This window comes from Phascolarctos cinereus, unplaced genomic scaffold (assembly GCF_003287225.1).
Source record: "Phascolarctos cinereus isolate Bilbo 61053 unplaced genomic scaffold, phaCin_HiC Scaffold_726;HRSCAF=1367, whole genome shotgun sequence".
NCBI lineage: Eukaryota > Metazoa > Chordata > Mammalia > Diprotodontia > Phascolarctidae > Phascolarctos > Phascolarctos cinereus.
Genome location: NW_027556098.1, coordinates 122,169,138 through 122,313,316, shown reverse-complemented (window position 1 = coordinate 122,313,316; position 144,179 = coordinate 122,169,138). Strand labels below are relative to the sequence as shown.

At 40.8% G+C, this 144,179-nt stretch overlaps 1 protein-coding gene across 1 annotated transcript; it reads left to right on the top strand.

Annotated features, from left to right (window-relative positions):
• The first annotated feature begins 27,760 nt into the window (after positions 1 to 27,760).
• On the top strand, positions 27,761 to 134,467 carry KY (kyphoscoliosis peptidase). Its single transcript, XM_020986092.2, has 11 exons — positions 27,761 to 27,911; positions 33,802 to 33,864; positions 41,302 to 41,364; positions 61,946 to 62,020; positions 64,818 to 64,880; positions 75,770 to 75,852; positions 76,687 to 76,795; positions 83,484 to 83,601; positions 109,261 to 109,449; positions 114,849 to 115,039; positions 129,468 to 134,467. The coding sequence occupies exons 1-11, from the start codon at positions 27,788 to 27,790 to the stop codon at positions 130,358 to 130,360; spliced, it is 1,971 nt and encodes a 656-aa protein (XP_020841751.1). The 5' UTR covers positions 27,761 to 27,787; the 3' UTR covers positions 130,361 to 134,467.
• Positions 134,468 to 144,179: the final 9,712 nt, after the last annotated feature.

The following is a 144,179-nucleotide window of genomic DNA, read 5'->3' as shown; positions in this document are numbered from 1 at the left end:
TTTTTTTCTTTTTTGGAGCCATGGAACACCTTGGCAGTCTGGCAAAAGGCTATGGACTCCTTTTCAGAATAATGTTTTTAAAGAGATAAAATAGAATAGCATACACAGGATTACAAAAGAAATCAACTATATTGAAATAATTATGAATATATATATGCATATATATTAAAGTTCATGAACCTCAGGTTAAGAACCCTTGATCTACAGAATCAGAGGACCCAAGGTCAAGAATAGATCTCTAGAGGTCTTCTGGTGCTTCCCCCTTGGCTCTAGGCAGGACCATGCCTAACTCATTTCTCCCCACATGAGGGTCTCTGATTTGTAAAGCAAATTGCACATGCTTCCAAAACAGTCCTTCTAATTTTAATACTCATTAAATCAGGCATTTTTTCCTTCAGTCTAACCAAAATCAATCTTTACCTTTTAATCTGTCTTCTTCAGAGATAGAAACCAAATGGTCACTAATTCTCTAGTGACCCAACGAGCATTATTAAGCACCCCCTACCACTCAAGTTTCAATGCTCAGGATGAAACTACATGTTTAAGCTACTCTGGAAATATTTTTTGCATCCTTGAGACAGAAGGATCAAGGAATATGCTAGGGGCATTTCAATATGACTGTAATAAACACTTGTGAATCTGGGAGATGTAATATCTCCATGGGCTTTAATGTGCCACTGGATATCTCTCCTGGCTTTGCCTGAGATATTTTGGAAATGGTGGTGAGAGACAAATTGATTTTCATCATCTTTATACACAGTTAAAGTCAGAGAATGCCACAGAGTATATTGTCTGCAAAATTAAACTATCTGAAATGATACGTACACAAACCAGTAAGTGCAAAGCAAAGTGAGTTTAATGAGCTATTGATAGAAAAAGACAGAATGCCAAATGAGATGGTGTTGACAGAAATACTATGGGAAAGGGGAGAAACCTGACAAGCCACGAGTCTACACATTGGAAAAGGGTAGAGGAAAGCAAATGTATTTAGCAGAGAGAGTCATGGGGTTGCAGTCCCTACTGAGAAAAGACATGCTATATTTTCTGCATAACTATGCCTTACCCAAATACACATTGCCATTAGGAGTTTACAGACAATTTGAAAAGTTACCTTTAAGACCATTAGTAAAGATGTCTTCCTACCTGAACTCAATTTTCTCACTCCCTTCCCTCCCACTCCTCATGATCTTAGGCAAAAAAAAATAAAATGCTCAATGAGAATCATAATTGAGGAGTGGGAGTTGTTAATGGTATCTGTATGTGCTGCTTCTAATGAATAGAATGTAAACTCCTGGAGAGCAAAGACTATTTAATTTTTGTCTTTGTATTCCTAGCAAACAGTGCTGTGCCTGACACAGAGGAGGCAATTAAAAATATTGATTGATTGGTCAGATTGCTTCCCAATAGACTCACCTGCTTCTATTCTCTCCCATCTCTTGGAATGAAATGTCCTTGAAGGCAGGGGCAATTTCTTTTGGATCTTTGTATCCACAGTGCCCAGCATGATGTCATATACGGGTTAACACAATGGGCTTACATAGTGTCTTATTGGTAGCACAATATGAAATGCTTAATAAATTCTTGTTGAAGCCTCCCTCCAAGTAAAACTTAAGTCCCCTGAGAGTGAGGACTGTTTTGTTTTAGTTTTGTATCCTTGGGACCTAACATGGAACATAGCACAAAATAGGGACTTAATAAACATTTTTTAATTTTAGTTTAGTAAAATTTAGTAAAATGGAATGTCCAGATGTAACTAGCCTCTTGTTCTACCTGGATAATTTATAGGTTGCTGGGGATTTCAAGAATTGATTCAGACCAATGGAATATTATTTCATTCCAGCTGGAATAGCATAGCCAAGGTTGCCATTTACCAAGTAGAAAAGATCAGAGTTCGGGTTATTGTCTTTTCTCCGCTAAGACAAAAATGTCTCTCCTGAAGAGCCAGTAATTCCTCCCTAAGCTACTTCAAAGTAGTAAGACTCAATTGATTAGGTCTAAGGACAAAAATGTATCTTGGGAGATCTAGTTTTCAACCACTCAGTAGAATCTACCATCATGCCATTTTGCTTCATTACTCCTTATACAGAGAGTGGGCAGTGTGGGGGGAGGGAGAAAATGTGTATAGTAAGTCAGAGTAACCTTTCCAATTCAGGACACAAAAAAATGTACTTGAGAGTTTACTGCTGTCATGAAAACACAGGCCAAAGCTCAGAGTCTGAGGAAATTATCTTACCATGTTGCTTGTCAATATTCAAGAAATCCAGAGAAGTATTTGGTAATTGGAGCGTGAAATGATGCATCCTGAGGGCAAGCAGAGAAATGAGAGAAGCTCAAGGTAGGAGGAGTTAATGGAAAGAGAGAGAGAATGAGAGAGAGAGAGAGAGAGAGAGAGAGAGAGAGAGAGAGAGAGAGAGATGGGAAGAGGGAAAAGTCGGTGGCAATTTTGAAATAGTTTGAAGTGTAAATTTGGAAGGAAAGTATAGATGGGGGAATGTATACAAATGGAGCATAAGACAACTTGCTGATGGCAGGGATTCTAACCTCTCCTATTTGTCAGCTTCCTGCTCATGAATGGAGGAAGGTTAAGAATGTCGGCCTTATACTCCCCTAAGTTTTACTTTTATCCAATTCTGAGACCTCATAAATAAATAAATAAACAAACAAACAAACAAACAAATAAATAAATAAATAAATAAATAAAATAACCTATAAACCTGATCATATGTGGCCACCAGCAGGGGGCAGCAATGCATGCTGGGATGCTGGGTTCCCCCAATTTCATGGTAGCTCCCACCCACACCACCCCCACTTAGAAGTGTTACCTTAGGGTGAGAGAGGCAAACACAAGCAAGCATCAGTGAGGCAGAAAGTTGGTCATATGTAAGATATGAAAAAAATGCCTTTTTAGTCTCAAGTGCTCTATGTAGGTAATAGGGTCAGAGCAGACTGGACTGAGCACTCTTAGATTGCATTTTTCAAAGACTCACCAACTCAGAGACTTCTGCCTGATTAGTCCTCTAGTCCATCAGACAAAGCAGAGAAGAAACTTTGAGTTCTACCTAATCATCAAAAGACACCATTTATTACCTACTACTGAAGGTACTTCCCTAAGTATTCATTCATTCATTCATTCAATTCAACAACAAAGAAAAAAAGTACTTAAGCATTTCTTAGGTGTCTTCCAGGTGTAAAACACTGTCCAACATCCTGAAGGATATATGAAGATAAGTCTAAGAGAGTCCCTGCTCTCAAGGAACTTATTATCTAGTACTCATAGACTAAGTGTCCCATTATATGATTTATATAATTTAGATTAAAATTTTAAGAGCATAACCCTTAAACAAAAACATGGCTTGGCTCTTCAAATGGAAAGTGCTGAATTAACACAAAGCATTATGAATGCTGCATCTTATTTTTTTTAAGTTATGAGCAGATAATCATTTTACATGAGCAACCATGACAACTAAGCATATGGAGAACGGAGTTTAGTGTTGTCACTAAATAAAACTTACAAAAAAGTTAGTCTGTCACATACTTTCAATGATTTTCATAATCATCTTTGTACTGCATGGTAATTAGGAACAAATGGTAATTCATTTAATGTCTGTAATTAGCATTACTTTAACATAAATAAACCAAGTGTGCCTGGGATCAGAGGGAGGAAGGGGAAGAAGAACTCGGGAAGACCATGGAGTTGTTCTAAGACTCCACTGAGTATTCCTAGATGGCAACGCTGGTTCCCCTTGCCTTCTCCCATGCCCATCAGGAACAGGAGCAGATGCTAGGGCCACAGGACATTATGGGAATTGAGAACTGGAAGGCACCATAAGGATTATCTAGTCCACAGCCTTATTTTATAGATGAAGAAACTGGGACCTACAGAGCAGGAGACACTTTGTCCAGGGTTATAAAACTAGTAAGCTGCAGAGCAAAGATTTCAACTCAGATTCGTTGAATCCAAATATAGAGTAGTTCATAGAAGAGGAAGGCTCTGAGTGCTCCAGATTCCTAAACCTGGCAGGGAAACAAGCCGTAGAATGCATTTTCCCTTCTCTCCCCCACCCCACTTACTCTAGGATTATCCCCTTAATCATGGTTTGGAAATTCAGGGATCCTTTGAGAACTCCCAAAAATCTTCCTGGATTTTCCAGGTCTCCCTTTCCCCAAGTTAGATGGAGAAAACTGAAGTCCACAAAGGCTCCTTTTCCCAATCCGCTGACCAAGGTACCCCAAGAGCAAGAAGAACAAATGGTATGTTTAAGGGGACTTCCCTGCGCTCATGCTCAAGTCCTGACATTCCACTAACTAGAGATGGCTGGTTAAAGAGCACACTACATCCCTGTGAGTGTTAAAGATTTAATGACAGTGGGTGCTGGAAGTCACACCTCTCCTGTTATTTCACTTGGGTGAGGAACTCCCCCCACTAATGAAGGCCTGTTACTGTTTTGCAATTTGGTCACAGAGAGCTGCTTGTAGATGCTAAGATGTTCCCATAACTTTCCAAAACTCATACAGTCCATATGCGTCAGAGGGTAAGAGTTGAGTCCAAGTCTTTCTGATTCTTAGCCTCAATTCTCTAACCTCTATACCATGGTTACCTCTCTACTATAAATTAGTTCGATTATATTGCTTTCTCCTGACAGAAAAATTGTTAATACAATGACACAAAATTGTTAATATAATAACCGAAAAAGTGTTAATGATCCTACATCAGAACCCTTTTAATGATCCTACATCAGAATTCCAGTAATGTCTTTACCTTCCTACTTTTAAGATATTTTTGATTAGGTTGAATTGAGCCACCTTAGGACCCTTCCTTATAAACAAAGCCAGCTTGAGTCTAACTCCCAAAGTAGCTTCTGATGTCCTTACCCCCTTCCCTTGGGGTTCTTGGCATGAAGAGCAAAATGAAGTGGTTTTCCTCACTCAGACTGCCAAGGGTGGTCTGGCATTTCATGAGTATGCCTTGCTACCTAATGTGACCCCCTCCTTCTTTTCTCCTAAAAGCATAAGAACCTTTCCTGTAGGTCTCCTGGTGGGACAACCCCCAGGGTGGCAGGTTTGCTACCCTGTTATCTCAATTAAAGATGCTTTATTCTTCCACTTAGGAGCTTGATTTATTTTGGACTTGGCATTCCTAACATCTCACTGAGGTATACAAACAAAAGGAATTCAAGATTTGATAAAGAGCTGCTGTGAATCAGGTAATTTTGGAGTCTGGGTACCTAAAGGAGAGCTAGACTGTGCAAAGATGTGTGTGTGTGTGTGTGTGTGTGTGTGTGTGTGTGTGTGTGTGTGTGTGTATTAGGAGAGGTAGTGTCATAGTTCATTAGGTTTATGAAAACAGTGTAAACACATCTTATGACATCGGGTGTACTAGGAGAAATGCAAGGATAGAAAAGAGTGTTTTGCCAGAGAAACAAGGCAGCCACTGATACCAAATGCAGATTATATAGAATCTCAAGATTGATGTTTTAGGTGCTAAACTTTAAAATGTATGAGTAAGGCAATAGAATGGTCAGAATCTATTCCTGTGAAGCCATGAACCTCCAATTCAACACTTTCTACAAAGCGGGGTAGGGGCAAAGACATACACACACAGTTCTTAGTCAGAGAAAGCATCTGAGAAGAGCATGGAAAGGTGCCAGGAACTGCAGTCAAAGAGTGGATAGATACAACAAAGCAGTGATTCCCAATGAAAACTATCCCGCAGACCAGGAAAATACCTACATTCTGTCCTGAGGCCTGATGGACTTTCTATAGCCCAGAACAGTAGCTCTAAGCAGCTTAGGCGGTGGTCTGGAACAGCACTTCTTAAATTGTGGTTCTCAACCCCATATGAGGTCAAGAAAAATTTGGCAATGGTAAAAGGTTTCTGAAAAAATCAAACACCTAATGAATCTGAGGTGTGTGCTTGCCTGTGTTGTATCGAGCAACTTCATTGTGGCCTTAGTTCAGAACACAAAGCATGCACACTTTGCACTGGGCATGCCCCCGGGCCATGCAAAGCCCACGAAAGAAAAGGGATCGATGTCTAGAAGGGAACTAAAGGTGGAAAGGACAAGACACAGGGAGATAAAGAAGGAAGAATCAGCTTCTTAAATGTATAGGTTTTAAGAAGCAAGGTCTTTCACTAGCAAATGTTTTGCAGGCAGAAAACTCTTTGCAATCTCTGACCAACTAGTCAAGAAAATTCCTCTTCAGGAGTCTTTCCAAGAGATGCCCAAGAGGCTTCTGTGACCTTTTAAAGTAGCATATGAGCCTGCCCCAGTCTCTAAAGATTAAAAGAATGGAAAGAGCCCTTGCTTTCAATACAAAGTAATACAATAAACATTTATAAGTATCTGCTAAGCACCAAGTATGACCCAGGGGTGGGGAACCTGCAGGCCTCGAAGCTACATGTGGCCCTATGGGTCTTCAAGGGCCTATGAAGGGCTGCACTTAAGGACCTAGAGGGATACATGTGGCCTCAAGGCAGCAGGTTCCCCACCCCTGTATGTGGTAATCACTGCAGATACAAGTAAGAAAAGAAAAGACAGCTTGCCCTCCAGGAGTTTACAATGTTTTGGGGAAGACAATACATGAAAGGGGGAAAGCAGGAGGTTACCTGACTCTGGTCATGATGACAGTTGAATTGAAACCAAACAGGGCTGATGGGAAATGAAGAGTTGGAGAGGAAATCTGAGCCTTTTATAAAGTGAGGCTATAGCAGGAGTTCTGCACTCCAATCAGTCGGGCAGAGGCAGGAACTGAAGGCAAAGATGAAGTGTGAGTACCAAAGCTGCAGCAATCTCCATGAGTTTCCTGGTGATGAGATTATGGGGGGGGGGGGGAGGCCCCATGGGCAGAGGAGGGGGAGGGGTATGATGATGGTGAAGTTGAAACCAAGTAAAGTAGTTGGTGGGAAAAATGACTATCAGCATCCTCTGGCAAAAGAAGCTTCTCTGGATAGATGGTAGATCCCAATGGAAATAACCAAACGTCCCTGGACTTGACTTGAGTCCTATCAACCACACTCTATCCTCTCTTAATCATATCACTGTCATAATCTTTTTAGTCTCACCTAACATTTCTGCTAGGAATGAGTCCCTCTCAGCATTCCTAACCTAGACTGATTCACATTCACTAAAACCTGGACACCTAACCCGGTTTATGATTACTCAGCTTTTACAATTGAATGTCTAGACTAGCCCTAGCTTAGCCCTGCCCTTACAATTGCTAAATGACATGGTCTGTTTACCTTTCCCAGGAAAGCACTTCAGTCAGTGCGTTCCCTCAAGCAGGTATTTACATCTTAAGCCTCTTTTCTCTCTTGGTGGAATGGAAAGTTTTGTCTCTTCTGAAAGGATTTTAAGGCACCTTTAAACAGATGGGGAGTTCTTTGGTGTGCAACTAGAGCTCCTGAATCACACAAGAATCAGAAGAATTTGTTGTTGTTTCAGTTGTGTCTGATTCTTTGTGATCCCGTTTGGGGTTTTCTTGGCAAAGATACTGGAGTGGTCTTTCTCCAGCTCATTGTACAGATGAGGACACTGAGGCAACTTGAGTGACTTGCCCAGGGTTACACAGCTAGTAAGTGTCTGAGGCCAGATTTGAACTCAAGAAGATGAGTCTTCCTGACTCCGGAGCTGGCATTTTATCCACTGTGCCACCTAGCTGACCCTAGTCCTTAGAGACTTTAACCTTTTGTGTATCATAGACCCCTTTGGCACTCTGATGAAACCAATGGACCCCTTCTCAGAATAATGTTTTATAGGCTACATTCATAATTGAAGGAAATGCTAAATTTCAGTTAGAAGTTAATGAAAAGAAAGATGGATTTTTTTTTCCATTCCAAGTGTATGGACTCCCTGAAATGAATACGTGGACGTCTTGGCTGTCTATGAATCCAAGGTTAAGAAACCCTGGAGTAGGTGGACTCTGCCCTCCCTTGCAATTTTGAATTCATCATCCAATCAATTACCTGAAAGGTACACAATATGGGTAACAGATGAGAAAATGGAGGCTTAACAATAGAAGGATCAAGTGGGTTAATTGACTTAGAAATAAAACTTTTTTTTGCTCTGAAATTAAAACTTTCATCCTATTATCTCTATTTTCTTTGCCTCATAGATTAAAGAAATGCCCTGCATCAGTTAATGAAGCTTATTCCTTTGAGGTATTCTTAAATTCCTACCCTTCTTTTAAGAGACAAAGGTGCTCAAATCAGTTAACTAGCATTCATTAAGAAGGTACTATATGCCTGGTACTATGCTAATGGCTGAAGATACAAAGAAAAGCACAAAAGAGTCCCTGCCCTTAAGGGGCTTACAGTCTACTGGGGGAGAGAACATGCAAACAGCTAGGTACAAACAAGCTATAATGCAGGATAAACTAGAAATAATCAACAGAGGGAAGAGGAATTGGGAAAGACTTCCTGTAGAAGGTAGGATTTTAGGTGAGACTTGAAGGGCGGCTAGGAAGCAGAGGTAAAGAAGAGTATTCAGGACTGGGAGACAGAAAGTAAAAGTGCCCAGAGTCTAAAGACGGAGGACCTTTTCTGAGGAAGAACAAAAAAGCCAGTGTCATTGGATCAAAGAGCATTTGCCCATGGTGAGTCACACTACCAATGTGAGTGAAAACCAGGTTCTAAACTCAAGGGTTCAAATTCTCTTTTGACTACGGCATGTTGTATCCTTATAGCTTTGCTGTTGTCCTGATGTCTTTCTACCTCTAGTGATGATGTTCCTGAGAAGTGCATTGTTGGACCATCATATCTTTATTAGTAAATGTGTTACTGTTAAATGTGTAGGCCTGGCCAAGTGTTCAGCTCTCAGACTCGCTTTCAGATCCATAATGGGAATGGACAGCATTGCCTCTCAGAAGGAATCAAAGGATCTTTCTCAAGCAATATTTCCCTTAGCTGTTTCAGGCCTTCTTGGGAACTGAGAAAGGTTTTCTGTACTCTTTAAAGCCTATTCCAGTTCCTCCTGAGCTAGAGTAAACAAATATGTTGTTTATGTCAAAGGACTGAATTAAGCAGACTAAGTGACAATGTCATCCAGAGTTTGCAAGCAAGCTTTTGGTTCTACAGCCCACCCATGAATAATTGAGAATTGGCTGAATCTTTCTATTTATTTCTCTACAAAATGGTCCTTGCTGAATTTGAGTTACTTTCCAAATGACCAGGATAATGGCTTAGCTTTGCAGGTAGCATGCCAAAGCATGCCAAAATAATTTGAGTTGTAATGATGACTGTCATCTTTATTTTTAAAAGTAAATTCTTTTTGACATCTTTTGCTTTTATATCACCTACATTCCCTAAATCTCTCCCCATTCCCCCTTCAGAGAACCATCCTTCATAGGCATTAATGCAGTTAAGATACTACTTTAGGGGCAGCTAGGTGGCAAAGTAGATAGAACACCAGCCCTAAAGTCAGGAGGACCTGAGTTCAAATGCATACTCAGGCCAAACACTTGACACTTACTAGCTGTGTGGTCAAGTCACTTAACCCCAATTGCCTTAAAAAAAAAAAAAAGACAGTACTTTAAGTGAATATTAATTAATTGCTATTAAATATATATATATATATATATATATATATAATTAAATGCTATATAAATGTAAGCTAGTACTATTATTGAGCACATTGCCTTTGGCATCACAGATGCTCAATAGGTATTTGTTGGTGTATTGGATCTGGCCATACTTCGAGAATGCAGGACCGACCACAACACACACACACAACCATGATATAGGTATGCTAAACTATGCTAAACAGAACAGGTTGAAAAAATTCATATGGAAACAGATTAGAAAAAAATTACTCTGTGGTTCCAGTTAGAATCTTAGAGCTAGAAACCAGTTCTACCAACTTTTATTTTACAGATTAAAGAAACTTAAGGCATGTAGAATTTCAGTGACATCCAAAATATTAGTAGCTAATCTCTTTTTGTTATATCAAAGAAGTGGACACTAAGAAGATATCCATCAATTGGGGGATAAGCTGAACAAAAGATGGTATATGAATGAAAGTGAATATTATTGGGCTGTAAGAAAGAAAGAACAAAAGGGACAGATTCAGAGAAATTTAGGAAAATTGTAAGAACTAGTGCCAAGTGAAGTGAGCAGAGCGAGGAAAAGCATTTATACATGTAACATGTGTGTATACATACATACATACATACATACATACATACATACATACATACATACATACATACATTATGTAATCTAAGTCCCAAAGCCCATTGATATGGGACTCTCTTCCCAATGGAGAGAATCTCATACTAATGGAGAAGGACAATTCAGTATTAGATACTTCAAGTCCTCATAGGAAAAGATCTCAAAAATTACTGAAAAATAGAGGAAAGAGAGAGAGAGAGAGAGAGAGAGAGAGAGAGAGAGAGAGAGAGAGAAGAGAGAGAAGGAAGGAAGGAAGGAAGGAAGGAAGGAAGGAAGGAAGGAAGGAAGGAGAAAGAGAGAGAGAGAGAGAGAGAAAGAAAGAAAGAAAAAAGAAAGAAAGAAAGAAGGAAGGAAAGAAAGAAAAGAAAACTCTAGTCCCAAATTTGGTCCCTAGGATTAACATAGCTAGTTCTGAAACTCCAAGTCCCCCACTCCTGCTGGCTACATTTTTCCATTTCAACCTTTTCTGTGCCCTGACTCAAACTATTCCTGGGAGCCTAATCCCTGGAAGCTGCTCTGTGGAGGCTTCAGTTCGCAGAAATTTTCCCTGTTAGTTCAACAGGTGTTAAGTGACCCTGTATCAACCCTAGATCTCTATTACATATGGATATATGTGTGTGTGTGTGTGTGTGTGTGTGTGTGTGTGTGTGTGTGTGTGTAATATATAGTATTTATCATTTATTAATTTATTTATTTATTTATTTATTTATTTATTTATTTATTTATAATAGAAAGTATCTATAATGCTAACTATTGCCTGGGGATCATTTCTCTGTGCCCTCCATCCTTAATCAACCCAAATTTCAAAGCATATGTTTTGATTATCTCTATATAATTACCTTAACTTCCCTGGTGAAGAGTGTTGTCAATGACTGCGGTCTGTAATGGAGAGTGTAGTGGAAGAACTGAGAAGATTTCATTAAGCCTTTCATAATGCAACTGAGTCCTATTAACTATATTGCTGCTCAATATGAGAGTTGGAATGAATCATTTGTGCAACTGATTATGCCTCAGATCTCCTTGTATTTCATTTTATTGATGCAACATAAATGGTGGGTTGACCACAGACAGAGTAGGACAAAAACCCAACACCACAAAATTCCACTTACTGCTTTCAGTCTGAGGCACTTAGGCAGTCCCCAACATTTTCCTAATGCACTGACTCAATACTACCTTCTGACTTCTGGATGACTTTAATTACTCATTCCACTTTCCGAAGATATCTGCAGTATATGGCCTTATGGAAAGAACACTTGTTTGAGATTCAGAGAACTTGGGTTTAAATCTTGTCTCTGACACTTACTACCTATGTGACCTTGGACAAATCTCTTAACCTCCCTAGGGCTTGGTTTCTTCATTTATAAAATGAGAAGGTTGTACTCAGAGGCTCTTAACCTTGTGTCCATGAACTTATTTTTAAAAACATTTTGCTGGTGGCAAAGAATTGGAAATCGAGGGGGTGCCTATCAATTGGGGAATGGCTGAACAAGTTGTGGTATGTGAATGTAATGTAATACTATTGTTCTGTAAGAAATGATGAGCAGGCAGATTTCAGAAAAACCTGGAAAGACTTATATGAATGGCTATTGAGAGAAAAGAGTAGAACCAGGAGAACACTGTATACAGTAACAGCTACATTGTTCAAAGACTAACTTTGATAGACTTAGCTCTTCTCAGCAATGCAATGATCTAAGACAATTACAAAAGACACATGATTGAAAATGCTAACCATATCCAGAGAAAGAACTATGGAGTCTGGATGCAGATCGAAGCACACTATTTTCTCTTTTTTTGTTGTTTTTGTTTGTTTTTTCTTTCTCATGGTTTTCCTTTTTCCTTCTGATTCTTCTTTAACAACGTGACTAATGTGGAAATATATTTAATATGATTGTACATGTATAGCCTATATCAGATTGCTTGCTGTCTTGAGGAGGAGGGGAGAGGGGGAGAAATTTAGAATCCGAAATCTTATAAAAGTGAATGTTGAAAACTGAAAATAAATTAATTTTTAAAACTACATAAAAATATTTTGCTGACTGTATTTCAATATAATTGGTTTCCTCTGTAATTCTATGGATTTTATTTCATGAATTTTAAAAATATTCTGAGAAGAGATACATAGTCTTCACCAGACTGCCAGAGGGGGGCAGGATCCCTGGACTACATGGTCTTGAAGGCCCTTTCTAGCTTTTTATATATATGACCCTACAAAAAGGCAATAGAGAGCCCAAGAGCAGGAAGGATTGGAACCACAGGGTCTTAGAGGTAGAAGGCACCTCAGAGGCCAACCGGTCCAACCTCATCACTTTACAGAAGAGGAAACTGAAGCCCAGAGAAGTGACTTGTCCTTGGTCACACAACAAATAGTTGAGCCAGAATTAAAACTAAGGTCTCCCACCTTTTATCCAGGGCTCTTTTCCCTAGATTATTTTGACTCCCCAGTGCAGAATGCTGCCTGCCTTTGAATGAATGAAGAATCATTTATTAAACCTTTGTTATGTATAAAGTAGGGGCAGCTAGGTGGCTCAGTGGATAGAGCACCAGACCTGGAGCTGGGAAGACCTGAGTTCAAATGTGGCCTCAGATATTTACTAGTTGTGCAATTCTGAGTAAGTCATTTAACCCTGTTTGCCTCAATTTCCTCAACTGTAAAATGAGCTGGAGAAGGAAATGGCAAACCATTCCAGTATCTTTGCCAAGAAACTCCTAAATGGGGTCAAGATGAATCAGACACAACTGAAACAACTGAGCAACAAAAATCTATAAAGAACCATGAGCTGGTTACCAACAAAGCCCAACAGCAAGAGATAGAAAGAGAAATCCCATTTAAACTTACTGTAGACATTATAAAATATTTAGGAGTCTACCTCCCAAAACAAACCCAGGAACTCTATGAACACAATTACAAAACACTTTTCACACAAATAAAATCAGATCTAAATAATTGGAAAAACATCAGTTGCTCATGGGTAGGCTGAGCTAATATAATAAAAATGACAATCCTACCTAAGCTAATTTACTTATTCAGTGCCATACCAATCAAACTACCAAAAAATTATTTTATAGAGTTAGAAAAAATAAAAAGATTCATTTGGAAAAACAAAAGGTCCAGAATATCAAAGGAACTAATGAAAAGAAATGCAGGGAAGGTGGCCTAGCAATTCCAGATCTTAAATTGTATTATAAAGCAGCAATCATCAAAACTGCTTGGTACTGGCTAAGAAATAGGGAGGTGGATCAGTGGAATAGGTTAAATATGCAAGACACAGTAGTCAATGACTATAGTAATCTATTATTTGATAAACCCAAAGACCCCAGCTTCTGGGATAAGAACCCACTCTTTGAAAAAAACTGCTGGGAAAACTGGAAAAGAGTATGGCAGAAACTAGGCATAGACCCAAATCTCACACCATATACCAAAATAAAGTCAAAATGGGTTCATGACTTAGATATAAAGGCTGATACCATAAGTAAACTGGGAGAACAAGGAATAGTTTACCTATCAGATCTATGGAGAACAGAAGAATTCATGACCAAACAGGAGATAGAGAACATTATGAAAAGCAAAATGGATAATTTTGATTACATTAAATTGAAAAGTTTTTGCACAAACAAAGCCAATGCAACTAAGATTAGAAGGAAGGTAGAAAATTGGGAAAGAATTTTTACAACCAGTCTCTCTGATAAAGGCCTCATTTCTAAAATATATAGAGAATTAAGACAAATTTATAAGAACACAAGCCATTCCCCAATTGATAAATGGTCAAAGGATATGAACAGACAGTTCTCAGATGAAGAAATTAAAGCCATCTATAGTCATATGAAAAAATGCTCTAAATTTATTGATTAGAGAAATGTAAATCAAAACAACTCTGAGGTACCACATCACACCTATCAGATTGGCCAACATGACAAAACAGGAAAATGATAAATGTTGGAGAAGATGTGGGAAAATTGGAACACTAATACATTGTTGGTGGAGTTGTGAAATGATCCAACCATTTTGGAGAACAATTTGGAACTATGCCCAAAGGGCTACAAAAATGTGCATACCCTTTGATCCAGCAATAGCACTTCTAGGGCTATATCCCAAAGAGATCAAACAAATGGGAAAAGGACCCACATGTACAAAAATATTCATAGCAGCTCTTTTTGTGGTGGCAAAGAATTGGAAATTGAGAGGATGCCCATCAATTGGGGAATGGCTGAGCAAGTTGTGGTATATAAATGTAATGGAATACTATTGTGCTATAAGAAATGATGAACAGGCTGACTTCAGAAAAACCTGGAAAGACTTATATGGTCTGATGCTGAGTGAAGTGAGTAGAACCAAGAGGACTTTGTACACAATAACAGCCATGTTATGCAATGACTAAGATTGTTAAACTGAACCTTTCTCAGCATTATGAGGATCTAAGACATTTCAAGAGGCCTCAGGATGGATAATGCTGTCCATATCCAAAGAAAGAACTATGGAAGTCGAATCGCTATCACTTATTTTTACCTTCTGTTGAGTTTTGTTTCATCTTTCTGATGGTTCCTCGTATTGGTTTTAATTTTTACTTACAACTTCACTAATGTGAAAATATGTTTAATGGGTATGTAAATGTAAAGCCTATATCAGATTGTGCGCCATCATGGGGCAGGTGGGGGGGAGGAAAAGGGAGAAAAACTTTCAACTCAAAAGCATATGGAAAAAATAAAAAAAATTTAAATTAAAAAGAACCATGAGCTGGGAATACAAACAGAAAAACAAGGCAGTTCCCTCTTCCAAGAAGCTCACCTTCTAATGAGGAATGGGAGAAGGGGGACATATATAGAAGAAGTCTTCAGCTGCAAATGCATTGGAAAGGCCTAACCACTAACTATTGTATGGCATGGCAATTCCATGAATTGCTCTGGATCTCAGTTTTGTGAAACTGTTGGTCTGCAAGGTCCCTTCCAGTTCTAAGTTTCCATGTTCTTATATCAAGAAGTTTGTATGTTCTTATTTCTATATTTAATTGAGGTTGCACTTCTCCCTCAAAGCAGATTTCAATCTGTTTATATCTTATAAGCAGCTAGGTGGCTCAGTGGATAGAGCACTGGCCCCAGAATCAGGAAGACCTGAGTTCAAATCCAGCCTCAGATACTGTGTGACCCTAGGCAAGTCACGTAACTTCTGTTTACTCAACTGTCAGGAGATAATAACAGCATCTACCTCCCAAGGTTGTTGTGAGGATAAAATGAGATAATATTTGTGAAGTACTCAGCATGGTGCCTGGTACATAGTAGGTGCTTAATAAATGTTTCCTTTCTTCCTTCCATCTAGTCTAAATGACTTCAGAAAAGTCAAATGACTTGCTTAGCCACCAGATGGATAGGGTAGGACAAAGGAAGGGAATTAAAAAATTTAACATCCTGCACTTTCTATAATTTAGTCACAATTGGGCTTTTAACTGGATGAAATAAGGGTAAGGCTAAAGCATGGTCATGTACAAGGGTTACATAGACTATTAGAGCTGGGAGAAACCTGACAGGTCCTCTGGCCTAATCTCCTCATTACATAGATGCATTTTACCCCCCAAAATGCAGTGACTCGACAAGAGTCACATAGCTATTTAGTAGCTGACCGATGACTCAGTTAGATTTTTCTACCTCCAAGACCAAGGCTCTTTCTATTACATGGTATTGTCAAGGTTACAGATGGGGAAATGCCAGAGGACAAGGTCCAAGAAGCAGACTAAGCAGAAGCTGGGCTGTGGTCTGATATGAAGCCTAAGATAACTCCCAAGAAGCCTGGTTGCTCTGACAGAGGCAAGTAGCTGGCTGAGGCCACTGATTTAGAGCATCTCATTAGCCTTACTGCAGGCACGGTCATTCTCATCTTCTTACATTTTCCATTTTACACCTTTTTTTCTTTCTCTACTTTTTTATGCTTTCATCCTTTCCATGAACTATATGATCCACTATACTGACCTACTTCTTGTTCCTCAGATACATCTCGTGTATATTTCATAGCTGAAATGCTCTCTCTCCTTATCTCTACCTTTTAGAATCCCTGGTATCCTTCAAGACCCAGCTCAAATTCTACCTTCTGTAGGAGGCCTTTTCTGGTCCTCTCATTTGCCAGAGTCTTGCCTTCAAAGACCACCTTCTATCTATTCCATATGAATCTTGTATGTGGAAAGTACTGCCCTCATTTCATGATGTGAATAGGTTGGATACTCAAAGGAGTGGAAAAAGAATGTTTGTGTAAGAAAAATGATGAAATCAATTTGCAAAGAAACATAATCTAATTAGACTATTGAGGAGAGACAAAGACTGTCCAGAAGACCAGACAAATCTAGATAAAGAACTAATCCCCAGATGAATTATTGAGAAGACTGGTTTGAAGGCAGTGCAAGTAATGAGATGACAATGGTTACAGAGAATTAAGATCCATCAGTTCATTTGCATTTGACTGTTTTTAGAGATTTAAGGGATGCAATTAACAAAATTATTAACCAAATAACTCTTTGGCAAATATGCAAAAATTATATTAGAAGGCCCAGATTCTGGACTAGGCCCTCTTTTCTTTCTATACTATCTCACTTGGTGATCTCATCAATTCTCATGAGTTCAAATATCATCACAATGCAAATGATTGCCAGATTTATATATCTAGCCATAGTTTCTTTCCTGAGCTTCAGCCTTGCACCATTAACTGGCTATTAGATGTTCTGTACAAGATGTCCTTTAGACATGTAAAGTTCGACATGGTGGCCTAGTCGTTCTTCCTCAAACACAGCACTCCTTCTCCTGTCTCTTTGCTTTGCATTGGCTGTCCCTCATTCCTGGAATGCTCCTCCTCCTCCTAGAATTACTGATCCCCTTCAAGACTCATCTCAAATCCCACCTTTGGCAAAAGGTCTTGCCTGATCTCCAGCTGCAAAAGCTTTTCCCTCTAAAATTGTCTTCATCTGTTCTGTATGTACCTTGGATGTCCTTATTTATACACATGTTGTCTCTCTATTAGACTGTAAGCTCCTTGAGGGCACAAACTATTTTTGAGTCTTCTTTGTATCCCTGATGTCTGGCATATAATAAATGTTTAATAAATGCTTGACTGATTAATCATCAACTAATTATCAATTAATCATCAATTAATTATCTTTCAGGTGACAATGATCACATTGTACCCTTATTCCCTCTTCCCTTGTTCCCCATCCTCAAGGCCATCTGAGTGTCTGAAATTAAATATCTCCCTTTGTGTGAGATGAAACATAATTTAATAAAAGGCCTGAGGGATAGCATGACATGATGGATAACTTCCTGACCTTAGAATCCGGATGCCCTAGATTCAAGTCCTGTCTCACATACAAGCTGTGTGACCCTGGCAATTAACATCTCAGTGCTTCTAAGTAACTCTCTAACACCATAAATGACTGCTGAGTTGACAATCTTCATTGTATAGACATATGCTATTTTATCACATAAATATATCTTCTGGGCCCTCTTGAAGGCAGCATGGCAAGGCATTAAGAGCATTGGACCCAGAATTGGGAGAAATCTCAGTTTAAATCCTGACTCTGACACTTTCTTCTATACTGTACCATCCTTTCTCTCAAATCTCTTTCTCCCTCTTCTTAACATCTCAATACTTCTATCCAGTTCTCCTGTCACTATCTTCCCCTTCCCATTGATATTGCAGGGAAGAGGGGCTTGAGTAGAGCTATCTTTAGACAAAGTGACCTTGGGGAAGTCACTTTATCACTAGGAGCTTAAGCTTCCCCATCTGATATACGGAGATAATATTTACACTAACTACACAAAAGCTAGCCGGTAAGGTTGTTCTGAGGAAAGCATTTTGCAAATATTGAAGTTCTATACAAATGTACGTTATTATTATTGTTTTAGAAACATTAATATTACCTGAATCTCTCCTTGTATATCCATCCAACTCACAGAGCATAATTATGACCGTGCCTGTCTCCAGGACAAGGCTGCCCTCGGGCTAATAAGCGGTTGTTACCAAACCGCCTGGCACAATGGAGAAAAGCAATGGATTTGAAGTCAGAGGAGCCTTTTAACAAGTCACTTAAGCTCTAAGCCCCAATTTCTTCATCTGTAAAATGAAGAAGACAACCTAGATGGCCTCTGAGGTCCCTTCCATCTCTAAATCCAAGTTGCATCTGTAGCAGGCACAGGAAAGGGGAGGGAAGAGAAGGCCTACATTTCCCAGGATGCTTAGAGCAGGCAACACCAAGTTGCACCAATTCCCAGAATGACTGTGTCCAGAGTGCAAACATTCATTAGGAAGATAGGAAATCCAATTCCTATGAAGTATATTTGCCCACAGCACAGGTTGTTTGCATTGAGAGGACTGAGGGGAGAAAGAAACAAGACAAAGAAAGTGGAACTGGATTTGTGACCACTGAAGTGTGTGGGGCTTTTGAGACTGAGCAGTGTCAATAACAGGTTTGGGGGGTTGTTTTGTTATTGGATTCAACATAAAGTTGGGAGATGACATGTCCCAGCTGTGCAAAAGTTGGAAAACTGCAACCCTGACTGAGAAGCACAAATAGCGTCTGGGGTAAAGCAGTCCAAGCAGAATCTGTACAAGAAATGGTGTCAACCAGAAAGCAGATGATTAGTTAGAGAGAAACTTGACCCTTCACTGAGGTGAAGGCAAGCTACCACCTATCCAGAAGAACAATCAGGCTGCTGAGACTGTCTATGCCTTCCCTATGAGATCTGTGAGTTGTAGGCAAAGCTTAGTTGCTTCTACTCTAGGGAGAAAGTGGAAGGAAGCTATGCATTCAGGAACCTGCCTGAGATTATTTTCTGTTGCTTTATTATTCATTTCTATTCTGATGAAATGGTTTACTACTTCAATCCTTACCTGGATCTGTTAGGCTGGTGAGCAACTGTATACTTAAACATGAGTTATTTTCAGAATTTCCCATTTTTCTAAGTAAGAGCAAAAGAAACCATAGATAAGCTACCAAAGTCTTCATGATTAGAACCCAATTCCATGATAGTTCATAGATGGAAAGATTAAGGATTACAAAACCTTTATACTTTCTTCTATATTATTCTTCTTCTCAATCTTCCTTCTCCCTCTTCCTAACATCTCAATACTTCTATCCAGTTCTCCTGTCATTATCTTCCCCTTCCCACTGATATTGTAGGGACTAGGGCGGGAGTGGGGAACCTGTGGCCTCGAGGCCACATGTGGTCTTCAAGGTCCTTAGGGGCAGCTTTTTGACTGAGTCCAAATTTTACAGAACAAATCCTTTTATTAAGTGGATTTGTTCTATGAAGTTTGGATTCAGTCAAAGGAGGGCCACATGTGGCCTTGAGGCTGCAAGTTCCTCACCCCTGAACCAAGGGCTTAGGTAGAGCTAACTTTAGACAAAAAGGGGGACTGAGTATGTGTGTTGTGGTAGGGAGAAGCTTTCTACCCTCACTCTTCCTGACCATAACCAGTATTTTCGCACTAGAACATGATTTGGAGATAGATGCACAAGACAGGACAGAGATAAGATGTTTTGATTGACTGTCTATTTTGGAGAGGCTCTGGAGAGAAACGCCTTGTACAGGTCAAAATCAGGACATAAAGAGAATGAAGCATCTGCCAGATTCCTTCTGAGAATAGCTGTGAGCTTTGCTTCCCCATTCGTATATATTTGCCTTAAATGATTATTTTTCAGTGAGGTAATCTAGAGAAACAGGGCCATGTCAAGAGACTCTCTTTCATCCCTTTTTCTCAGTCTTCTCTCTCTCCCTCCCTCCCTCTCTTTCTCTCTGCAGGCTGCCACCTCCTTGGAGTCTTCATTTTGTCACTTTTTTCTTTCTTCTCTATCCACTCTATGTCATCCTCTCATTCCTCCAGGGCCAGCCTTTGAGAATTTGGTTCTCATTGTAAAAGATCACCTAGGAATGGCTGTGCTGTGCTTTTCACACTGTCAGGAATCTGTATGAAGAGGAAAAAGGAATAACAAAAAAATAGAGTGAAGTTCCATTGCTCTGTTTCCCATCCGAAGTCCTCAACTCCCTGTTAACCACGGAGGAGACCTTGACCTTCTGAGTCTGGCTCATCAAACTAGTTTATGCCTGTCTGGAATTGGGATTGGGCAGAGCTGAAAACACACTCCAGGGGTTGTATTCATGCTATAGTTCCTGTATATTTCTCTAACACACAGAACATAACACTAATTGTGCATGTCCCCATGCCAGAGCTGCCTCCAGGCTAATAGGAGTTCTACAGAACTGCCTGGCACAATGAAAAAAGCAACGAATTTGGATTCAGAGTATCCAGGTTTAAATCTCACCTCTGCTACCTGTGAGCTTTTGACAATCCATTTAACCCTACTGGATCTCAATTTCCCCATCTATAAAATGGATGGGGGAGGTCAGACTAGATGGTTTGTGGGTTCCCTTCCATCTCCAAGTCTAAGATCATGTAAGAATTCCCTGAAATTACAGCCTTCCATTCTAAAGCAGTGTGATGCAATGGAAAACTCAACAGATTTTTTTAAGTCAGAAGATAAAGGTTCAAATTCTACTTCTGCCACTTCTGGCCCCTTAGATAAGTCATTATAGAATGAAGGGGTTGGATTAGATGGCCTCGGGAACAGTTAGGTAGTGTAGTGGATAGAGTATCAGGCTTGGAGTCAGGAAGATCTGAGTTCAAATTTGATTTCAGACAACTACAAGCTGTGCGATCCTGGTCAAGTAATTTAACCCCTATTTGCCTCAGTTCCTCATCTGTAAAATAGGGACATACTGGAGAAGGACATGGCAAATCACTCCAGCATCTTCCCCAAGAAAAACCTCATGTATGGGGTAGCTAGGTGGAAGAGTGGATAGAGCACTCACTGGTCCTGGAGCAAGAAGACCTGAGTTCAAATTTGACTTCAGACACTTACTAGTTGGCTGACCCTGGGAAAGTCACTTAACCCCGACTGCCTCCAAAAAAGGAAAAGAAAACCCCATATACAAAAGTCATGGGGTCAAGTACAGTAGGACATGACTGAACAATAACAATGGTCCTTTCTAGTTCTGAACATATGATTCTATAAAAGCTCAGGACTCAGCCTGCACCTCTGTTTATCCAATGGTAAATCTGGTTCTGAATTCACAGCATATAGAACGCTAGATAATTAGAACAGGAAGGGACCTTGGCAGTCACCTAGTCTAACCTCTTCACCTTACAAGTTAGGGGACAGACTCCAGAGAAGCGAAGTGAGCTGTTCGAGGGCACACAGAAAGCTGGCAGAGTGTCAGAGCTGTGAATAGACTAAAGATCTGCTAACTTTGAGCCTAGAGCTTCTCTCACTCACCCAAACTCATTCCTGAAAGTCCTGCACTAATCACTCCTTTGTATTGACATTTAAGGAGCTGTTAAAATTGTCTATCTTCTCCTTGAAGCCCCAGCTCAAAGGGCATCAAATCCAAGAAACTTTCCATGCTGTGATTCCCTACCTCTGAATTGGTAAGGGCTGTTAAGGGGTCCCCTGAACTTGTCATTTTGAGTTGCCATATTTTCCAGAAACACTGGATCCAGAGCATGCAGAGGACCCTGAATGTGTCAAGGATGAGTCCCCACCCCACCCCCCAGCTGACATAATATGTTGTTTGCACCCCAAGCAGGATTTCCTGTGTGTCCTTAGGAAGCAAGACAGGCGCCAGCCAGCCTGTGCCAGGTGGGGGAAAATGCTTGTGCAGCTGGGGTCCTTTGTAGATAAGCGGACCCTCCTATCTTCATAGTCTAAAGGTTCCCAAGGGAAAACAATGTGGCTTTTGCCATTGCCTTGCTTCTCCCCTTCGGGAGGGCTTTTGTCCTTTTCCGCACCTTTATCGCACCTGTCCCCTCCCCTGCCACACCCTGTTTTCTCCTCCTTTTGTTGTGCTCTCATAAGTATACAAACTTCTCTAAGGATTGTGAACTCTTTGGGTTCCACATGCATGTTCATTTCTGTTGTAATAAACCTGGTTTTCAAGTGCCATTGTGATTGCCTGTTAACAGAACTAACACAGCACTTTGAGCATCTCTTATTTATTATACTTTTTTTCTTTGTTTTTAGATTGCTTCTCACTATCTCACCCAGGAGGTGCAGAGTCAACTTGGAAACCCAATCCTACTCTGATTGACATGGGAGTTTTGACTTACACCATTTCTGACCAAGGCTGGTTTGCCCCTCCTTAGGCAACCTGGTGGTCTTGCCCTCTACCTGTGCCCCTGGAGCTTACCATATTGATGACAGACTTAGTGTGGATACCCTATTGGCTTTGCTCACAGAAGCTCAGAATTCCTGAGCTCACATAAGCCACTAGCCTCAAACTCTCTGGTAGTAGGGACTAGCTCTTATTACACTTTCACACTAGTTTGATATTTCAAAAGACTTTAGCTGAGTCTTGTAGGAAGAAAGGAATACCAGGGGCAGCTAGGTGGTGCAGTGAATAGAGCACCAGCCCAGGAGTCAAGAGGACCTGAGTTCAAATCTGAACTCAGACACTAGCTGTGTGACCCTGGACAAGTCACTTAACCCCATTGCCTAGCCCCGCCCCCCCCAAAAAAGCAAAAACAAAAACAAAAAACAGAAAGGGATTCCAAAAGTTAGAGGTGAAGAGGTAGACCATTCTAGGCATGGGGAACAGCCATGGCAAAAGTGTGGCAATGGGAGATAGAGTGCTATGTGAGGGGAACAGCAAGAAAGCCAGTCTTGATGGAACATACAGTGTGTGGAGGGTAGTAACACGTAACAAAGTTAGAAAGATAGGACAGAGCCATGTTGTGAAGAGTTAAATGCCAAACTGAGGAATTTATATTTTATTCTGGAGGTTTGATAGCTATTTGTGTATGTATATGTCTACTAGACTCTAAGATCCATGAGGGCAGCTAAGAATATAGTGAACAGAGTGCTAAGCCTGGAGTCAGGAAGACCTGAGTTCAAATCCAGCCTTGGACCCTAACTGTGTGAACCTGGGCAACTTAACACTGTTTGCCTCAGTTTCCTCTTCTATAAAATGAGCAGGAGTAGGAAATAGCAAACCATTCCCAGTATCTTTGGCAAGAAAATCTCCAAAGGGGTCATGAAGAGTGGGACAAAACTGAAAACCACTGAACAACAACATAATGCCAAGCACAGCTACTTGTACAAAGTAGGCATATAGAGTGAAGGGATAATACATTAAACCATTTTCCTCTTTCACATTTTAGATTGTATTAATTCCCTATAAAAAGCATGGCTGCCAAAGAACAAGATGCAGTTTAAGTTGGAGGAGGTGAGAAGTTCTGGAAAGGTTAGGGGGAAAATTACTATTCATATTTATATAACACTTTAAGATTTACAAGGCATTCTGCTTACATTCTACTTCTGTTTGATATGTGAAGTATGGGGTCCAAGTATTATTCCCACTCTATGGATAAGGAAACTCAGACTTAGGATACACAAATTACTCAAGGCCACAGGTTTAATGATAGAAATGAGATCTGAACCAAATGTCCCCAAATCAAATGTTCATTCCACTACACCACACCTCCTCTAAGGGAGCCCATCTGATTCAAATGAACTTGACTAGGACTTTACACCGAAAGCACTCTGGTTTTCATTGAATACCCAGTAGCAGTTTCCTCCCCCCATCCCACCCCCACCCCCCAACTCCATGAGCCTTGGTGGCTCACTGTTTAGGTTTTATGGCTTAGAATTAATGTAAATAGCAATCATTTTCTATTCAGGCCGAAAACTCTAAAGGTCTTCCCCTGTCATAGTTAACATTTTTAGGATGGTAAATTGGGCCATCTTTTGTCTCACTTCTTACCTAGCCCTTAGTCATTAAGGTGGGTATTGCCTCAGACAAACTTAGAACTGGGAAAGACTTTATTTTAGAAAGGCCAAGATCACATACTCTATCCTGGGCCATGGACAATCCTTTTGACTTTCATCTTGCCACTGGTCTTCAATGATTCTGGAGGAGGGAGTGAGGCTAATAATTTTGTGTAGCTCGGCCTCCCTTAAATCCAAGTCATGCAAGTCAAGACATCACCCTGTGATGTTCTTCTAGAACGAAGGACGGCAACAAAGGAGAACTCAGTGTTGCCCACCCCAGTGAGACACAGCCATGGATATGATTAGCACAAGAGGTCTCAGTGATTATTTGGACAGGATGAGAGAGGAATAGCTGAAGGAACAAGGAATAGAGCAAAGAGCCCTGTGGGCCAATTTTGTCATCTACTTTGCCAGTTTAGAACACTCCTCTGCCTTCTTGGAGTGGTAGCAGAGAGAATGTCAAGTTGAATCCATTGGACTGGGCATGAAAACTGCAGGACTAACCCCCATGGCAATCTTTTACCGCATTGTAAGTACAGGCATATCTCCTTTTATTGTGCTTCGATGATATTTGATTTTTCACAATTAAAGGTTTGTGATGACCCTGCCTTGAGCAAGTCTATCAGTGCCACTTTTCCAGCATTGTGTGCTCAAATTGTATCTCTGTGTCACATTTTGGTAATTCTCACCATATTTAAAACATTTTCATTATTATTTTATCTGTTACAATGATCTGTAATCATCAGTCTTTGATATTACTATTGTTGTTGTTCGTCCCTCGTTCTCAGAAAGGGCTGGGGAGCCAACCACCACTCCCTTATAAAATGGAAACTTAACCTATAAATGTTGTATGTGTTCTGACTGTTGTACCGACTGGCTATTCTCCATCTCTTTCCCTCTCCTGGGGCCCTAAGACACAACAACATTTAAATGAGGCCAATTAACTACCCTACAATGGCCTCTAAGTGCTTGGGTAAAAGAGTCTGATTGATGCAAACTTCATTGGAGTCTTATTTTAAGAAGCTGCCAGCAACCTTCAGCTACAACCACCCTGATAAGCAGCCAACGACATCGAGGCAAGACCCTCCACCAGCAAGATTATGACTCACTGAAGGCTCAGATGATGGTTAGCATTTTTTAGCAATAAAGTATTTTTAAATTAAAGTATGCACATTGGTTTTTCTTTAGACATAATACTATTGTACACTTAATAGACTACAGTATAGTGTAAACATAACTTTTATATGCACTGGGAAACCAAAAAATCCACATAACTCTCTTTATTGCAATATTTGTTTTATTGTGGTGTTCTGGAACTGAACCTGCAATATCTCTGAGGTATGCTTGTAAATGGATTCAATTCCCTGTTTTCTAACCCCTAGCCCAATACGTACACAATACCTCAAGTCTTCCAGACAACAGTGACTCATGACCTAAGCTGCAGTATAGGAGGTAGAGCCTAGGGAAGAGAACTGAGGTCTGAGGGACAGGTAGAATCCCATAGGACTAAGTCAGTCCTACAGCAACCATCAAAGAACCTTAGGTGACCTGTACCAAGGTGGGGGGGGAGGGGAGAGAGCTAGTAGGGAGAGAGGTAGAAAGGGGTAAATTTCAGATATTATTATTTCATTCTTGTCTAAGTTTGATGGAGTTTGGATAGAAGTGGTCCTAGGAGAGGTCCTATCCGGCATTATCTTTTTATATTTCATGAACACTATCACATGAATGGATAACATGACTACTTTTTATAATTCAATAAAAGTATGGGGATGTAAACTCGTCTTTATTCATACATTTCTATTGTTGTTGTTGGAAGAGGAAGAGGCAGGGTAACATAGCAAACAGAAAGCTAGCCTTAGTTGGAAGACCTAGGTTGAAATCCTATTTCTGACACATACTGATGTGTGACCTTGGGCAAGTCACTTAACCTCAATGTTCAATGCAACTCTCCAAGTTGCAAAGAAGTTTTCAACTATATTACTAGAAGAAGTTTCCTCCTTTGGGAGTTCCCTATACCAGTGCAAATTCTGTTCCAACCCCTACCCCTACTACAGGGAGTATGGCACTACCTTTCATGCTCCTGAGGACCAAATACAACCTCTCAGGGCTCCCTGTATGGTCAACTGTCAGTCTGAGAGATTAACAATTCGCAGGACATTTCTTGGAGTTTTAGATTCAGGGAAAGAATCCTTAGTGTAAAAATGAGGGTCTGAAGTGACAGGCCTGAGAGAGGGAACAAATGCCTGTTAAGGGGTTAGTTTTAATAACTGTGTGATCTCAAACAAGGACTTGGACCCCAGGTTGAGGTGGCATACATCCTATGCATGACGAATGAGTTTTCTAAGCATGTGGAAGCATAGAATCACACTGCCAAGGCCTGTCACCCACAGGTGTTAACATTCCCCTAGGGACCACCAGCCAAATGTCTTGCAGCTACCAGCTCTGTGACAGGATAGGAGCCTGAGATAAAATTAGAAAGGATTTCTCAGCTCAAGCCTTCTCCAAATCTCAGTGGCCAGCTAAACAGGGTCCCTCCTAATTGCTAAATCTTACTGTTCCCTCTCTGTCTCATGGCTAGCCTATTTGAAAGGCAGGAGGGAGTGAGAGAGAGAAGATGGGGAGGGGGATAGGCATGAGGGGTGGAGGGGAGAACAGACTTTTAAGGGAGAAAGGATTTTCAAAACTTTCAGTCTACATTACTGTGGGCTGTCACTTAAACACCCAGGAGATCCTATTACCCAATCTGACTAGTGTGAAAATCAATTGCCTGCAGAGATCTCTCCTTCTCTCAATCTCTCTCTCACTCTCCCTCATTCCCCACCCCCTGCAAACAACTTTATTTACCCTTCTTCTCCAGTAGATTAATAAATATATCTATGTGTATATATGTGTGTATGTATATTTAGCCTCTCTCATATGTATAAGTATACATGTATAAATACATATGTGTGATATATATATACACATATCCATATATGTATCCAAATACATATATATATATATATATATGAGAGGGGCTATATACACAGATATACATGTATATTTAGATTCACATACATGACACATATACATAATATATGTTACATTTGGATACATATGAGAGGGACTGGGCTACATGAGGGTGCAAAAGAGAAATATCTGATCACTGTCATTTCTTGCAGCTTATTCAGAAAAGCTCTGTTGCTCCTCATTTTCTGCTTTTTTTCAATTAAATTCAATTTTCAATTTCAATTAAATTTTTTTCAGTAAGTTTTTGCCTAAGTTGTAAGATTTCCACATCAGACTAGACCTGGGAGACAGGAGAGAGGAAAATCCTCCTTTTCTCTGCAAGAAAGAAGCTTTAAAGCTTCCAGAGAGAAGCCAGCCAAGCCTAAACTAGTTCTGAGAAAAGTATTAATACAGAAGGCAAGTGGTCAAAATGAAAAGGGCAGGAAGGCAAACAGAACTTGGGGGAAGAGAGAGGGAAAAGGGAGGGGGCGGGGGCAGAGGGAGAGGCCCTTGTGAAACTAGAACTCTTCTTTCCAAGCGCTCTCCTTCCTCCACTGTGGGTAATGGATCCGCGCCGGGATTTCCTTTCAAAGGTGACTTATAACCTCTTCATTAGGGTAGATCTCTCCTGGGCACTAATGGCGTGTTTGGCAGAGTCAGCGAAATGCTGTTTGTGTGTTCGTTTTGAGTGAGGGGGAGCTCTCAGCTCAAAGGGAGGAAAATAAACAGTGTCATTCGCTGCAAGACGCCGCATCGGGGACGACAGCCGGCGGCCGCCGCTGCTGCAGCTGCGTGTGGGGCGGGCAGTGAGGGCCAATGCGCATAGCTAACAGGTGCCATGGAGTTGAAAAAGGAAAACTGTGAAATAACCATAGATATGCTCCTTATAGTTCACCCCGAGAAGAGACGGACTGTGCAGAGGGACAGACAGACGGATCCTGCTGCTTCGCTGCAATGCCGAGGTAACAAACAAACAAGCAAGCATTGCTAGTTTCAGTGTCCTGAAAGGGGCGGGGAAGGTGCCCCTAAGGTCGGTCTCTCTAGGGTGCCCAGTCCCAGGGTGGGTGCCCGAGACTGCAGGACGCGGAACGATTGCACCGGACGGAGGGCACAGGCGCGGGGCGATGGGGTTCAAGCAGAAGTCTGATGCAGGGTCCGTTTCTTGCTCCCCGCCAGCAGTGGGGTCGAAGCCCGTACTGCTACATAGTGGCAGCCGCTGCCCTCCACCGGATTCCGCGGCCACTTAAAATCATTACTTCGTTTCCCACCTGTTTCTTAATAGATTTCTGCAAGGCCGGGCGCCCCTGGGACTGCAGATGTACAGCCCGATATTAGACCGGTGTTTCAGCCAGACGCCGTTCCCAGATGGGCAATCGATGGGGACCAATGTTACTCAGTCTCTTGCTAGGGCTGTTTGAACTTTGTCCAGTCTCAAGGAAGCTGGCTAGGGAAGGAAACCGGGGACCCTTAGGTGCTGCAGCCATTGGAGGGCTTGATCAGAAGGAGAAATTGGATGAGTTCATTTCCCTGGCCACGTCTCTGTTCATCACCTCTGTCAATAAGAACAGTAATACAATCTCCCCACTAGCCCCTCTATTAATCCTGCTGATCAGAAAGGCAAGTTTAAAGATGCTGATGCTAAAAGCAGCCTAGGTTTTCACTTGCCTGGTTCATTAGAACCCAGAAAGCAACTTTGTGTAGCTCTGGGCCCAGCTTTCCACACTGAGCAGAAATTTAGGTTCCAATGATACAAGCTTGCCCAAGATTGACTTTGTGGCCTAAGGGGATGACCTTCTTGGTGCCTCAGTTTCCCAAGAGTTGAAACTCCCTGACTTAAATTACAGGGGATGTTTCTTAGAGGGAAGAATTGAAAGATGAGAAATAGATTTGATTTCTGGAAGGAAGGTGTTACCATGTTATATCAGGAGAGGAATAAAATTATACAATCACAGAATATTGCAGTTTGAGGAAACTCAGGGCATCATCTAGCTAAATCCTCTCATTGTACAGATGAGGAAACTCAGACCCAGAGAAGGGAAATGATCATAACTAGTCAGTAGCCAAGCCAGGACTAGAATAGGAGACTCCTTATTCCCAAATATAATGACCTAATTTGCTTTCCATCCTGAAGGCTTCCTTTGGGAGGTGGCAGACAAAGACTTGGGACTACTTACAAAGCTATTCTTTAAGAAAAAAAAAGTTAGGGATTGTTTCTTTGGTTTTGGCATTATACATAATATATAAATATATGTGTGTATTTTATATGTGGGTGTATATATTCATTAATGATGAGTCTTCATATTTCCAGCCCTTAACATAGTGTGACACATAGTAAGAGCTTAATAATGCTTGCTATTTACTTGAAATGATAATGATGATGATGAAGGAGTCCATTCTTAAGCATTTGAGGGCCATTAGTTATCAATAAATAGACTATTTCATCAACAAGAGAAGCTACTTATCCACTGAGTTAATGATAAGTGGGTACTCTTTTGACTAAGCTTTCTTTCTTTGAGAACAAGACCTAATTGAAGTTCTGTGAAATGCATTGTGTGACTTCCTTTTAGCCTCCTACACTAAAACTGTTTATATTTTTTGCTGCTACTCTCTGCCTCTGGCTCCAATTCTGTCCCTAGAGCTCTTGAGCACATTTAATTTCCACTCCTACCTGCCCACCTGAAGTGATGGCACTGAAGATGTCTTTGTCCCTGTCAATTACAGCTGAAGAGCCTCTGAAAGCCTCCTGGGAGCTAGCCTAGACACTGCACACGGGCAAGGAAAATAAATAGATTCAGGAGTTCTGGGAATACCGACAGGTGTCCTGGACTCAGAAGGGACATGGGGGCCAAAGGCAATTCTCTGAGATTCTCTAGGTGGGAGGGATAGCAGTAAACTAGTGAGAGAGCTTGGAAGCTTTGGGTTAAAATAATCAGGCAATTAGTGGAGGTAATAGGATCCTGATTAAGAAATTATACCTTATCCATTCTGTCTCTTGTTATTGAGATGTGCTCTATAATCCTGTAACACAAGGTCCTTCAAATAGCATTTCAGCATTTCAGAACCTAAGAGGCCACATCAAGATTTTGGTGGTCTTTGGTGAACTCCTATCTGCATCACCTCATTTATTCCCTGGCATCGTCTGTGGCTACTGCTGTATATTTCTTTCTTGAAAGATCTGGTACTAACGAGAGTAGGTGAAAGAATACAGAAAACCCCCAAAATTAGAAAATTAGAATAGAAGTAACAGTGGTTTGGCTTTACAAATGCCCGAAAATAGACTGAATAGACAATTCATAAATTCACCTGTGTTTCTCCTAACGTTACAATTCATGCACCTGAACATGACCTTGGAGAAATCCTGGTACACACTGAAGCCAGAGAATATTCTTTCTACTTAAACTGTTTTTTTAAAAAAATTCTTTCTTCAAATGTTTTACTAGTGGATTCTAAAGTCATCTTGTGATTTAAAAGAAAAATAGGAAGTGTTTTCCATTGGAATGCCTCCCTTGACCACCTCAGAAATAAGTAATTACTGGCATATCAAACAATTATTTAATTTAGTGAGTGTGTATATGGGAATGGAAGGGGAATTGGTCAGGCCCAACATTTAATTAAACAGGTGGGTGGGCTCAGTCAGAATGATTGAGCTGTAGTTCTATTTGGATAACCCAAATCCTGCATGGAGAGAAGATACTGAACATATCTAAAATGTCAGAGAAGGAATTAAGGGGCCTAAATGAATATGAGAAGATCAGAAAGGAACAAAGTGTCTTCCTTTCCGTTTGCCTTATGGTAGAGAAAGGGACACCACTGTTGGAAAAATCCCCTTTTTGTCCTGCATCCGCTCTCCAGGGAGCCAGAATGAGAAAGTAGGCCCTCAGTCTAGTGGACTTCATAGCAGAGAACACCAAGGCATTTTCTCTATCCAGATGTCAGATGATTGAGGGAATTTGTTAATAATTTGTTAATAGTAGAACAGAGTTTCCAAACAGTTCAGGAGAGATAAGTCTGAGGTGGGTGGGGATAAGGGAGCAGAAAGGAGTAGCAACAGAAGAGAGTTTTTGCCTACATAGCCCACTACTCTGAATCATAGGAAGGGAGAAAGAGTGAAGTGGAAGTTTGCTAGATATAATACTGGGATGTACCATGTGATTGCGTCTCTGACTCTCATGGGCCTTGTGATAATGAGAGCAGAGGTCATTAGTTTTCTTTCAAATACAAGAAAAGAAGGGAGATCAGATCCGGCATCTGGGTCAGTAAATATCTGGTGAGTGAATCTGCAGGGGGTATGACTGAACAGGAAAAAGAGGTGCCGTAATCGGAAGAGGCCCAGCATTTGGAGCATGTTCTTGGGTGCTAGTATGGCTGAGTGTCTGAGGTACTGGTCCTAGGTAGCATGTTATGGATGAAAGGCCTGGTGGCTCAGGCTCTGATGAAAGTCTGTCTGAGGGTCCCGGTCAGAGGGAATCAATAGAAGATACCTCAGGCATCATCTAATCCAGGGATAGGGATTCGAAGCTATCACTGTATCAAAATAGGGAATTCCCAGATGAAGAAACTACCTCTGCCACTTACCTCCTCTGCAATTATAATGATGACTTGACCAGAGTCACACAGCCAGTACATAGAGGAGGTGGGATGTGAATTTAGGTCTTTGTTTCCAGCACAGCTCTCTATGCACTCTGCCAGGCTGTCATATAGCTAACCCCATATCTAATCTCTTAATTTAACAGAAGAGGAACACACACATACACACCCCCAAAACATATCCCTACCCAGATAGTCAGCCCAGTGGCTAGAGTGTTGGGCCTGGAGTCAGGAGAACTCACTTGCAAGGCACTTAGCTGCTGCCTAACTCAGCTTCCTCAGCTATAAAATGAGGGTAATAATAGCAGTTACCTCCTATGGTTGTTGTGAGGATCAGATGAGGTAATGTTTGTAAAATGTTTAGCACAGTGCATGGCATGCAGTAGGTACTTAATAAATGCTTGTTTCCTTCCTTCCCTCCCCCTCCAAAGAGAACCATAGACTCAGAAAACTTCAGATATAGAATTAGAAGGTACTTCAAAGGCCCATCTAGGATTCCCCTCTCCCCATTTTACAGGTGATGAGAGTCCTAATGAGGTTAAGTGACATTTAGTAAGCATCAGAAGTGAGATTTAAGCCCAGGTCACCTGGCTCCAGAGCCCTTGTTCCTTCTTCTGCAAGTTGCCTAAGGGACTGGATCAGGTGATCTCCAGCCTCCCCCGAGGTCCCCTTCTCCTGTCCCCCAGACTTTCAGATCCTAAGATTCCTGCCCCAATGCTCTTGCTACCACAAGATATTTTCACTCAATTGAAATGACTCTAGGAATAAGGGGAAGAAATAACTATAGGTCAAATAAAGGAATCATTCACAAAAGTGCTCCTTATTTGCAGTCTGGTTCACAAGCCTTCCTTTAGAGGTAAGCAGCCATGTTTTGTAAGGAAGAAAAACCTGAGGGCTACAGGAAGCCACTTGCTTTCCCTTTACCCATTAGTCATAAGACTGACTGTCCTCATCTGCCATGATGTCATTCGCTGTTCAAGTGGAATATAGTGCCCTAGATCAAAGGTGTCAACCACATGGCCAGCAACACTTCAGAATGTGGTCAGAACCAGATTAAAATATAATTGGGAAATATTTAACAAAATAAAATTTAGAATACTGTAAAGCATAGACAACATTGCATTTTAAAACTGAGTCAATATGCAGGATCTTATGTGTAAAGTCCCCCCTCTGAATTTGACTCAACTGCCCTAGATAAATCTTCAACTAGAAAACTGCTGAAGGCATCCCATGGGAAAAGCAGGTGAGCAACAAGCATTTACTAAGTGCGTACTATGTGCCAGGCACTGTGTTTAGCACCGGGGATACAAATACAAGCAAAAAGATAGATAGTCCCTGCCCTCAAGGAGGTGACATTCTAATGAGAAGTCAGCACATGAAAGGAAGCTGAAAAAGGAAGGGGGTTGGAGAAGTACCAGGTGCAGGGTATCCAGGCCTAGCACGGACTCTAGAGTCAGAAAACCTGGGTTCAAATCCCACCTTACACACTTATTACCTGTGGGACCTAGGAAAACTCACTTCCATGGATCTCAGTTTCTTCATCTGTAAAATTTATGGATAGAAATAGGTGGCCACCAAGGTTCCTTCTGACTCTAGAGCTATGATCTTTTGGATTATCCCTCATCCCTGGAATGTTCTCTCTCCTGCTGATCTGTCTGACTTCTGCTAAGGCCCAACTAAAATCCCCTCTTCTGCAGGAAGCCTTCCTTAACTATTCTTGATTCCAGTGCTTTCCCTCATTTATTTCTTATTTATCCTGTATCTAGCTTACTTTGTATGTATTTATTTGCATGTTGTCTTACTCATTAGATTGTAAGTTCCTTGAGGGCATGGGCTATCTTTTGCTCTTTTTGTATCACTAGTGCTTTGCCCAGTGCCTGGCACATAGTATAGACACTTAATAAATGTTTATTGAATAAATGAATTAATGAAAAAAATTCATGAACTAGTATGACAAGAAAATGCCAGCACCAAATCGGCATGCATATCTACTTTGACAATAGATGAGGAAAATATACAAGCAACACGAGTGTTAATAGGACAAACAAGGCAATGGAAAGGAATACAGCTGTCAAATATAGGTGATGTTAGAAATACCTGTGGACTTAAAGTCTATTATAAACTTAGTTGTAAATGTAAACTTACTTGCATTTGTTATTGTTTAAAGTTAAGTTCACAATAAATTTTTTATTCAAAGTTTTAAAAATCACTAAACTGAATGTCTTACTACTCTGGCATGTCTCATGCCAACTCATTGTTTTGTAGGCTTCCAGGGAATCGGAAATGGAAACCGAAGGCGGCAAAAATTTGAAGGAAACGAACTTCGAGGTAAATATCTGGGAGGAGGTCATGGAGGGTGATGGAATGTTAGAGCTGGAAGGAGCCTGAGCAATAGATCAACCTAGTCTAATCCTTTATTTTATATGGAGGAAACTGAAACCCCAATCTCATTCACCTCTTTTCTTTTCTTTCTTTCTTTTAACTATCTGGGAATTCAGTCTTCCTGAAAAGGAATGAGAGCAACTGAAGTTGGCCCAGGCTTGCAGACTGGTTCTGAAATACCTGTCAGCTCCAAATGTTCTATCTGTGACACAAGGTCAAGGTGACGTTGTTCCTCTTTCAGCCTGGAGTGTCCAGAGACTGTACTAAATGATTCCTGAGGTCTTTTTCAGCTCCTTGGAGCTAAGGAAGGCAGGCCAAATGTATTGGACTGCCAGGAAGGATTTTCTGCCTTAAAATGGTCTCCTCTATGAAACCTGATTACGTTTAGGTTTTGGACAAAATTACCTGCAGAGACTGGCCAAGAATTCTGTGATTCCATAATGAGCTAGGAGCAAAGAACATGATAAAGTGTTATTTTAGTCTGGGAAAGATTCTGAAGCCCTCTGTTCTGTGATTCAATCCATGTAACCATTCAATTCAGATGCAACCCACTACTTACTTCTATTTCAATCCAAGGGTAATCTCTCTAAGAATGGAATCTGTAAGCCAACTCAAATGGGCCAGATCCTGGGCTACTTTGGTAACAGTCACTAACAACCCATTTGTGTGTGTGTGTGTGTGTGTGTTTTATATTTTGAAGACTAGCTTTATAAAGTTCCTTCAAATTCTAGGAATTTGTGTCTTTCCTAACCGTCTTAACCTTGGAAGAGAAATGATGCGTTAGAGGTACAGAATGAGGCACAGATTTTTAGACTTAGGCCAATGTGCTGATTTTGTTTCGCTTAGCTGTTTGTTACAAGAGAGGGTCCTTATTGGGATGGGGGAGATGGTGAAAAAGTAGAAAGTAATAGAGATGGAAAAGAAAGAAGAAAAGAATATCAATAAAATATAAATTGTTTTATTAGGTAGCTAGGAGGCATCATGGGTAGAATACTAAATGACTTACACTCAAGAAAGCCTGAATTTAAATCCTGCCTCAGATACTTAATTAGCTATATGATCCCAGACAAGTCACATCTTCTCTCCTGGCCTTGATTTTCTCATCTGTAAAAAATGGAGATAATAATAGTCCATACAATATTATATACATATGTGTGTGTGTGTGTATAAATGTGAATTATTACTATATGATGATAATGATTATCAAGTCCTGTGTCCTTTCAGAGACCCTCTTAATTCTGCTAATGGAGGTTAAACCATCCAGCTGACATTCCAACTAAAGCAACCCTGAACAACAGAATCAAACCCTGAGAAATCAGGCTAATCCTAAAAGAAAATGGACTGTGAGCAAGAAAAATCAGCGCTAAGTTTGCCACAGATCTGCTTGAGTGTCTCAGTTAGGATTTAGGTGCTGGATAAAAGTTGGCCTCAAGACTGCCTCTGTTTTTCTGTGGGATTTGTCAAGAAGGGAGGTGCAGAGGGTATACTGAAAAGAACAGTGTAAAAAGCACTGGAGAGAAGCCAGTAGTGGGAAGAGAAGTCCAGTTGGCTTTGGAGTTAACAAAGTCTGGGTTCAAAACCTTCCTCCTACACATACTAGCTATGTGACCCTGAGCAAGTAACCCAATGTCTGATTGCCCCCAGCCAAATCTCTTAAGTCTGGAACAGTTGAGGATTTATTGGTGATTTTTTCACTAGGAGCTCTCTAAATTGATGAAATCAGAGGTCCAAATTCCTCCCCCACACTCCCCACAGCCTCCCCTCCCCCTTTACTCCCCCACCCAAAAAGAATCCTAAACCAGGAGTTACAAGCCATAGGTCAGAATCCTGCTTTGCCACTGAAGACCTGTGTGATCCTGGACAAGCAGCTATGCCCTCGTGTTCTTCGTTTGTAAAGAGAAGGGGTGGACTAGATATTCTCTGAGGTTGCTTTGAGCTCCAGTGATCTCTGCATCTCAGAATCCCATGATATTTTTAAACAAAGAACCAGGACTGGCCGATGGATATGGACCACTTTTTCCTCTCTGTCAGTAGCAGCAATTCCTTGGGTGAGCCAAAGATTCCCGTCTGTGCTGGTACATCAGCCTCTCTGTTATCACTCGCAGGATACCTTTTCCAGACAGGTTCCAAGGCGCTGTTAGCTGTGAAAAGATTTACTGTCTTCTACGTGTTCCTAAGTCTTTTCCATTTAACAGAAGCCCAACACAAAGATTTAGAAGTGGTGAAAGCCAGTGCCAGCATCAGGTCAGCCCTGATGGAACACTTTCCAATTTTTAAATTCCAATTCTTTATCTATTGCCAAGAGGTCCGGTGGAAAGATTGCTAGATCTCAAGTTAGCTTCTTCATACCTGTGTAACTTGGGCAAGCTACTTCTCTGAGCTTCAGTTTCCTCATCTAGAAAATGAAAGGGTTGGTCTCTATGACCTTTAGATTCCTTCCAACTTTAAATCTATGGGCCTGTGCCTGAGTTCTCTCAGGTTAATCTAATGGCTTTCTAGCCAAGTCATGACTAGAAGCTAGGTGAAAACTGCTGACTTTTGCTTTTACTCCATGTGTGCCCTGGGGAGATGGTGAGCTGGGGAAGTGGCAAGCTAGTCTCCTGCTGGTGTACTTATTTGGAAATACAGACTCATCTATCATTCCCTTCCTTTTTCATTTATTTAACACTTACTTATTGAGTGCCTGTGATACACAGGCCACCCTTTCTAGAATGAATTTCATTTTTTGAAAGACCTTTCTGGTTTCATGGTTTATTTTTATCCTCACAGCAATCCCAAGAGATCTCCCTTAGATAGATGAGAAAAATGAGGGACAGAGAATTGAAGTGAGTTTTAGAAAGATGCAAAAGTTCCCATTTCTCTACTACTTTATAATTCTTAACACTTTCTTTACACCAACCCTGAAAGGCAGATAATTAAAATATTATTCTTCCTATTTTATAGATGAGAAAACTAAGACCCAGAACAGTTGTAACCACTGTGATGATATGCTTGATAAACAGCCAATATGGAATTCTAATTCAGGGCTCATGACTTCTTGTCCTATGCTTATTTAACCAGATTAGTTTTATGAAACTTCAAACATTTCCTCTAGGTCAGTGTTCTCAAACTTTTTGGAATCAGGACTCCTTGATACTCTTAAAAATTATTAAAGGCCCCAAAGAACTTTTGTTTGTGTGGGTTATACGTTAATATTTTCTGCATTGAAAATTAAAACTGATAAAACTTTTAAATACTTATTCTTTTAAAATAACAATAATAAATTCATTACCTGTTATCATAAATAACATCTTATGAAAAATAACTATTGTCCAAAGCAAAAAAAAATGTAGCAAGAAGAGTGACGTTGTTTTATGTATTTTTACAAATCTCCTTCATATCTGGCTTAATAGAGGACAGGTTCTATCTCTTCTTATGCACTCAGTTTGTTGTGATATATTATTTTAGTTGAAGTCTTTGAAGAAAATCTGGCCTCACACAGATAAATAAATTGGAAAAGGAGGAGTATTTTAACAGACAAACAATGTCTTAGTATTATTATGAAAATAGTTTTGACCTCAAAGACCCTTTGAAAGGGTCTCAAGGATGCCAAAGGTCCATAGATCACACTCTGAGAACCATTGCTCTAGGTTCAAACAATAGTTTGAGGTGGGCTAAGGTAGATCTAATAATAGAATGCTTACTCGAATGGCCAAAAATTGAGGGTAGCAGGGAAATAAGCCAACCATCATCATATATCATTTTTTTAAAGCTAGGATTTTGTTGGAAATTTTCGAATTGATATTTATGGATGGTATTAGCCTATACTTCCTATTCTTTGCTTTATGCTTCTCTGGTTTAGGTTCTAGGACTATTTGTCTCATAAAAGTAGTTTGCCAAAACTTTTTTTTTCTAATTCTTTGGTAATAATTTGTATAATATAGGTATTAATTGTTCTTTAAAAGTGTAATGAATTCTCCCCTAAATCCATCTGGAGCAATGTATTCCCCCCACCTTAGTAGTTTCTTTCCAGATACTTCAATTTGCTTTTCTGAAATTGGATTATTTAATATCTTTATTTGCTGTTATGTTCATCTAGGTCTTTTACATTTTTTGTAGATAATTCTCTTATTCCTGTCAAATTTTCAGTTTTGCTACATATAATTGGATAGAGGTTCTGGCCATTTAAAAAAAATTTATCCTCTGCTTGTTATGATTTCACTTTGTACCCCATAGAATTTCTAAAGGCAGAGCCAGTATAACAAATTGTTGAGACACTCAGCCTGGCAACACTGTCATCCAACCGGCTGTGCTCAGGATGGAGCCATGCCCGCTTTCCTGGCTCTGTGTTCCTCTGTGTTTCTATTCGCTGTTCCCCAGTCTCTCAGTGAACTCTACCTAGCAGCACTGTACAGCTCTGTTGTTACATATGGAAATCAACTGTACAGTCATGTCTATAAATACCAATCGTCCATCAGTGCCAGCCAATCCTCCTCCTCGAGGATTCCCTTCCCCAGGATCTGGTTTCCTCAACCCCCCACCTCCCAGGAGAGACAACCAGCTGTCCTATGCAGAAACTCAGCCTTCCTGTCTTCAGGCCTCAGGGTTTGAGGATCAGAGATTCCCACTGAGCACAGTGTTTTATTGAGTTGTTGGTAGACTCAGGGACAAATCAGTCTTAAAGAGAATTGGAGGAAGAGAGGATGGGAGGCACTAGAAGGAAGCTACTACATGCCCACGGGAGACTGCTTTAAGGCCAGTTCCCTGCTCTGGGCTTGGTTTTGGCCTTAAATGATGGGAAATAATGAGATGCTGCTAGAGGATGCTAAATCTCTAGAACTGAAGAACCAGCCTGGTGTATGTAGCAAAAAGAGAAGTAGAAATAACCACAAAACATGCAAAAATGAATGTTGCGAAATTACAAAGAATAGGTTTGACTCCAAAGAAGAGATGCAGGTAGTTACTTACCCTCACTTCTTTGCAGAGGTGGAGAAGGATGTCCAGGTGTCCCTGGTTGGGAACATTTCATGTATTGTCAATTTTTTCAACATATTGATTGATTTTTACATATATCTTTTTCTCTTCTTTTTTTTTAAAGTATTCTTTTCTATATGGAATGGCTCTCTGGGAGGGGGAAAGGGAAGGGATACAGATAAAAGGAAAAAAGTGCATTTAAAGAAAAGAAAGAGAAAGAGATTTGGAGTTAGAGGACATAGATTTGAATACTAGCTCTGCTACTCACTATCTGCATGACCTTGAGAGATGAAAAAAATGAAGGGGAAAAAAGCATTTATTAAGTGGTTAGTATGCACCAAACATTGTACTAACTCTGAGAATAAAAATGCAAAGCAACAGAGTCTCTGCTGTCAAAGAGTTGAGAGAGAGAGAGAGAGAGAGAGAGAGAGAGAGAGAGAGAGAGAGAGAGAGAGAGAGAGAGAGAGAGAAAGAGAAACACATAGTATTGTGGCCAAGGTAAGGTGGTTTGGTCTGGGAAGTTGCAGGGAGGGGGAGGGGGACAATAGGTTAATCGATTGACAAGCCTTTCCAGGTGCAATGTTAGCGTTAATTTGATTATAGTTCTCCAAGCAAGAAGTGGAAAAGGGGATGGGGAAGGAGCACTATCCCCATTGAGGGAGAAGTAGAAAATGGCCAGAAAAGGCGTGATCCCAGGAAATTCCAAGTGGAGTACCTTAGTTCCTCTCATGTGTAGTCTTGGAAAATAGAGCTTAGAATATGGCACTCTCTTTCTGGGTCTCTGGAACTTAATTTCTATAAAATGAGAAAGTTAGACTAGTTAATCTCTAAGGTCCCTGACAGCTCAATATTCTTTGATTCTACAACCTTGAACAAAGGAGAAAGAAGAAAGGATAAGCTTAGACTTCCCTTTTTGGTGGCATCAGAAAGAGGAATTAGGGACCATGCAGAAGTCACCCAAATCAGTTCAAGGACAAAAAGAAATCGGAATTTAGGTAAAGCAAGAAATGAAACAAAAGCTGAAAGTAGCCTCCTCGGTACTATTGTCTACAACTTTGGTAGGACACTAGGAAAGTGGATTTGTAAAATTAAACCTACCTCCAAGGGTGTATTGTATATGAAGAAGCACCTTGATGCCTATGTGTGTGTTGGGGGGTGGGGGAAAGGAATGAACATTGACCTTGGAGTCAAAAGATTTGTATGTGGATATGGGTGACCCTACTCATCCCCTCTGAGCCCCCATTTCCTCATCTGTAAAATAGATATGTTATTATTTGCACTACCTACCTCACAGGTTTATTGTGAAATAGTATGTAAATGTGAGCATGTGTTAATATCTGCTTGATCCCACCATTCCCTACTTTTAAAGAACCCTTTCTTTGCCTCATTAGGATTTAAGGCAGTAAAGATGTTCCAGTGAAGTAGTATAGAGGGCAGATGGTCAAAGGTGGAGGGCAGGAGGAAAGACTGATGAGTTCAGTACCATAACGCCAATGCCCCCTGCTGCCAGCATCCTGATTCCCCTCTTCCCCAACCCCCTTGCTCAGTTAACAGAATCACAGCATGAGGGATTCTGAATCAAAGAATACCAGAGATGGAAGGAACCACAGAAATCATCTAGTCCACCCTCATCATTTTGCAGATTTATTTTGGCGGGGATTCCTTTCATTTATGGGTTAGGGGAGATGCCTACTAAAGTCCCTTCCAATCACATTCAGTGATTCGGTAAATCTGGGGCTCAGGGAAGGGAAGTGTCTTGCCCAAAGTCATTCATGGTACAGAGTTCAATAGCAGGATTAGTAGGATGACTACTTACTTCCCTGTTCTAGACTATCTCCTTGGAGAGGGAGAGCTAAGGGGAGCTAGGGTGAGACAGAACTGTCATTCAAAGTGTAGACAGTAAGTAGATAGAAGTTGTTACACAAAAAGTTACACAATCATTTAAGTTCCCCCCAGGAGATGCAGCAATTTTGTATTCCTTTGAAGGTTATAAATTAGAGTGTGCACCTTTGAAAAAGATGCCTCAGTTTTTGAATGCAACAAAATCAAGCCACCTGCACCAATCGTGGGCAGGGCTGAGGTGGAGGTGGGAAATGGTTCTCTAGGGCAGTGATTTACAAGGGACAAAGGCCTCCTTCCCCAGCGGGCACAAAAGGCTTCCTGACTCTGTGCCCTCCCTTCTAAGCTTAGGATCAGCTCTTTGGTAATGAAGGAAACTCAATCTGTTTTGGGACACTGATGAAAGGTCTCCCCCTGCTGAGCTGGACCTTGGTGTGGGAGGGAGAACGAAGGGGAGGGAGGAGATGTTGGCAGCCTTTGGATAACCAGCCTCTGCTGAAGGCATATGCATGCATCTCCTTACTCTGCCCTGAGAGAAATTCCACCCCAGTCCCAATGGTCACTGCAGTATTTTCTCTCTTACTTAAATAGGAAACGTGGCCCAGACACAGCACCATCAGCAGACGCAAGTCATCACGTCCTATGACAACGAAGGTATGTGATTAGCTGGTCCATGCTGGTTTTCCCCTAGCAGTATTCTCTGTCTGCTGCTCAGGAGCTAGTAGACAGACACAAGAGCTCCCTCAGCTTCAAAGGGGCCAGAGATCATTCAAAGGGTCTGGAGTGTGTAAAGACTGTGTTAAACATGGAGGGAAGATACAGAGATACAGCTCCTGCCCTCGTGGAGTTTATAGTTTACTGGGAGTTAAATATAGCTAGTCTTGTTTGTTGTGTTATTGTTTGTTTGTTTTTTGCTAAGCAATGGGGTGAAGTGACTTGCCCAGGGTCACACAGCTAGTGTCAAGTGTCTGAGGCTGGATTTGAGCTCCTGACTCCAGGTCCAGCACTCTATCCACTGCATCACTTAGCTGCCCCTAAAATATAGCTAGTCTCAAAGAATCAGTGATCTTGTCAGGGTGGGGGACCCTCTGCCAATGTACGTCACAACCCTTCTGTTATTTAACAGTTGATCTTTGTGAAGGGGCATGGATGAAAAATCCACCTTGAAGATAATCTGGTGATGGGACTCTGAAGTTACTGCAGCTAGGCTGCCTCTTGAATAGAAGACACAGTCCGTGACAAAAACTTGGGAAGGCTTTCCAACCTGGTAAAACTAACTGAAACTTTAGTTCTGCCAGCCTTGCCTTCAGAAGGGCCTGAGGTCATGTTATATCTAACTCATTATGAAGACTTCCTCCAAGAAAAGAATTGTCAGGCACTGGGCATATGAATAAATAATAATAATAACATTTATAGAGTAATAATAGCATTTATAGAGTGCTTTCAAGTTTGTGAAATGTTTTACATGTGTGTACATCTGTAAAATAGGTATAATAATAGTAGTACCTACTTCTTGGGGCTATTGTGATGTTTAAATGAGATAATGTATATAAATATACATATATACACATATGCTTATGCATATATAAACACACATATACATAAATATATATATATACATATATATATACATATATATACACACATATACAGATAAAGAAATTTTTTTTACAGATGAAGAAATTGGGGCTGAGAGAGGTTAAGTGACTTGCCCCAGGTCACATACCTGGGAAGTATATAAGGATTTGAACTCCGGTTTTCCTGACTCGAAGTCCAGCATACTAGTCACTGCGCCACCTAGTTGACAGCTAAATGGTGAGCTCTAAATGATGCTGTAAAGACTAGAATAGATTTCATTTTAAAAGACAGTAAAAGATTTTGTATTATGACTTTATAATGCAGAATAAGGCATGAAAAGCACACCAGAGTTGCAAGTGGGAAAATATATTTACTGTCTAATAGGCAACATGGCATGACATGATGGACCTGGAGATAGGGAGATCTGGATTCAAATACCATCTGGGGCCCTTCCTGGTTTTTTGACTCTGCACAAGTCATTTAACCTCTCTTGGACTTATTGCCTCATTGGTAAAAGTAGGAGATTGGTCTAAGTGACCTCTAAGGTACCTTCCGTCCAGCTGTAAAAAAATCTATGGTACTATGACTAGATGGTATGAGCAAAGGCTTCATGGAGGATGTGGCATTTAAATTGGGATTTAAATAAAGAATAAAACTCAGTAGGCAGAGGGAGGAAGAATACTCTAGGCTGGGGAAACATGGAGACAGGAAAGTTCAGAGTTTGTTCAGAGAATATAAAGTAGTTTGGTTTGGCTACAGTACGTGATAGGCTATAGTATGAGATAAGATGGGGAAAACAGGATAACACTACTAGACTTTGGAGAGCATTGAATGCCAGGCAAAAGACTTTAAACTTCATTCAATAGACAATAGGTAGCCTCTGTCTTTGCTCACTATTTTTTCCATATTTTTTTCCATTTTTTCACCATATTTTTCCATGTTCCATGTAAATTTCAGTATTGAGATTTTTCCCTCCCTCTGCCTGTTGGGTTTTTTTCATAATTTAAAATTCAATTTTTTGAGCAGAGGAGAGAATGGCTAGATGCATAGTCCCATTGAGGGAATACTAAATTTGGAGTCAAAAGCCTGAATTCAAATCCTGTTTCCAGTACTTACTACCTTTGTAATCTCAAGCAAGTCACTAAACCTCCCTGATACTTAGTTTCTTCATCTTCCCACTCTAAATCAATTATCTAATGTATAAGGAAGATCTCCATATAAGGTGGATATGAAGGATGGATTGTAAGTATGAGAAAGAAGACTTATGGGAAGGTAGTTGAAATAATCCAAGAAGAAGGTAATGAAACTCCTCTTTTAGGGTAATGGCAGTGGAATAGAGAGAAGAGAGTAGTATTATGGAGGAAGCCTAAAAGGGACTGGTCTCCTTCTTGTTCCTACACTCTATTTCTCTTCACCATGCCTTTGCACCGGCTATTGTTCATGCCTGGAATGTTCTGCTCACCTCCACTCCCATCCCCATCCCCCCAACCCCACCATCTCCCTGGCGCTTCCTTCAAGACTCAGTTCAGATCTCACCTCCTACAACAGACCTTTCCCAGTTCCCCCAGCTGCCTTCTTTTCTTTGAATACATTCTGTCTTTAAGAAGGCAAACTAGGCCATCTTTTGCCTCAGTTCTTACCTAGCCTTTAATTACTGAATGAGTATTGACTCAAATAAACTGAGACCTGGGAAATACTTAGTTTAAAAAAAAAACCAAGGTCTCCCACTGCATGCAGGGTCATCACCAGTCTTCTTGACCTGTGTCTTGCCACTGGATTCCATTGGCTCTGGAGGAGAGAATGAGGCTGATGACTTTGCACAGCTCTGCCTCACTTAAATCCAATTCACTTGCAAGTCAAGACATCGTCTTCCTGATGTCACTGGTCCTCTACCAGAACGGACAGATAGAACAACAACAAACAAACAACATTCTGTCTACTCTCGGCTACCTCTGGTCTGTACATAATTATGTAAATGTTGCCTTTCATTAGAATGCAAACTCTCTGAGGGCAAGGATGGTGTTTCCCCCTCCCCTTTCTTTGTATCCCCAGTAATTAGCACAGTGCCTGGATCTTAATATTGTTGTTCAATCGTTTATCAGTCATGTGGCAAGCCCATTTTGAGGGTTTTCTTGTCAAATACTGCAGTGGTTTGCCATTTCCTTTTACGACTCATTTTACAGACAAGGAAACTGAGGCAAATAGGTTAAGTGACATGTTTGGGAAGTAACACAGATACTGTGTCTATGGCCAGATTCAAATTCAGGTCTTCCTAACTCCAGGCTCATCGCTCTATCCACTGCTTCCCCCTAGTTGGCCAGCTCATAATATAGGTGCTTAGTAAATACTGGTTGACTGACTAGAGTGGTAACTGATTAGATATGAGGGAAGAATCAAACATAATATCCAGGTTTCAAATATGGGAGATTACGTTAAATAGCCACACCATTAACAAAATAACTAAGGCAGGAGGAGGAGGAAGAGGAGCATTGGGGAAAGATAGTAAGCTTGATTTTGGCCATGCTGAGTTAGAAGTTTAAATGGAAAACAGGCTTGTAGAAAGACTGAGGGAGGGGTGTGTGTGTGTGTGTGTGTGTGTGTGTGTGTGTGTGTGTGTGTGTGTCTGTGGAGATTAAAACAAAAGGTCAAGGCTGGAGATACAGAATTAGGAGTCATCTGCATAGAAGTGATGGTTGAAACCATGAGAATGAGTAAGTAAGACTGCCTAGGGAGAGACTGTAGGGAGAAAGGACGAGAGACCAAGGAAAGTTTCTCCTTGGGAAATACACTTAACCTTGAAAGGTTTGGAAGTGTAAAGAGCCATGGAAGAAGACAGAAGCAATGGTGAGAGAAGTAGGAAGACAACTGTTGTAATATGGTGTCTCTGAAGCCAAAGGAAGAGAGAATATCCAGAAAGATGGAAGTGGTCAACAGTATTGGGCATTATGGAAAAACCAACAGTGATGAGAAATGAACATGGAGATTGAATATGGCAATTAGAAGGTCATAGGGACTTCTGGGGCACTAGTTTCAGTATAATGGTGGGGGAGGAAGACAGACTCGAAAGGGTTGAGAAAAGAGAGAATGGTGAGCCTCTTGGGAGACTTTGGACATAGACAATTTTTTAAAGAAGTTTGGCAATAAAAGAAAGAATATGACAAACTGGCAGCCAGATCAGATGAGACTCAGGGAATTTTTTATTTTGTTTTGTTTAGGATCAGAGACACCTGAGCATGTTAGCAAGCAAATGAGAAAGAATTCACGAAAAATCAGAGATTAAAGCTACATGAGAAGGAAAGACATTTGCTGAAGAGAAGGAAAAAGGCAATGGGAGCCTTAGTAAGGAGCAAGGATACTCATTCCTCTGTGACCAGAGAGAAGGAAGGGGGAAAGTGGAGAATGAATCAGAGAAGTTCTGAGGAATTCTCGTACTTTTTAGAAAGGCTCCCATTCAAGTCAGAGGTTTGTAATTGGCCTTTAATCTCACCAGTCTGGTGTAAGGCAGCCAAAGTACAGGTGTGTGCTGCCCATAGGATTTAGATTTAGATCGAATCCAGTTTTTTCATTCTACAGATGAGGAAAATGAGGCCCAGTGACGTAAAATGATTTGCCTAGGATCCCAAATAAGCAGCAGAGGCAGGAACTTCTTGACCCCCAATTCCCAGACTCCATCCACTTCTCTTGAATCCACTATACCAGACACAGCCTTTTTTGTTCCTTTATTTACTTGTTTTTGCATAAAATCCCCGGGCTGGAAGAGCCATCTGGAAGTCATATTGCCCTAACTTCCAATGGGAGTGCTCCGGCACAATTTTTGTAATACATAGGTTTCTATTTCATTTTTAAAGATCTACACAACTTGTCCTCCTTTCTTATATATAGCTTAAATTAGAGCAGTGGTGTGGTGGATGATGTGCTGGGCTTGGAGTCAGGAAAATCTGTGTTCTGATCACACCTCTGACAATAGCTATGTGATTTTGGAAAAGTCACTTTTGGCTGACCTGAGCCTCAGTTTCCTCATAATGACAATGACAACCACTCAAGCAATAAGCATTTATTAAGCTCCTACTATGTACCAGTCAAGGGCAGCTAGGTGGCACAGTGGATAGAGCACCGGGCTTAGAATCAGGAAGATTCATCTTTATGAGTTCAACTCCAGTCTTAGACACCTACCTAGTAGCTGTGTGACCCTGGGCGAGTCACTTCACCCTGTTTGCCTCAGTTTCCTCAACTGTAAAATGAGCTGGAGAAGGAAATGGCAAACCTCTCTAGTATCTTTGCCAAGAAAACCCCAAACAGAGTCATGAAGAGTCAGACACAACTGAAGATGACTTAACAACAACAACATGTGTCAGGCATCATTCTAGGTGCTAGGGCTACAAGTACAAAGAATGAGACAATCTGTACTCCACAATCTCTACTTGCAAGGAATTTACATTGTGAAGTAGGAGGAGAAGAAGAAACAACAGCACCTATAAATATATGTGCTTAAATATAAAGGTGGGAACTACAAAAATATATACAAAGTAGTCAAATGCAAATAAAAAAATAAGCAAACTAATCCTGAACAAATATGTTATGAAGAAAAAATAGAAAATTTATGGAATAATTTAAACTCCTTAGAAAAAAGGAAATTATATACATTCACAGAATTATTCATTTCTAAAGCAAAGAAACCAATTCAACTACCACCTTCAGCTAAGAGTACTGGACCTGGAGTTAAGAAAACCTGAGTTCAAATCATGCCTCTGATACTTCCTAGCTGTGAGACCCTGTGGGCAAGACACTTAGCCTCAGTTTCTTCCCCTGTAAAACGGGGATAATAATAGCACTTAACTCACAGGGTGGTTGTGAGGATAGAATGAGATCACTGCTTTGCAAACCTTGAAGTGATCTATAAATGCAGTCTTTTGTTATTACCTGCCTCACAGGGCTGTTATGAAGTACAAATGAGATCATGTATGTAAAGTGATTTGTTAACCTTAAAGTGCTACATAAATACTGTCATCGTCATGCTCTCATTGTTCCCATCGTTTTCAATGGGGTTCAGATAGAAATGGCCCTGGAAGAAGTTGCTATCTTGTGATTATTCTTTTTCACTTACTGTTCTATCACTTTCTCATTTATTATTCTGTTGACCAGACCTGGGATTTCATTAGTATAAGGAACTCCCAGCAAGGAAGCTTCCTCTATAAATCCAGGTCAGAAACTGTTCTGCAACTTAAAAGTCTTGAAGTCTTATCGTTAAATTTCTCTTGCTCTTTTTGTTCTTTCCTCAATAAAAATGGAGTGTCTTCTAAACCTCTGTGGGCCTGAAGAGAGTTAAGTCACTAACTCCTCAGCCAACCGTATCTTCTCCAGTACAAGCAATCCTTCCTGCATTCTGCTTGAGATCCTCTGTGAGAGGGGACATTGCAGCTTCAGCTGATGCTGAATTAAAACACACACACAAGCACACAACAACAACCAGATCCTGTTTTCTGTTCTGGTCTGCACTTAATAGTTCCCAGTTTGCCAGGACCCATTTTGAAAGCTTGTGGGTAAAAATGAGGTCTTTAACACCATTCTCTCTTGTGCTTCTTTGACCCTTTCTTTGGAAAAACTAGACAGTCCTTTCAGAAAATAACAGGGGAGGGAATGGGGGCATCACAATGAATTCTTTTCAAAGCTGTGGCTGAAGAAGAGGCTTAGGTTAAATTCATTTCATTTTACTTGTAGCCTACTCTTCTTTAAAGAATAATAACGCTGATGGCTAAAAGCTTTTCCAGCACTTGATATGATTAGGCTGTTGGGCTCAACTGGATGACCTTCCAACCTTTACACTCAGAATTGATTTTCTAATACATTAAGGAGATTAGTCATCCAGGAGAGGCCTGGAAGACGCTACTGAAGTTGAAGGCTTCAGACAACCTCTGAAGGAATTCAGTGCCCCTCAGTAAAGTTTCGAAGATTAGATGAGACACTTTTTAATTAAGTTCCTCTCAAGTACATGAATCTGACTTTCCTCTTTTGTAAAGAGCATTCAGCATCTCCTGCAGTGTCTGTACCCACCTCCTTTTGGTGGGAGAGAGAGTCCCTGAAAGCTGGGCAATGGGGTGGTAGGGCAGGGGCATTAGACCCAGGTGGCACTTCTCCAACCTAATTGTCTGCTCCAAGAGCAAGGCTTCCAATCCCCTCCTGGCAGTCTCATGCCCATTTCTCATGGTATTGGAATGCTGTCTGGGCAAGGACTATTGACAGTTCCATTCAGGGTCAGTGTATTTAAGAGAAGGATTGGGGGGGGAGGGTCAGAGAGTCAGTAGAATTTGGTCCCCATCTCCCATATGGTATAACACTTGGAAATTCATTTAACTACTCTAAGTTTCTTCATCTGTGAAATAATTGAAATGACAACACACCTGTAAAAAATAGGAATAATAACATGGCACCCCTGGCTTCCCAGGGAATACTAAGAAATGTATGGGAAATGGAGACTCTTTTGGGTCACTAGAATAATACATAGCAAATGACTTTCCAACTATACCAAATGGTACTCTCTTGACTGGCCATTATGAGTAGTGCCTCTGGCAGAGGTGAGAAGCTTACTCTCTACTGTCTTCTCACACCAGTCTCAGAGCCTTTGGATTCTGGAGGATTGCTAAGAAAACACAAGGGAGGAGAAAGAAGAGGAGAGAAAGTGTAGGAGAACCCACTATGGTGTTGGTGTCCAGGCATGAGAATAATAGGCACATTGCAAGATTTGCAGGTTATAGCAAGAAAGATCCCGTACATAGTGAAAGGTCAATAAGGCACAGGGTGAACACCTCAAGATAGCAAAAGCTATGGAATAAATAGCTGAGTGTGTTTCAGCCATGCTGCCTCATGGATCACGCTGTGAATTGGGATTATTTGAGCCTTTGTGAATGAGATTACACAAGACTCTTGGCTTGAATTGGCTAGCACACTATCTGACACATAGCAGGTGCTTTACAAGTGTTGGTGATTGATTGATGAAGATGAGTTTTCCCTACTTAATTTTCTTCATGAAAATGTGTAGAATTATAGAACATACCAAGAGGTTTTAATTATACATAGAATTCTCTAAGATCTCCTAGGGTCCCACAGAGTAGAGTGGCTAGTATGAGGCTGGGTGCAGAACAGGTATCCTGGCAATACTTGCCAGTGTGCTTGAGAGGAAGTTTCAGGCTCACATTCCTATGGTAGTGGGAAGGGTTCTGTCCTGGGTATCAGAAGATCCTGGGTTCTAGTCCCAGCTCTGATGCTGGACTTATCATATGATGGCCATGAAAGAGCACTGAACATGGGGTCAGGAAGACCTGGGTTTAAATGCAGCCTCAGAAACTTACTAGTTTTGTGACCCTGGGCAAATCACTTAACTTCTGTCTCAGTTTCCTCATCAGTAAAATGGGGATAATATTAGCTTCTACCTCCCAGAGTTGAAAGGCTCAAAGGAGAGAATATTTGTAAAATACTTTGCAAGGCTTAGGGACAGCTAGATGGCACAGTGGATAAAGCACCAGCCCTAGAGTCAGAAGGACCCGAGTTCAAATCCAGTCTCTGACACTTACTAGATGCGTGACCCTGAAGTCATTTAACCATAATTGTCTCAAAAAAAAAACACTTTGAAAGGCTTAAAATGCTATATAAATTATTGCTATTATTATGATGAGTATGCAAGTAATTTCTTTCTGAGTCTCAGTTTCATCTATAAAATGGGGTTGGCTTAGATCGGAGGCTCTTAGTCTGTGGTCTGTGGACTTCCAAGGGGTCTGTGGATCAATTTCAGCGGGTCATTGAACTTGGAAGGGAAAAAATACATCTTTGTTTCAAATTAATTGGTTTCCTTTGTAGTCTTATACATTTTATTTTATGCATTTAAAATATTATTTTGAGAAGGGGTCCAGAGGGTTCATCAGAATGCTGGAGGGGGCCATGACACACAAAAAATGTAGGAACTCTCAGCCTATAGATAATGAAGTGGAGAAAATAGAGTGCTAAGCCTGAGTCAGGAAGACCTGAGTTCAAATCCAGCCTCAGACACTTCCCAACTGTGTGAAGCTGGTAGGTCAATTCAACACTATCTGCCTCAGTTTCCTCATCTATAAAATGGGGTTAATATTAGCACTTTCCTCCCAGGGTTGATTTGAAGATCAAATGAGATAACATTTGTGAAGTGCTTAGCACAGCACCTGGCATATACTAGGCACTTAATAAATATTCATCTTCTTTCTTCCTAGATGGTCTCTAAGTCATCTTCTTGCTCTTATATGTATCCCATATAGCATTACTATCACTAATCATGGTGATAAGTCAACAATCATAGGAACATAGCTCTAGAGCTAGAAGGGACATCAGGAGCTGTTGACCTTAACCTCCTGATATGACATATGAGGAAACTGAAGCAAACAGAGGTTAAGTGACTTGCCTAAGGTGACATAGCTAGTAAATGTCTGAGGCTGAATATGAATTTATTACACTAGCTAGCTGCCTCGAATGGTAAGTGTCAGAGCTGCCATTCAAACCCAGGCCTTGACTCCAAATTAAGTGCTTCTCCCCCATGCTGCATTGCCATAGGTATATCTTTTCTCACCAGCTGGACTGTAAAGCATCTTGAGGGTATGATTATGTTTCAAATTTATTCTATATCTCCCATGAAACCTAGCACAAATGTCTGCTAGTACATAGCATGCACTTGCCTAATTTAGTGATAAATGCAAAGAGAAATGAAATTTAGGAACTAGGTCCATAATCCTGTCATTGACTGTAATGTGTTCTGGTTTAAATCCACAGATTTGAATCAAGTCTAAAAGATGGATAAGATTAAACCAGAGGTGAATGGGGAAGACGGGAGCAAAATGGTGGAATGGGGTCCTTCCTGATGTATTTGAGAACCATGACATAATTATTTTGGCTAAAGAATAGGATACACATAGAAGAGAATTAGGAGATAAGGTTGGAAGGATACATAAAGGCTAGGCTGTGGAGTTCCTGATTCCTGGGTCAAAGAGTTTAGATTTTAGCCATAGTCATTGTTGTCCAGTCTTTCAGGCCCTTTGTGACCCCATTTGAGGTTTTCTTGGCAAAGATACTGGAGTGGTTTGCATTTCCTTCCCCAGCTCATTTGATAGATGAGGAAACTGAGGCAAACAGGGTGAAGTGACTTTCCCAGGGTCACGCAGCTAATAAGTGTCCAAGGCCAGATTTGAACTCAGGAAGATGAGTCTTTCTGCCTTCAGATCTGGTGCTCTGTGCCACCTAGCTGTCCATAGTCAGTGGAGAATTACTGAAAGATTTTGAACAAAGGATTGTTTTTGGAAGATTAGTATCAATGTACAAAATGGACTGGAGCAGACAGAAAGAATAGAAGATCAGTCCCTTCTGGGGGGAAGGTGCTAGCATTTTGGGGCATCAGGAAGGGATCTATATGTCTTTAATTGCAGTTTAGCTCTCACAGATGCTTGCCTGACAATGGTACAGATGGGTTGTGTCTATTGAAGCTCCCCAGCATACCTGGCCACCACAGAAATATGTACCAACCATATCACTACAGTTGTCATTGCTAGAAGAAGCATGGAAGAATGTAAAAAGTTAGATGGCTCTGTCGTGTACGTTTCAGGTGGTATGGCCCTGTGGGGACAGCATTGGACTGGGGGCCAGAAGGTCTCAATTGTAATCTTGCCTCTGCAATTTATGAATAGTGGGACAAGATGCTATCCCATTTCTGGGTTTTAGTTTCCATATATGTCAAATGAGGGTCTCATGTGCCTTGCCTGCCTCACAGAACTTTGAAGTTCTATGATAATTAAGATAATTAAAATAATTTTAAAAAATTGAACTTCACCCACAAGGCAAGAGAGTCACTAAAGGTTTTGAAAGAGAAATGACTTGATATATGTATTAGAAAAGTAATCTGACAAAGGTATGAAGAATAGATTGGAATAATTAAAAATAAGATAATTTATTAGTAGAATGAAGTAAAAACTCTTATGTTTAACATTTAAAGCCCTTTACAATCTGGCTCCTCCCTAGTTTTCCAAACTGATGACTGCTTCTCACTCACCATACAACACTGGCCACTATTCCAGAATATTCCATCTCCTGCCCATATGCCTTTCCCCAAGCTTCCTCTCATGCCTGGCAGGTGCTACCTCTGCACCTCTACTTCTTGGAGCTCCTCTCAAGGGTCAGCTCAAGGGCCACCTCCAACATGAGGCCCTTATTGATCTAGCCCAGTGGTCAGCTTCTTCCCTCCTCTTCCTCTTCTCTCCATTTTGTTTTTATTTTTTAATTTTGACTATATTTTTATTTATTTATCTGTGTGGATTCTGTTTCCTTTCAGTAGAAGGTAAATTCTTTGGGGTAAGGGATTATTTTGTTTTCCTCTTTGTATTTCTAGCACCTAATGTAGAGCCTGACAAATTGTAAGTGTCTAAGAAATTTCTTCTGAATTGAAAGAGCTGGACCATGGCCTCAGAGACAAGAGACTTGAGTTCAAATTTTTTTTTTTTTGCTTTTTGGTGAGGTGATTGGGGTTAAGTGACTTGCCCAGCCAGGGTCACACAGCTAGTTAAGTGTTGAGTGTCTGAGGCTGGATTTGTACTCAGGTCCTTCTGATTCCAAGGCCAGAACTCCATTCTCTGTGCCACCTAGCTGCCCCGAGTTCAAATTTTAATGCAAGCCTTTTCACCAACTAACTCTGTGATCTTAGGCAAGTTACTTCACTATTCTGGGTCTGTTTCTTCATATGTTAAATACGAGGGAACTGATTCAAGAGATCTTGGCAAAATTAAATGCATGGGACTTGGTAATAAAGACAAAGGTAGGTATCAGTTTTCAAAACTGGGTGACTGAGTGTTGGTACCACTGACAGGAATAATGAAGTCAGAATGAAGAGCAGGTTTAGGGGAAAGGAGGCTGGACTAAATTCTCTCTAAGCTTCTACTTAGTTTTAAATTCTAGGAAAAAATTCTATGATTCTGTGAAGAACTTGAAGAAAACCTAAACCAAGCAAGATTTTCCCATTTTCATACAACCAGGTACTATGAGAACCAGAAGATAGTTCCTATCCATATTTATTTATCTGTCATTTATTAACAAGATGGAAAACAAATTATTGTGTGAGTCCAAGTGAAGAAGGGAGTCCAGGGAAGGCTTTGTGAAAGAGGTAGATTCTAAAGAATAGGTAGGAATATGAATAATAAGGCAAGGCAGAGAAGTCATTGGGCATAGGGAATAGAACAGTGTGAGGAAAAGTATGGAAGATGGATAACATAGGGCACATTTGAGGAGCAAGGGGTAATCCAGTTTGGGTGCAGCAAAAAGTGAATAGAGTGCTTGAAAGGTGGCACCAGATGGTAGAATACTTTGAATGCACAAGCAAAAAAAAAAATTGAACTTCACCCAGAAGGCAATAGAAAGTCACTAAAGGTTTTGAAAGAGAAATGACTTGATGTATGCATTAGAAAAGTAATCTGACAAAGATATGAAGAAAAGATTGGAAGAGAGAAGAAAGTAAAATTGAGAAGACCAATTAGGAGGCTGTTGTTATGGTCTAGATAAGTGGAAGGGGGAATGTATCAAAATGGTAACAGTGGAAATAGAGAGAAGGAAACAGATTTGAAATATCTTGGCAAAATTAAATGTATATGACTTGGTAATGTAGTCAAAGATTGCTAATTAGTTTTCAAAATTGGGTAACTGAGTATTGGTGATACTGAGAGGAAGTATGAAGTCAGAATGAAGAGCAGGTTTAGGGGAAATTTTACTAAGTTCAAGATTGGGAGCTTAAGATGGGAATGAATTGAATTGGTAAGAGAGAAGAGAAAGGGTCAAGGTCAGAACATTTTAGAGTGCCCAACTTGGAGGATCTGGAGAGGAACAAGTAATAAGTGAAGGAGACAGAAAAGCAGTGGTTAAAGAAGTAGATGAAGAACCTAGAATGTGCAGTGTCTCTTAAGGAGAGAGTATATAGTAGGAGAGGGTGGAAGATAATGTCTAATGCTATAAAGTAGTCAAGAAGGATAAGGACTAGAGAAATTTGACATTGAATTTGACAATTTGGAGTTTGTTACTGACTTTTCAAGAGATTGGTGGCAGCAGAGTTGGGGCATGGGGTGATGGAAACAGATTAACAGGGGTTTGAAGTAAGAGTGAGTAGTGAGGAAGTGAAGGAATATGGTGTACTATAGACAATTTGTTCAAGAAATTGGACAGTGAAGGCAAAAAGAGTGACTATGGCAGCTGTATAATGTAGAAGGACCAAGAGAAAGCCTTTTTTTGGGACCTGGAGGACTTGGTTGCATTTGTGAAGGAAGTGGCACCATTATCATTACTATCTCTGACTTGGACAAATCATTCAACTTCTCTGGGACTCAGTTTCTTCATCTGCAAAATCAGACCTCTAAGGGCCTTTCTAGCTCTAAATATATGATTCTACAAATTCAGTGGCAAAGGAAAATTGAAGATATATGAAAGAGCCTGAATGACTGCCAGATCCAATGTGCTAGAGGAGGTGGGAGGGAACAGGGTCAAGGGTGCAAAGAAAGCTAATCTCTCCTCCTACTGTCTTAGACAATGGGAAGGGATATAATCATGAGCTCAGACAGCAGAACTGTTGCTGTAAAGACATATGAGATACCGTGAGCACAACCTGTATCCAGCATTACTACTGGGCTATAATCTTGATATCTGCACTAATAATTTCTGCAATGGTTCCCCAACGTTTTGTGCCCCATCCCAGTCCACCAGAGGTGAAGGGGAAGTCAGCTTCATGGCATACTATCTGGACTGTCCAAAGTCCAATGACCATTGGCAGAGATATACCCTTAGGGTAGATGAGTGATTCTATGAGATCACTCCCAAACTCTTCAAATGTGTCCACATCTTGGCTTTTGAGTGCATTTGCAAATGTTCATGTGCATATATATGTAATAATAAAGGAGCTGCATGTATGCACCTTCCTTTTCTAATGACTCAATCTAGGAATAATGTCTGCAACAAGAGGCACAATTTGCAGCTTGATTAATTAGGGCCTGCTAAAACTTCTAATTACTTGTTTGTTTTAAATGAGGTGTTTTGTTCTCATTAAAATCATTAATGCTACTCAGGAAATGATAATGTGTTTTTAATATGTATGTTTGAATTTGAACCCCTTCATTTTATAAATAGGAACTTAAGCCTAATCAATATGTTCTCATACTGACAACTGTATTTGTTGGATAAGAACATACTTAAGCCATCAAACAGTGCTTGCTTATAATGTTAAACCAAAACAGAAAGATCTGTTCCCAACTCTAGTTGAAAAATGATAACATTAGCCAAGCATCTGATTATATCATCAGCTGGTTAAATACAGAACAGCTTACTTACTGGACACCTATAACCTGTGAATATGTCCGATGTCAATATTAAACAGCCAGATGATGTCAATAGTAACTATCATTCAGACATTAGTCATAATACAGAAACCCAGTTGTCTTCCTTGTTAAAGATGATGCTATTAATATATTACTACACACATAACTGAAAGGCAATAGGGGAAAGAGCAGTGGATTTGGAATCAGTGAGACCTGAGTTCAAGGGTGTGCTGGAGCTGGCTCAAACTGCCTCCCAAGAACCAATTGTTAAGATATTCAGTATTAACATTTACACCTTGGAGATGGACAGATGCTACAATTCAGGGCATGATTTCTTGTTTTGTTGGTTGCCTGGACTTTAGAATGTAACAGAGAAGATGTTTATGATGCTGCTTAAACTTAAAAGTGTATAGCTTTTCAGAGCCAGTTGTTAAACATTTATTAGCATATTATTATTGACTGGGTTCAAATCCTGGCTTTATTTCTTACTTTGTAAGCAATCTTGGGCAAGTCACTTCTTCTTATTTGTAAATGAAAGATTTTAACTAAATGGCCTCTAAGGTTCCCTCTATCTCTAAATTCTGTGATCTTTTTAGTATTTTCAAAGATAAAGAATTCACCTACAATAGCCCCTGCTGGAAATGCCAAGGCAGTGCTCCATCCTCCAGGCAGCTTTGCTCAATAACCACAGGGTAAAGGAAGCACATCTCTCTCTCTTGTGCTGTATGTGCCCCCATTTGTTCTCTTCAGGTTTGTAGCCCCATGGCACTTCTTTTGATAGAGAACAAGCACTCTATCAGGGAGTGGGAAGCCAGGGGAGAAACCAAGATGCCAGAGGTATGGGAGAAAATAGGCACAAATATCAAGGCATAGATCGAAGCACGTCTAGTCATCAGTCAGAAATATGGACAGGAAGAAGTCAAGAGCCAGGACAAGAGTGAACAAGCAGGAACCAAAGAATCAGCTAGGTTTGCAGGAAGTTCAGGGAAAGGAGACAGCTTGCTGCACAATGGGCATGTGGCTCTGCTCAATTCCTTTTAATCTGACAGTGAAAATAGCACCAATAATTAACATTTACATAGCACTTACTATGTTCCAGACACTGTGTTAAGCACTTTACAATTGTCTCATGTGATTCTTCCAACAATTCTAAGAGCCAGATGCCATTATTATCCTCATTTTACAGATGAGGAAACTGAGGCAAACAAAATTTAAGAGACTTGGTCAGAGTCACACAGCAAGCAAGTGTCTGAGGCCAGATTTGAACTCAGGACTTCCTACTCCAGGCCCAGTACTCTATCCACCATGCCATTTAGCTGATAGATAATATAGTTAAGAAAACAGTCTTGTGAAAAGTAGAAACTGCATTTACCTCGCCATCCATTGCCAAGGAGAGCCTTGGCTATTGAATTGCCACCTTCCTAAAGCATTCTAACAGCTTCTCAAAAGGTCTTTTCACATTCTCTCCTACCCAATCCATCCTTCATCTATTTGTCAGACTGATCTTTCTTATGCAGAGATCTAGTTGTGGCTCACACTACTCAAAAATCTTCAATGGCTCCCAATTTCCTACTAAGATCATATTCTTTTGCCTGAAACTTAGGGCACTATACCATCTGGTACCGCTTGACCTTTTCAACATTGTCTCACATTATTTCCTCCTATATACTCTTTCCTCTAGCCAAAGTAAACTACCCTTTTTCCTCAAAATGTGCCCTCAACTATCTCAGCTCCGCATCTTTGTTCACACTGCTCCCAATGCCTAGAAAGCTTTTCCTTTTCTTGTTCCCTATTAAATTCCTACCCTCCATTTAAAGCCCAGGTCAAATGGTACCTCCTCCATAAAGCCTTCCTTGATTCCCCTTGTTGGTAACATCCTTGCATCGTCTGTGGTACTTTGTTCTGCATTCCTCTAAAATAATTATAATTGGATTATTGTATATTCTACATATCAGTGTGTGTGTGTCAGTTTCTTAAGATCAGGGACTATGTCCTATTTCAATTTTATATCTCTCACAGCACTTAACACAGTGTTCTGCAAAGAACAGATGATTAATAAATGTTTGTGGGATCTAATTTTAAAAGCTTCTTTCACCAGAGTAATTAAAAGTAAAAAAAGAAGAAAGACTGCAGGATTAATATCCAGTGGAACCGACTGTGGGGGCTCCCTCTGAACTGCAGGAGAGCCATAGACAAGCAAAGAGAGACCCCCAAATGAGTTAAATCTCTTCAGGTGTGGGGGGTGGTAGTGGCAAAATTTAGCCATGATCATTAATTGTTAAGAGTTAGTGAGAAAGGTATCTGCATTTGTATTTCAATGTTTCTATTTCTTGCTGAGTTCCTTAAATCTTGTTCTAAACAGCACATTTAAAAAATATGGTCATTAGAGTAGTAATCATAATGTTCGAATTTAGAGTCCCATTTTAATTGAATTCTGTAATTGAATGGGAAAACATGCTAAGTTCCTTTAGATATACAGAGCTAGGGGAAATCTTTCTGTTCAGACCCTGTGGTCACCATATGCCATGTCACATCTGCTTGGCTTCTAAAGCCCTTTATAACCTGGCGCCTTCCTACCTTTCCAGTCTTCATACACTTTATCCTCCTCCATGAACTCTGTGATCCAGAGATGCTGGCTTTCCTGCTATCCCTCACACACAACACTTCATTCTCTGAGTCTGTGTTTTTTCCCTGGCTGTCCTGATGCCTGTAATGCTCTTCCTCCTCACTTTCATCTCCTGGCTTCCTCAAGACTGAGCTCAAAGCTCAATCTTCTGCAGGAAACCTTTTTTCTGGCTTCCTCCTCCTCCTCACCCTCTACCCACCCAGCCAGTGCCTTTTATACTGTTTTGTTGTTTGTCCTACATTCTCAAAGAGGACCATCACAAGGGGTGATGTCTTGACTGTGCATGAATTGAATTTAGGTGAGAAAGAGTTGTGCAGTCCTCAGCCTCACTCTGTTCTCTTATACTGTATGCATCTAGTATGTACCTAGCTTGTTTGCATATTGTCTCTCCCATTAGAATATGAGCTCCTTGAATAAAGGGAGCTTGTTTTGTTTTGTTTCTTTTACTTCTTTTTGTAACCCCAATGTTTAACATACTACCTAGTACATACTAAGCACTTGATAAGAATTTATTGACTGACTGACTGACTACCCACCATGCCACCCACCACCACTTGGTAGCCATTTACCTGAAGTATAGGCATATTACCCAGGAAGAAATCAACTTTAGGGATGGCTTGGAAAAATAAACCCCATTAAAAAAAAAAAGATTAATGTCATAATATGTTACAGTTTTAGTAAAACTAGGAAAATGAAGATTATCATTCCTTGGGGAGCTCAGATTCTGAGATGGCATTGGGAACTTAAGGTCTAAAAGGGAACAAGACTAGAGATTGAGGAGGAGACTCTGCAGAACCATGAGGTGGTCCTGGCAGCTCTCTCAGAGTACATGACAAGTCCTGAGTGTATCACCTCTGTATCACATTTGAGAGAGATGAGTCAAGGTTGGAGGGATTAGGGACTCTAGGACTTCCACATAGAGATAGTTTGGGAGACATCCTCTTGGGACCAGAAACAAAGATACTAAACTCGCCAGTACTACCCACTTGGCTGTTCCTCTTGTTGAGGGTTGAGAACCAGTATGGCCCTTATCAATGTAAGCAAAGTGGAAAAGGCAGTGGAGAGCAAGCAAGGGTCAGAACAAGCCTCTGCCAAGACTCAAGTCCCATCTGGCTTATGAGATCCCTTCTAGACTCTTAAGAGACTGTGAGTCTGATCTCCAAAGGTCTCATGATGGAAGATACTATCCACATCCAGAGAAAGAACTAGGGACCCACACATACAAAAATATTTATAGCAGCTCTTTCTGTGGTGGCAAAGAATTTGAAATTGAGAAGAGCCCATCAAATGGGGAATGGCTGAACAAGTTGTGCTATATGAATGTATTGGAATACTATTGTGCTATAAGAAATGATGAGCAGGTGGACTTCAGAAAAACCTGGAAAGACTTGTATGGTTTGATGCTGAGTGAAATGAACAGAACCAGAAGAACGTCGTACACAGTAACAGCCATGTTGTGTGATGACTAACTTTGATAGACTCAGCTCTTCTCAGCAATGCAAGGATCTAAGACAACTCCAAAAGTCTCATGATGGAAAATGCTATCCACATCCAGATAAAGAACTATGGAGTCTGAATGCAGATTGAAGCATACTATTTGTTCTTTTTTTTTCTTCTGTTTTGTTTTGTTTCTTCTTTTTTTGGTTCCTCCTATTGGTTCTAATTCTTCTTTACAGCATGACTAATGTGAAAATATGTTTAATAAGAAAGTATATGTAGAGCCTATATCAGATTGTGTGCTGTCTTGGGCAGAGAGGTGGGGAGAGAGGGGGACAAAATGTAAAACTCAAAAGCTTATGGAAGTGAATGTTGAAAACTAAAAATAAATTAAAAAAAAACAAACCAAAAATCCCTGTTACAAACATGAATAGTCAAGCAAAATAAATTTCTGCATCAGACACCCAAAACAAAACAAAAAAGAGTCTGTGAGTCTGTTTTCTTTGTGCTTTGGTAAGGACTCATAGGAAAGGCACAGAAGATAAACTGTTCCTAACTACACAACCAAATTCTAATAATATCATTCCAAGTGTGACCTTAGAGAGAGAGGGTAATGATTTCTTAGAATGATAGGAACCTGACATTTTAGAGAAGGCATCTACACTACGAAGAGCCGGCATAGCGTAATGGATAGTAATGTGGCCTCAGAGTCAGGAAGAGCTGAGTTCAATTCCTCCTCTGACACACACTGGCTGTGTCACCTTGAGCAACCCACTTAACCCCTCAGTGCTCCCAGGAAGTCTCTAAGATTGTAATCTCAGAGCATTTGCTGATTTGTATTGATAATGGGAGATTTCTTCACTGAGGTGTCCCTATACCACTGAAAACATAAAGCTGGGGTGGGGAGGGAGGGAGGGGAGAAAGGGGTGGGGAGAGCGAGACAGAGAGAGAGAGAGAGAGAGAGAGAGAGAGAGAGAGAGAGAGAGAGAGAGAGAGAGAGAGAGAGAGAGAGAGAGAGAGAGAGAGAGAGAGAGAGAGAGAGAGAGAGAGAGAGAGAGTTTCATCAGCTTTACCCCAGGGTAGAAAATTAGCCAGACTCCACTATTTACCATTTTTATCCATATTTCACATTTTCCCGATAAGGTTGTATGGATGGCAAAAACAAGCACAATATCTTTTTTTAAAATCCTTGGTGCCTAGAATAGTTGTGTGTGTGTGTGTGTGTGTGTGTGTGTGTGTGTGTGTGTGTGTAGTGGATGTTTTGTTGCTGTTCAGTTGTTTCAGTCGTATTCGACTCTCTGTGACCCCATTTTTGGGTTATCTTGACAAAATACTGGAGTGATTTTCCATTTCCTTCTCCAGCTCATTTTACAGATGAGGAAACTGAGGCAAACAAGGTTAAGTGTCTTGCCCAGAGTCACCCAGCTAGGAAGCATCTGAGGCCAGATTTGAACTCAGGAAGATGAGTCTTCCTGACTCCTGGCCTGGCACTCTATCCACTGCATCACACACACACACATACACACACACCCCAATATCATTAATTACCTTGTTTTGTACACAAAGTGATCTAATTTGCCAGATTTAGCCCAAAATTATTTTTGGCTATCTTTCTTACAAGTCAAATCCTCATCAAAGAATAGAAATTGGACACCACTGAGGACACAATGATGTGAGCAGTAGCAGCACACTGGAATAAATGTTCTGGGATCATAGATTAGGAGCCAGAATAGACTTTAGAGTCCAACTGATCCACAATGAAGGGAGGCAGAGGTCTACAGATCTGTGAAGTGAATTACCCAAAGTCACACATATCCTCTCATGTCAAATACAGCGTTCTTTCTACTATACCATGCTGTAGCTTCCCAAAAGGTTTTGAAGATTCATGCAGAATATAATGATCACGAATCTCTAATTTCCAGCTGTCTTGCTGCCCAGCACACTAGTGTGCTCCTGTCAGTGCATGGTACAATTCTTTGTTCATATGAGGCCATTATTAAGTGTTTGTTGAATCAATGATTTCTGGTATACATGTTAAAAATGTTATATTCCTTTCTGATAGAATGTAAGCTCCTTGAGGGCAGGAACTATTTCATTTTCCTGTCTTTGTATCCCCACAACACCTAATACAGTGCCAGGTATAGAGTTGGCACTTAATAAATACTTCTTCATGGATACTTTATATTTGACAGACCCTGTCCTGCAGTTGCTTATACTCTCAACACCTCTTCCTTTCTAGGAACTCATTTAACTGTGGAGATACACCCTCGGAACAAAACACCACAGCTACTTAAGAAATTCTCCTTTGACAAACGTAAGTATCCATTTGCATATGTTTGCTGAATCCCCAGGGGTACTGACTGTATCTGTCTGATGTGTTCAGGAATGTTAAGGAAATTCAGGAGAGAGGGGAATAGACCTAGAGCCCAGGAGATGCCATTCTGGGCCCCTGGAGTCTATACACAGTCCTCTATTCTTTTTGGAGAAACAGGAAAACTATATAGAGCACCTTAGCCTGAGCTCAGCTGCATCCAAAGCCTTGCATTGGGAAGGGCCCGGATCTCTGGAATGCCGATGACTCCTATTTCCTTCTCAGTAGTCAGTTGACTGGAACGGTTCCCCATACTCACTATACCTGCTCCTTTTAATTTTCTATTTATTTGTGGGGAATTCATATCATTTGGGTGGGAGGAATGTATTACATCCCAAAATCTGTCTCACAGACTGGTGAGTGGGAGTCTCATCTGGCTGCATCACTTGTCTGGGTCTTTCTGTACAGACGTATTTGGTGCTCAGGAAAGAGATTACTCCAGTCTCAGAAGGAAGTGTCAGCTGAGAAAGAGCTGAATTCCTCAGCCACTTCCTGTATTGACACAACTCTTTCCCTGAAACAAACACTGAGAAAAGAATAAAGCCAATTGCAGGATAGCCTTGAAAATAAGATCTAGTGTTCAAATCTACCCTTATCTTCTTTCCAGAGGGAAAAATGAAAATATTAACAAAGTTGTACAATACCTTCCTCTGTCTTCAGTCAGTGCTACGCCTAAAAATGAAGACTGGTTTTATTCATTTTTAAAACCGTCTCCTCCCTAGCCCCAAATAAAAAGGAGAAAAATCACAATTCTTTTAACACATAAGCATAGCCAAGCAAACCAAATCCAACTCATACGCCATGTCCAAAATTGCACATCTCACTTGATACCTGGGGTCCATCCCCTCTATGGCAGGAGGTGGGAGGTGGGTAACATTGCTTCATCATCAGTCCTCTGGAATCATGGTTGGTTATTGCTTCCATCAGAATTCTTTACAATGTGGTCATTAACGTACAGAAACTGTTCCCCTGGTTCTGCTCACTTCACTCACTTCATACAAGCCTTCCCAGATTTCTCTGAAACCAGTCCCTTTCTTGTATCTTTTTTAAATAGAGCCTTCCATTTTCTTTTATTTTAGCATTAATTTTTCAAATTCTCAGCTCCAGATTAGCTCCTGCCTGCCTGCCTGCCCCTCCCCCACCCATTGAGAAAGCAAGCAATATGATACCCATTATATATCTTATATCTTTTGATAGAAGAATTCTCCAGTGGATGAAAACTCTTCTTGTTTCCAGTTCTTTGCTTCAACAACAAAAATCTGTTATAAATATGTTTGCACATATGGGTCTTTTCCTATTTTTTTTTAATATCTTGGGACATAAGCCTAGTAGTCATACCACTGGATGTAAGGGCGGGGGGGGGGGGTTAGTTCTAAATCGCTTTCCAGAATAGATGAGTCAATTCACAGCTCCACCCACAGTGCACCAGCATGTATCTGCAGCAGTTATCGTTTTCCTTTTTAGTCATCTTTGCCAATCTGATAAGTAGAAGGTAGAACCTCAGAGTTATTTTAATTTGTATTTCCCAAACTATTAGTGATTTAGGGTATCTTGGAGTTTGGATCCCCTTCTTTGAGAACTGCCTCTTCTTTAACCTTTTATCTATTGGGGGGATGGCTGTCATTCTTATATATTTGAATCAGTTTCTTATATATCTTAAATATCTTAAATAAATATTTTATCGGAGAAACTTGTTGCAAAGATTTTTTCCCCAGTGAACTGCTTTCCTGCTAAGTTTATGTTTATCCTATTTTTAAAGCCTAGCAGAAAAGAATTTACAAACTCCTTTAACATCCCTTCCAATAATTGTGAGGACCCTGCCAAAAGTTTTTGCATCTAACTTAAATAACTTATGTTGCTCCTTAAACATTTTTTGCCTTATTTAGCCCCTCAGTAAGGTGAGGAACAGCTGGTCATTTCCCTTAGTGCAAAAGCCTTTAATATATAGTATTTGAAAAAAGAATTATTAAGCTTCCCTTTGATTTTCATATTTTCTTCATCTTTTCCTTTTCCTTTATTCCCTTTGCTCCTTTCCTTTCCCTGTCCTCTTCCTTTTCATTTTTGCTCATGGTCAGCTCTGTTAAAGACTTTAGCTTGAAAAGGCCAAGGATCCCCACTGCACCTGGGGCCATCTCCATTTGTCCCAATCTATATCTGGCCACTGGACCCAGATGGCTCTGGAGGAGAAAGTGAGGCTGGTGACTTTGCACAGCTCTCTCTCACTTAAATCCAATTCACTTGCACATCATGGCATCACCCCCCTGACATCATGGTCCTCTTCGAGAATGAAGGACAAACAACAACAGCTCATGGTCAATTCTTAGAGCACCTATTCAATCCAACGAAAATGTGTGAGTACCTACTAAGAGCCAAGACAATATGCTAAGCCCCATCTGAAATTTAGAGATTAATGGGGCACTGTCCCTGTCATCAACATTCCTGGAGTCTAGTTGACAATATAGAATGCTAAAATCAAAGCCACTTATCACAAATAATCTCTGATCACCCACTGAATAAATCCTTCCACCTTCTTCCCCATTCATTCCCCTTCACCCAACCCAGGAGGAGTCAAGAAGTAGGGAATTGAAAAACAATTTCAACTGTTTTTTCTTCATTTGTTCTAATGAAGAGACTTGGGCCAAGGGGCAAAGTATAGAGAGAAACCAGAAGCAAGCATATGTGTTAATAGAGTAGCTAAGAATTGTTTATACTTGACTCAACGACATTTGAAATTTTGTAGGTTTTCAAGGCGATCGGAATGGAAACACAAGACCACAGCAGCCAGGAGGGAAAGATGCCCATGGTAAATATTGGTCAAGTTGTACAGCATTCATTCATAATGTTCAATTTGCCAAGCATTTAGTAAGTGTCTACTGTCTATGACACATTGTGTGTTCTAAGTTCTGGGGGAAAATACAAGCATAAAGAAGATATGATTTCTTCCTTTGAGAAGCATATAGTCCACTAGGGGTGATAAGTCATGTCCAAATGACTACAGTGCATGGAATCCCATAAGTGAATGAATAAATGAAGCAAATGCATGAAGTACAAAATGCTATTATATCAGATAAAGGAAGTTTCATATTTGACTGGGACATCAGGAAAAAATTATGGAAGCATTCTCACTTGAGCTGGACCTTATAGGATAAGTAGGAGTCCAAAAGATAGGGAAGGGTAATAGGATAGGAAGGCAGTCAACGTATAGGAAAAAACAAAAGCAATGCCCCAGAGGTGGGAAAACATAACGATTGTAATTGTTGCTTTGTTGCTGTTCAGTCATTTTAGTCTGACTCTTCATAACCCCATTTGGGGTTTCCCTTGGCAAAGATCCTGGAATGGTTGGCCATTTCCTTCTCTAGTTCATTTTACAGATGAGGAAACTGAGGCAAACAGGGTGAAGTGACTTGCCCAGGGTCACACAGCTAGTAAGTGTCTGAGGCCAGATTTAACTCATGAAGACGAGTATAACTTCAGGCTCTATCCGTTGTTCCACCTGTCTGCCAGTTCTGTTTAACTGTAGCATGAACTGTCAAGATATGATAAGGCTAGAAGGATCAGTTGGAACTCCTGTGTAGAGGGCCTTGAGTGCCAAGGCTAAAGAAGGTAGACTTTATTCTGAAGTGATAAGAGACCGTTAAAGGCGTCTGAGCGTCAAAGTGATACAACAGCATCTGAGAATAAGAAAGATTAATACAAGAATCGAGCAACGTATGGGATGACTTGGAGGAAAGACTAATCTGAGTGAGAGCAAATGAATTCCCAAACTAGGTACAGTCCCATTATGGAAAATACATTTGAAACAGTAGCAACATAAAAGTGCCTGGTTTCTGGACCCGTATTTCGATGGTTATGAAAATAATTATGTTAAATTTTAAAGGCACTATTAAATAGTTTTAAATATATTACTAAACATTGACTATATAAATATACCATGGTTTAGAAGGTAAGCTAAGAAAGCAATGGAAAAAATGCCAGACTGAGAGCCAGAAGGGCTGGCCCTGTTGCCTAGGCTCTCCCACTGGCCCGCTGGGCAATTCCCTTTCCCTCTGTGGATCTCAGTTTCCTCACCTATAAAGGGAGGGAAATCAACTCTGTTAGAGATTCTCTAAGGCTTCTCCCAGTGCTAGCTTTCTGTGATTCTCTGTGTTAAATATAGTTAGCTTTATTCCATGTATTTTCTATGATTTGAAATCAGATCAACTTGGTTAATGCCACAGATATTTTAAATGCATTTATGCACAACATATTTGGATAGGGGTGCTATGCCTCTGAGCCTTATATAATCTGTACAAAGGGGAGATTTAATGAGGCATAAATCATTATAGGGTTTTAAAATATGCAGATATTATGAAATGGAATGGAGAAAGAGTGAAGCTAGAAACAGTGTTTTCAACCTCATTTTAGAAATGTCATCCTTCTTCCAAATGGAAGGGGAAAAAAATCCCTCATTTTCAGAGCTATATTGAGCAGAAACCTGTTAAATGTGTAAATCCACTTTCCATCCATTTAGGTCAATGCAATGGCCCTTGTCAGAGAAAACCTGATAGATGTTGAGTATAGATAACAAAAAGCTGTTAAAGAGGGAAGGGGTGAGGGGAAGGTAAAGCAAGTAGGTTTCATTTCCCTGGGGTTTCCAGGACATGCACGACTTTAGCTCTTCTGGCTATACAGCAGGTGCTGCCCATATACTGATTGGCCAATTTGTGGAAGCATTTTGAGGATCTGAGAATAACAACAACAATTAATAAATAATCACTCACATTAATGTAGCATTTGGTGGTTTATATAGCACTTCCTTTATAATAGCCTTGTAAGGTAGGTAAGACAGGGGGTTGTTATCTCTATTTTACAGATGAGGAAACTGAACTCACCAAAATTAGTTGAGTTACCCAAAGTCAAAGCATGTAGTAATATCCCCATTGCACGTATAAAGAAACTGAGGCTCAAAGATATGAATTTGCACGTGGTCGCACAGTTAGTAAATGTCAGAGCCCGTAGCTTGAACTCTTGACTCAGTAAGCAAGTTGAGTGCTTGCTTTTTCTATACCAGGGATTTGGATTCAGTCGAAAGGCCCCACTTAAGGATTTAAAAGGCCACATGAGCTCTTAAGGCCACAGGTTCCCCACCCCCGCTATAACACGTTTCCTTTCCCTTGTATTCGTATTGCATTACAGTTTACAAAGTTACTTTCACCCCCAATATTCAACCAAGCAATCAGCAAACATTTATGAAATATTTCCTGTGCGCCAAGTTGAAACTATCCTTGCTCTCAGGAAGCTTACAGTCTAGCCGATGGAGGCAACATGTACATATATAGCATCGTACAACACAGACACATGATGACTTTGAAGGGGAGGTGCTAGTGCTAGGAGAATCGTGACCTTCACCCTCCTGCGGAAGGAGACGCTTCAGCTGAGCAAGGTGGATAGCTGAGGCAAATGGACAGAGGCAGGAGGGAGGAGAGGCCACAATAATGCCAATTTGGCTAGACTGAAGTAGGCCTGAAGGGGAATCAGTTATTCCAATTGTTTCTTTTGTTTTCTTTTGTGAGGCAATTGGGGTTTAAGTGACTTGCCCAGGGTTACACAGCTAGTAAGTGTCAGAGGCCGCATTTGAACTCAAATCCTCCTGACTCCTAGGCTGGAGCTCTATCCACTGCACCACCTAGCTGCCCCATTCCAATTGTTTCTTACAGTAGCCTTAGAGATAAACAAGGCCTGTAGTTAATAATTTAAAGATGGGTAAGCCAAGGCTGAGAGAGGTCACATGGCTAATGATTGGGCCAATAGGTCCTCACACCCAGGTCTCCTAATTTCTTATTCATGCCTTTTCTATTCCATCAGAGTTTCCTCTTATAGTGAAGACCTGGAGTGATCCCAGCCTAGGTTTATGAGAATTACATCCACCTCCTCAGACAGCTGAGGAATGAAACTATGAAATCAGAAGGGCAAGTACGTCACCAGTAGTAATACCTTAAATAATAAGTCCATGAGACTCCTTCCATTGTTTCAAAAGGGAAAAAAAAAACAGTATACACACACAGAAAAAGAGTATTCTATAAGGCTGCTTCTCCTGTCTGCAGATCTTCCATTTTACTGTCTTGAGAAGTAGACAACTTGGACCTTAAGTGTGCTCTTTAGGTCATGGACAGAGCTTGACCTTGACCTAGCACTGGCTTGATTCTCTACAACCCCTCACTGAAAGAAGGCTTTAGGGCTGATAGTGGGTGTGCTGTACCCTGAAATTCAGTGATATCATCCCAAGAGGAAAGGGAAAGAGATGATCATCTCAGTTCAGGGCCATCTGTGGACTTTTGTACCAGTGAAGCCCCAGAAATGCTTATGGGACACAGACACAGAATCACAGAATGTTAAAGCTGAAGAGAACTTTAGACATCACGTAGACTGACCCCTCTCATTTTTTTAGAGGAAGAAACCAAGGTTCAGAAATGGGGAGGAAACAGGCCCAAATTTACACAGCTAGTAGTTGGCAGAGCCAAAAGAGAAATGTTGACTGAGTTATAAACCAGCATCACACTGGCCAGTGATAGACATCTAGTCATGAGGAGCTCACTAGCTGCTGAGCCAAAGTATTTCATTTTTAGATAGTTCTAGTTATTTGGAAGTCCTTTTTATTGAACTAAAATCTCCCTCTGTATAACTTCGAGGGGCAGCTAGTACAGAGTGCTGGACCTCAAGTCTGGAAGATTCATCTTCCGAGTTCAAAACTGGCCTCAGACACTTACTAGCTGTATGACCCTGGGCAAGTCACTTCACCCTGTTTGCCTCAGTTTCCTTAGCGGTAAAATAAGCTAGAGAAGGAAATAGCAAACCACGCTAATACCTTTGCCAAGAAAATCCCAAATGGGGTCACGAAGAGTCAGATATGACTGAAAAGCAACTCAACAGAAAAGCAACTTCTACCCACTGGTACTACTCTTGTCCTCTAGGGCCAAGTGGAAAAAGACTAATTTGGATGCTAATTGTCAGTACAGTCAGACACTGATGAAAGAAGCAAGAAATCTTGAGTTTATTGGAATGCATTCTCCCCTTTCCTTTCTCCTCTTCTTCTACTGCTTCAGCACAGGAAGACTGTCTCAGGCAATAGTCAGAGAAAGCAAAGTGTGTCCTGTAGATCAGGAAACTAAGGAGCAGTTGATTACTGAGTCCTCAGGCTTAGGCTTAATGTCTGTCTCACCATGGGAGGAAATTTCCTGCTGGCCCACGTGTCTCCAAGTGGAACAATGTCCTCAAATGACTCAGTGTCACCCTGTCCAGAGTCCTACTCCAGGGAAGGTCTCTAAACTGGAGTCTCTGGGAAAACAAGCACTAGCGATAGGAGAAAGGGGCCTACCCTCTGAGAATCTGGACATTTCTCCAAGGAGCGAACAAAAATAATTCAAAATTAAGTAGGAAGATGGAAGCTGGTTCCTTTCTAAATGGCTGGGATTTATGGAAAGACCAGGGTAGGAAGTAGTCAGGGAAATCCCAGTGGCCAGAGTTTGTCTATTTTTTTGATCCAGATGTGATTTCATGCGTGAAAGGAGCACCCCAACAAAGAAACTTCTAACAGTGTAAGTCAGCATGTGTTCTACAGCTTACAACCCCAGGACAGGGGGTCTTAATCTGCTCTTGTGTCATGGAAGCTTTGGCTGTTTACTGAAGCATAGGAACCCCTTCTCAGAATGATATTTTTACATGCATAAAATAAAATACATAGGATTACAAAGGAAACTAATTATATTGAAATTCTGTTGTCTAGCTTAAACAAAAACAAATTTTTGGAGCCCAGGTTAAGAACCCCTGCCTTAGGGAGTTCCCTGGGATATTTAGAGCTTAAGCACTTGCTTTGCGTGTCAGAGGTGGTACTCAAACCCAGGTCTTCCTGATTCTAAGGTCCCTCTTTCAACCATATCAACCATGCCTATCACCCAACACACCATGACTAAGATACCTGGATATGAAGCCTTGACTAAAGGCAACTTGATGGTCTGGATTTGGAGCAGTTCTATAAAAAAAAAATGAGGCATTGATCTCACTACTGTCCATTTCCATCAAAGAGAGAAGTACTTTATCCCAAAGGGTGGCTCTCCCTTCCCCGACTGCCACCCCTAGTTTCTGATATTATCACAGTAATTCCAGGCATGATTTTAAGTATGTCAGAAGATTCATAGACACTTTCAGATTTTACAGCGTGTGGAAAAGATGTCACCTGTACCCTCACCCTCATTCACCCTCATTCATTCACTCAACAAATGCTGAGCACCTGTTATATTCATACACAGACACTGGGGTTTTGGGTTCTAGTTCAGACTCAGCCAGCATCTGTGTGACTATGGGTAAATCACTTCACTCTGAAACTCTACTCCTTGACTTCTATAAAATGAGGGGGTGGGCCCAGAGGATCTCTGGGCTCTAACATTCTATGACTCTGTGATTGATTCTATCATTCAGTCTGTAGACACTCCATAAATACTTGCTGACTGATCTGTCTGGAATAGTATAGGGGCGGACCTACCTGGAAACAGGAAGATGAATGCTATAATCTTTCAATCTCTTGCTCCTTTTCTTCAACCCTCCCACATCCAGCCCTCCAAAAGAAATAATAAATCTAGAAAGAAAGTGCTTTGTACTCCTATGCAATCTGGTTTCCAGGGCCTTCGGATCTCTTCACAAACATTAATTAGATTCTCTCCATGTCTCTGTGAAATATGACCATCTAGTATTCTCCATTTTGGAGATGGATGGACTAAGATCTAAAAAAAGTGAAATCCCTTGCTTACTGTGGATGGATAGACAGTGTGGAGAAGAAGAGTGTTAGCCCACATCTTTCTGCAACCCTGTAATTACCCACTTGTCCATAAGTCTTAGGGGCTAATGATCAGAAAGTTGGTTCCCCAATCCTACCTCCCTTAAGCATTTGGCCCACTTTTTGGATACTTTTGGAGCAGCATGCACTGACCTTGGCAATTCCAATCTCTGTTTGTGGCCATGCAATTATACTTGCCCTCTTTGCAATCTCCCAAGCTAGAATGTTGGGGATAGGAAGGAAGAGAGCTATTAGTCAGCTCACTGCTTCCTTCTCTTACCATCTACTCCTCAAGAAGTGTCTGGAGCAGGAGAGTAATGGAAAAGTAAAAAAGGAGAATAATAACCATACCATTACCTCCTTTCATCCCTACCCTGTAGTCTCAGAAGGCAGTCCCTTGCTCTAGGTCACAGTTGCTGAGGGATGGGGCCAGGAAAAAGCCCTGTTTTCTTGAATCCCAGCCAAATTTTCTCTTCACTTCCCTCTGCCTCAGTAGGATGCAAAGATCTCTCAAGGGTATCATGGATGAAAAGATCTCTTGTTCAGGACCCTGTGTCTGAGAGTAGTAACTCTTGAAATGGAAGGTATGTGAGATATGAGCTAAAGGGCATGTGAACCGGACAGTGCTGGTCTGGTGATCAGAAGAAAGTCACAACTTTCCATTCCCAGGACTAAGCCCTTCGGAAGGGTTGGAGCCCCTTGGCAATGGCACTCCCAGCACTGGAGTTTTCCTACTTTACTGCCAAGTAATCCCACAGTGTCACAATGGACCACAGTGACCATCCTCCCTTCCCGCTGTTGTCTGCTAAGCTAATCAGCAGTTGCCAAAGGTCTTTGTTCAATGACAATTCCCAGGGTGTTTGCCGGTATTTATGATTTAAGCAAAAAAAGCACAAAATCTAATATTCCATGTTTTCTCCCATGCCTTCTCTCCCTGTCCTCCTGCCTTGGCTGGCATCTCTATTCTCCTGGTCACTTTGTGCTGATCACAGCACTAAAGGGCATCCTCAAAGAGGCCTTCTCCCTGAATCATCAGGACGAAGCACTTCTGGGGTCAGGGTCCCTGTCAATGGCCATCCTAAAGTGCTTGGCAGTGATAAATTAAAATGCCCAGGTTCTTCTTAACATCAAATTATTCTTTCATAGTGGTAGGAAGTTCAGCTTGCAACATTAGAAAATATTTCTGATGAAACAATTCAGCTCATTTCAACTCAGTTTAAATATAGTGACCATCTACTAAGCACCATAGCCCCAGGGAGAGATACAATGATGACCTAAGAGATTTCCACTGCCCTCATGGAGATTACCATTAAATAGGAGATAATTTTTCAAAGCTTGAGTTCACATTAGTAATATTCTTTCACTTACTGTCTTCATCTTGCAAACTAGGTAATAAAATTGTGTGGATAGCCAAGTCTCATTATTCAAGGGTCCATTACTTAACTGGTCAAGTATCTAGGACTCCTTTGACTTATAACCTCCTTGGGCTGCTTACTTTCTGACCTTTTCCTGCATCATTAAGAGTTCAGTCAAAGTCAGTTCATTCTACTCCTTTTTAAATAGTTCCATCCCTCTCTTCTTCCCTCCCTCCATCTATCCAATGAACATTAATTGAGCACCTGCCATGGGAAATGCAGGGTAAAAGCTTTAATAGGGGACAAAGGGAATTCTGGATAAAATTATAATAAGGATATTTTCTCTTGTATCCTACCATACTACTACCAAAGTTAGTGCCCTTTTTCACTCTGCCTCCCTCTAGATGCTTTACGTAGTGGTTCATCACCCACCCAGTTTTACCCATATACCAATCTCAGTCCCAAAGCCCTAGACCTCTTTCTTTTTCCTCCGTTAAGGAAATTTCTTTTGTATCTCACTATCTTAGAGTTGCTCCAGAAAATCTATCAGTTTGGAAATGATCTGATAAGCTGATTCATGTTGTTCAGTCATTTTCATTCATGTTTGACTCTTTGTCACCCCATTTGGGGTTTCCTTGGCAAAGATACTGTAGTGGTTTGACATTTCCCTCTACAGCTCATTTTACAGATGGGATAACTGAGGCAAACAGGGTTAAGTGACTTGCCCAGGGTCACACAGCTAGTAAGTATCTGAAGCCAGATTTGAACTCAGGAAGATGAGTCTTCCTGACTCCAGGCCCAGCACTACATCCACAGTACTACCTAGCTGCCCCTAAGCCAATATATACTAATTAATACTAAGTTGTTAATAACTCAATAATGAACCACTTAATCAAGAAGGTAGAAGGGACCTCAAGGGTCATCAAGTTCAATCTACACCCACAAATAGTCTTTGCTAAAATATTCTTAGAAAATGATTTCCAGCCTTTGCTGGAAGACCTCCAATGAGTGGAAACCCACTACCCTCCAAGGCAAATCATTTCACATTTGGATAGCATTAATTGTTAAGAAGTTTATTTACCTCAAGCCAAAATATGCCTCTGATTTCTACCCCTTTCCTCCTAATTCTGCAATTTGGGGCTAAGAATAATCAATGCTTCCACAAAACAGCCCTTCAAATACTTAAAGATAGCTGTCGACTCCCCTTTGAATCTTCTCCTTTCTAGCCTAAATATCCCTACTTCTTTTAAATGATCATTATCTGACTTGTCCTCTAGTTCCCTTACCATTAAGGTCAACCTCTGCTGGAAGCACTCCATCTTGTCTTCAAATATGGTGCCCAGAACAAAAACACAACATTCAAAATATGGCCTGACCAGAGTGGGATAATTCAGTCATGTCTGAATCTTCCGTGATCCCTTTTGGGGTTTCCTTTGGCAAAGCTATTGAAGTGGCTTGCCATTTCCTTCTGTAGCTCATTTTACAGATGACAAACAGGGTTAAATGAGTTCCCCAGAGTCACACAGCTAGTGTACGTCTGAGGTCAAATTTGAACTCAGGTCTTCTTGACTCCAGGCCAGTGCACTGTCCACTGCACCACCTAGCTGCCCCAGAGTAGAGTAAAGCAGAGCTATTATATCCCTTGTCCAGGCCATTATGCCTTTCTTAATGCACACTAGAATAACAGTAGCTTTTTTGGCTGTCATGTGATACTGTTGACTCATATTAGATTTGTAGTTCAACATCTCCCACCACTATCTCCCATCTTTTTCACGGGAAGCACAGTCTAGACATACTAACTGTATCCTATATTTGTGTTGTAGATTTTTTTAACCCAGATGTGGAACTTTATCTTTTTAAAAGTCCATCTTGTCTTATTCCTTAAAGCATGTAGAGGTATACATGTGCATAGATTACATATATCTGTGCATATATTGCATGTATACAAATATGTGGCAGCTAGGTGGTGCCGTGGATAGAGCATCAAGCCTGACTCATCTCCCTGAGTTCAAATCTGGCCTTGGACACTTACTAGCTGTGTGAACCTGGGCAAGTCACTTCACCCTGTTTGCCTCAGTTTCCTCAGTTGTAAAATGAGCTGGAGAAGGAAATGGCAAACCACTGCAGTATCTCTGCCAAGAAAACCTCAAATGAGGTCACGAAGAGTTGGACCCAACTGAAGTGACAGAATAGCAACAACAAATACATACACACACACACACACACATATGTGTGTGTGTGTGTGTGTGTCTTAGGAATAAGGGTGTGTTTGTATATGCATACAAAATACAAACTGGATTTTGTGTGTGTGTGTGTGTGTGTTGTTCTGGGCCTATGATTTCACTAGTATAGTAAACCCCTCATGAGAAAACTTCCTCTACCAGTGCAAATCATCAACTGATCCAAAACTTAGTCTTTGAGGGTTTCCTGGGGCACTGAGAGGGTTAAATGACTTGCCCAGGGTCACATGGCAGGTGTGTGCCAGAAGAAGGACTTAAACCCAGGTCTTCCTGCTCCTGAGGCTTACTCTCTATCCTCAGTGCCAGCATGCTTCTCAATAAATATATTACCCCCTGTAAAATGTCATCTTTCAGTCCTTGAAGGAAGGTTTATATTTTAAAAAGTGACAGTGCCAGTAATGACTGATAAGCTAAGAGAATGAACCTATACATAGTGTAAACCGATGGGGGGTTTTTAAATAATTTGTTGAGGAGGGAAGATATTTTGGATCAGAAGTTTCTGAAGTGCCCTCCAAATTGCACCACTTGGGTCCCATATACCCTGCCTTACACATGAGGCTGATCCATGGCCAGGACAGAGGATACAGAGCTTGAAATAACTGGATGCTATGAGATAATGGATTATTTGTAGGTTTTAGTGCCTCACCTCATCTCCTATGACTATAGATAGCTGAGAGTTAGTTGTATCCTGTTTCTCTATAGACATACTTATTATAGATGGAGAAACTGAAGTAGCCAGCATCTAAATGATACCTACATTTACAAAAATCCACTTGACTGGGAGAGATTGATTTATGCTAAGTAATAATAAATTATGTTGACTTTGTTTATCTTATTCATAGTATCACAGAACATTAGAGTTGGAAGAATATTTATCCTAATCCATTCTCACTCTCTCCCTCCTCTCTCTCTCTCTCTCGCTCTCTCTCTCTCTCTCTCACACACACACACACACACACACACACACACACACACAATTTTAAGGTGAGGAAACTGAGGCCCACAGACTTGTCCAGCTAGTAAATGACAGAACCAAGAATAATACTCAAATCTCTTGAGAGAGTCTCTGAGAAGAAGACAGAGAAAAAGCATTTCTATTACGTGAACACTTTTTTGCCTGTAAGGTTAGAACTGTTCCAACTAGTCTGTGCCAAAAGCCCACTTTGGTTATAATTCCCCATATCTCCATTTATCTGGCTTTAGCTCACTAGACATTGCAATTCCTAGAATGAGCAACACTATTAAGAGTTACCTTCATGACTGAGAAAGTTCTCTTGGTGTTTTCCAGCCTACCCTTGGGATCGGTCTAGTCTGAAGTCCATGCCATTAGACCTACGGCAGTTTGAAAAATTGGATGCATATGCCTCCAAGGTAAGATATCCACCATGGTGCTGTGCTTGCCTCTGATTCTCAGAGAGAAAGACCCTCTCAGGGTATGGGTTAGCATACTAACCAAAGTCCAGCTTCTCAGAGCTCCTCTAGAATATTGAAAACTTACCCAAGCTCAAACAAACTCCTCTAAAGGTGGTCTGCATCCACATTGACATACAGACTATGGGAAATGCCTACTGTTGCCAGCTTCCCTGCCCCTCCATTCCTATGTATTTTTTCTGGCTAAAATGAACTCAGAGCAAGGATGAGTTAATTCATCACCTTCACTCTTCTTAGTTCTGTTGCTCTTTTTGACCACCCTCCCCACCTCCAGGTGATGAACCCCACTAACATAGACCTTTCTGCTAAAACCATTCTTAGCTGACCTCCTTGGACCTTCTCCCTTGTCTGCTAAGACCAGTGTTATCCTATTGAGTTGTTCTTCTGGTCCTGGAACCTCTTGGCCATCCCTGATTCATTGCTGCCCCAACCCCGATATTACACATCCCCCCCAATAATAAAACAACTTAGTTTCAATTGCAAAACTGGCAGGAGTTTGGGGGAAGAGGAAGTAAGAGGTGTAGCATTTATATTCTGATCCCTCAAAAACTCTAGTGGCTAGAAGAATGATGAGTAAAAGAAAAGGGAAACCATAAACTAAGGGCAAAAGAAGAGGGGGTTTAAGGTCAGGTCAGTACTGGCCAGATCAGTTCTTGCCATGAGTCACACTTGGCTATTGCATTGGCCCCCTCTATCCTCCACACTTCAGTCAACATCGGATCTTTTATTCCACAGTTGTCCTCTTTCTGACGCATAGTGTTCCTTTCCAAACAGGTGGAGGTCAAATCTGGTTTGGAAGAACTGGTGAAAGACTTGCTCCAGGAAGCTCATACAGACCTGGAGAAAGTCAGAGCCATTTGGGTATGGATATGCCATCACATAGGTAGGTTATACAACATAGACAAACAATCAGCTCTGGGCTAGTGGTAATAGTAATAGCAAATTAATTATAAATAACTAGCGTTATATAGCCCTTTAAGGTTTGCAAAGCTCTCTACTGTCATTTCCCTTGATCCTCATAACCTGGTGAGGGAGGTGATATTATTTTGCCCATTTTGCAGATGAGAAAACTGAAACTGAGGGAGGTCAAGTAACCCGCCCAGAGCCACAGAGCAAATAAGTGTTTGAATAGAGATTTGAATGCTGGTCTTTTTAACTTCAAGTCCGGACCTCTCACGCATTGAGACACCTTGCTGTCTCTAGTCCACTGTAGAATCCATAACTCATTACCTCTCTTCAAAAGAGAGCAGTTTAAATTACAGGAGCTCAGTCTTGAATTGGTCTATTTTATTCCTTGATGGTACCTTTAGTAAAGAGTTTTGTGGAAGGGATTAAAAGTAGACCCTATGTGAGGGATTGAGAAATCATGGAAGATTTGATATGTGATTCTTAGGCTGAAGCTTCAGGTCATGTCATTAACACTCAGATCCTGTATTATATGAACTCTGTTCCATCTCCAGAGCATCACAGGGCCCAACCATGGACCCTACCTAGATACCCAGGGAACACAAGCCCATCACATAAGTCTTTGACTTCCTTTCCTTGAAGTACAGCAGTCAAAACCACAAACACACCACCACCACCGAAGGAGTTGGGAAGGAAAACATAGAAGGCCTCAGCCAAACCGCTATAAACTTCTCAGAGCACTCCCCTGATTCCTCACTACCCTACTATGAATCCCACAAAAGTGAAGCTAGTCTAACATTGGTACAGGGCAGCTGGGTGGCGCAGTGGATAGAGTGCCCAGCCTGAAGTCAAAAAAACTCATCTTTCTGAGTTCAAATCCGGCCTCGGACGCTTAGTAACCATGTGATCCTGGGCAAATCACTTAACCCAGCTTGTCTTAGTTTCTTCTTCTGTAAAACGAGCTAGAAAAAGAAATGGCAAACCAATCCAATATCTTTACCAAGAAAACCCCAAATGGAGTCATGAAGGTTCAAACATGACTGAAAACTACCAGCACACCAGCACTAGATGGAGCTGGTTTAAATCCTCTTTCTCTATGCCCAGTATGAGTAAGCCTACAACTCCTCACTGGGTCCTTCCCCTGGTTGTATTATTCTTCCATGACACCTATTGCTAACAGACATAAAAGCCTATTTTGTAAGCCAGTCATTTGGAATGATTTTCCCATAAAAACAATGGGGTAGCATGCTTTTTGTTAATAGCTACCTCCCATCCTGGTCATGATGTATGTTCTTTCTAACAAGAAGTTTAAATGTCCTTCCAAACCTAGAGTCTCCAGTATAGAAAATGATTGTGGCTTCTAGTAGGTGTTTTATTACTCTAACAAGGGAATTAGGTTCCCAGGCCAGCCTACAAAGGCCTACTTAATCCATGATAGAACTCAGTACTTTCCTCACAACAACCTTTGTTAGGTAGCTGATACATGTATTTTTATCCCCAGAATAGTCATCAGTGGTGTCAGCTTGGAGAAAGGTCTGCAGTAAAATGCATCTGAATCTGTCTTAGGTCTTTGTTTACGTTTTTATCAGTGACTTAGATAAAGGCATTTGAGGCCATGCTTATGAAATTTGTTTCATTTGTAAATGAAGGTAAGGGGGATAGCTATCACAAAATAACAGAGTCAGGCTTCAAAGGATCTCACTCCAGAGCTAACTCTCAGTATGCCCTTTAGCCAAATGTTCAATCAACCTGAGCTGAGCCATCTCCAGTAGTCCTGATCTATATCTGGCCACTGGACCCAGACGGCTCCAGAGGAGAAAGTGAGTGACTTTGCACGGCCCTGCCTCACTTAAATCCAACTCACTTTCACGTCATGGCATCATTCTCCTGATGTCATGGTCCCCTTCGAGAACAAAAGATAAAGAACAACAATAATCAATCTGAGTTGGTTTCTCCATCTGTATCTGCCCTTATATCCTTTGTAAGGACAACAAAATCATAATCATAGCTCATATTTCTGTATCACGATGCTGTTTGCAAAGTGAACTCTCATGCATTATTGGAGGCAGCTAGGTAGCACAGTGGATAGAGTGCTGGGCCTAGAGTAAGACCTGAGTTCAAAATTCTCCATCAGACAGATACAAGCTATGTGACCCTGGGCAAGTCACTTAGTCTCCCCACTGTCTGCCTCAAAGGTAAAATCAAGATAATCATAGCACTTCTTTCCCAAGGTTGTTGTGAGTATCAAATTAAATAGTATTTGCAAAGTGCTCAGCTCAATACCTGGTACATAAATGCTTGTTTCCTTCCTCCTGTTATATCAAATGATCTTCACAATACCCCTGCAAGGTAGTTAGCAGATTCCTTGCTGTCCTCAACTGAACAAACAAAGTAACTCAGGTTCAGAGAAGTGAGGGGATTTGGCCAAGGTGACTGGAAGCCTCCTAACCTAGTGCCCTTACCACTGTGTGTTGCCTCATTCATAGGAATGATTTAAGAGTGTTACAACTAAGTTAATAATAATAGCAAATATTTATATAATGCTTTAAGAGTTGTAATGCACAAAACTCTATATCTATCTATTTATCTGTGTAGATAGACATAGATATACACTCCCCATGAGGAAGATGCTATTATTATGGCCATTTTCTAGATGAGGAAACTGAGGCTTGGAGATTTGCCCACGGTCACTGAGCTAATGAGTTTCCAAAGCAGGATTCAGATTCATTTGCTATGCTGTATCAAGGTCTAGCATTATTTCCCCAACTCCACCTAGCCAACTCCAAGTAGAGTTATTCCTTATACAAAAACATGAACAACATGGAACACCTTAACTGACTTCAATATCACTGGTCTTTTTACTTAAACCAGGCTTTAAGGATTTAAATTATGTCAGATGGCATTATTTGGATTGGTAGGCTAATCCAAATGATGCTAAATAGAAGGGGACTGCTCACCTGGTACAGGTACAAGGTTACACAACCCACAATACCATCTGCTTCCATAGATTCCTCTTATCTTCCCCCATTCCCCTGCTCTGCCAGGCTGTGAGCGCCTCAAGAACAGGGTCTGTTTTGTGCCTTTCTTTGTATCCCCATCACTTAGCACAGTGCCTGGCACATAGTGGGTACTTAATAAATGTTTATTGTCTGACTGCGGTCCAACCCAACAACAGCTAGTTAACACAAAAACATGTATGTGTGTGCTTACTGTTTATACACACATACACACACATATATAATGGACACTAATATATGTATTAACTCATAAATTATAGTAAAATAGCTGTTGTTCACATTGCATTTTGTCATTTGCAAAGTATACTTTACAACCATTATTTCATTTGAGTCTCACAAAACCCCATGAGGGAAGCATTCAGAGTCCTCATTTTACAGATGAGGTTGAGTGTTTTGCTCACAGTCATTCAGTTAATAGATGTCAGAAGTGGGATTTGAACCCAGGTTTTCCTGACTCCAGGCCCAGCCCTCTTTTCCATTCTATTGTGTGACCCTGGGCAAGTCACTTAACCTGTTTGGGTCTATTTTTTTATCCCTAAAATGGAACTAATAGCAGCACCTATCTCTCCGGGTTGTTGTAAGGATTAAATGAGGTAATAATTGTAAGGCATTTAGCACAGTGCCTGGCACATAGTACAGAGTAAGCCCTATGTAAATATTAGCTGCTGCCGCTGCTGTTACCATTCTTCCTCCCATGCAAGTGCACAGATAGACACATATCTTGACTTACACATTTACCAGCCATGTGACCCTGGACAAGTCATTTAACCCTGTGCCTCAGTTTCCTCATCTGTAAAATGAGCCAGAGGAGGAAATGGCAATCCATTCCAGTATAAAGATATCAAAAAGAGGGGCAGCTAGGTGGTGCAGTGGATAGAGCACCGGTCCTGATTTGAACTCTGGCCTCAGACACATAATATTTCCTAGCTGTGTGACTCTGGGCAAGTCATTTAACCCCAATTGCCTCACTAAAAAAAAAGATATTGAAAAGAAAACCCAAATGGGGTCTTGAAAAGTCAGACACAACTGAGAATAACTGAACAACAACAATTGATATACACATACAGAGACAGAGACTGGACCTGAGATTTGTATGGTATAGGAAACTCCCGCATGAGTAAGTGCCCTTTACCAATACATGGCAGCACCTTCTCTGCAATATAGAGTCTTAAAGAGTTGGACCTGTGCAGGGTGACACAGGCTGCTAGATACCTAATGGTTAGAGCACCAGACCTGGAGTTAGAAGACCTGTGTTCAAATTTGGCTTCAGACACTTACTAGCATTGTGTGACTCTGGGGAAGTAAGTCACTTGCCCTTGGTCTGCCTCAGTTATACCAACTGTAAAATGGGGATAATGATAGTACCTACCTCCCTAAGTTATTAAGAGGGTCAAATGAGGTCATACTTGTAAAGAGCTTACACAGTGCCTGACATATAGTAAGTGCCTTTCCCCTCCTTTCCGTTATGTTTCAAAAGCAGGACTTAAACCCCAATCTTTCTCTCTCCAAGACCAGTTCTCTACTATGCCAAGTTGCCCCCATACACACATATATATACACATGCATGTATATGAATAGATGCTCATATACCCAGTGATATATAAGCATACACATTCAAAAACACAGACACAATATGCTGTCATATATATATATATATATATGTATACTTGTGTATACACACACATTAATACACATGCATTTACACTCATACATATGCCTGCCTTCACAGCCAGATCTCTTCTTACACATTCACACATACACTTTTACATATACTTACATGCACACAAATATGCACCCTCACTTACACATAGACCCTTATCTATAGGTACATTCATATATATGTGTATGTGTGTGTATGTATAATGTAACTGTATACATATACATATGCATATGCATATACACATATAGATGCACATATGTGTATTCATTCAAATATGCCTGCATATAAAGTCACACTCATGCATGTTCTTATAGACATTTATATATAATACACATGTATATGTATATATGTGTATATGTATATATGCATATATACATATACATATATGTGTGTATGTGAATATATATATCACACACCTGTCCTTCCCAGTGATTCCTTCTACACATCAGTTAATTGTAGTGTCTCCTGGAGGATAGACTTTGCCCTTATGACGAGAGTGTCACTTTTAAAAACAGATCACCAGGACCTCTGATCTTGGCACAGGACCAGTGCTATAAGCCATTCATCCAATAAAAGCATTTCCTGGCACACTGAACTATGTTCCAACGAACCCCTGATCACTTAGATATTCCATTCAGGGGCAGATTTCTCCCTCTGTTTGGAAATTATGAGGATTCTACTATTCAACTGCCCTCATGACAGCGAGCATAAAATGGTAGGAATCAATCTCTTGGTGTGGCGGCTAATAACAGAGCAGCAGCACTTTGGTCCCCAGGCTTCAACTTTCATAGCTTGATTGGCATTCCTTGTGAGTCTATTTTTCCTTCCTCTGACATCCATTCAGAAACCCTCAGCTGAAGACAGTGGGTACAGGCCCCAGGAGCTAATGCAATGCTACCCATCCAGCCCAGAGATCCCTCCCTCCCCTTTGTTTCAGTCTAATAGGACGTGAGTCTCTTTATAGACTTTACCACCCCCAGTAGGCCTGGCTTCTTGAAAAGTGTGCATAGGAATTGATTTTCTGGATTATTGTCGTTGTTCAGCCATTTCAGTCATGTCCGGCTCTCTGTGACCCCATTTGGGATTCTTGGCAAAGATACTGGAGTGGTTTGCCATTTCCTTCTCTAGCTCATTTCACAGATAAGGGAATTGATGCAAACAGGGTTAAGTGACTTGCCCAGGGTCACACAGCTAGTAAGTGTCTGAAGTCCAATTTGAACTCAGGTCTTCCTGACCCCAGGCCTGGCGCTCTATCAGCAGTGCCACCTAGCTGCCAGCTTCAGATTTTACATGCTTGGGAGGTTTGGGAGAGCAAGCAGGTGTAACTGAAATCTACAGTCTCTAAATTCTATTTTAACCTTCTTCCCCCTCCAAACTTTACTGAAAGTACTCATAAAAAGACTGTCCCAAATTGCCTTTACCTCTTTTACATCTGCCTCCACTCTGGTGAATGTGCTAATCACAGCATAGTGGCCTCCCAGATCCAGGTTCCCCTGGAAACCAATCCAAATGGAAACAGAAAGAAGAGGAGTTTATGAAATATGTTTCAGGTCCAGTGCCTCATTTTCATAGGGCCTACTTTCAATTTTTTTTAAATACAAAGCTATTTATGAGCCAGTGTTATACATGGTAATGATGATCAGGAGAGATGTTATGGATCCAGAGAGTCAGCATGACCTACATTCAAGACCCCCTACTGACACAAATTGGTTGTGTGACCCCGGGCATGTCACTCACAGTTCTCAATGCCCCAGCTATCCCTCTAAGTTTATAAATTGCATAGCTGAGGACTACCTACATTGGGTGAGGGAGCCTCCACACCAGCAGTTCCTTATGCCCATGAAATCACAAGTTCAAGACCCAGCGATTATCAGATAATTGGAGCTGTCCTAATGGAAACAGTTTCCTTCTGTTCTGCCATTTTCCTCTTTGGGGAGGAGCATGCCCTCCATCCTCTTATGTTTTCTTCTCCACCTTTGTCCCTCCAGAGTATGATATCGTGGCTGCCCAGGAGAAGGACCGCCGGTCCTACAAGCCCACTGACATTCTGCAGAGCCAGAAGAGTAACTGTGATGGGTATGCCGAGCTCTTTGAGAAAATGTGCAGGTAAGTGAAAAGCCAAGCAAAATCCAGGGCCCAAGAGAGGACTCTGAGAGCTACTAACCCTATCCTCAGCTGCCTCTTGTAAATCACTGTGTGCCTTGGTGCCAAGCTTGAAACTTTAGTTTGCAAACTCGGCTTTGGAATCTGAACGAGTCCTGAAAAGGTCAATTTCTCTCTCTTTCTCTCTCTCCCTCTCTTTTTTTTTTCCAGCAGCATAATTTACTTTGTGCCATCTGCTGAGCTTCACATTGCATTAACATAATGGCAGATGAATACACAGAGATAATTTGGTTATAAAAGGCTTTTTTTCCCCCTCCTTCTCTGGGCCTCTATGGAGCTGAAGGTTAAAAGAATGGCAGGTCTGGGAATGAGAGAGCCGGTATCTGCAGACAGCCAAAGCCTAGTGTGAAAAGCTGTCCTCTGTTCTGGCCCAGTGGCCCTGGGGAAACAAAAGGTCCCCTACCTGGAAAGCTTTGGCAGTGGGGAAAGGTGAATAATGAGAAATGGGGCTCTCTTTCAAAGCCTCTTTGGTTGCATTTTAAAAGGCCCGGGAAAGAGCTCTCTGCGTCTTAGTCTGGGGTACAAACAAGGAGCACTGAATGGATGGAAAGCCTATCTCATATACCTAACCCCCCCCCATGAGGTTGATTTGGGCTGGTTAAAGTGAGCAAGAACCCATGCTTAGGATGGTAAATCTTGGTACTGTGTTTATAAGATTGATTCGTAAAAAAAAAAAAACATTTCTAGCCAATGCGATCTAAATAATTTTCCATCTATCCAGTGATTTCTTATTAAGTAAAACTGTGGGCCCTGACTGTTGCCACTATTATTATTGCTGCAACGTTCAATGGGTCATTACCCCTCACTAGACCTCGTTTGTCTCATCTGTAAAATTTGAAGGTTGAATTCTAATTCCCTCCCTCCCACCCCAAAGCCTTTCTATATCATTTTGTTGTTGTTGTTGTTGAATCATTTCAGTTGTTTCTGACTCTCTGTGATGCCATTTTAGATTTTTTTTTGTGAGGCAATTGAGGCTAAATGATTTGCCCAGGGTCACACACATAGTGAATGTTATGTGTCTGAGGTCAGATTTGAACTCAGGTCCTTCTGACTCCGATGCTCTATCCACTGCACCATATTAGATTTTCTTAGCAAAGATAGTAGAGTGGTTTGCCATTTCCTTCTCCAGATCATTTTACAGATGAGGAAACTGAGGCAAACAGGGTCAAGTCACTTGTCCAGGGTCACACAGCTAGTTAAGTGTTTGAGGCCAGATTTTAATAGGAAGAGGAGTCTTCCTGACTCTAGGCCCAGAACTGTCCACTGCACCACCTAGCCGCCCTTTCTATATCAACCTACCTTTAAAATTTCATTATGAAACACTATCCTGGATCTACTTAATGACTCCCCAACATACCCAGCACATTCCTGACTCCTCACCGTTATTTACATTCGTCTCCCCCTTCCCTCCTTTACTGCCTATCCAATTCCTACCCACAATTCAATGTTCCACTCTAGTCCCATATCCTCCGTGAAGCCTTCTGTACAGAAGCTCTGCACACCACATTGATCTCTCTTGCCTGTGAAATTACATGGAATTTAAATTCCTTTTCCACTTATTTGTCACTTGTTGCTGCCTTGGGGCAGCTAAGTAGTACAATGGTTACCGCACCAGGCCTGAAGTCAGGAAGACTCAGCTTCCTGAGTTAAAAATCCAGCCTCAGACGCTTACTAGCCAGTTACTTAACTCTGTTTGCCTCAGTTTCCTTATCTAGAACAGGGCTTCTTAAACTTTTTCCACTCTTGACCCCTTTTCCCATCATTGGCATTGCATGGCCTGAGGGCATGCACAGTGCAAAGTAGACATGTTTTGTGTTCAGAACCAAGGCTACAGTGAAGTCTTTGGATGCAACTTGGGCATGAGCAGTGACAGAAACACCTCGGATTCATTGTGTGTTTGATATTTAATTAATTTTTGGTCATCGCATGTTCAGAAACCTTTTACTATTGCTGAATTTTATGGGGTCGTGGTACACATTTTAAGAAGTGTTGATCTATAATATGACCTGAAGAAGGAAATGGCAAACCACTCCAGTATCTCTGCCCCTAAAAAAACCCAAATGGGGTCATGGAGAGTCAGAAACAACTCAATAACAGCAACCGCAATAACCACAACAACAACTCACTGTCTTGTGTTATTATTTGACTAGGTGCGTTAACCTTAGCTCCCCACCTGGACTAGAGGCTCCAGGGCAGCATCTTGTACTCGCCTTGTATCTCCCACAGCGCGTAGAAGTGCCTAACACGGAGTAACCACTTATTAGATGAGTGATTATTGAATATCACAATGTATTGCTGCTCATCCTCTCTGCAGCCACACCAGCTTGTTAGATCAAATAGTGTGTGCCCATGTGTACTGAGGACTCCCAGCCTGTGTTACATGCCTTGTGCCTGTAGTGCACTGTGACTTTTGTGACTTTTCATTGGAGCTTGCTTATTTGAAAACATTGAGTTTTAATAAACAGTCTTAGAAGATAACCTTCCGTATCTAATATTGACTTTCTACCTTCCTATCCTAGATAGTATATGTTCTATATTTAGTTGCTATTGGCCTTTTCTGTAAGATTGCATAAAAACCGGTGGAGATTAAATGCTTCTCTGCCTCCTACTTTCATCTGCTGTTGATTACCCCTCGCCAGCTAATACAAGGGGGAATTTTTGTCTTGGCCCTTTTGCCCTATGTATTGAAAGAATGCTTCTGGGTGTCATTTAGGATTCTAGAATGAATCTTTGTGGGAGGACTTTGGAATTCCAGATGTATATGTATGTATACATGCATGTATATAAACATACATACATACATGTGTGTATAGATATGTATGTATGTGTGTGTATAAAATCTTAAATGATTTCTTAAAATTCATGAATGGAAACCTCTACGTAGAATCTTTGGAAGGGACCTCAGAGATCTTGAGACTTAGTGTCCACCTACCTTAGCAATGATCCCAAGAGTGATTTATTCAGCCTCGATTTGAATACTCCACCTCCCACCCCAAAGATGTGGTACTTGCTACTTTCCAAGACAGAGCATTCCATTCTTTAACAGTTTTAATGACTCAAAAGTTCCTCCCTATGTCCAGCCAAAATCCTCGTCTCCACAACAGGCATTTTTCTCCTCGTTCTGTTTTGCAGACCCACACAGAACACGTCTGATCCGATACCCATGTGACAGCCCCTCACATAGACTATAGATGGCTATGTTCCAACCCACCCTCAAATTTTCTCTTCTTCAAGCTAATTTTCTCATTGTAGAAGATTCCGATTTGAGCCTTAAACATTCTTTATGTGACTTTCTTAGCCAATCTGGCTCCAAATTACCTTGCATATTCTTATTGGGCATTTGGCTACATTTTGCTCAATAATTCTTTTGTGCTCAAAAAATAGTTAACGATCCAAAAGGAATGGAAATTTACTTTCTTGCCTCTATTTGGCCAACTACAGTAGCTCCCTATTGGCTCTAGGATCAAATATAAACTCCTCTGTTTAGCTTTTAAAGCCCCACTTGACCAGCCCTGACTCATCTTTCTAACCTCACTGTATTACTCTGCCTCCTGCACTCTGTGATCCAGCCAAACTGACCTTCACCCTGCCCCTTGTCCAGGGAACTCCATCTCCTGAACCATGGCTTTGTTGTAGCCACCCTCCACACCATGCCTGGAACACCGCCCATCTTAGCTTCTTCCTCACAGAGCTTCTCTTTTTCTTTAAGATGCAGCATAGGCACCATTTTCTGCTTGAAACCTATTCTAATTCCAGCAGTTGCTGGTGTCTTCCCCTTTCATTTAATCACTTTGTACATATTTGTATTTATTAACTTTGTATTTATGTGGTATTTGTTTTATATGCACTTCTCGTCTCACTCATTAAAGTGTAAGACTCTAGGGGTGGTTTTGAAGAGGTCTAGGACTTTTGGGGTCCCTGCTGAATGAATTCAACTCAAATCTTCTTCAGCCAGAGGAAAAGTTTATTAGTGATAAATCACAGAGGCCAGGTGACACCCCTGTAGGGACAGGAGGGATGAGAAAGGCTCAGCCTTTGGGGCACAAGAGATTCTCAGCTGGGTCGCCAGTAAAGATTAGTGGGCATGAGAGGTTCTTAGCCTTCTGGGCCTGAGATTCTCAGCATCTGAATGAGGGCCAAGGTGGATCTTAAATACTAAAGTAACTTTGGGTGGTCAGAGAAGGGGGTTGGGAAAAGGGTCTAGGTAAGAATTCTAATTGATGAGGTCAGAGAGATTGAATAGACAATGGGAATAGATAATGGAGGGAACAGGAAGGCAGAAGTTTGAAAGGCATCTGCACAAAATCAAGGTGGGGCTAGGACTTTCAAAAGGAGACAAAGGAAGGCCTTTCTGGGGCCTATAGACAAAAGGGAGCCAGATTCTTTTAGGGCGTACATCTGAATAAGATTAAAAGGTAAGGCTAAGGTTTTCAAAGGGAGATGAGGGTCTGGGGCTTGTGAGTCAGATTCCCTTTGGGGCAAAGGGTGAAGATCTTGGCTTGGGCCCCGCCCCCATCAGTTTTATTCTTTGTGCCTGTATCCAGCACCTAGCACACAGTGCCTGACAGAGAGTAAGTGCTTAATAAATACTTGTTGATTGATTCATTGATTGATTCCCTGGACCAAAAGCTTGACAATGGAGCCATTTTTATCTAGAGGATTTCTTTTTTTATTTTTTTTTAAGCTAGGCAATGGAGTTAAGTGACTTGCCCAAGGTCACATAGCTAGTAAGTGTTATGTGTCTGAGGTCAGATTTGAACTCAGGTCCTCCTGACTCCAGGGCCGGTGTGCTATCCACCACTCCACTTAGCTGCCCCTGGAGCCATTTTTGTCAATAAATTACCATCAAATGAAGGGAAAGGGAAAGAGGAAGAAATGTTTTATACAGCACTTACTATGTGCCAGGCACTGTGCTAGGTACTTTTTACAAATATCGTATTTGATGATAAACTATTTTATTATTTTTCATCCTTTAAAATTAAGTTTTCTGCTTATAGTTACCATAGGGATGATAGATTTAGGGCTAAAAGAGACAGATCTCAAGATCTTCAAATCCAAACCTTTGTTTGACAGATGAGAAAACTGAGGTCTAGATAGACACGTGTCAAAGTCACATAGGTGAGGGACAGCGAGGTGGCACAGTGGATAGAGCACCAGCCCCCAAGTCAGGAGGACCTGAGTTCAAATCTGACCTCAGACCAAATACTTGACACTCACTAGCTGTTTGACCCTGGGCAAGTCACTTAACCCCAATTGCCAAAAAATAAAATAAAAATAACAAAGTCCCACAGGTGGTAAGGATCAGAGATGGAATTTGAATGCAGGTCCATCAGACTCCAGGAAATCTAGCACTCTTTCCACCACCCCACCCATGGAGGATTATAAACATTTTGCTTGTCTTAAGGTCAGCACATTGTTACTAGGCTCCCTCCTTTGTTTCATAGCTCAATACCACCTGTCGTTTTCTCCCCCTATTTATGCATCACCTCCTTCCTTCTTTTTTCCTTTAAAACAACTGCCAGAGGTTTGGCAAATTCGTCAGCTGATCCTTTAATAAACCTGAGATACATACATAATCCTGATCAGCTGATTTGTCTCAGCTCCACGGCCAAAGTAGCCTTTCAGCAGAAGTTGTATTTACAAGGCCATCATTACTTCTTAATGGTCCTACCTGCATTTTCTCATTAAAGCCTGACTTCATGAAGCACTTCGGTGGAGAATTCAGATATTCCAGCAACATCATTCATTTTGTCATCTTCCTTTTCAAATAATAAATGTGCTTTCTGTTACTTCTTTTGTCTTCAACTGCCGGGCCACATTTGTTCATATTCTCAGCTGTCAAGTTTTAATTCCTTCCATTTTGCCTCTGTTGCCCACAGTCGTAATTGATTCTGTCTAGTTCCCCGTCCAGAGCCTCACTTAATTCCCTTCGGCCTCCTGTCATTTTGATTCAGTTTTCACAGCATTCTCTTCACCTCTTAATGTTTCTCTAGCCCCATGAGCTACTGAGATTTTCCAACATAACTTTCCATAAATCCATGATGTTTACTACTAATAGGCCAAGTTCTATGTGCTTCCTGGGAGTTCGTGTTACCACAGTCAGATTCTGCTCCCATTATTCCATGAGCCTAAAGCTGTTTACATGGCTAATAGTATAAACAGCCACAGTACCAAGGCTCTAGGATTTCATCATTGTGGTTCTTCCTGCCACTTGTACCAAGCACACCTCTTGCAGACCTTTAGGAGACAATCAACATAAGCTGCCAATGGGGAAAAAAGTTGCCCCCTTGGCCAGTCCTGTAGGGATAAGCTTCTCCAGACTGAGCTAGACCAGTATCAAGTCCGTTGCCAGTGGGCAATATACAGGTCTCAAACCTTTCCCGCTTGCTATAACCCCACAGAGTTTGTGCAGGAACACCTCCATCCCAAGTATGATTTTTGTGGAGAACTGTTTTCTTCTGTGGGGCAATTAGGTGGCACAGCGGATAGAGCACTGGATCTGGAGTCAGGAAGATCTGAGTTCAAATCCGGCCTTGGATACTTACCAGCTATTTGCCTAGGCAAGTAACTTCATCCTGTTTGCCTCAGTTTCCTCATCTATAAAATGAGCTGTAGAAGGAAATGGCAAACCACTCCAGTATCTTTGCCAAGAAAACTCCAAATAGGGTCACAAAGAGTCAGACATAACTAACAACAACGAAATTTTCTTCTGGGTGGGGAGAAATAGGAGAGATCCTCAGATACCTTGGTATGGAGAGCTGCTAGAAAGAAAATCCTCTTTACCACTGTAGGTAAACATGTTCTCTATAACTTATAGTCTTAGAACTGTGGCTCTTCACCTGGGATCCACACACCCCCTAAAAGAGGGCTATGCCTAGATTTCAGGAAGGTACATGGACTTAAATGGGAAAAAAAACAAAACTACATCTTTATCTTCACAAACCTCTAACTGAAATTTAGCATTTCCTTCAACTGTTTAAAAACATTATTCTGAGAAAGGTCCAAAGGCCCCACCAGATTCTTAGAGGGGTCTGTGACTCAAAAAAGGTTAACAACTCGTATCTTTGAGAGGTGCCCAGGGTTACACATCCAGTATGTGTCAGAGGTGGGACTTGATTCTAGATGTTCCTAACACCGAAGCCAGATCCCTGTCCACTATGTGGTAGTGGTGCTGCTGCTGCTGTCATCATCATCATTGTCATTTAAATTCAATAAGCATTTATTAAGCATCTACTCAGTAACCAGGCACTACCCAACAGCCCGAGGTGTTGAGAGAGTCAAAGACAAAAATGAAACCACTTCTACACTCAAGGAGTTTATACTGTGGTAGAAGATAACATATACATAGATAAGTAAATAAATGGCTAACACATTCAGGCTAAATAAGGGAACACAGAGAAGCATTAACCATAGGAGGATTAGGAAAGTCCTCATCTCAGGATGGGGCACTAGAGTTCTGCTCTGAAGGGAGGGAGGGATTTGAAAAAGTAGAAGTGAGAAAGGAGGACATTCCAGGAATGGGAGACAATCTGTTCAAAGACACAAAATGGGAATGACGTATACAGGAAGGAGCAGGTAGGGCAGTTTGACTGAAATATAGAAGCAAAAAGAGAGAATAATGTGAAACAAATCTAAAAAGACAAGTTGGGGCCAAATTATGAAATGTCAAATAAAGGAGTTTGTAAGGTCATCAGCATGGTATAGGGAAAGAGTGACTGATTTGGAGTCAGAAAACCTGGGCTTCATCCCCACTTAGTCCCCGTGTATCCTTAGACCAGTTACAAAACCTCTCTGGACCTCAGTTTCCTCATCTGTAGAATATGGGTTTGGATTAAATGGACTCCAAGCTTTCTTCTACCTCTATGGTTAGGATTTTTAAAATCTTCTTTGTCTTACAATTAATTTGTAGCCACTTCATCTTCATGAGTGGGAGAGTAACATAGTCATACCTCGCTTTAATACTAATGGCCACTAACCTCAGCAGACAGCTTGGTTTTAAAGACACTGAAGTTGGATTTCAATTCTCTTCTCTTCTGAGATGGTTCAGAATTCATGGCAATATTTCAATTCTAAAATCTTATTGTCAACCAACATAACTATAAAAGGGGTCTCCAATTGTCACTCTCCATTCCCGGCATGGTGATTAAAACACAAAACTAAACAATCAAGATGGCAATCAGTCCTATTTAGCTCTTTCTTTATCAGAACCACTAATCTGTTTGATGCTTTGACCCGCCTAGCAATGATTTGAACTTCTTAACATCACAGTGGCAATGACTACAACATTATTAAGGCAAAAGCTCCATAAGAGCAGGGACTGTCTGTGGGCTTTATTGCCTCACTCAGGTGCTTGGTCATTACTCAGCGCAGTAAATACTTGATGACAAGCAGTACAAAATTATAGTTGCACTCATAAACAGATCTTTTCTAAGACCAACATACATATAATATCTTCATCTGAAAAATGGAGATTCAATTCAAGTCAACAATCATTAAATTCCTGCTAAGTACAAGGCACTGGGGATACAAAGATGGTATAAGACATGGTTCTTGCCCTCAGGAAGCTTATAATCTTAAGAAGATGGAGTTAATACCTGTTCACAAATAACTATAATACAGGAAGAATGCAAGAGAGGGTTTGAAGAGGGAGAAGTCATTTTCAGCTGGGAGGGGGGAAAGAGATTAAAGAAGGCTTCATAGATAAAGAGGGGTTTAAAGAGGGCTTCATAGATAGGTCAGACCAGAGTTGGTCCTTCAAAAGAGGGTTTGCAATGTGCATATAGGGAGAGAAGTCCATGAGACAAAGGATGGGGACTTGAAGAGGGTGAAAGACAAAAAGTCAGGGAAAGAGGAAAGGGCAGGATAAGAATCCAGGTAACGAGTAATCCAGTTTGGCTGCAATACAGGCCATACAAAGGGGAAGAGATTGAAGTAAGGTAGAATGGAAATATTGGTAGGCTTTCAATGACAGATTAAGAAATCCACACTTGATTTATCTGGCAAGAAGGAGCTGCTGATGTTTTTTGAGTCAAAGAGTAACACAATCAGAACATTGCTTTAAGATTACTCAGCGGAGATACAAAGATAAATATGAAGTGATTCCTTGCCCTCGGCACGCTTGCGTTCTGCTAGAGGCATATGTCACATACACAAAGAAGGAAATATAAGATAATTTGGGGAACAAGAGAACTCCTCCCTTCCTTCATATCCCTCTTGCTGAAATAAGTGTGAAATAGGCCATTTAATGGCCTTCTTCCCAATAAGGTGGGAAGATGAGAGAAAAATTTACAGAGGAAGCAACACTTGGTTTGAGGCTTGAAAGAAAATAAAGGATGAGTAAACTCAAGACCTGGCAGGGAGAGGGGCATGGAGAAATTGTAAAGATGCCCTGAGGCAAGGATGGAGTGTTAAGTTTGGTGAATTAGTATTAATCTAGTTCTGCTGGAATGTAGAGTGTATAAAAGGTAGTAATCTGAACTATAACTTAGTTCCAATTAATGTGAATAATGAATCTTGTGAAGCGGTTGCATTATTAATATTTTCATTGCGTATTTTCATTGGGCTGGGACCAGTTACGATATTTTTAGGTAATTATATTTCACATAACACGATTGCAAATAGTACTATTCTCACTAATTGGAACCTAATTGGCTACAAAAGTTGGCTACAGCCAGATCTTGGAGGGCCTTAAATGCCAGGCCTCAGACGTTTCCTAGATGTGTGACTCTGGGCAAGTCACTTAACCCTGTTTGCCTCAGTTTGCTCATCTGTAAAATGAGCTGGAGAAGGATATGGCAAACCACTCCACTATCTTTACCAAGAGAACCCCACACAGAGTCATGAAGAGTCCACTGTGACTGAAAAATGAAACAACAAAAATGCCAGGCTGAGGAATTTGTATTTTATCCTAGAAATAATAGGGAATCACGAGATAGAATGTCACAGTGGACAGTAATGCCACCGAATCAAAAAGACCTGAGTTCAAGTCTTGCCTCTGAAATATACTGGATGTGTGACCTTGGGTAGGTCACTAAACTTCTTGCTCCAACGCAGCTCTTGGGGACTGTTAGTTCCAAGGTAGTCACTGATGTTTCTTGATAGAGGAAGTTACCTCACTGAAAGTTCCCTACACCTAAGAAATTAGAGCTCTTGGTACAAATGCATACATTCACACACACACACATACATACACATACATATCCAGTATTTTTGCCAAGAAAACCCCAAATGGGGTCATTAAGAGCTGGCCATGACTGAAACAACTACAACTGAACAACAGCAACAGCAACATGTTGTGTGTGCGTGTATTTGGCAATGAAGTAAATATAAATGTGTGTGCATGTGTGTGTATCAGAACTCTGATTTATTTGGTATAGGGACACACATACACATATACATATATGCAGCTAGGTGGTACAGAGGATAGAGCACTAGGCCTGGAGCAGGGGACTTGAGTTCAAATCCTGCCTAAGACACTTATTAACTGTGTGGTGCTGGGCAATTTATTTAACTTCTGTTGGCCTCAGTTTCCTCATCTGTAAAACACAGATAATAATAGCACCTACCTGTCAGCACAGGCACATGGCAAGTGCTATGTAAATAGTGCTAAATAAAGGTTAGCTAATATATTTATATATAAAAGACATATTTCTATAATATATAAATATGTAACAAAATATAAAATATATTTAAAATTATATCTCATATTTATCATATATATCAACATACACATGTGTATATATGTATACCTACACATATATATCATGTACATGTATATTTTTGTTCTTGTTAGGTAGTTGTTCAATCTTGTCCTACTCTTCATAACCCTGTTTTGGGGTTTTCTTGGCAGAGATACTAGAGTGGTTTGCTATTTCCTTCTCAGCTCATGTTATAGATGAGGAAACTGAGGCAAACAGGGTTAAATGACTTGCCCAGGGTCATATAACTAGTAAGTGTCGGAGGCCAGATTTAAACGCAGGCCCTCCTGACTCCAGGCCCAGTGTTCTATCCCCTGTGCCACACACTTGTATGCGTACACATAGCAAGCCACTGAAAGTTTCTGAGCAAAAGTTTACTTTGGCAGCTCTTCAGACAGTGGGTTGGAAAGGAGAGAGGTTATAAGGAGGGGTACCAAGTAGAAGTCTACTGCTGTAGCCCAGATGAGAGGTGATGTGGGAGCTATGTAAGTCAAAAGGCAGAAACAGATATTAGATGTTTTGAAAGTTAAACAGACAAGATTTGGCAACTGATCAAATATGGGGACTAAAGGGGAGGGATGATTCTGCTGTACCAAGCTGGGTGACTAGGAGCATGGTATAGTGGGTAGAGTGTGGGCATAGAGTCCAAAAGACCAAATTACCGAATGTATCTAAAGTGCTTTGCAAGCATTAACCCAATAGCACCACAAAGAGGAATAGAAAAGTTAATGGCAGGGGAAAGCTTCTGAGGCACAGGCAGGGAGATTATGAGTTCCGTTTTAAAATGTTGAATATAAGATTGTTGCAGAATACGTAGGTGATGATACCCACCAGGCACTTGGAAATACAGGATGGAAGCCTTGGGGAAACACTGGGGATGGAGTAGAATGTAAATTCCTTGAAGGCAAGGATTACTTCATTTTTATCTTCTCATTCCTGACCCCAGTTACAGGGAGGAGCACATAGTAAATGCTTAATCGATTCTTACTTAATTGAAATTACATATGAATTTCAGTCACCCGACAAAGATGATCAACAAGTACAAATTGTCTTGGTCTAGATTTGGAAAGGTTCAAGATACAAAGGCCCAGTATAAGGAAACATGGTGTACGCAAGACAGTAAAGCACGCCAGCTTTATTGAGGGGACATTTGGGCCATTGAGGGAAGTCAGGGAGCATGATGGAAACATCATCACTGGCTTGGACCTCGATGGTATTGGGAACCCTGGGGACCCTGAAAGGAATGGGGCACCCCCACCAGTAAAGTCTGGTGGGGTTTTGTAGGGTTCCTGTCTGACAAACAAGGAGCCTGGAGATAGTGCTGACTCATTGTAGGGTGGGGGTAAGACTGCTGGGACATTGGCAGTTAATTGGTATTCAGACTCTCCTCCTGCAGGAATGGGACTTTGGCCATTACCACTGGTCTTACTCTGACAGGGTAACTCAGATATTTTGAGATTCCCTGGGGCTTCTCCACTTAGCAGGGTAAGAAGGCTACTACCAGGGTCATTACACAAATGTAGCCAGAGAAGGGAAGGCAGCCAAGGACAGAACCATTGGGGGCACCCATGCACTGTTAACAGCTTCCCTCCCCATCTCATAGGGTGGTTATGAAGATAATATGAGAGCAGACATGATTTCACTATATAAATATGAGCAGTTATTAGTTTCTGAAGTTATCATTTTACACTAAGTGGTTAAACCAGCTAATTATATCTGAAGTGCCCCTTCATGTTTAAGAATCAGATATTGAACTGTAAACGTGTTTCATGATTGCTTTTAGTCAACCACAGCCAAAATACTAGAGAATTTCTTTTTAATTTTCCACTTGTGAAACAGTGACCCACACCAGCCAAACAATGTTCTCTATTAATATTACAGAAACTCCAAACCAAAACATGTGTCTTATCATTTCTTTCTTGAAATCTCATGAACTATTCAGCTCTTCAAGGGTGAGGCCATAATGCCCAATGCTAGATTAGGAGGCAGTATGGGACAGTGGAAGGAGCACTGAAATGAAGTCAGAGCACCTGGGTCCAACCCTACCTCTAATAATACCCCGGTGACCTTGGACAGGTCATACCTTCCCTGGGCCTCCATTTCCTCACACTGAAAATGAAAGAGTTCCACCAGATGGTCTCCAATATCCCTTCTAAGTTTAGATCTATGATCCTATAATGCTAGAAGATGGTGACCTTTAGAGAATAGATTGGGTTAAGTGAGCCATCAACTCAGTGACTTAACCTATAACAGTAAGCCTAAATACATGCTGCTTCTGAGTTCAGATTACCTGATGGCTGTGTTGCCATGATTAATGGTTTTAGTAACAAGAATAATTCTTTAGAACATCAAAGCTATGTGATTGATTATTTAATGTAGTTCTTCCAATGCTGTAGATCACAGCCCTTCCCTTTATACCTTTACTAAACTGTCTTCATAAGTTATTGTGGCTGAAAAAAAAATCCATCATCATCTAGTAGCCAATCTTCTGATGAGAAGCCATTCTGAATTGAATTAGCCTAGTCCCCAGATACTAAATACACCATCCACTGCTGAGCTCATACTCAAAGTCTTTCCCACTTTAGTGGGACCCACCTACCAGAAATTGGGTTCTCCTGGCATAGTTTTCAAGAACCCAAGGTTTTCTCCATGTCTCCACAATTAGATATCCTAGTGGGGCTTTAATGGAATAAAAGTCATTATGCCACTGTGAGTAGTATTTGGAATGAAGATTTCTTGAATTTAGTCCTCACCATGAAATACTGCAGACCAAAATCTTCCTGACCTAGAACCTTAAAGTACTATGGGACATGAACTTTGTCCCTGCAACTTTGTCCCTGTACCATAACTGTGACCAACTGCCATCTAATATTTTGCTGATCACTTCTGGTGATAGATAGCTCACCATCTCACAAAACATCCTTTCTATTTTTTTTCAGCTAGACCTATGATCTCTTTGGTGCAGGAAATTGCTGGTGAAGAAACTCCCTCTATCAATGCAGACCAGCAACTGCTCTGCAAATTATAAGCCTAGAGGCTGCCAGGTGGCACAATCAATAGAGTGCTGGACATGTAATTGGGAAAACCTGAGTTTAAATCCTGCCTCTGATACATACTAGCTGTGTGACCCTAGGCAAATCACCTAACCTTTCTCAAACTCAGTTTCCTCATCTGTAAAATGGGGATAATAATAGCCCCTATCTGAAAGGGCTGTGGTGAGATCAAGCAAGATAACTTATGTAAAGTGCTTTATAAACCTTAAAGTATTATATATTTTCTAGCTATCATTATTATCGTTATTGTTTTAATTGTTGTTCTTGTTATTAATAATTATTGAGTTGCTTTGGCACTTAGGAATTCAGAGACTTGTCCAGGGGTACTCAACCAATATAGGTAAGAGGCAAGATTTGAACCCAAATCTTCTTGGCTCCAAGGCAAGTTCTCTGTCATAATTCATAGAAACCTTGGCTGGAGCCTAATGCTGCCTTCCTCTAGCTTCTATCCAGTGGCCCTAGTTTCACCTTCTAGAGTCACACAGAATATTTCTAATCCCACTTTCATATGAGAGTGCTTCAGGTATCTGCAGATACCTATCTTGTCCCTCAAAAGCATCTTCTCTAGGCTAAACCTTCAGCATTACTTCTTCCCTTCCTCATATGACATGGTTTCCAACCTCCTCACCATCTTGCCATTTTGGTTTCTTTCCTTTGGATAACCCCAGAATGAAGCACAGTACCCCAAATGTGATCTCTAATTGTTCTGTGGGGATATCGCCTCTCTTCATCCAGACACTGTACTCTTATTAAAACAACAGAACAATGTGACCCATTCCATTGGATTGTGAGCTCCTTGAGGGCGGGGACCCTCTTTTGTCTTTCTATGTATCACCAGCTCTTAATATAGTGCCTGACGCTTAGTAGGCATTTAATCCATGCTTGTTGCCTGACTGACAGTTTGAAGTCAAACTCAAGTACTTCATCATTGTTAGGAGGTGACTCTGGATCCCAGAAATCTGCTACAGTGGAGCCAAAGCTCTTACACACCCTATTAAGATATGTGTACAACCCACTATCAGTGATGTATCTATCTCTCTCCCGAGGACCATGTAGGTGAATTTGAAGAAGTTATTATTAATCGGTTGGCCACCAAGTGACAAGTATTTTCAATCATAGCTCATGGAAATTGTTTGTTAAGGCATAGAGAGGCTTCAGTCTGTACTTGGAAGAAATAACCACACTGATATAGCCATGGATTCTTGAAGAAGCCAAGTGTTAAAGGCGAGACTGTTAGCTATTCAAGCAGCCCAGCTAAAGTATTGATCGTGAAGGGAGAAAACATAAACGTTCCAATCAAAACTCTTTGTTCTTGATACGAGCATTTATTCTCTCAGTATAGAAAGTATAGTTATCCCTTCCATATCAAGAGGGTTAGGAGTACAGAGCCCCCCATCATCTGGAAAATCCACATAAAATTTTTTGGCCCTCCCTTCATAAAAGAAAAGTCTAATTTTTTTTCTTTTTATTTTAGGGGGTGTTTACAGTACCTTATTGTAAATTTTGGGTTAAGTATTTGGCCATAGTCTCTGGGTCATGTGCTGGCCTTCGCAGGTCATCTGCGGCTTCCACAAAACTCTCCCAAAATTCCCATTTAATTTCTTATGTCAACCCCAACATATCAAAACAGTGATGGGAAAAGTTGCCATGTAGAAGGGATAGCTATGTTGTGAGGTCAAAAGAGAGGAGACTAAAATAGAATATGGAAAGGTGATGTTCAAGTGTAACATAAACAAACAACACCAGCCATTTCTGCCATCCTTCTGGGAAAAAAGAGCAGTGCATTCTCAATCTAACTCATGGCCCTTCCATCTGTGAGATCACAAGGGGTTAAGGCTACGAACAATTGGGCCACACCCCATTCATTTTACAGATGAAGAAACTGAGATCCACAAAAGTAAAATTGCTTGCGCAAGGTCTCACACAGCAGCAGAACCCAGACCAAGTGCCTGATTCCCCAATCCAAGGCTCACTCCATTACATCTCAGTCTCTCTTACATACAGAATACTGAATTTGCTGATGAGATGTTTCTGTCACTAGACTCCATCATCTTCTCACTGTCTCACTAGGGAGGCCCCTGGGGGTCCCTGGACATCTTCTGTTGTCCTGTTTCTTTTGTTTTCAACCACCCTCGATTAGCATAATCTGAGTTTATCATCTGGAACTAACTCCCAGTGGATGCTGCCTGCTTTCCTCTACTCTCAGCTGCAACCTAACTTCACTGCTGCTCAGTGCTGTTGTAAATTCAGACAGAATCTGGGCCAGCTGTTGCTGCCAAAGCAAGTGTCAGCTCTGTTGTTCCTACGTGCCTGGAAATCTCTTAATCCCTCCATGAGAAGAATAAATTTGGTTCCTCCTTCCTTCCTTGAGACCAGTTGGCCCCCAAGCAGAGAAACCATCTTGGATTCACATGCCTTGATGGGCAAGCCCATTGGTACTGAAATTGGTTATTTATTATCATTGTTCTTTGTCCTTATATCATCATTCAACATCATATTTGAAGTTGATATGTACAGAAATCAAAGATAGGTTAAGGGTTCATAACAGGATTAATGGTACTACTCTCAATAGAAACAAGGAAGCCAGGAGGTAGAATTGATTCGGAGACAGAATTGAGTTTGATTTTGTGTAAGGTGAGTTTTGAAGGATGGTAGGATGTCTGACTATAGTCATCCAGAAAACAATTGTAATTCTATGGAGACAGTTTGACAGTGGAAAGTGGGCTAACTCTGGAGCCTTGGGTTCTAATCCTGCCTCTGACACTCGGACCTTGGGTAAGTAACTTAATTTTCTTATTTCAGTTTTCTTATCTATAAAATGAGAGTATTTAACCATTTGGCCTCTGAAGTCCCTTCTGACTCTAGACCTATCATCCTGCTCAGTTATTTAACTTGTGGATTTTACGTGTAGAGAATTTTTAAATGCCAGGACGGTATCCCCTGTCTCTCAGCACACTCCCAGGAAGCCTTCTTAGACTTCCATCTGGTGTGTCCTTATAGGGTAAGTAAGGAAACTTCTATGACTAAAAAGGAAGTACTACCCTGAATGTCAGCAGCCTCTAAATAGGGTACTCAGAATGTTTGGCTGGCACGGTGCATGGAATTGAAAAACAATTGCACCACAATAGAATAGGCAGCTAGATGGTACATCAGATAAAGTGCTGGGCCTAAAGTCAGGAAGACCTGAGTTCAAACCTGGCCTCAGATACCTACCAATCTGTGGCCCTGGGCAAGTCTCTTAATCACCATTTACCTCAGTTTCCTCAGCTATAAAATGAGGATAACAGCACCTACCTCACAGGGTCGTTGTGAGAATCAAATGAGAAAATATTGGTTTAAAAAAGGTGCTTAGCATAGTCCTTGGCACATGGTAGGCACCATATAAATGGCTATTCCAGGGATGGGGAACCTGCAGCCTCGAGGCCACATGTGGCCCTCTAGGTCCTTGGGGGCTGCCTTTTATCTGAGCCCAAGTTTTACAGAACAAATCCCCTTAATAAAGGGATTTTACTGTAAAACTTGGGCTCAGTCAAAAGGCAGCCCCCAAGAACCTAGAGGGCCACGTGTGGTCTCAAGGGCGCGGGTTCTGCATCCCTGGTTCGCTTCCCCTTTCAATGGGGTAGAGAATTTTTACAAAGTTCCTAAAGGAGGATTCATCAGAAGGGATGCTAGTGATTTTGAACCAAGTCCACCATCATTCTGCAGCAGCAGTGACAGGGGAGCTGAATGTTGGGAGCACAAGAGGTGGGCTCAGGGAGGAGCCACGTAGGGGATAGAGGCTCTTCCATACCATATGCCAGCATGGTCTCCACAGCCATAAAGGATTCTTTTCTTCTTCCTCTTATCTGTTTTTGTGGTTCAATAGGTAATTGAACGGACTCAACTAGCCACTAAGAAGTCATGTTAGGCAAGTTATTTAACCTCTTTGTACCTCAGTTTCCTCATCTGTAAAAGGTGGTGGGGGGAGGAGGGAGAAGGTAGCTAGGTGGCACAGAGCACAGAGTGCTGGGCCTGGTGTCAGGAAGACTCATCTACATTAGTTAAACTCTGGCCTCAGACACTTGCTCTGTGACCTTAGGTAAGTCACTTAACCCTGTTTGCCTCAGTTTCTCCATCTGCAAAATGACCTGGAGAAGGAAATGGCAAACCACTGCAGTATCTTTGCCAAGGATACCCCAAATGGGGTCACAAAGAGTTAAAAATAACTGAGAAATGACTGAACAACAGCAAAAACAATAGGAAGGGATTGGGTTCAATAGCCTCTAAGGTCCCTCCCAGTTCTAAGCCTATGGTCCCAGCATTCTCTCTTTCTGCCCCCACCCCCTTGGAAAACTGACTCCTTAAGGTGACACTGGGTATGTCCCTCCAGAAATAAAAACAAAATTGGCACAAAGAACAAGGACATTAATGTGTCCAGGTGACTATGCCAATGATTAAAAATGTTCTGCCCCATTTTGGTAGAAGGAAAGAGGATTGTATCTGGAACAAAAGACTTACCTTTGAATAATGGCTGTGGCCCTCACTGTGACTTTGAGCAAATAACTTCTCTGGACCTCAGTTTCCTTATCTGAAAAATAACAATTTTAACTTCATACTTCACAAAGTTATTATGAGGAAAACACTTTTTAAACCTTTAAAAGCTACATAAATGTAAGTTGGCCAGACCTCTAATTTCACTAGTGTTGCAAATTCCTAGGGAGGAAACTCTCTCAGTGTCTCAATGCAGATCAACAATTGTTCTGCATATTATAGTCTCTGCTTTAAGAGTTGGCTGGGGGCACCAAACAGTTAAGTGATATCCTCTGGGTCATATAGCCAGTCTCTTATTCCAAGGCTGGCTCTCTATTCACTGTTCCATGCTGCTTAATAGAATGATGATGATGATGATGATGGTGGTGGTGGTGGTGATGGTGGTGGTGATGATGGTGGGAGTGATGATGATGATGGTGGTGGTGGTGGTAATGATGGGGGTGGTGATGATGATGGTGGTGGTGGTGGTGGTGATGATGGTGGGAGTGATGATGATGATGGTGGTGGTGGTGGTGGTGGTGATGATGATGGTGGTGGGAGTGATGATGATGATGGTAGTGGTGATGGTGGTAAAAGTGATGATGTTGATGATGATGGTGGTGGTGGCAGTGATGATGATGATGATGGTGTTGATGATCACATCATGGCAAGTTTAGAGAGCCAAACTGATTGAGATAGAAAATAGAGCCAGCCTTAGAATCAAGAAGACCTGGGTTCAAGCCCTATCTCTTATACTAGCTGTGGGACCCTGAATAAGCTTTCATGCCCCAGCCAACTCTCTAAAACTATAGGTTGCAGAAAAGGTGCCAGCCTGCATTGGTAGATGGAGTTTCCTCACCTGGGAGTTCCCTATCCCAGTGAAATCACAGATCCAGTCCCTATCTCTACCACTATTATTTTCAAATATTTTTGTTTATTGGCTACAGAGCTGGCCCTTGGAGATCAGCCCTCAGCATACTCTTTGGCCTGTACTTGAAACCTTTCCATCCCTGCCAGTGTTTTTGCTCCCTCATCCATGGCATTCAAGAACTCAGAGTCACCTCCACACCATGGTGATTAGGTTAGTGGAGGAGTGAGGGGATATTCGCTTTTATCTGGGATATATTCACTTAAGCAAAACCTAATCAGGAAGGAAAATGGCTTCTTGATGTCATCATTTACGGTATCCTGAAGACAAACACAAAATAACTTTTTGTGCTCTCTGCCCAGTACGAGCAGGAGCTGATGGGTGGGACAAGTCTGCAGATGCTGCTGATTGCAGTTCCGCAGAAGGGCATCCTCCATGGCAGGAGCAGGCAGATGACACAGTAGCTGGTAATTAGAGGGCTTGGTGATGACTTGATCAAAGCCAGGAGAGGGATAAAACTACAGTCTGAAAAACTTGTCAGGATCAGACAAGCCAAGAAAATGCTAAGTTACTGCAATGGGCATGACTTAGCTTACTACAAAATAAATTGGATTTGGAAACAATGGCCACTCTCAGGAGGGACACAGATGAGCTATGTTGATGGCATCTAATTGAGGAGTTCAGGTATTGGACACAGTGGCTGAGCACTAGCCAGCCCGTCCCAAGCCTACCTTTCCAGGGCCTCTGGCTTCGTTAGAATGATATCTTCACTTAAATAATTCCCACATAAATGACTGGGAAACTTGCTTAAATCTGAAACTCCCCAAAAGAGACAGAACTAAGGATAGATAAAATAGACCTAGTATGTAACATGATGGAGGTGGAAAAGGCCAGTTTTTAATTGGTTTTGTATAGATGCATATATTTTCATGCCTCCAAAATTCTGGGGTTTTATGGCATATAATTATTTCAGGACAAGTCAAATCATATATATTAGGATAGGAGGGAAAGAGGGACTAGGGATAAGGTAGTTAAAAAGTAAAAGAAGGCCATTGAAGTATTTTTAATTGTAGAAGAGAACAGAAGTTATATAACCTATATCTTGTTGCTGGCCATCTTGGAGAAGGAGAGAGAAAAATTTGGAACCTAAAATCTTTCAAAAAATGAATGTTGAAAATTGTATTTACATATAATGGGGAAAAATAAAATACCATTAATTAAAAAAAGAGGATGGAAGTAAGTAAAAAAAAAAGAATAGACAAGCAGGATGGCTTTGAAGGTATGTATTGAATTTATTATCTTTTTAAAAAGAAAAGCAAGTTGTGCATAATAGAGATTCACAGTTTCATATACAATCCCCTTTTTCTGTTCTACTATTCTCATGTTATTTAGTGTGCATTAAGTTCAGAATTTTTTTAAAAATCAGATCGTATGTGCCAACAAAGACTCAAAGTTTCCAGTGCATAGTAACATACAAAGGATGCAATTTTCAAATGCAAGAAGGGCCAGCCACAATTTTTAAACTTTGCCTAGCATTCTCAATGCCTTAGACTGATTTTGCTACCCAGGTCATAAAGAAAGTAACCCTCTGCATCTTAAGGGTCCTTGTTGTTCACTTTGACACTCAATAGAGACCTTGATGAGGGAAGAGAACCCCAGCCCTGATAATATCCATTGCTTTGACATGTCATAAAAGCTTAATAAAATGCTTGTTGACTGAGTTTGTATCATCCACATGATTGTACCCCTCTATTGATGCGGTATGTCCTGTCACAAAGCTTGACTCTAATGCTTCACTGAGGCCTGGATGTGACCCTGGGTTCTCAAAGACAGACTCTGGCAGATTATATCATTTTGGAAAGGCTTTAAGTATGATCCTAACAGACTGTGTTTGCTTTCTGAGGACCAGGCTAGCCAAGTACAGAAAGTCTAATCACAAAGAGACTAACCATTTGGTGATAAATTATTTGGCCATGAAACAGACTGGCCCTCAGTTTTGAGTGACCCCCTTCCACTTCTACAGTGACAGTGGCAAAAAGACAGAAGGAGGGGGCAAGGGTGATTTTTAAAAATCACATTATTTTTGGACAATTTATAAATATTAACTGCTGGAGCTCTAAATATGAAATCCTTCTGAGACCAACAAATACACATAGTACTTGGACAAAAGCAATTCATATTAATCTTGTAATTCTTCCTACAAATTAAGTGAGAAGACAAAAGAAATTTTGGCTAAATAGAAAGCTGGTTCTCAAGCTCTCTTTGGAGAAGCAGACAGAGATATTGGCCAAGTTGGTTTTTTCTTGGACTATAAGAGAACAGAAAAACATTACTTGATGGCATGCTTGGCCCATTGGCTTGCAATACTCATTGTGAGCATAAGCAAAAAAGACAACCATGATGATATTTGCAACTTATGCACCATCTGTTGCAAAAGATAGAGAAGTAGAAATATTCTATGAAGAACTTGACAAGAAACTCCAAACCAAAGTAAACCTATACTTTGATATTATTGATTTTAATGCAATGGTGGACACTGGTTAAGGTTTTATGAACAAGGAATCAAATGTTTATAGACTACTCAGAAGCCTCATGCCTTTATGACATGAATTCTTCCATGAAGAATAAAGTCAAAAGCACGGGACATGGTAAATACTGAACAACAGCACAAAGAATGGAAGTGATTATATCTGAATAAACAAAAAAAAATGAGTGGGATGGGAGAAGGAATCATATCAGAACTGTTGTCTGCTGTATTCAGACCATTAACTAGTTATGGCAAAAAGTCTAAATCAATATAAAATTAGAAGAAATGTTAAAAATGAGATGACACTAAAAAATTGCAGTAACTTCAGCCTGACCTATTCAAACAAGCCATTGATGCCAAAAATTAGGAAATAGAAAGAGGCAAAGATGTTAACCTTGATCATCAATATTTCTGGGGTGAAATTTATAATGTAAAACCATTGCTATAATGAGACCAAAAGAGCCTAGAAACCACCTTATCCAGTAAACATTTGAGAGAGATGGGATATGAAAGCAACACTAGAAAGGAATATGAATTCATTTACAAAATGCTGCAGAGGAAAATGACAAAAGATTGTGAGTGGTATTGCCTTTTAAAAGAATGAAAAGCAATGAAAGTAAAAACAAGTCTAGAGAAGGCTGTATCTGAGAGCCTAGTAAGCTATATTATCTCTAGAGAATTCACAGATGAAATCAGCAGGAAGTTAACAAATGGTCATAAAATGGAACAGATTGGTCAGTGTTGATGTTACAATATATATGAAAAAGAAACAGATGCTACCCTCAGTGAGCTTACATTCTACTGAGAAATCAATGTGCATATCTGTAGAAGGATTGTATCTTTATGCAGGTGCAAATGAAAGAGTTGAGGTATGACTTTGGCTTAGAAATGATAACACTCTTAAACCATCACATTCATCAACCTAGTGCTTTGTCTACCAGAGAAAAACTAAGAAACTGTCTCCCAAGGCAAATAGAGTCTTGGCTACACCTATAATTCATAAGCAATTATTTTCTCTCCCTTTTCCTAATCTAAGTATTTGAAGTGGGTAAATTTGGATTGCGTCAGCAGCAGAACGGTGTTAAGTAAAAGAACAAACATATTACAAGTAACATCATAATGCATAGGGTAGAGAGTACCTTTTTTTATGCAGCTATTCTAACTTTGTCCCTGTGTAAATTCCAAGTGGCTACCCACTGTTGCAGCCCTAATTTTCTACAGGGTGAAAGAAAGGGAGAGACAGAGGCATGTAGAGAGACAGAGAGATATGAGAGACAGAGAAAAGATGAAAGAAAAGGGATGAGGAGAGAAACAGAGAACAAAGTGGAGAGAGAAGAAGAAGAAGAAGAAGAAGAAGAAGAAGAAGAAGAAGAAGAAGAAGAAGAAGAAGAAGAAGAAGAGAAAAGGAGGGGAGAGAGAGAAAGGAAGAGGGGAGAGAGAAAGAAAAAGAGAGAGGGAAGGGTGACAGAGACAAAGACAGAGAGGTTGCCTCTTGGCATATTTGCTACTAATTGTTCTCAAGCCAGCCAATTTTGAATTTGGAGAGACAACAGATCCCCAGATCTGGCCTTTCTACCCCCACAGAACCACAAATTTAAAAAACCCTACTTACTTGTATTTGTATAATATATTGCAGTTTTCAAAGTACTTTAGTTACATTATCTCACTTGATGATAATTGTAGCAAACATTTATCTAGAGCATTAAGATTTACAAAGTACTTTACATCCATTATCTCATTTGGTCCTCATAACCACATGAGGAAACTTAATGGGATAGTATATGGTATAGTGGAATAGTTGGACTTGAAATCAGAAAAAGACTTGAGTTTAAATCTCACCTCCCACATTTTTGGTCATGTGATCCTAGGCAGGTCATGTAACTACCCAGAGCCTCAATTGCCTATGAAATCAGGTTAGTAACAGCAACTAGTTCTCAGGGTTGTGCTGAAGATTAAATGAAAGAATGTCTATAAGGTACTTTCCAAACCTTGAAGTGCTAGATGAGTTCGTTGTTGTTGTTGTTTGTTGTTGTTGTTGTTGTTGTTATGATGATGATGATGATGATGATGATGATGATGATGATGATGATGATGTAAATACATTGGGCAAGTATTACCACACCCATTTTACTGATGGAGAAGCTGTGGCTTAAAAAGTTTAAGTGTCTTCTCCTATGTCACACAGATGGTAAATGCCAGACCATTATATTTGGGGTTTAAAGTAGGAAAGGATCTTAACTGGAAGGGAATGTCTAATTCAGTGCTCTCATTTGACAAATGAGGAGATTGGAGCCCAGAAAGGGGAAGAGATTTATCCAAAGTCACATAGGTAGTAAATAACCTGGTTTGGATTCAAACCCAAGTTTTTCTATTCTTTTTTTTTTTAATTTGGTTAGGCAATGGGGTTAAGTGACTTGTCCAGGGTCACACCACTAGTAAGTGTTATGTGTCTGAGGCAGGATTTGAACTCAGGTCCTCCTGAATCCAGGGCTGGTGCTCTATCCACTGTGCCACTTTTTATTCTAATTCTAATACCCTTTTACGGTATATCCCATTTGACTCTCATAACAACTCTCCAGTGTGCAGGGGTTCTTAATCTATTTGTATGTGAACTTTAAAAAAATATTTTGATAAACATATTTCAATAGAATTAGTTTCCTTGGCAATCCTATGCATTTTATTTTATGCATTTGAAAGTATTATTCCAAGATGGAGTCCTTGGGGTTTTTACCAGGTGGCCAGAGGGCACTGTAACACAGGAACCTCTGCTGTAGGACTAGGAGAAAGAGGTATCACCTAGCTCCATTTTGCAGATGAAAAATCTGAGACATGAAAAAGTTACAACTTCCCTAATGTCACAGAGCTAGTTAGTAACAGAGCCGGGCCTAGCCCTGAATCTCTAACACATAGTCCAGAGCTCATGCATTGTGCCTCAGTGAATGCAACTGGTAATGTCTAGGAGAAAGGGATCATGGGATTATTGACATAGTTATGAGGGGACAGCATAGTACAGAGAACCTCAGAGCTAGAAAGGACATAGATTCCATCAAGTTTAATCCATTCATCTTGCAGATAAGAAAACTGAGGATCAGAGGTTAAATGATTTTGTCTAAGCTAGAATCACACAGCAACGTGTTAGTAGCCAACTATTCACACTGTGACATATGGCAGAGACTGACACAAAGCTAAACAGAAAGAGTCGGAGAGAAAAGAACAAAGAGGTGGGGGACAAGTGAGAAAGACACAAAGACAAGGGGGAGGAGGAGAAAGGAGGGGCTCGGAGGGGCTCAGGGAGGGGGGGAAACAAAAAAAATAGTGACCTAGAGAAGTTTTCCTTTTACAGAAAGAGAAAGCAGAAAAATCTCATTGAAAATTCCAAAGGACTCATGATGAAAAATGCTATCCACCTCCAGAGAAAGAACTGATGGGGTCTGAATGCAGATGGAAGCAAACTTTTTTTAACTTTCTTTATTATTCTTGGGTTTTTCAGTCTGCGTTTTCTTCTGCAACATGGCTAATATGGAAATGTTTTGCATGACTGCACATGTACAATCTATATCAGACTGCTTGCCCTTCTCAAGGAGGGGGAAGGGAAGGGAGGGAGGGAAAGAATGTAGAAGTCAAAAAAAATTGTTTAAATGTTTAAAATTTCTTGTTTCCAGGTAATAGAGAAAAAATATAAAATAAAAATCAAATGTTAAAAAAACATAGAAAAACCAAATATAAAATGACATTGAGCTTTCCTGGAGAAATAAATGATAGCAATAATAAGCCTGAGGTGATGATGTGGCAGCTAGAGGACAATGCAGTCTATTTCAATCTTGCATCTTCTGCTGCTCTTGCCACCTCTGGCATCACAGGTTATGTCCCTTTGAGAGCACTGGAGTGGATGAGAGACAGGCTTTCTGCATAGGAGGTGCTGTTCATTCATTCTCTCCTTCCTCACAGACTTGCGGGGGTGCATTGCATGACAGTGGCTGGATACTCCAAGGGCTATGGCTACCAAACTGGACAGAGCTTTTCAGGGGAATATGACCATGCCTGGAATGCTGTTTACCTGGAAGGAAGATGGCATCTATTGGACAGCACGTGGGGAAGTGGCCTGGTAGATCCTGCTACCACCAAATTCACCTTCATGTAGGTACCCTTCCTCATTCCCATTGAGTTTGGAGAAATGGGAGGAAAAGGAAGCAGGAAGCTCTCTGGGTCAAATAGAAATGGAGAGAGCTTCTTTCCCATTTGCACACTCCCACAAAAGCACACATTATAGATTATTGTCACAAGCTACCTTGCAGATGGGCACATCAAGGTGCCAGAGTTCTAGCAGTTCCCGTATAGGTTTACCAGAACCACACCCTACCCCTTAATTAAATTCTACAGTTTCCCCATCACTAACCTAAGAAAGCATTGGCCTATAGCAAAAATATTCAGAGTTTCCCACTTCCAGACCCCATAGTTCACCCCTCTGCCCTATACGTTTGCCCCAAACACAAGTTCTCATTTTTAAAAAAGTGAAATCAGAATAGCAAGGAGAAGCCAAGTTTCTTATATCTCTTTTGATTTATCTTAGGACTTAGGCATATAAGCACAGATTCCATATGGCTTACTAAAATCCAGAGACAATAACCCTGTGAAATCCAAAGTAGTTTCAGATAGGTGGATAAGGCATTGGTCTTAGAATCAGGAAGACTTGGGGCAGCTAGCTGGCATAATGGACAGAGCTCCAGCCTTGGAGTCAGGAGGACCTGAGTTCAAATGTGGCCTCAGACACATAACACTTACTAGCTGTGTGACCCTGGGCAAGTCACTTAACCCCAAATGCCTCACCAAAAAAGAAAAAAAAAAGAATCAGGAAGACTTGGGTTCAAATAATGCTTCATACATTCATCTTTCTGTGTGGTCAAGACATTTACTGTCACTTTGTCTCAGTTTACTAGTCTGTGAAATAATTTACTAGTCTGTGAAATAAGAGGAAAGAATGACCTCTAAGGTCCCTTCCACCTATAAATCTATGACCGTGTGGTGCTCTGTAGTCACAGTGTCTGCCTACATATGTAGCCTGCTTAAGTAGAGGATTAATGTTGCCCTGCTTTATACTGTCTGGGGTCATATCCCTGAAGCTATATAGTCATAGCCTTTCACTCAGGGGTGGAGGGAGACTCTGAGGACACTGGCTACAGAGAGATACTTGTGTTCACTCTAGTCTGTTGAGATGAGGAACAGTAAGAAAAATACTGTAAGAAACAACAAGCTTTCTAATCATGTGTATTTTTGAGGAAGACACATTCCACAGGGAAAGTAATGTCAGTAGAACTAACATGATCCATATACTACCATATATAGCCTTCTAACCCTCTTGCACTCAACCAAACACTAGCCCTTTTCTCCTGATACCACCCCCTCATTCCCAATGAAATTCCACTATCCTAGGTTACCTGAGTCCAGCCTAGTGGCCATGCATGTCCCAGTCCAAACAAAGACTTGCTAATACAGCAGCATACTCTTGTCACAGAAAATCAAAGTTCGCACTCCTTTGAAACAGATTTGTGACCCCTGCCATCAGGCTGGAGCAGCCAGGTGGCACACCGATAGAGCGCTGGGCCTGGAATCAGGAAGACCTGAGTAAAATCCAATCTTAGACTTTGACTAGCTATGTGACCCTGGCCAAGTCACTTAACCCTGTTTGCCTCAGTTTCCTCATCTGTAAAATGGGCAGAAGAAGGAAACAGTAAACCACTCCAGTTTGAAGAGTTGGACACTACCGAAATGACTGATCAACATCTGTGGGACCCAGTGAATTTCATAGCATACACCCAACATTAGAATCACAGAAGAACACAGCCACAGAACTGGAAGGGATCTCTGTGGTCACCCATTCCACCCTGTGGTTTCAGCAGGAATCCCCTCTGCAATATTCTCTACAGAGAAACATTGTGGAGGGGAGCTTCAAGCTCATTCCACTTTGAGGCAGCTTTAATTGGAAGGTTTTTTCCCCATGAATTAAGCCAAAATCTATGTCACTTTAACTCCCACCCATTACTTCTAGTTCTGCCCTCTGGGACCAATTAAAACAAGTCTAATAATCTCTGTTCTCTATGGCAGTCAAATAGTTTTAGGATCATAGATTCAGAGCTGGAAGGGAGCTTAGAAACCCTCTGGTCCAATCCCTTACTTTACAGATGAGGGAACTGAGGCCAACCAAGTTTACATGACTCGTCCAAAGTTAAACAGCCCGTCAGCGGCACAGCCAGGATTCTAACTCTGGTCTGCCCACTCCACTCAAACCCAGCACTCTCTCCATTGTGCCATGATACTTTCCTAATTAAAGGAAGTGATTGCATCCCTCTCTACCTCTATTCTACTCCAGGCTAACCATCCCCCATCCCTTTCACTCATCCTCAGCTGGGGCATTTTCCAGTGCCCTCACCATCCTGATCACCTTCCCCTGGACATGCGCCAGCTGTCGATGACCTTCCTAAAATGGGATATCCAGAACTCAGTGATACAGATATGATAAAACATAGCAAGCCTTTCCCCTCCATCATTCTGCTATTCCATCAATGCAGCCTAAGCTCAGCCTGGATTCTCTGGCATTTTTTTCCTGCTCTATCACATTGTTGACCCATATTAAGCATTAACACTCCCCCACCCCTTTTCACACATACAGTGGACTAACCATGTTTCCCCCTACCTCGTTCTTGTACCACTGGTATTTTGAATTCAAGTATAGAATTTTACATTTTTACCTATTACATTTCTTTTTATCAGAATCAGCCCATATTTCCAGTCTGTCGAGATCTCTTTGGATTGTAATTCTTCCATCTAACATGTTAACTATCTCTCCTGGTTTTGTATGAGCAACAAATTCAACAAACATCCCACCTATTGTTTCATCTTAGTCATCAATAAAAATGGTGAATGAAATAAGGGCAAAGACTGATCCCTGGGCCCCTCCCTGGGCCCTTTCTTCATCATGACATTGATCCATTGAGCATTGTTTTTTGTATCTAGATACTAAAGCAGTTCTAAATCCCCCTAACTATACTATCATCAAGTTCACACTGTCTGTCTTATCTATAAGAATATCATAAGAGCCCTTTGTAAAATTTCTTGCTCAAGTCCAGGTATATGTAAGGGATTTTCCAAATCTGCCATCTTAATCACTCTGTCAAAAAAGAATATAAGATTGCCCTGGTATTACTTGCCTGATGAGCCCATGCTAGCTCATAATAATCACTGTTTCCTTTTCTACATACTCACAAACTACCCCTTTAATAAATGGTGGTTCTAATTCTATTATTTTGCCAGAAATCAAAGTTAAGATCACTACGCCATAATTTGGAGAGTCTACCTTCTCCCCTTTTCAAAAGTCAGGACATTTGCCTTTCTCCAGTCCTACAGCTTCTCTCCCTTTCTTATAGATTTTTTTCCCCCAAGATCACTAACCTATTCATGAATTCTTTTATCACAGTGGGATGTAGTTAATCCAAACATGGTAGAATGAATTTATTAAGATGATCTGTTAGAACCTCCTCACTTATCTTCACTTTTGATTCTATTTTTGTCTTATACATTCCAGCCCAAAGACTATGACTTGTACATAATGTGACTAGAGACAGCACAAATCAGGATGGTCGATGAAAGTTTTCACTGGCTCCAGCTCAGTCTGTGGCATTGACTGAACTTTGTGCAGAGCTCTGTAATAAGTGCCACATTCAATCCCTCTCCCAATATCCCTATTACCATCATTCTTCCAGTCACCTATAGACTTATCTTCTGTATTTGTTTTCAGATGTATCATTTCTTGTTTTGTTTAGCCATTTCATGGGTTTGTGTCTGCTCATCAAGTATGAAAGCTCCTTGAAGGCAGACATGTCTCATCCATGTCTGAATTCTCCACATTAACTAGCAGAGATCTGGGGCTCTCCCATAAGGTCACATGAATTTCATCTCTCCCCTTTTGTTTCTGCAAAACTTCTTGGAACAAAAGTGGAATATTAGGCTAGAAGGCCATCGATATGCTAATGGACTAGAATAAAGCATATCTTTTCTTCATCAGATCCAATCTCAAAGGTCTCATTATTCACCCAGTGCACTGGCCCAGGGCAAGGAGCCTACATAATGATCTATAAGATGTGTTTCCAACTCTCATTCTTTTTTTTTTATTTGATAGGGGAAAAAAAAATCCCTCTGCTTTTAAAAATTGAAATCTTAACAAACCTGTCTCCTTCCCAATATATTATCCTTCAACCTCTAGTTTATAATTATGGTTATATAAATTGCTTGCCTTTATTAGAGTAAGAGGGCATTTTCCTCTCATCTCAGGGGTAAGAAAAAAGCTGTCTACCACTGCCTGTGGTCCCCATGAGCCAGTCTTTAATTGTCCTACAAGACAATTCTAAACAAGGATAACCCAGCATTGAACCAGCCTTCCAGTGTCTCCTGGGCTGCAGGATCATCAATTTGAACTCAAAGGGACTTAGAGGTCATCTAGTCCAAATCCCTTATTTATAGATTAGGAAATGTAAAAGCCCAGAGAAGTTAGGTAACTTTGTTGAGGTCACACTGGGATTGAACCAAGGTCCTCTGACTTCCACTTCAGCCCTGTCTGCTCAGCATCATGCTGCCTCCACTCCCCACAAATGATGGCGTGTCTGTGTGCGGTGTTGGCTTTCTTATTAATGTGGTGTCCTGAAAAGCCTGTGGGGATGAGACTCTGGTAATAAATATATTTTTTAGTGTGTCACTGCAAAGCTGAGTTAAATAGCCTCATAATGAAGCAGCTGAAGAGCAGTCTAGAGGGGGAACAAAAGTATTCTCCATTTCCATTCACTCCCTACCCCAACAGCACCACCCCCCTCCCTGGCCTGAACGTTTGCTGTCTGGCTTGAGTTTTGAGCTTTTGCTCTTTTTGCTCTTAAAAATAAAACTCCTAGCTAACCATTTGTCTAATGGATGCCCTAAGCATGATAAATCTGCAAATAAATGCAGGTCATATCCATCGCATCAAAGGAATGTCACATCAAAGACATGTGATGGAATACACATTATGACTTATGAAACAAGCTCTGCTGTGAAATTGGTGGACCCCAGCATAAGGATTTTAAAATTTGTTTTTTCCGGATTAGAATGGTTCCTGTGCCAGTCATGCCCCCATCCTGACGATAGTATAGTATGATGGAAAGAACAATGACTTTGGAGTCAGAGAACCTGGATTTAAATCTTAGCTCTGTTACTTAATGCCTGTGTGATCTTGTGCAAATCATGCCATGTTCCTGGGCCTCAGTTTCCTCATCTATAAAATAAGGGGTTTGAAGTAGCCAGCTTCTGAAGTTCCTTGTTGCTCCATTTTCACGATCCCATAATCTCCTATTGCAGAAAAGGCGGTTAACCCAAGAAAAGATAGTACTGTAAATATCCCCAAAGTGATCCCAGATGCTGATGGGAACATAGCATCTTTTTAGGCTGACCTTTGCGCAGGGCTGCCCTTCCTCCACACCATGCTGTCCCTGACTCTGTTTTTCCCTTTGCTGCAGATACAATGAATTCTATTTCCTCACCCACCCTGCCCTGTTCATCGAGGACCACTTCCCAGACAATAAGAACTGGCAACTGCTGAAACCTGTCCAGTCTCTGAGACAATTTGAGACCAATATGTACCATAAGAGTGAATTTTACAACAAGGGGATGCTGTCAGCCCATCCAGAGACATCAGTCATCAAAACAGGTAAAAGAAGGCTCTGGGCCAGGTGAACAAACAGTGGTTCTCCAGTACAGAATATTTTCTCTCTCTAAGGAGCCTGTTTTAATCATGTATGTCAGTTGTTCCTCCACAGGTTAAGACAGTTTCTTCTCCACAAGGGCCTCAGAGTGTAGAAATTTAGGTTAGATAGCAAGACTTTCTAAATTACTGTCATGATATGTGAAAAAACAGAGCTCTCTGGGTCAGTCAGCAGTACTTACTACATATACATCACATGGAAAACATTGCCCTGAGCACTAAGATTCTTCGATGGGTCATATCCCCATCAGTCTAGAGATAGGAGACATGATACTTTTGAGTCAACCCATTTACTTGGCCAACATTTATTGAGCACGTGCTGTCTGCTAGTTGCTGTAATAATAGAGACAATAATAGATTGAGGCACATATGGTCCCTGAATTTAAGGAGTTTATAACTGGCTACCAGGGACAGCTAGGTGGTACAGTAGATAGAGCCTGGAGTCAGGAAGACCTGAGTTCAGATCCATCCTCAGACACTCGCTGTGTGACCCTGGGCAAGTCACTTAACCCTGTTTGTCTCAGTTTTTTCACCTGGAGAAGGAAATGGCAAACCACTCCAGTATCTCTGCCAAGAAAACCCCAAATGGGGTCATGAAGAGTCAGACATGACTGTAGTGACTGAACAGCAGCAACAAATCAAGTATAAGGATACAATTAACTATAAATCAAATAAAAAATATGGCAAGGGCATAAAGGTCATTCACAATGCCATGAGCAGGGAAGGTCTGGTAGGGAGATCAAGACATGTTTCATGAAGATTTATTGATATGGAAAGGATTTCAGTAGCAGAGATAGAAGGAGGAGAACAATGCAGATAGAACACCATGCACAAAGGCATGGAAATGAGGAAGCTTCAAAAATATTTGGGAAACATCAAGGAATCTGGACTAAATTCGGTAGGTAGAGTGGAGCTTCTGAAGGTTTTGATTGGGACGTGACATGCTTAGAGTGCTTAGAATAGAGTGGAGAGAGGAGAGATTAGGGGCAGTCAAATAACTCAGTGAAAGAGTTGTTAGCAATAGGAGAGGCAAGGAATAATGTGGCTTCAAAAAGGGCTTATGAATGGAGGAGGGGAGAGACGGGTGCTAGAGGTGCTGGGAAGGTGGTCTTTGTATTCCCGTTGCTGCTTCTCTGAGAGCTAGGGAGTTTAGGTCATCAGATTCTCTTGGCCAACATGGAAAACAAGTCATAGTAGAAATGTATGATCTAATTACAGCACACAACAGAAAGGACAGACATAGATCTTAGATCTCCAGAATAACAATATTGCATGTGTAGAATGACTTCCAACTTACAGGCTAAAGAGTATAGTATGTATTTTATCATATAGGGAATAGGGAGCCATTGAGGGTTTTTGAGCAGGGAAATTAAATGATGGCATGATGTTATATGGATTAATTTGGCAGTTCTACAAAGGATTGTTCAGAGAGAAAAGGTATCAAGGGCAGGCAGATCATCTAAGAGACAGTCTTCCAGGTAAGGGATGATGAGGACTCAAACAAGAATGGTGGCGATGGAGGTATGTTTGGAGAGACCCAGGGAATGAATGTCAGAGATATTAGGTAGATAGATTAGGTAGGTAGATAGGTAAGTAGATTGCTAGAATTTGGCAATTAGTGGTTAAGGAGAGGAAGGAATCAGACATGACTGAGGTTTAAAGCCTGAGTGACTTGGGGGATTCTGTTGCCATCAGCAGAAATAAGAAAGTTGAAGAGAAGGACAAGTTTTGGATAAAAGATGAATTCCCTTTTTAAATATGCTGAGTTTGAGATGCTAGTGAGGTATTCAGGTAAAGATGCCTCGCAGAGAATTCTAAAAGTGAGACTGAAGCTCAGAGGACAGACAGAGACTGGAAATGTAGATTTTCAACTCATCTGCATAGACTGTGATGGCTTTAGGCAGAACTGCACCTAATTAGTCCTAGACAGATGGATATATTTCTTATACTTAACTATTCTTTTTCGTAACTTTTCTCAATAAGCCTGAGAATTTTTTTCCTTATGTCTAACCTAAATCCACATATCTACACTTATGGCCAGTTTTTCCCTGTTCTACTCTTAGTGGTGATGGACAATATCTGATCCCCACACAGTTATCTTTTGTTATCTTTTGTCTACTTGATGACTATTAATAAAAATAATTAGCATTATACAGTATGTGGTTTTACATTATGTAAGTTTACAAAGTACTTTACAAATATCCCTTTTATCCTTATGACAACTCTGGGAGGTAGATACTATTATTATCCTCATTTTACAGATAAGGAAGCTGAAGCAGAGGTTAAGTGACTTGCCCAGGTTCCTACAGCCAGGAAGTGATTGAGGCAGGATTTGAATTCAGGTCTTCCTGATAACAAGTCCAGTGCTCTAGCCACTGCAGCACCTAGCTGTCTCCTGCTAAGCTCAAGTGCTACCTCCAACATGAGTCTTTTCCTCATCCTCCCCAGCTGCTAGTACCTCCCTGCTAAACTATATTTGTTTGTGTATATATACTTATATGTGTTTATCTCCCCACCCCTTCCACTTTCTAGATAGAAGGTAAATTTCCTGAAGGTAGAGACTGTTTCATTTTGTAGCCCTAGCACCTAGCAAATTACTTGGTATACAGTAAGCAATTAATAAATGTTTGCTTAATGGGTTATATTACAACCCTGAATCCAAAAAGGGCCTCTTTTTGCCAGAATTATGACATTATTTGAAATCAAAGGTATAGAAGTGATATATACATACATACATGTATGAGCCTACTTGTTGGCCTTGTCTGCTAATGGAGGGGATTCCATATCAATAACAGAGCAATGAAATCCAAGTTCAGACATAGAAAGAGACAGTAGAGAGAATTCAGGAAATGACCTTTCCACCTAATGCAATCCATATCTAAGGTAGGAATCCTCTAAATAATTATATACAAATGGCTGTCCAGCTTCTGTTGGAAGACCTCCAAATGTCTAGCTCCTAGAGAAGTAGCAATGGGAATACAAAGACTACCTTCACAGCATCTCTTGCACCCATCCATCTCTTTCTTACTACTTCCACAGCCCTTTTCCAGTCCCTGTTACTCCTTGCCTATATAGACTCCTGCAACAACTCCTTAACCCGACTCCCTGTCCCAATCTTTCCTCTTTCCATTCTATCCCTTTCACTTTAAGCAATTCTAATTGTTAGGAAGCAATGTTTGTTTGCTTGCTTTTTAACGAAGCTGAAATTGGTGCTTCTCTACAATGGGTATTGGTTCCAGGGTTGCCCATCATAAGTGGCAATCTCCCTTTTGCAAAAGTTCCCTTCTGATATTTCATAATGAAATTTATGTGTTCTCCATAGCCACACCAATGAAACACCCTCTAAAGAAGTCTCCACCATACTAGAAAGGTTCTCAATTTGGACCTACTTAGATTCTAGATTTCGACATGGAAGGAGCTTTAGACATTATGAAGTCCAAGAGTTATTAACATGGAAGCCCATGATAAAAAAAAATACTTAACTATATTTTAATCTAATTGGTTTCCTTCATAATCTTATATATTTAATGCATTTTACAATCTGAGAAAAAGTCCATAGGCTTCACCAGACTGCCAGAGGGACCTATGAAACAAAAAAAGGGTTAAGAACCTCTGATCTAGAACCCTAATTTTACAACAGAGAGGCTGACTCACCCAAAGCCAACAGCATGTTGCACTTCACTTAGAGAAAACAGACCTTGGTTTGACACCTGGCTACCATTGTAACTCACTGTATGCCTACGCAAATCACTTCACTGCCTCAGTTTCTTTATCTATAAAATGGGAATAAAAAAATCTACACTCTACCTCACAGAGCATGTCATTTATAAGTTGTAAGACATATAAATACAAACCATTATTGTTACATATAATAACATTATGTAAATACAAGAGACAGTGTAGGGACTTAGGATCTAGGCCTCCTGCCTCCTGAGTCCGGTGTTTCTACAACACCAAGACCACATAACCACAACCATCTGTGTATCACTCAGAAAATCCAACTCATCACCCTGACCCTGCTAACAGAGTCTCTGAGGTCGAAGTGTAAATGTTTCATGCTTGAAGAGCAGAAGGTCCTGAGTCCCACCTCTCATGCCCAGTAACTGGCAACTGTGAATTGTTTGTAGCACCCAGATTTGTTCCGAATGACCTGCCCTTTTTAGCTGGTGTTAGTTTCTTTAAACAGGTTGTGCTGCTCTCACTTACTTTTTAAAAAGCTATAAATATCTGACAACTCCAGCTGCTAAAATAACAGGGTAAGAGTGCTTGCTTTTGCATTGCCAGATCAGAGGTAGAGAGCCTTTTTTTCTATTGAGAACTATTGACACTCGGGAGAAAAAAAAATCAATCAAGGATCACATAGACATAAAAAGCAATTTGGTTTAATTAGAGTTTGTCTGTAGAACCTCTGAGTTAAAAAAGTTGGAAAGGGTACTTGATTAGGAGTCACAGAACCCGGTTCAAATCCTGGTTCTACTACCCACTAGCTATTTGACTTCAAGGAAGTCACTTAATGTCTTTCAGCCTCAGTTTCCTAATCTGTATATTGAGGAAATTGTACTAGATTATCTCCAAGGTTCTTTTCAGTTGTTTTTCAGCCATGTCTTACCCTTCATGATCCCATTTGGGGTTTTCTTGGCAAAGATAGCGGAGTGGTTTGCCGTTTCTTTCTTCAGTTCATTTGACAGAGGAGGAAACTGAGGCAAACAGGGTTAAGTGACTCGCCCAAGGTCACACAGCTAGTAAGTGTCTGAAGCCAGATTTGAACTCAAGTTTTTAGCCCAGTGTTCTATCCACTAGATAGCTTCCCAAGATTCTTGCCAGTTTAAAATCTTATTTGGTCTGTGGTCCTGATTATGAATTCCTTTATGACATTTCAGTGATGGCTTATAGCTCTAAAGGAGGGATTTTTCACCATTTTCCATATCATAGGCCCTCTCTGGCCATCTGGCAAAGTCTATTGACCCCTCTTCAAAATAATATTTTTAAATACATAAAATAAAATACATAGCATTATATAGGAAACTGATTATGTTGAATAGTTATCTATATATTTTTTTAAATTTAGTATTATTTATCATTTTATATATTTTTTTATTTTTTTATTTATTCATTTATTCATTCATTCATTCATTCATTTATTTAATTATTTATTTTATTTATTTATTTTATTTAGATATTTAGATTAAGAACTCCTGAAGGACTCCAGAAGCTATGTAGTGCAGCCCTCCATTTTACAAGCTGGAAACTGAGACCCATGAAGGCTGTGAATTATCCACGGACACACAGACAATACGTATCAGGGCTAGAATTCAAATCCAGGTCACCCACCTACAGAGCTAGAGCCTTTTTTATTGTATCATAGAGAATACATTGCTTCCTTAGGCAGTTCTGTCTGCTTTTCCAAAGCTCTAATTAAGAATGGTTTCCTCATTTGGAGCTGAAATTTCTTTGTTTGCGAATTATACCCACTTTTCCCAATTCTCCCTATGGGATGAAGAAAAACAAGAATGACCCTTCTTTCTCATGATAGCCTTGCAAATAATTGAAAACAACTATTGCATCCCCTCTAGTTTTCTCAGATACTCACAATCTTATAACTAGCATTTACATAGCACTTTAAAGATTGCAAAGCACTTTACACATATTATTTCATTTGATACTCAAAACAATTCTAGGAAATTGGGTGCTATTATTATCCCCATTTTACATATGAGGAAACTGAGGCAGATAGAGGTTAAATGATATTGTTCTTTCTGCAGTCACATAGCTAGTACATTTCTTAGACCTTCCTGCCTCCAGGTCCAGCACTGTATCTACTGTCCCACTTAGCTACCCACTGACTTAATTACCTCTTGACATAAGCAGGGCAAGTATTATTATCCATTTTTAAGCAGATGAAAAATCAGTCACAGAATCCCAGAATTGAAGGAGGCCTCTGGTATAACCCATACCTAAAGCATTAATTCCCCTATTCTATCCCCTTAACAAGTGGTTATTCACCTTCGATTTGAAAACCTCCATCCACTGAAGAAGCATCTTCTATTTTGAGACTGCTTCAAATGTTAGGAACTTTATCCCTTTATGCAAATGTAGAAGGACCATGATTTCTTCCAGGTAAGGAATTCCTGGGTGAATAATCTTCTTCCACCAAAATTTTACATGAGTCAGTAGTTAAGTTTTAGGGAAGAATTCTGGCCTAAAGCCTAAAGATGCCCCCAAGGTCACATAGCTACTAAGTGTCAGAAGCAGGATTTGAATCCAAGTCTTTCTAACTCTAACCCCAGTACTCTGCCTACTGTGTGCCATGCTACTTCTTTTCCTTAGAGAAAATTGAAATCTTCCTCCCAGTAACTTCAAACTTCTTTTTCCTCCACAAGCAGTCTCAGTTGTACCCTTTTGTAGGGGAGTTAGGGGAGAGGGAAGGAGAGAAACAGAACAAGTTTAACCCCCCCCCTTCCCCAACACAAGAGCACTGACTTTGGAATCAGAGGTCTTAAGGTCAAATCTTGACTACACCACTTATTACCTTGTGTCCTTGGGGAAGTAATTTACCCTCACTGGGTCTCAGTAGCCTCATCTTTAAAATATGGGTTGGTTAGGGCAGCTAGGTGGCTCAGTGGATAGAGCATCAGCCCTGGAGTCAGGAGGACCTGAGTTCAAATGTGACCTCAGACACCTAACACTCACTAGCTGTGTGACTCTGGGCAAGTCACTTAACCCCAATTGCCTCACCAAAAAAAAAAGATATACATCAGTGGAGTAGATCCAATGATTCCCTCCACCCTGTCTCCCAATTCTTTTATTCTCCTTGCTAAAACATCCCTTTTTCCCTCCTCTGGACACACTAGTTTTTCAATCTCTTGCTCAAAATGTAATATAGCACCTCAAAAATAGGAGGCACATAGGCATTGTTAGTTGTGCTGACCTGAATAGAACAGAGTACCCAAGATTTGTTTTGGCCCAGGGAAATTGCAACAGCCCTGTGACTGCCATCCATCCTGCTTTTTGAGAAGGAAGCAAATAATTCCAAGGCTAAATTCACCTGAGTCTTTATGGACAAAGGAACAAACCTTTATGCAAAATAATAATTATTATTATAATTATCAATTGCATATTATTATCAATGAGGAGTTGGAGTAAGGGTAGGAAGAAAAAGAAAGAAATGAAGAAGGGGAAAGAAAAACAACAGGCATACAAACTGAGAGAAGACAGACTGATAAAGAGGGAAAGGTAGAGAGACAGAGTGAGAGAAATAAAGAGAAGTCTAAGGGACCAGTAAAAAGGCAGAAAGGGGTAGAGAGACAGAGGGAGTGTGGGGGGGAAAAAAAGATTGGTGCTTACATGAGGGAGGGGAGGAGGAATCATTTGATTTTGCTCTGTCCATCAAACTGTACACCTTGCAGTTCTTGTGTGTTTCAAATGCTTATTAGCTGTTTAACTGCTGTTCATTACTCTTTCACCCAGAAAGTTAAGTCAAGTGCCAGAGTCCCCACTCTGCCAACCATCCTCACTCCTGGTTCTACACTACTGTTTCCACAGAAATACTTATTAAGTGCTTACCATTGTAAACCATACTATTTCAAATGAACTCTATCTTTCCTTTTCTCATCCCTCCTACCCTCAAAAAAGGAAAGATCTCTTTGGTTTTGTTGTTATTATTGTTTTCCCTTCTGTGGCTTGTAGTTCTGTAATTCTACTCCACAAGAAGAATCATAGACTATTCCCACATCAGTGCTAGAAAGACTCAAGAAGTCATCTGGCCCACTCTCTTCATTTTGCTTTTTTTTTTTTTTGGCTAGGCAATAGGGGTAAGTGACTTGCCCAGGGTCACACAGCTAGTAAGTGTCGAGTGTCTGAGGCCGGATTTGAACTCATGTCCCCTGACCTTAGGGCCAGTGCTCTATCCACTGGGCCACCTAGCTGTCCCATTTTACTCACTTTAAAATGGAATAAAGTGGCTGGCCTAATTTCATACAGGGAGCTCCTGGCAAAGCTGTACCTAGAGCCCTGGACTCCTGACTTCCCCTTTAAAAATCCTTGGCATTTTTCTCTCTCAAACCATCCATCTAGAAGAGTTTGTAGAATCAGAGTTGGAAGGAAACCCAAGAGCCATCTGCTGTGGCCCATACCTATCACAATCCCCATAAACATCATGATATACCCAACACACATTTATTCAGCATCTGCTTGAAGACTTCTAATGACAGGGAACTCACTACATCACAGTCCAGTTCTAATGTTAGGAATTATTTCTTTATATAGAACCAAAACATGCCTCTCTGGGACTTCTGTCCTCTGCTCCTACTAGGACTAAGCAGCCTAAGCCTAGATCCTCTTCCATGTGACAAATATTGATATATCTGAAGGTAGCTATCATGTGTCCCTTCTATTTTCACTTTTCCAGGCTGACCATCCTCAGCTACTTTATTTTTACTTATTTGTTTGGGTTTTGTTTTGTTTTGTTTTGGGGTTTTTGGTGAGGCAATGGGGTTAAGCGGCTTACCCAGGGTCATGCAGCTAGTAAATGTCAAGTATCTGAGGGAAGATTTGAACTCAGGTCTTCCTGAATCCAGGACTAGTGCTCAATCCATTGTGCCATCTAGCTGCCCCTATCCTCAGCTACTTTAACCAATCCTCATGAAGCATGATTTTAGGACTTCTTATCACCTTCCTTTGGATCTGTTTCAGATTATCAATGTTGTTCCTGAAATGTGGCATGTTAAATTGGATGCAATATTCTAGATGTGGCAGCTGGTGGCCCAATGAATGGAATGATGGGCCTGGAGTCAGATCTGGCCTCAGATTGGGCCATATGGCCCTATACAAGTCACTTAACCTTGTTTGCCTCTTTCTTCACCTGTAAAATGAGCTAGAGAAGGAAATGACAAACCACTCCTTTATCTTTGCCAAGAAAACCCCAAATGGGCTCACAAAGAATTGGACACAACTAATCAACAAAAAAAAAACAATCTAGATATGGTCTGGCCAAACCATTTTTAACCGTAATTGATAAGGTCAATTGAAAAAAAGAGAAGTAGCCTTCCAATGATATAGAAATTAAAGTTCAAAATTTATCTTGTTCAGATACAGCAAAACACAGGTGTCACTGGGAATAAGATCCAAAAGTCCTAATCCTTAGGTCATAGGCTGCCTGTTCAACCATCTGCTTCCCAGAAGGAATGAATATATCTAATGTTTCAGTTATTGAGCTTATAACATTTCCCTCTGATCTTCTCTAGAGATAATAGGGAGCCACTGGAGTTTATTGAATAGGGGGTGATGTGGTCAGACCTTCTCTTTAGGAAGATTAATTTAATAGGTTATCAGTAGGTGGTCTGGAATGAGGAGCAATTTAAGGTAAGGATTCCAACCAGCAGGCTATTGGAATATTCCAAAAGTGAGGTGAGGAGGGCCCGCACCAAAGGTGTTACAGTGTCAGAGAAGAGGACATATACTAGAGATGTTACCAAGGTAAAATTAATAAGCCTTAGCAACTGATTGATATGGGGGACTTGGTGGAGGGAATGTGAGAGACAGTAAGGAATAGAGGATACACCTAGGTCGTGAGTCTGAGTGACTGGGAGGATGGCAGTGCCCTCCATAGTAATAGGGAAGTTTGGAAGAGGTGGAGGAGGGGGGAGGAAGAAGATAATGAATTGAGCTTCGTAGATGCTGAGTTCGAGATTTCTAATAGGCAGTTGGGGATATAAGACTGGATGTCAGAAGAAAGATTAGGACTGGATAAATAGATCTGCAAATCATCAGCTTAGAGGCAATAGTTAAATCCATGAGAACTTATGAGATCACCAAGTGAAATAGTATAGAAGGAGAAGAGAAGAGGGCTCAGGACAGAACCCTGGGGGACACCCACAGTTATTAGGTGTGACCTAGATGAAGATCCAGCAAAGGAGATTGTAATGTGGCTGAACAAATAGGAGGATAGACAGGATATAGTTGTGTCACAGAAGTCTAGAGAAAAGATGGTTGACAGTATCAAAGAGGGGGTCAAAAAGAAAGAGAATTGAGAAAATCCCATTAGATTTGGCAATTAATAAATCATTGGTAACACTGCAGAGGGTATTTTCAGTTGAATGAAGTTGGAAGTTAGACTATAGAGAGTTAAGAAGAGAGTGAGAGGAAAGGAAATAGAGGCATCTATTGTAGACATCCTTCTGAAGAAGTACAACCACAGAAGAGAAGAGAACTATAGGATGATGGCTAGCAAGGATGGACGGATCAAGTGAGGGGTTTTTGAAGGTGGAAGAAACATGGATTTGTTTGTTTGTAGGCAGTAGGGAAGCATCCAGCAAACAAAGAAAGATTGAATATAAATCAGAGAGTGGGAATAATAGAGGGGGCAATGTGCTGGAGAAGATGGGGTAGAATGGAGGCATTTGCCTTGACTTGGAGAAGGGCCACCTTTTCATGTGAAACAGGGCTGAAGGATAAGATAGTGGCAGAAGTTTTCTGAGTGATGAGTAAGGAGGAAAGAATAAGGAGCTCTCAGAAAATGGCTTCAATTTTTTTTTCAGTAAAATGAGGCAAAATTCTTAGCTGAAAGGATTAGGGGAACAGGAACCACTGAAGGTTTGAAAAGAGGTGAAAATGGAATGGTCACTATGATGAATGGGATAATGAGTCAATCAGAGATATATAAAAAGATTGCCTTGCTGCAGTGAGGGCCCAGTTCAAAATTACATAATATAAATATGTAGTGGACCCAGTGAGCATGGTTTTATGATTTTCTCCATCTTTTTTCAACAGTATATAAATAGGAGTGAAAACAATAGATAGTGAGAGTAATCCAAGGCTGAGCCTTGGCAGGGCAAGAATATAAAGTATAAGACTGAGTTCTTGCTCTTAGGGAGTTTATAGTTTAATTGGAGACATAAGACAGATAAACACAGAAGAAAAAGCAAATAACTAGAAAAGTATGGGTATGATAGTCAGATGAATCATACTGATGGTAAGTACCAGAATAGTTGAGGTGGTAGAGTTATCACTGTGGGTTGGATTAGTCAGAGAAGGTTCATGTAGAAAATGGTACTTCAGCTAGGCTTTGAAAAAAGGGTCTGGATAGAGAAAAGGAAGGGGCAAGGCATTCCAGAAGGGGGAAACAAATGAACAAGGCAAATATTTGTGGTAAATATGGGTGGAGGAGTGAGTCAAGGAAATAGTGGGAATTCTGGTTTTAAATGGTAGGTTAGGATGATTCCAGAGGACTGATGAGGAAGTATACCACCCTCCTGATAGAGAGTTGATGAACTTGAGGTTCAGAATTAGACGTATATTTTTTGATTTGGCAAGTGTGTAGATTTGTTTTGCTAGATTCTGCTTATTTGTTATAAGGATTGTAGGGCTTTGGGGGGGAGGGGATTTTGAGTGAGGGTTAAGTGTGGCAGTAGTTACTTCTGTGTTTATCTGTCTTATGTCTCCAATTAAACTATAAACTCCCTAAGAGCAAGAACTCAGTCTTATACTTTATATTCTTGCCCTGCCAAGGCTCAGCCTTGGATTACTCTCACCATCTATTGTTTTCACTCCTATTTATATACTGTTGAAAAAAGATGGAGAAAATCATAAAACCATGCTCACTGGGTCCACTACATATTTATATTACATAATTTTGATAGGGTTACCAAAAAAAAAAGAAGAAAAAGAAGAGGTTCATTAAAATATTTTTAAATGCACAAAAGATACCAAGAAAAAGTTCAGAGGGAAACACAGACAAGCAGGACAGCTTTGAAAGTGACATTGGATTTATTATATCCCTTTTTAAAAAAACAAGTTGTATATAACAGAGCTTGCAATTTTCACATATAAAAAAGATATATTAGGGTCAGATTTTGACAGATCTTGAATTTGTAACTTTGTCTTATAGGCTATAGAAAGTCATTAAATTTTTCTGAGCATCATGAAGGTGAAGTTTGGTTGTAATGTGAAGAATGAGTGGAAGAGGCTGGAAGCAGGGAAATACTTAGCAGGCCATCACAGTAATCCAGGCATCACCAAGTTGTTTCAGGGTCATAGTAAGGAGAATGAAAAGGAAAATGGACAGAATAGACATTAAGATGGAATAACTGATGATTGAATGGATATGATGGGCAAGGAAGGTTGTCAAAGATGCCTTTGATGTTTGATATGTAGCAAGCTAAATTTGAAATAACAATCCAAGTAGAAGTACCTAGCACAGTAGCTGGAGACATAGCTCAAGAGAGAGGTTCGGCTGGAATTTAGGAGTCATCAGCAGAATGGTGGTATTTGAAGCCATAAGAGTGAATAAGGTCTCCAAGGAAGAGTGCAGAAAGAGAAAGGCTAGAGACTATGAACCTTAGAGAATGCCCACAATTGCAAAGTGGGAAGGAAAGCAAAAGAGCAGAGGAAGACTAGTCCGAGAAGTAGAATCCCAACCAATATAGTACAATGTGGCAGAAGCCAAGAGAGAAGAGATACCCAAGAGGGAGGGCCAGAGACTTCAGTGAGATTACAGAGGATGTGGTCTGAGAAAAGGTCATTGGATTTGATGATTAAAAGATGACCTTTGAAAGACCAGCTTCAGTAGAGGAGTGGAGGCAGAATCTATATTACAAGATATCAATAGATGTCATAGGTTTTGATCATTTATTTGAATAGTTTGTGAATAAAAGAAGGAGAGAAACAGGACAAGGTTGTCTGGAGCCAGCAACTGGATTGTTGGATTTGGATTATGTGTGTTTTAAATTGAGGGACCATGCATGTGTTAAGAAAGGGAAGGGGAAAGAAGCAGAAAAGATGTTTTCTATAACAATATTTTCTGTTTTGACCCTTCCCCTGCAGTTTGCTTTGCCCTGAAATTACAGAGAATAGTTCAAAGTGAAAATCAAAGCAGTCAAAGGGCCTGTGTGGTCCCTTCCAATTCTTAACATTCTAGATTTAAGAAAACCCATTGACAAGAAAAAAGGGAATGTGGGATTCTTGAAAAGGGCATGAAGTTACCTTCTTATAATACTTTAAATACATCAGTAAATAGGGCTAATAAAGTTGAATTAGATCAAATAAAAGTGCTAAGCATAGGTATAAAAGATAAAAAACCCAATACAACAACACTGAAGAGAGTTCACCTGAATGTGTCAACATAGTGTAGGAAAGAGGGATAGATGGAAATCAGAGGATCCGACAGCAAGTCTCTTATCTGATACTTACTATCTATGTGACCTTGGACAAGCCACTTGGACCACGAAGGTCCCTCCTACCTCTAAATCTATGATGCTTCATGTGTACAGGATTTTGAGGTTTACAAACCACAGACAGCAAGTTCTCATTTATCTGTTGCTATCAGGAGGGGCAGGAAAACTGGATAAATGAAATTCCTCTACCTCAGTTTTGCCACTAGTTTCAACCTCCTCTTCCACTAAGACTTTGAAAAGAGCTAAAATGTACTGACTTGAATCTTCCCCGATTGCTAGGGAAATGAACCCAAAAAAGAGAAAATGAACACATAAAAAGAGAGGAAGAACAAAAGAGCCCAAATAAAACATGTGCTGATGACAGAATAAGACAATAGGCTTTTGATATGGAAAGGACCATAGAAATAATCCAATCCACTCTCCATGTTTTACAATTGAGGAAACTCAGGCCCAAAGAAATATACTGATTTATGCAAGGTCACTCAAGTAGGTTGTTAAAAAAAAAAAAGCTGGGATTTTTAATCTAGCTTATCTGACTCTAACTTTAATTACATTTTCCCTATACTGTCCGCTTTACTGGAACCACACTGCCAGCCTCTAGGTCAAGGGTTCTCCACCTTTTTGTGTGTTATGGACCCCTTTGGAAGCCTAGTGAAGCCTATGGATGCCTCAGAATAATGGGGGGGTTTTTTCCATCATAATTGAAATGTTAAATTTTCATTAGAGCTGAGTGAAAAGAAAGATGTATTGTTTCTGTCCAAGTTCACAAACACCCTAAAATCCATCCAAAGATCTTTTTGGGGTCCATGGGCCTCAAGTTAAGAACTCTTGCTCTGAGTAACAGAGAAGTGCTTGACTAGGTTAATGAATGAAATCTTCCAGCACAGTACTTTGAACTCAATAGGAACTTGATAAATGAATGTTGAAGAAATGGGTGAATGATCAGGATGTTACCATGTATAGCAGAGGCTCAGCTTCACATATAAACCACTTCCTATCTTCTAGATCAATCCAGAGCAGTATTTTGTACTCAGTCAATTCAATTTGACAGCCGTTTATTTATGAAGTGCCTACTATGTGGTAGGTACTGTGCTAGATGCTGTGGTTATGGAAAAAAAAGTAGTTGCAGGCCTCAGGGAGCCTACATTCTATTGAGGGAGATAAGGGAAGCTTCTAACAAGGTCTTTGGCTTTCTTTCCCTACAGTAGATGGAAAAGCCACCATTTCCATTGAGAGCTGTTCTCCAACACTCTTCATGTTCATGCTCAATGGAAAACAAGAAAATGGCATAATGACTTTCAAGAAGAATGGGATGAAGCTGGAGGTATACCCCCAGACCACTGGCACCCACAAGTTACAGATCTTTGCTAAAGGCACCTCAGACCTCTACAGCTCTGTGCTGGAATATACCCTGGAGTGCAACTCAGTGGATAGGAGCATTCAACTTCCATCTGAACTCCACCAGCCCGTGGGCCCCAGCTGGTTCTCTGAGCAAGCAGGCATTCTGAAGCCTTCACACCCTGATCCCATCATCCACACCAAGGATGGGCGCTGCTCCATCAGCTTTGGGGTGGAGGAGGGCATCAGTGTCTTAGCCTCATTACACGGTGATGAGAAAATAACCGAGGAGACACAGCGACGCTACATCTTCCAGCTCCATGGGGAAAAGAGAACAGAGCTGAAAGTCCAACTCCCCTATGCAGGGAAGTTTGCCCTGAAAATCTTTGCCAAGAAGAGGTTGGATCCGGGCAACTATGTCTTCATCTTCAATTACCTCCTCTGTTGCTCTAATACTAAAGTGAAATGGCCCGTGTTCCCGGAGAGTTTTGGCAACTGGGGTCAGGACAATGAGCTGCTAGAGCCTCTGTCTGGGGTGCTGCCGGCCAACCGGAATATCCCATTTAAACTGAAGCTCCATGGGGTAGCGGAAGCATTAGTGAAAGGGCAGGACACGTGGCCTCTGACGCTGAGCCAAGACGGCTACTGGGAGGGTACCTGTAATACTGCCGGCTGCCGAGAGGTTTATGTCATGGTTTTGGAGAATGCCAACCACAACTTCTACTCCTACATCCTGAAATACAAAGTGACGGCCCAATGACAATCCTTGAGCTCCCTCTACTCCATCTTTCTGGATGGACATTTCTCATTTTTCCAGCTCAGCACAGTTAGAATAGTAGGCTGAAAAGAGGAGAGAAGGAGAGGGAGGGAGAGAGAGAGAGAGAGAGAGAGAGAGAGAGAGAGAGAGAGAGAGAGAGAGAGAGAGAGAGAAAAGAAAAGGGAGGGAATTAAAGTATAAGACAACATTATCTAAGAAATAGAAAGGGCCTGAAAAGCTAGTTGCCTAGCACTTGTTCTGCCTTTTGCTAACTCATTGAGTGACCTTCATGAAGTCACTTATCTACTCAGTAATTCAGTTTTCCTTTTTGCAGAGGGGATAATGATACTTATAACCTATTCACTTTGCAAGGAAGTTGTAAGAATAAGATGATAGATGTGATGGTGCTTTAGTAAATAAGGTGCTATATCCATCCAAGGTTTTGTGATCATAGTATAAAACTCTGTTATAACGTTGATGTGGGGGAACAATGATACTGACCATGTTATAGGGTTTCCTCATTGTAAAGACAGAATTGCCCCCAGTGTTCAGGGACTATGAAATGATCACAGAGGATAAACCAAATCTATTCAATACTAAAGGACGGAATTATATGGTATTTGGTGGAGAGAGTATCTAGACTCACTGAAAAGAAACACACACACACACACACACACACACACACACACACACACACACATACACATCTCCCAAGTCCATCAGGAAATGACAGTGTCCAAAGCTTTCAGACAGTGGCCCTGCTGCCCCATTCCCTCTCCCTTCTGTCTCCCTTTGCTGGCAGTCAGACAAGCCACGTCAGGAGCAAGAAAGCCTACACGAGAATCTATCATCCTCATGACCCTTTCAGGGTCCCACACAGCCAGAAGGCACAATCCCTGCCCTCTTTGACCTTGGGTTCTATCTAATGCATTAAAAATGACAACCTGAGAGGTGGGCCGGGAGAAGCAAAAATAGAGAGGGTATGTCAGAGTATACAGAGTATACAAAAGCAGGGTTTAAACTTCTTCCATAATCTAACCCTCATTTAAAAGGGACCCAGAAATTAGTTACACACACACACACACACACTCTTGACAGTATAATAGTAAGTATAATCAACTCAACACAGCTACCCCCAAGACCCTTACATCTCCTCCTCTCCACCTTTCTTCAGTCATTTCATTGCACAAAAACCTTAAGAGTGTGAGGATTAGAAATCAGTCAGTGATTTATGAGGTGCTTTCTATATGCCAAACACTATGACATTTGTTGTTTACTATGTGCCATGCTCTGTGATAGAAAAGACAAAAATGAGACTGTCCCTGCCCTCAAGGAACTTACATTATCCTTGAGGAAAGAAGATGGAACTCAAATCAGGTCTTTGTTTCTTTTTTACAATCCTAATTAAAGGTTTGAGAGAAGGGAAGGCAGCGCTTACAAGCTCTCTAAGCTAAGGTCTCAAAAGTGGGACTTCACTTGAGGAGTGAGGCTAGATTTTAGTTTTATGAGAACATCCTCCCTCCACTAGCGTGGCCAATTATGGGATGTTTATTTTAGAAACATGCTACTCTGTCAGTCCAGAGGGAAAGCAAACCCAGTCATCTTTCCCCTTCACCTGGCACCAAGAACTACTTACTTAAGTGATCAGGGACTGACTACTTTCAACCTTTATCTTTTATATATATTTACTCTTTATAAAGAAAGCCCCCTCTTTATTTCCTGCTTTGCATGAATGAATTTTTAAGCCAAAAAAAAATTACCACTTAACATATCCATTCATCTGGGAGGAAAACCTCATCTTCCCTATATCCTTCTCTCCTTCTCCCCTCCTGTCCCCCCAACCCTGACTGATCACTCCCATTTGAGATTAGACCTAGGAAAGGAAATTAGCAACCCAGCCCTGTATCTCCTCCTACCCCCTCCCCTCAGCCCAGCTGTCCAGTGAAGGGTAGGCAGCCCCTCCCAGAGGGCTCTCTATCTCCATGGCAACAGAGAAAAGGCTGCATCCATAGCTGGACAGGGAGGGGACTGGAGTTAAGGGAAAGAGGCCCTATATACTTCTCTAGGAAGGGTACTCCCTTCTCTGAGGGCTGAAGATGCCAGAAAGGGAAGTTCCCCACTGTCCACTCTGACCGTTATAGAAAGACCCTATCTTTTAGCCTGTATTCCAATCCATCCAGGAGCTACTTGTCTAGCCAAGAGTTACACACACACACACACACACACACACACTTATTTCCTCAGCCTTACTATCCATTTCTTGTTGCCCAGGACTGCAATAGCCCATTAAGGACCTAGTCTGATGATGAAAGAGCTGGTTTGGGTCCTTTGGACCCCAGTTGACTCAAACATAGACACCATAGCCCTCAACTGCCTAACTCACAGGATGATGGAGAGCTGGCTACAGAACAGGAAAAATCCCACCATCCCAGGACCACCAAATCTCCCTCAAGGCACAGCAGACTAGTTCGCTTACAGTTACATCCTCAACAGAGCCCTGAGAATTTAGCTCAGCTCTCAGCAAAGCAGCAGTGATGCCTAATGATTAGAACATGAGCAGCTGTGGAAAGAATTTTGGTTCTCCAGCCCTAACTAATCCCCATTTTTGTGTCAGACCTCATACACAAACATGCACACACACACACATTCATACTTATTTAACATTTCCCCCTCCAAATCACCACATCACAGCCCAGATCCCTTCTGTTCCCTCTCTGTTTCCCAACCCACACAGTCAGCAGCAGTGGCAACCCTGAGAAGGGGGCAAAATTTCCCATGGGAGTAGAGAAGAGGGCTTGTAAAATGGGGCTCCACAGAACAATTTTGCATGGGGCTAAGAATCCATCAATGAGACATCTGCTTCTGCCTGTGTGGGTCTCAGGAGTTGCTAACAAACCAAACCCTTGAGAAGCAGCAAGATTCCAGGAGAGATGTGCTTTTCTGCAGCCTTTGGTTTTATTTTTAAAAAGCACAACTCCTCTCCTGAGGCAAATTTCACTTATGCCACCAATCAAAAGAAAATGGCATTTGTAATCATTACCACAGCCTTTTCTTACATGTTTGCTTGTGGGGGGAAATATAAGCTTTATGCATTATAAAAAGAGTAACAAAATCTAGACTTGTGAATTTTGTCACCAAATGAATAGCTAGGCCAGGAAGACACTGCAAATGCAGGACCCTGGATAGCTGAAAGCAACCTGAAAGGAGAGGGAAAAAAAAATCAGCATTCTGTAGAGTGCAGAGGACCAAAAAATGTAGAACATGGGCCCCTGTCCTGATAGTAGCAAGAATGGGAGTCCTGCTTTTGTCAGCCAAATGGTTCTGCCAGCCCTGCAGCCCTTTTCTCTGGCTGCCCCCCAAAGTCATTCACTCAGCCAGGTGCCCCCTTTGTCAAGACAGCTTTGGGCCTTGTCAGAAAAATTCTCTGTGTCTCTCTCTGTCTCTCTCTCTCTCTCTCTCTCTCTCCCTCGTTGAAGCAAAAATACATGAACTGAAATCAGATGAAATTGTAAATGCATGTTGCTCTTGGTAAGAATACAGGATTGGATTTTGAAGTCTTTTATTCAAATCCCATTCTCTTTTTGTTCTTTTTTTGGTGGGTTTCTGTTGTGCTGTGGAATGGCATGGGTGCCCTCTGGTGTCTGTAACTCAGTACTGCTCACTTGTCTTCCAACAACAAATAAGGATGAATTGTTGGAAAAAAATGATCCAGATGTATATACAGATTTTTTTGCCCTTCGAAATCCTGTCAGGGTTTTTATGTTAGGCTCACCTTTGGGATTTCTCATGGTCACACTGATTACTGTGTTTTCAGCATTTGCTTATCTTTATGCTTTGAAGCATTTCCAAGCAAGCCAGAGGCAGCAAGCATGGCCTGGGCATCATTGGTGAGACATGGAATGTAATAGGAAATGAGGGTGCCTAGCATTAAAATCCTTTCTTAAAACAGAAATGCTTGATATATTGGCCCTGGCAGCACTAGTCTGACTTGCTGTGCCAATAAAGTTATTGAAATTGATTGAATTCCTTTTGTTCAAGTGGAAAAACTGGACAGAAAGCTAGCAAGACCCAGAATGACAGCTAAATGAGGCAGCCAGATGAACAGTCTATAGGAAGTGATGGGTGGGTGGGAACCAAGTGGGGACGGAGGGTGGGAGGGGAGGGGAGAGGTGAGGAGGGCAGTTTTGCCAGAGAAGTCACACACTCACAAATAGATTCTTTTTGACTTGTTTTAGGCTCCACAATTACAGCTGGACTTCATTTTCACTCTATGATTACTGTGAGCAGTCCATGGGGTTCTTAACCATTTTAGGGGGCCATGGACTCCTTTGCCATCTGTTGAAACCTATAGGCCCTATCTCAAAATCATGTTTCTAAACACATAAAATACATAGGATTGCAAAGGAAACCAGTTTTACCAAAATACCGTTATTTTAAATTTTTTTGCTTTTTAAAGTTAATGGATTCCAGGTAAAGAACCCCTCCTTTAAATGCTATCAGGAAAAACATTCCTTGCAAATTCATAAATATATAAGGAAAAGATCATCAGTTTAGCATAAAGGATTTGGTGTTAGATGTAAGGAAATACATCCTATTAAAAAGCAAGGCGAAGGGTGCTAAGGAAATTTTTTTGTATTTCCTTCTGTGGAAGATCCCATAGATGAAAGAGCTTCTCATTCTATCTGCCTGAGATTTTAGAAGCAGTTCAAATGGACTAGGTTCTTCTGTTCCTTGAAAGGTAGTCCCACAGCAGTCAGAGGATTAACCCCATTTGCCATATATTGGTAGTGGGAAAGCTTTCAAAACCGTTCTGCATCTATGTCCCACATCGGTATATCTGAGTACATATGAATTCTATGATTTCCTTTCATTTTGTATGAATAGTCGAAAATGTTAAAAATGTGATTACTTTTCATAGTCCTTGTATTGAGCTGAATAGGCTGACGGCTGTTTGATCTGTGTGCTTTCCCACATTGTTGCTGGTGTTGTTTTTCAATAAAATTTATATTCATTTTTATCCAACAATGTAATTATCGATCCATTCGTATCACTGCTCTCAAGGAAAGGAAAAAAAAGTCAAAAACATATCCATGTTTGAAAGGAGCTGGAGAAGAAAAATCAATAGTCTGATCATTTGAATGTGACGGTGTGATGCAAATGGGCTGTCTGAGAAAAGAGCTGTATCTTCCATTAAAGAAAACACAATTAGGTGAGTTCAGTCTTCTTCTGTGGCTCATCAGTCCTTTGAAGACAGACAAAGGCCAAGTTTCTTTCATTGCATTTTGTTAAACCTGAAATTTTTAAAACTAAGATCTACTTTCTTTTTCCTTCCTTCCCTCTTTCTTTCCTTGTTAATTTGTTCAGAACTGGGGTTTTATTGGTTTGGAGAACTACCAACATGAAAACTCCCTCCACTCATGCAAATTAATAACTCATCTATAAATTATAATCTCATTTCTAAGGTAAGGATAGCTTGCAGCACTGAGAGGTCAAGAGCCTTATTACCCAGGCTCACACAGCCAGTATATGTCAGAGACAGGACTGAAACTCTAGTTATCCTGACTCCAAAGCCCATCCTCTATCTCCTCTGCCATGTTGTCCCACCAGTATTTTTTTTATCATACTTGAAGGAAATTAATTTCATTCAATCGCCATAGGGTTTTTTTAGGTCTTTTTTTATGGTGGTAGTAGTCTGATTATTTGTGTTTTAAACTTAACTAATGTATAAATATGAAGATTAGAGGTGGACTGGGGGTTGGGAAAGTGTTTATTACCTACAATGATTATTTGCAATTTGAACATTATAAGATTATGGAAAACAAATGTGGGTTTAAGTCCCACTTTCTGACACATACCGGTTATATGATCCTGGGCAAGTCACTCAACTTTTCAATGTCCCAGGTAATTCTCCAAAACTGTTGCAAAATGGTTGCTAGTTTACACTGATAGAGTGAGCTCTCTCACTGGAGATTCCCTATACCAATCAAATCAAAGATCAGGAAGGAAGGAAGGAAGGAAGGAAGGAAGGAAGGAAGGAAGGAAGGAAGGAAGGAAGGAAGGAAGGAAGGAAGGAAGGAAGGAAGGAAGGAAGGAAGGAAGGAAGGAAGGAAGGAAGAAAGAAAGAAAGAAAGAAAGAAAGAAAAAGAAAGAAAGAAAGAAGAAAGAAAGAAGAGAAAGAAAGGGGAAGAAGAGAAGGAAGAAGGAAAAGGAGAGGAAGAAGGAAGGAAGGAAGGAAGGAAGGAAGGAAGGAAGGAAGGAAGAAAAAAAAAAAGAAAGAAAGAAAGAAAGAAAGAAAGAAAGAAAGAAAGAAAGAAAGAAAGAAAGAAAGAAAGAAAGAAAGAAAGAGGGAGGGAGGAAGGAAGAAAAAGGAAGGAAGGAAGGAAAAAAGAAAACAAGAAAGAAAGAAGGAAAGAAGGAAGGAAGCAAGGAAAGAAAGAAGGAAAAAGGAAGGAAGAAGGAAGGAAGGAAGGAAGGAAGGAAGGAAGGAAGGAAGGAAGGAAGGAAGGAAGGAAGGAAGGAAGGAAGGAAGGAAGGAAGAAATTTGGCCACCCTCAAGGAGCTTTGCTATCCATGGAGATGATTTCCTGTCACTAACTCACAATGTGACGTTATGCAGGCCACTTCTCTCCAGGCCTTTGTTCCTTCAGCTGTGCCATGAAAAGTTGATCTTTAAGGTCTTTTACCAGCTCTGTGACCCTCTGATTCCTTAGTATTTCTATATTGGACAAAAAGAATGTTGCTAACTCTGAAGTCATTGTGACCCCTCATTGAAGATTATCAGATCCTATTATTATAGCTGAGGTGTTTGTGTCACACGAGTTTCAGGGTACACACATAAGGTGACACAAAGATGGGCACCCCAAGTTTTTAAATCAGAAACTAAGGTTCTGGTAGAGTCCCTAAAGTTAATATCCAAATTAAATTAGAAGGAGGGAACATAGTGAAATAGAACCAAGATGGCAGAACAGTGGAAAGGAGTACAATGAGCTTTCCCCCTTCCCCAATCCCTCATAACTCCTTAAGAAAGATCTGGAAAATCTATCAGATCCAATCCTAATGTGGAAATCCAAGAAGAAACATCACAGTGAGTCATTTTCTTCAAGCCCAGGTATGCCTAGGGAGATAAACAGAGAGGTCTATGGGCACTGAGGGTGGATTCTGGCCAGTATCTTGTGCAGTACATTCAAGAACAAGAAGGAGCCACCCAGCAGTGCAAGAAGAATCTCTGTAGAGCAGAAGGGTACTTAAATTTGAATAGGGTGCAGGAATAGCTGCTGCCTGGCAATTCTACTGCTCTCTAATCAGTGGTCATAAGTGGTGGACCAAGGAGGGGACTAAGCGGTGGCATTCCAAAGCAAGGAGCCACTATGGGTTCTAGGCTGTATACCAAGCAAAGAGCAAGTTCAAAAGCAAATAGCAGCTGTGTGAGTGACCCCCTCCTGGGGTCTTAGTTCTAACTTCCAGCCCAATCTGGAACCTGAAAAGTAATGACCAGGGCAGGAATCCCAGACCAGGGGGAAATCTACAGCACTGTCACTCTGAACCAGCAGAGCTTTCTAACTGGCAGATAGTGGCTGAGTCTAGCAGCAGCAGTCTACTGAAACTCTAAATAAGACAAGTCCATAGTCTTGTTGTTCAAACCCAAACCTAGCTGAGGAACCTGCACAGCTTGGACCAAGAGAGCAGTGACCAGACTTTCCCCTGGATAAAGACCACTTCAGGAGCAATGAAAGCTCCCTGATTCAGATCCCTAGACCAAGCTGTCCCTGAGATCCTGAAATAGTACAACACTCAATTCCAAGAAAGCAGCAGCAAGATCAGCCCCGACATTACCTCCAGAAGGACACAGAACTTGGCCCTAACATAAAGTCTGAAGCCAGGAAGTAGGCTGAAAGATGAGCAAATAAACAAAAAAGAATACCACCACAAAAAGTTATTATGATGATAGGAATGCTCAAGACATAACCAAAAAGAGGAGAATGACTCCAATACATCTACAAGCAAAGCTTACAAAAAAAAAAAAACAGTTTGGGCACAAATTCAGCTAGAATTCCTGAAAGAGATGAAAGAAAAATTGAGTAAATATTTTTTTAAAAAAAATTTATAAATGAAACTAGAGCCCCCTAGAGGAAAAAAATTTGAAAAAAAAAATGAGAGTTGTAGATGGAAGAATCAGAACAGGAATTAATAGCTTGGCACAAGAGATTGTCCAAGCAACCGACTCCTTGAAAATTAGAATGGACCAAGTAGAAATTAATGACTCCTTTGGCAATAGGAAATGTTAAAAAAAACAAAGTGAAAAGACTGGAAAAATACAAGACAATGTAAGGTATCTCCTGGTAAAAACAACTGACCTAGAAAACAGATGGAAAAGAAATAATTTAAGAATAATCAGACTACTACCATGATAAAAGAGTGAAATTCCAGAAGGCAAAGGAATTAGAATTACAACCAAGAATAACCTACCCAACAAAACTGAGAATAATCCTTCAGGGGGGAAATGGATATTTAATGAAACAGAGGACTTTCAAGCATTCCTAATGAAAAGACCAGAGCTGAATAGAAAATCTGACATTCAAACACAAGACTCAAGAGAAGTGTGAAAAAGCACCATTAGATCTGTGGTGTTATTAAAGCTTCCAGTCTCATGTGAATGAGAAACTGCTGTTCGCTTCTTTGAAAGATGAAATAGCATTCCTGCAGGAGAGTTTGGGCATTGGTATTCACTGGTGATTTCTTAAGCGGATACAAGTTTTCCTCTCTCAGAAGGGTTCCTAGTGTGTGCGCATGCAGCAGCCACAACTGCATCTTTTCCTCAAGGAACTCTCTTCAGAAGGCTCAGTGACCACCCACCACCACCCCACCCATGCCCAACCCTAAGGTGGCTCAGATCCTTCAGAGATAATATCAGGATCAGGAATTTAAAAGCCACCACAGGTAATCTTTGGATGTGAGCTAGGCGTTAGCAGTCACCTACCTGACTGACACATGCCACAGTGAAACTGAGCACAAGGGATGCTGTATTTAATTGTGCAGGCACAAAGAAAAATATTACCACCTCCAGCAGTCTCTCAATTCATTTTATGGTGGTAAGCAAGCACACAGCATTTGGAGTCAGAAGATTGTTGGTTGGTTGTTGATACTTACTACCAGTATGACCATTAATTAGTCACTTTTACATCTCTGGGCCTCAGTTTCCCCAGTTTTTAAAAATAATCACAACAACAATAACATAGCATGTTAGGCTCTGCAAAGTGTTTTATATATGTTATCTCAACAACTCTGTAGATAAATATTATCCCCATTTTATAAATAGCTTAGGATGAGAGAGGCTAAGTGATTTGCCAAGGGTCACACAGCTAAGTATCAGAGGCAGGATTTGAATTCGCATTTTCTTGATTCTAAGTCCAGTGTTCTATACACTGTGCCACCTAGTCGCCTATAAAGCAGGAGCCAGTAATGCCTGCATTGTATACCTCACAGAGTCAATGTAAAGTTCTTACTTTATGAACCATAAAGCAATCTATAAATACCAGTTAGCATTAGTATACTTTCAATAACAGTATTAATGACTGACTGAATGACTAGCTTGGGAAAGCAGTTAGAATACAGAAGAAAAACAAGAGAATATGAATTAATGTGTGTTCTTTTTAAATTATTTATTAAAATAATTTTGATTTTGTAAAATTAAAAATTGAAAAAAATATCACTGACTACCTGAGAGTCATGACCAAAAAAAGAGCCTAAACAGCATATTTCAATAAATCTTAAAAAAAAAAACCTCTTAGATCTACTAGAACCAGAGGACAATGTGGAAATACAAAGAATCCTCTGGCCACCTCCTGAAAGAAACTCTAAAATGAAAATTCCCAAAAACATTATAGCCAAAATCCAGAGCTTCCAGATCAAGGAAAAAATATTGCAAGCAGCCAGAAAGAAAGAATTCAGGTACCAAGGAGCTATAGTCAGAATCACACATGATTTAGCAGCCACCACTCTAAAGGAGTAGAGAGCTTAGAATAAATATTCCAAAAGGCAAAAGATGTAGGCTTACAACCAAGAATAGCTTACCCAGCAAAACCAAGTATAATCCTAAGGGGGAGGGAAATGGATCTTTAATGAAATAAAGGACTTCCAAGCATTCCTGATGCTACATAAGCACTTTACAAATATTATCTCATTTGGTCCTCATAACACTTCTGTGAGATAGGTGCTATTACAGTCCCCATTTTACAAATGAGGAAACCAAGTCAGTCAGAGATGAAATAATTTACTTAGAGTCACAGTGAGTGTATGAAACCAGATTTGAACTCATTTTCCTAATTCTAAGCCCAGCACTCTATCCACTGGGCCACCTAGCTGCCTCGGCTTTGAGATACAAACAAAGGAGTTGGGAGAAACATAAAAAAGGTAAACATGTATGAACAAACATAAGGAACTAAACAAGGATAAACTATTTGCATCTTAATATAGGGAGATGATACAGGTGTCCCCCTGAATCCTCTCATCATCATCATCATCATTGGGGGTCATAGGAGTCTAATTAGAGGGCCTAAGAATGGTTCTGTTATATCTTGATGATCTTAAAAGGATAGAAAGAGAGGGAAAGGAGAACACACTATAGAGGGACAAAAGAAGAAGGTTAGGGGAAATTATCTCACATAACCAGGGTGCACAAGTAGAAATCTATACAAATAAAGGATAGGGGGAGGAGCAGCTGACATTCAAACTTCACTTTCATCTGAATTTATCAAAGATGGAAAGAATGCATGCACACATGCAGTTGGGTACAAAAATACATTTTATTCAACAAGATAACAGGAGACAAAAGGAAGAAGGGTGAATAATAGGGAAGGTAGCTTAAGGGAGGTTTTAATCCTAAGCAAAACAAACTCTAAGAATGTATAAAAATATTTATAATTCTTTTTGTGGGGCAAAAATTAGACACTGAGAGGGCATCCCATCAATTGGGAATATCTGAACGAGTAATGGTATATAAATGTGATGAAATAGAATTGTGCTATAAGAAATGATAAAGGCGATCTTTTCAGAGAAACCTGTATGAGCTGATGCAGAGTGTAATGAGCAGACCCTCAAGAACAGTGTGTACAAAAACAATAATATTGTAAAGTCAAACAGCTTTGAAAGACTTAGGAACTCTGAGCAGTGTAATGACCAATCATGATTCCAGAGGACTAATGATGAAAAAAGATCCCCACCTCCTGATAGGTGGGCTCAGAGTACAGAATGAGACATACTGGTTTTGGACATGACCAATGTGGAAATTTGTTTTGCTTGACTATATACTTTTGTGTAACACTGACTACCTTAACCCCCATTGCCTGAAGGCCAGGTGTGTTACATTTCACCACTCCCTCAGGGTTCTCTTGTATTCTTAAAGGGATTTTAGGGTATCTGCGTTCTTTGTAAATAATCCAGCCCCCACTGACAATGTTCCTCCAATTATAGGGGTGGATCTCTGTACCCCAGTTCCATTTAGCCATGGTCAAATTAGTTTTTACAGAGGAACTTTTACTTTAAAAGGTATAATCACACCTATACAAACTTACTCCCCCAGCACATGAGAGGAATCATCTCCACCTGCCCCCATACCACTTCAGTCTCAGGAGAAGTGGAGGGAATTAAGTTCATAGTTCAGCTCAGTTCCTGTAAAGTACAATCCCTGTTCCAAGTCCAAAACCCCCTTTCGAACTAGTCACAGGTGCCCTGGCTTCTCCTAGCTCCCTCACCTGGCTACTGGGCTGCCAGACTGCAACATCCTGCCTGGAATTCTGGTTCCAAGGTCACTATGGCTCCAACTCCCTAGAGTGGTAGTGGTGGAAATCACCACCAGTGACTGAAACTGAGGACAAACAAAACAGAGGAGAGATTCCAGACTCATTTCTCAGAGCCAAGGTAAAAGAAAGTCCTTCTCTCTCTTTGGTTCAGGTAATTTTTTAGGTTGATATCTGCGTGTGGTGAGGGATGACAGTGGTTATGATTGGTGAAGAATGGTGAGGGCTCCACTTTAGGGCTAAGGGACTCCTCTGTTCCTGTTTTGTCACATGTCCCTGAACAGACCATGAACAAGCAAGACTTTAAATGTGACTGCATGGCCTAATGGGGGAAAAAGCACTGAGTCTGAGGTCAGAGGCCTGTGTTCTAAACCCAGATCTGCCACTTACTACCTGTGTGACCTTGATTTATTTCCCATCTCTGGGATTCCGTTTTCTCATCTGTGAAAATGAGGGCACAAGACTGGACTTACCACTCTAAATTCTATGATCTTCTGATATATTAATATCAATGCTATCATAAAAACCTGCCTCAACAAAGCCTTACCTAAGAATCACTGCAGCAAACAACAAAGGCAAAAAGCCGTAAGTGCAGAAGACAGATGTTGTTTTATTACAAATCATCTTAAAAGGTTCAAATCCTTTAGTGACTCTCTGTGCCTTCTTTGTGGCAGACATATTCTGCGGGGTCTAAAGGTCTGGCTTTCTGCTCAAGTTTCTATTTCCTAATAATCAGCTAATTACTTAACTCCTAACTTTTCCATAAAATGTAGAGAAGAAATGTTCTCCTTGCCCTGAGCTCAACTTCATGATGTTTCCACATATACTCTGGATAAGACCACTAGGAAGGATTTCATCTTAAAACACAAATGAAACAAGGTCACATGTTCATCTATCCAGTCGGGACTAACCTTAGTGGGGAGGAAATATGTGTGTGTGTGTGTGTGTGTGTGTGTGTATGTATATATATACATATGTATGCATATATGTACATATATATACATATATTTATTTAATTTATTTGGTATTTTATTTTTCCCCAGTTACATATAAAAAAAATTTTAACATTTGTTTTTAAACCTTGATTTCAAAATTCTCTCCCTTCCTTTCCTCCCCTTTCCTCTCATTGAGAAGGCAATTTGATATAGGTTATATATGTGTAGTCATGCAAAACATTTCCATGTTAGCCATGTTGTGAAAGAAAACATGTTGTGAAAACCCCTCCTCCCCCCAAAAAAACCTCAAGAAAAATAAAAAAAGTAAAAACAGTATGCTTCAATCTATATTCAGACACCATCAGTTCTTTCTCTGGGAATGTATAGCATTTTTCATCATAAATCCTTCAAAGTTGTCTTGGATCATTATATCACTGAGAATAGCTAAGTCATTCACAGCTGATCATCTTACAATATTGCTGTTACCCTGTACAAAGTACATTTCACTTTGCATCAGCTCATGTAAGTCTTTGCAGTTTTTTCTGAGAGCATCCTGCTTATCATTTCTTATGCACAGTAGGATTCCATCACAATCACATACCACAATTTGTTCAGCCATTCCCCAGTTGATGGGCATCCCCTCAATTTCCAATTCTTTGCCACCAGAAAAGAGCTACTATAAATATTTTTGTAGTGGTATTACTAGGTCAAAGGGTACACATGGTTGTATAGCTCTTTGGGCATAGTTCCAAATTGCTCTACAGAATGGTTGAATCAGCTCTCAATTCCACCAACAGTGTATTAATGTCTCATTTTTCCCACATCCCCTCCAACACTTGTCATTTTCCTTTTCTGTCCTATTGGTCAATCTAATGAGGTAGTACCTCAAAATTGTTTTAATTTGCATTTCTCTAATCAATAGTGAGTTAGAACACTTTCTCATATGGCTATGGATAGCTTTGATTACTTCATCTGAAAACTGTTCATATCTATTGATCATTTATCGATTGGGGAATGACTCTTATTTTTATAAATTTGACTCAGTTCTCTATATATCTGAGCCACTTGCTTCAAAAATTTTTTCCACAGTTA

What these genes read in the sequence shown, in the direction of transcription:
- KY (XM_020986092.2), top strand. Translation starts at nt 27,788, where the DNA reads ATGGAGTTGAAAAAGGAAAACTGTGAAATAACCATAGATATGCTCCTT. An exon ending in GAAATTCTCCTTTGACAAAC is followed by an intron (nt 62,021 to 64,817) that starts GTAAGTATCCAT and finishes GAAATTTTGTAG; the next exon opens with GTTTTCAAGGCGATCGGAAT. An exon ending in ATGGATATGCCATCACATAG is followed by an intron (nt 76,796 to 83,483) that starts GTAGGTTATACA and finishes TTGTCCCTCCAG; the next exon opens with AGTATGATATCGTGGCTGCC.